At 46.9% G+C, this 112,327-nt stretch overlaps 3 protein-coding genes and 1 non-coding gene across 13 annotated transcripts; 3 read left to right on the plus strand and 1 right to left on the minus strand.

Moving 5' to 3' along the window:
- Positions 1-22,315: 22,315 nt before the first annotated feature.
- Tceanc2 (transcription elongation factor A N-terminal and central domain containing 2) lies at positions 22,316-66,945 on the minus strand. Of its 2 annotated transcripts, none has more exons than NM_001014260.2 (5): positions 60,421-60,525; positions 59,738-59,877; positions 48,939-49,080; positions 31,516-31,709; positions 22,316-23,294 (listed from the first exon to the last, which is right to left on the minus strand). In NM_001014260.2, exons 2-5 carry the CDS (start codon positions 59,834-59,836, stop codon positions 23,106-23,108), a joined length of 624 nt encoding a protein of 207 aa, NP_001014282.1. In that variant the 5' UTR covers positions 59,837-59,877; positions 60,421-60,525; the 3' UTR covers positions 22,316-23,105. The 2 variants fall into 2 exon arrangements, with proteins under 2 accessions (NP_001014282.1, XP_038966389.1); XM_039110461.2 differs by lacking the exon at positions 60,421-60,525 and adding an exon at positions 61,144-66,945 and having other exon boundaries at positions 22,320-23,294.
- Trnaa-agc38 (transfer RNA alanine (anticodon AGC) 38) lies at positions 42,194-42,268 on the plus strand. Its single transcript has one exon. It is a non-coding gene; the product is annotated as a tRNA-Ala (tRNA).
- Tmem59 (transmembrane protein 59) lies at positions 60,860-81,976 on the plus strand. Its single transcript, NM_001139465.2, has 8 exons — positions 60,860-61,098; positions 67,010-67,115; positions 68,966-69,060; positions 72,093-72,245; positions 73,980-74,061; positions 74,869-74,950; positions 78,480-78,588; positions 81,350-81,976. Exons 1-8 carry the CDS (start codon positions 60,910-60,912, stop codon positions 81,503-81,505), a joined length of 972 nt encoding a protein of 323 aa, NP_001132937.1. The 5' UTR covers positions 60,860-60,909; the 3' UTR covers positions 81,506-81,976.
- A 144-nt stretch (positions 81,977-82,120) lies between these two features.
- Ldlrad1 (low density lipoprotein receptor class A domain containing 1) lies at positions 82,121-99,293 on the plus strand. 9 transcript variants are annotated; one of them, XM_039111136.2, is made up of 8 exons: positions 82,432-86,160; positions 90,103-90,184; positions 90,289-90,391; positions 90,726-90,776; positions 93,472-93,597; positions 95,762-95,899; positions 96,775-96,903; positions 98,107-99,293. In XM_039111136.2, the coding sequence occupies exons 1-8, from the start codon at positions 86,120-86,122 to the stop codon at positions 98,253-98,255; spliced, it is 819 nt and encodes a 272-aa protein (XP_038967064.1). In that variant the 5' UTR covers positions 82,432-86,119; the 3' UTR covers positions 98,256-99,293. The 9 variants fall into 9 exon arrangements, with proteins under 9 accessions (XP_063117391.1, XP_038967064.1, XP_063117392.1 ...); XM_039111143.2 differs by lacking the exon at positions 82,432-86,160 and adding an exon at positions 90,962-91,099 and having other exon boundaries at positions 90,030-90,194; positions 90,722-90,776; XM_039111145.2 differs by lacking the exon at positions 82,432-86,160 and adding an exon at positions 90,962-91,103 and having other exon boundaries at positions 90,031-90,194; positions 90,722-90,776.
- The last annotated feature ends 13,034 nt before the right edge of the window (positions 99,294-112,327 follow it).

Here is a 112,327-nt window from a genome sequence, read left to right on the forward strand (position 1 = left end):
TACGGGCTTGAGGACACAGAGCAGTTAGTGATAGATTTAGGGTCAGGGACATGAGGCCTCGGGAGAACAGCCACTGGCCATTGGTTAGATGGCTCCAGCTGACCAGTGTCATGGCCGAAGAGTCACAAGATCCGAGTGGCCTGAAGGCACTAATAGGGTGGTCTTTCAGAGGCAGACAGCAGTCACAGGCAGGCAGGGGTGCTCTCAGAGGCAGGGGTGTGTGTGTAAGCAGAGGCCCAGAGGCAGTGAGGCAGTGGGCAGTAGGGAACAGAGGGCTTCACTGAGGCTATTGCATGAACGGTCACTAGTCAGGGCTTCTTCACCTTTGTTCCATCTCTGAGCAGCCTCTGCTTCACTGTCGGTGTTCAGATCTGCCGTCCCCCATCATAGGAATCTACAGAGAGTGTGGGGGGCCATGTATAGCTCACTGGCTTGCTGTTGAGCCTAGCACAGTACTGGGAGGCTGCAAATTAATGAATGGAGCTGTTGAGATGGCTCAGCTGGCAAAGGGTTTGCCACATAAGCCAAGTTTGACCCCTTAGAACCCACCTTAAAGACCTGACTATGGGGTGCATGCCTGTAATCCCAGTGCAGAGAAGGCAAAGGCAGGAGGGTCCCTGGGCTTTGCTGGTGAACTACTCTAGCCGATCGGTGAGCTCTGGGCTCATCCGGAGGCCCTGTCTGGAAAAATGCAGTGGAGAGTGATTTAAGACACTCAGTGTCAACCTCTACACGCACATACACACTCGAGCACGCACACACACACACACACACACACACACACACAGAGAGAGAGAGAGAGAGAGAGAGAGAGAGAGAGAGAGAGAGAGAGAGAGATTGATTCATGGCTGTGGTAGGGGAGGCATCAGAGTTAGAAACAGAGTTCTGAGTTAAAAGTGTCTTCCCAGAATGCCCCTCATTGCCCAAGTCTCTCCAGTGTCCCTCGTGCCCCAGCTGGTAGATGGGGGGCAATCTGGCCTTAGGCAATCAGTCACAGTGAGGGCTGTCATTGCTCACACAGCCGGGGCAATGGAACTGGAACCAGGAGAGGGGTGTCAGTGGATACAAGCGCACACTCCCAGGCACAACAGAGCTTGGAGTTGCTAGGTACCCGTGTGTCAGTTTGAGGGCCCCTACCTGGAACTGACCCTCCTCCTCAGCTGTGGGACAGTAGGGACACTGAGTAGGAGGTCTACTGGGTGGCAGGTGCTCAGGCCAGCCTTGTGGCGGAAGCAGGCATGTGGCTGTGTGCCTCTCACTGCTGTGTATAAGCATAGCCCGGCAGTGTGGGACAGGGCAAAGGTGTCAGGGCCAAGTGCTTGTTAGGGTGTGTTCGCACATGTTTGGATGTCCCATGTCATTCTCAATGCACTGCCTGTAGGCTTGGCCTGTTTCTGTTTACTCCATTTCCCACATACCTCACTTGAGACCTTCCATGGGAGTGCAGCAGAAGCAGAGAGAAAGAGAGGCTGCACCCAGTGTGCAGGTGCACCCATATGCAGGGTTTTCTGTGCACGTATGTATGTGTCTGCATATGTGTGTTTGTGTGTATATGGCTGCATATATGTGTGCACACCTTCTTTCTAGAAGGTCCTGAGTTCAATCTCCCTCTGGCCCCACTGGCCCCTCTGGCCCTGACTGTCATGCTGTTGGGGTACCCAGGGGTCTGGGAGGAAGGAGAGTGAGTCTGAGAGAGAAAAGCAAGCACATCCTCAACTGTGTTCCTGTGTGCTGAGTCAAACAGAGGGCCAGGCTCGAGGAACTGAGCTGTACTCTCCAGTCCTACCAGGCAGAGGCCTGGGCTAGGGGTGGACACAGCACCACCTTGTGGGCCACCAGGAGAGGTAAACGGCACCACTGGAAGGCAGCCAGCTACCCTCAGAAGGGATGGGAGGATGGCCTAGGGGACCCAGTATAGCTCCCTGTCTTTGCATCTGACTCCTTTTCCTCTCACCCCTGCTGCATCAGCCTTCCTCGTCCTCACTACCTCCAGTCCTTGTTCTGAGTTCATCCAGCCTGGGGGATGTGAAGGGCAGGGAGTCCAGTGACGGGAGAGGTGACCAAAAAGACTTCCCAGAGAGAAAAATCGCTAAGCATATCTTTTTTTTCTTTTATTGGATATTTTCCTTATTTACATTTCAAATATTATCCACTTTCCCGGTTTCCCCTCCAGAAACCCACTACCCCATCCCCCTCCCCCTGCTTCAATGAGTGTACTCCCCCAACCACCCACCCATCCACTCCCATCTTCCCGCCCTGGCATTCCCCTACACTGTGGCATTGAGCCTTGACAGAACCAAGGGCTTCTCCTCCCATTGATCCCTGACAAGGCCATCCTCTGCTACACATGCAGCTGGAGTCTTGGGTCCCTCCATGTGTAGTCACTGGAGGGTGGTTTAGTTTCTGGGAGCTCTGGGGGATCTGGTTGGTTGATATTGTTGTTCTTCTTATGGGGTTGCAAACCCCTTGAGCTCCTTCAGTCCTTTCTCTAACTTCTCCATTGGGGACCCTGTTCTCGGTTTAGTGGTTGGCTGTGAGCATCTGCTTCTGTATTTGTCAGGCTCTGGAAGAGCCTCTCAGGAGAGAGCTATATCAGGCTCCTGTCAGCATGTACTTCTTGGCATCCACAATATTGTCTGGGTTTGGTGGTTGTATGTATATGGGATGGATCCCCAGGTGGGGCAGTCTCTGGATGGCCTTTCCTTCAGTCTCTGCTCCACACTTTGTTTCCGTATTTCCTCCTGTGACTATTTTTGTTCCCCCTTCTAAGAAGGACTGAAGCATCCACACTTTGGTCTTTCTTCCTCTTGAGTTTCACATGGGGTTGGATAAGTGGGAAATGCCTTACACAGAGGGAACAGAATGTGCAAAGGCCCAGAAGCATTAATGATTGCTGGGTATGCTGAGCTGGCGGTCCTCAAGAGCATGGACGGAGAGTGGGAGTGAAACTGAGAAATGATGGGGGTCTGGGCCCCAAAAGCCTGTAGTGCCAACCCAGGGAGCTGGACCGTAATGGAGTCATTGCAGGGAACTGGGCAGGAGCTGACAAGGTCAGTGCAGCTGGCTGAGCTGAAACTCACATAACATGCTTTTACGTGTTATTTATTGACATTTTATCCTATTTATTTCATATTGAGATAAAGTCTTTCTCTATAGCCCAGGATGGCCTCAAACTCTATATCCTCCTGCCTCAGCTTCCTGAGTGCTGGCATTGTTGGTGTGGGTCCCTATAACTATTTTAAAGTGCTCAGTTTAGTAGCACTTAGCGACCCAGCACACTGTGTGGGAAGCAACATCTCTGTCTAGTGACCCAACACCATTATCATACCAAAGCAAACCTTTTACTCATTAAGTAATCCCCCCTTTTTCCCCAGAAACTATCAGTTATTCTCTTTCTATGGGTTTATCAGTTCTAGACATTTCATATAATTAGAATCATACACCATATGGCCTTTTGTGCCTGGCTATTTTGATGAAATGCGTTTGAGGTTCATCTACACGGTAGTATTATTACTTGGGTCCCAATCTGTGTAGCTCAAGGGTAGAGAGCATTTGCCCAGCACGCTCAAGGACCTGAGTCCAGTCACCCACACTGAAGTAAATAAAACAAACCAACCCCTTCACCTCAGTGTGGTAGGATGCACATCTGTAATGCCTGCACTCAGGAAGTAAAACAGATTCCAGTTCAAGGCCAGTCTGGGTGACATTGGGAGACCATGTCCTTAAAAAGAAATCATTCCTGGGGCTGCAGAAATAGCTCAGTGAGTAAAGAGCCTGCTGTGTATGTGTGAGGACTGGAGTTTGGATCCCCAGAACCTGTGTAAAGGCCAGGTGGGCGTGGCCAGGTGGGGTTGGAGGGTGGGCTCTCCTGAGCAAGCCAGCTACCTAGACTAGTGAGTGTATAGGCAGGCTCCGGCTTCTATTGAGAGGCCTACCTCAATGAATAAGGTGGAGAGTAGCCAAGGAAAACTATCTATGTCAACCTCAGGTCTCCACACAAGTATACACACACATGCAAACATACATGCACAGATAATACATGCATGTGAAAAATTAAAAAATTAAAATTTCTTTTTTATGAATGAATAATACAGATGTTCACTCACTTGTGGTAGGTTATAACAGATAAACCTATGAAAGTTGAATACACAGCACATTAAACACACCTAACGTACCAGACAGAGCTGAGGTTCTCCATATGGCTGTCTGGGGGCTGGGGCTTGCCCATGCTGCCCAGCACATTGAGAAAGCATTGGACTGTATGTCACCAGCCTAGCAAAGACCAGACTCAAATGTCAATGGAAAGTTTCTGCTGAATATCACTTTTTTTTTCTTTTCTTTTTATCGGAGCTGGGGACCGAACCCAGGGCCTTGCGCTTGCTAGGCAAGCGCTCTACCCCTGAGCTAAATCCCCAACCCCTGAATATCACTTAAAAAAAAAAAAGGTTTTATTTTATTTTTGATTATGTGTGCCTTTGTGTGTGCCTTTGTGTGTGTGTGTGTGTGTGTGTGTGTGTGCTCACACACACACACACATGAATGTCATTGCCCTCAGAGGACAGAAGAAGGTGTCAGATCTCCTGCAGCTGGTGTTTACAAGCAGTTGTGAGTCACCCAACATAGATGGCTGGGAACCGAACTCAGGCCTAGTGTAAGAACAGTCAGTGCTCAGTCTTAAACTACTGAGCCATCTCTCTGGGTCGCAGTATCACTTCTATATTGTCACAACACTGAAGAGGCAGAAGTCAAACCATTGTTTAGACGATCCCTGTCCTGTTGGTCTGTACACAGCGAATTGCTCATCCATTCATGGTGAACATTTGGGTGTCACAGGCTCACGTTTGATGCCTCTTGTGTCTCTGTCGTGGTACTTTATCTTTCAGAGGTAAGGTTCTCCATCAAAGGGTATGGTGGGTGAGGGAGAGGCTGAGAGCTAGGATAGGAAGGAACCCTGGAGCCATGCTGAGGAACCTGGACCTGGAGAAGCTGATCCGATCACCTGGGAGCCAGTGCAGAAGCTGGGGGCTGAGAACTGGAGGTGCCAGACTGCTGCCTCCGGTGACTCTCAGAGGGTGGCTCAGAGACAGCAGTAAGTCCCACTCCCTCTTCTGCACCCTAGCATAAACCTGGGGCAGACCAGGAATCATGATTCGAAATGTCACTCAGCGCCCAGAATGACACAACAGTGGAGTGACTCCAAGAGCAGTCACAGAAGAATGTGGTGTGAGAGTGCCAGAAAGCTTTTGAGCCTTTTGAGGTCTGGCTCAGTGGCCTCTCCTGAGGTATCCCTCCTCTCAGACATTTACTGAGCAGCCAGCTTCTCGGAGGTTATATCCTCCCTTCACAGGTCCAGCCTATTGACTGCTGTGACCCAGAGCCCGTGGGGCCTGTAGAGGGAAAGCTCCCACCTCAGGAAGTGCTGACAAGAAGCCCCCACCCTCTACCCTCCCACACCCCACACCCCACACCCACCCACTCCACACCCCACACCTATTCCCCACACCACACACCCCACACCCCACACCCCACACCCCCACACTCTACATTCCCACAGCCCCACACCCACCCACTCCACACCCCACACCCCACACCCCATACCCCACACTCTACACTCCCACACCCCACACCCCACACCCCACACCCCACACCCACTCCCCACACCCCACACCCCACACCCCACACCCCACACCCACTCCCCACACCCCACACCCCACACCCCACACCCCCACACTCTACATTCCCACAGCCCCACACCCACCCACTCCACACCCCACACCCCACACCCCACACCCCACACTCTACACTCCCACACCCCACACCCCACACCCACACCCCACACCCCACACCCCACACCCCCACACTCTACATTCCCACAGCCCCACACCCACCCACTCCACACCCCACACCCCACACCCCACACCCCACACTCTACACTCCCACACCCCACACCCCACACCCCACACCCACACCCACACCCCACACTCCACACCCACACCCACACCCCACACTCCACACCCCACACCCACCCACCCCACACCCCACACCCACACCCACACCCACACCCCACACTCCACACCCCACACCCACACCCACACCCCACACTCCACACCCCACACCCACTCCCCACACCTACTCCCCACCCCCAAACCCCCACCCCTACACCTCCCACACCCATTCCCCACAGCCCCACACCCCACACCCCACACTCCACACTCCCACACCCCACACCCCACACCCCACTCCCCACACTCCACACCCACACACACCCCACACCCCACTCCCCACACCCCATACCCCACACCCCACACCCCCACACCCTACTCCCCACACCCCCACATCCCCACACTCCACACCCCCACACCCCACACCCCCACACCCCACACCCCCACACCCCACTCCCCACACCCCCACATCCCCACACCCCACACCCCACACCCCCACACCCCACTCCCCACACTCCACACCCACACACACCCCACACCCCACTCCCCACACCCCACACCCCACACCCCACACCCCCACACCCCACTCCCCACACCCCCACATCCCCACACTCCACACCCCCACACCCCACACCCCCACACTCCACACCCCACACCCCACATCTCACCCCACACCCACTCCCCACTCCCCACCCCACACCCCCACATCCCACACCCGTATTAGGTGCCTCTGGGAAGTAGGTAGGTGGAGCAGGGATGGCGAGAAGCTTCCAGCTGCTCTGCCAGAGCCGTTAGGACTCCAGAATAATTTTCTTTCTCTCTCCTAAGCTGAGACTTTTTTCGTAAGCCGCAGATGCAGCAGATGGACGCAGCAGACATGTGAGGGAAGCTGCGAGACTCTGAGAGATGTGAAATCTAGGCTGGCCTTGCAGCTAGGAGAGATGGTTTGGGAGACACGAGAGAAGTTTCCATCCCACCTGGCCTTGGACTCACACCTGAGCAGGCCTGAGACAGAGCTCCCCACGGGGTTTGCAGGGCACGGAGCGCTGGTCTCATCCAGAGTTTCTGATTTAGTGGGCGTCTGGTGAAAACCCAAGATCCTCTTTTCTGCATGGATCAAGTGATGCCTTCGACACGGGCGAGACCCACCCACTGGTCCTGTCACTTCCCTCTGGAGCTTGAATATCCTTGGCTTTCAAGGGAGAAGCTCACAGGCTCTGCCTTCGAGATATGCTTCAAGGCTCAGATGAAGAAGCCAGGACATAAGGAACATCTGATAGCCAGCCGGACTCCCTGCTTGCCAGGAAAGGAAACCCCACCAGAAGTGGCACGGAGCAAGGTCACATGGTCAGTGGGAAGGTGATATTAGCAGATCCCAAGCAATCTCTGCCCTTTTCTCCAGTCCTTCAGCCCTTAGAGATCCTTCTCATCTCCCATCTTCCAAAAGACAGGAAGTTCAGTGTTGGGGTTAAAGACTGGCAGTCCCTGCTCTATCCCTTAGGGTGTGTCATTTCTCAGCATAGTGAGCTGACGTCTTCCATGTGCCAACCCTGCCACACTCTCCCTGAAGACTTTCTATGGCTCTCAAAGCCCTGTGCACACAGGAAAGATACCAGGGAGCTGACATCCATCCTCCTGCAGTAGATCCTAGGCAGTGACTGTCAGATGCATGGCCTGGCTTCCTCACCACCTGGCAGAGACAGCTTTGAGGCATGTTCTGTGCTATGACCCAGAATTCCTCTGTGAGACTGAGCCTGGCTGGTGATGGCAGGAACTTGATGGATGGCAGCCCCTTTGCTGGCCTTTCACATCCATGAAGAGTCTAGTCACCTCTCATATAAGCCACTTGTTTCAAACCCTGTTGTATTAACTGGTGACAGTGGTGGCTTGTGTGCACCAAGACCTGCTATCTGTCAGGTGTTGTGTCCGTGTGACTTTGTTTGATCCCCTCCCCAGTGGGCATCATCACCTCAATGTCACTGTCACACAGGATGTCCAGATTCAGAGACGGGAGGTGACTTGACTGGACCGTCACTGATAAGCATTTGGTCCACTTGGGGAGGCTCCACTCCCTGTTCCACCCTAGGACTTAGGGAGTCAAGGCACCCAACCTAGCTCCCTGTGGCTCCTGAATAGTCCAGTGTGGAGAAGAGGAGGTGGTTTGGAGTCCCAGGACATGTCCATGGTTTTTCTGTGGCAACCAACGGAGGCACCAGCATGGCGCCACCCACCAGTCTTGTTGGTTGAGGACCTGGAGAGGATGACTGGACATCTACAATCGCAAGGCCATTTTGAGGCTCGCCCAGAGACTCGGGAGACCTCTGAGGAGAGAAATCTCTTTAGGAACAACAGCGGGATTCCATTTTGTAATCGGAGATGACTGAGTCTGCGACTCCGTGTTCAGGCTGTGCCAGTATTCATTGCTAGTGTGTTTGGGGACAGATTGCTGTCTTTGTCAGCAGAAGTGCAGTATTTTACTTTCTACCTCAGTCTCAAAGCATGGTCCCAAGCAGACATTCTCACCACATAAAGAAGCCTATGTTGGTGATATCGAAGTCATAACTCAGGAGTAGTACACCAAATACCCTTGATGGCACAAAGTCCCACATTAGACTCCAGGCTGGGCCTGCTTTTGGGGCAGAAGCTCTAAAAGTGCCCCTCCCCCTTCCCTGTTTGACCTCAGTTTCCTCAAGTATGACAAGGGAGTCAGCCGAACACAGAGTGATAACCCTGTGGCCTTGTGCTCTCTGGGGGTCCCAGGTTTGACAGGACCTGTGGCTTTCCCTTAGGCCTACTTGGCAAATCCTGGCAGGTCCCTGCCCCAGAGTACAGATCTGTAATTGAGCCTTCAGGACCATGGTGACAGGCTCAGCTGTAAATCCCAGTTGGGAAGCAGCCGGAGAGATAGATTATTCTGCTCTTCCTGAGATTGGGGACAGCCTGTCTAGGGAACTCATGCGGACAGCAAGGGGAGCTGACAATGGCGTTCCCTGGGGTTGAGACACTCAGTGGAGGGCTCCAATCGACAATGCTTGTCAATAGAGAGATAGCATGAGATCAGCTTGCTGGGTCCAGTGCAGATGCTGGCTGGGAGCAGACGTCACTGAATACGAGCCTACTGCACTCCAGGCTCTGGCTTAGTATCCTCCAGGTCATGACTTCCTTCCTTCCAGAAGGTGTTCTTAGGAGAGAGCTGAGAAATGGTCTCTGCAGACTTGTAAAGAACAAGGATGGTGGAGCTGGCATGATGGTGTACCTGTAACCCCAACACTTGGAATTGGCAGAAAGATGACAACTTTGAGATAGGTCTGGGCGACATAAAGACTTTTAGGTTGGCCTGGGCTCTCCCCCTCCCCCTGTGCAGGCTGCTGTGTGGGTGTGTGGGAGGGACAGAAATGAACAGATGGGAGGTGAGAATGAGGCCAGCTGCTTTCCGAAGGGCTGTGTGATTTACTCTGAGCATTAAAAGCAATGTGACACAGCCAGGCTTTGCTACTAACCACGGGCCTTGCTCACTTCATTCAGTGGGTCCCGAACCTGTTGAGTTGACAGAGTGATTTCCCTCCATGCTCCCAGATACCATGACCCCCAAGAATCCTGGGGAGGGGAGGGGAAGAGCTGCAGAGGGAGGGAGGAAGAGAGGGAGATCATATCTTTTTGTAGTCTTTAAGACATGTAGGGAGGTTTTTTGGTTTGTGTTTATTTTTGTTTTTGTTTTCTTTGAGACAGGGTTTCTCTGTGAAGCCCTAGCTGTTCTGGAACTCACTCTGTAAACCAGGCTGGCCTCGAACTTACAGAAATCTGCCTGCCTCTGCCTCCTGAGTCCTGGGGTTAAAGGCTGACACCCAGCTGTAGGAAGTTCTTTATTCTGATAAATTAGTGAAATTTCAGAAACTAAGATAAGGTGTAATATGTGCTTAGTTCAATTCTGATACTTAGCCAGGATATAAGTTTAGCCTTTTTAAACATACACACACACACACACACACACACACACACACACACACACACACACACACACACACATTGTTACAAACAGATTGTTCAGACCTGTGTCTTTGTTGGAAGGAACTCTTCAGAAAAGCTAACTGCTCCTCCTGAGGGCTGGAGAGAGAGAGCGCAGAGGATAAGGGCCAGCTCCACTATCTCCTAGTGACTCAGTTGAGCAGCCAGCACCTAGCTAGCTGGCTTTGTGGAGATAGTGGCTGTTCCCCCCGCCCCCGCCCCAAGGGTACAAAGGGCCCTACAGCCCGTCCCCCTGCCAGCTTTGAACCCTTCTCTGCAGCCTCCTGCTGTGTCACCTCAGGCACATCACTCTGTTCTGAGCCGTTAGCTTTTCTTGTTCCAAATGATGATAACGCTGCTTGTTTGCTGGGCTTTGGCCTGGTGCCGGACAGATGGGTGCCGGACAGATGGACAGAGGGTTAGCAAGGCCATTTAGGAGGTCACGGTATAGACGAACCCTTCCCAGTCTGCCCTATGCTGTCCCAGCCGCATCTAAGCCAAGAGCTGGACTAACCAGTTATCAGAGGGCTGTGGACTGTGGCAGAGAACAAAATCTGAGTGTAACTAAAGAAGCTTTGCCTTATCCACTTGCCCCCAGGGTGCTTATGCTAATCCCATTCCCACCAAAGCCACTCAGACTAATGAAGCTTCTTCCACTCCTGCTCCACACCATCTGTCAGCAGATCCGCCGGGTCCTCCAGGACAGCCTGTGTCTGAAACCTTGTGAGCCACCTGGAGGCAGGCTGGGCCACCAGTGCTCACCCAAACTTCATTCAGTGCAATGGGCCCTGCTGAGCCACATGGGGCTAAGGCACGGTGATCTGGGGAAGAGAGGTGCTCAAGGTTTCTACACACACTCACGTACACATACACACACACACACACACACACACACACAGACACACACATACACACAGACACACAGACACACACAAACACACAAACACACAGACACACAAACACACACACAGACACATACAGACACACAAACACACACAGACACACAAACACACACATACACACAAACACAGACAAACACACACAGACACACAGACATACACACAAACACACACAGACACACACATAGACACACAGACACAAACACACACACACAGACACACAAACACACACATAGACACACAAACACACACACAGACACACACACAAACACACAGACACACACACAGACACATCCACAAACACACAGACACACAGACACATCCACAAACACACACACAGACACACAAACACACACAGACACACAGACACACAAACACACACACAGACACACAGACACACAAACACACACAGACACACACACATACTCACACACTCACACACACACAGACACACACACACATCTGTAAGGAGGAATAAATAAGTTACTCTGGGGAGTTCAGGCCGCATTATGTCCTAGGAGGGAAAATGAAGCCAGGGCCGAGGAAGGATGTGGCCTGAGTCCAGCCTGGCTCCCTAATCCACACATTCACTCAGGTGTGTGGCGCTCCTGCCTGTACAAGATTCTGCTGTAGTGGAGAAGTCAGTCAGTCAGACAGTTCCTGCCTGGGAGAGCTTCACACTGGGGTGGAAGAGCAGGTAAAGGCTTGAGGTGCTGCAAGTGCCATCATCATCAGCCCTTGATCCATTACTAGGAGTTTCCTAATATCTGTCATCTATCTATCTATCTATCTATCTATCTATCTATCTATCTATCTATCTATCTATCATCTATCTATCATCTATCTATGTATCATCTATCTATGTATCATCTATCTATCAATCATCTACTATCTATCTATCTATGTATCATCTATGTATCATCTATCTATCTATCTATCAATCACCTATCTATCTATCATTTATCTATCTATCATCTACCTATCAACCATCTATTATCTATCATGTTAGTGTGTGAAGGGCTGCATGTGCCATCATATGTGTTTGGAAGTCAGAGAAAAGCTTTGTGGATTTGGTTTTCACTTCTGTCTTTGTGTGGGCTCTGGGCATTGAGCTCAGGTCAGAAGGTTTGTGTGGTAAGTGCCTGCTGAGCCATCTTGCCTTCTCAAATGCTGGATCTTCCTTAATTTGTTTTATACGCATCTCTCTCTCTCTCTCTCTCTCTCTCTCTCTCTCTCTCTCTCACACACACACACACACACACACACACACACACACACACACACACACACACACACTGTTCAGTGACTGCAGAGGTCAGAAGAGGGCATCAGAGGGCATCAGATCCCCTGGAACTGAAGTTACAGATGACTGTGAGCCACCATGTGGAGAAACTAACGGCCCAGCGGTTAAGGCCTTTGTTGGTCCAGGCAGAGCAGGCTTAAGGAAGCCACTCTTCCGCCTGCATCCAGTCTTCCTGGCATCCTCAGTTACCTCACATTGCTGTGGTACAGTGACTTGGGTCATCTCTGAGGGCTGGGACTGTCATGTGGCTTGGTATAGAGGAAAGAGATGTCCCATAAGCACTGTCACTCGTGAGAGGATGCATTTATCTCCAGCAGGATTGACATAGCACACTGCTGGCTGATTTTTTTCTCTTTTATTCTATTGTTGTTGTGTGTGGTGTACATGTATGTATGCATTCATGTATGAGTATGTGTGGGGGTGTGGGCACATGTGTGAGCCTGGGTGGCCAGAGGTCATTGGGTGTCTTCCTCTGTAATTGTCTATTTTTCACCCAAGACTCTCACTGAACCTCAGCTCATTAATTCAGCTCTACCCTTGGTGTCCCCCATCTCTGCTTCCCCAGTGCAGAGATTAAAAGGACAGGGCTTTAAAAACAAAACAAACAAGCAAACAAACAAACAAAAACCCATAAATGCCCTCACGCGTGTGTGGCAAACACTTGACTAGTGACTGAACCATCTCCCCTCACTGTTGGCTTCAATGACAGAATAAATTTCCCTGGAGGCCTTGCTCTGCTTTGCACAGAGCCATGGCCTTGCTGTGGTTTCCACAAGGTCTCTGTGTAGCCCGTGTCCTCAAGCCTTTCTGTAACAGTGGCATCATACTGGAGCACGGCATTTGCCTAAGACCTCAGTCTGCCCTGGTTACCCCTTCCCAGGCCCTTTTCAAATGCAGTCAACTTTGAAGCACAGAAAGGTGAGACTTCAGCATGTGACGTTAGGAGAACACTATCAGTTTACAGACTTTCAGTAAGAGAGGGGGCAGACAGTGAGAGGTTCGAGAAGGACACTGAGTAGGGCAGTAGGCACTTGGTCTAGTCTCTGGAGAAAAGGGTGAAGAAGAGGAGGAGAACGAACTCCTACCGGGAGAGGGTGGAAGAACAGGAAAGGAATGCTTGCTGGGGTTGAGATGGGAAACAAATGTAGATTGTGTTCATAGCATGTTCTCAAGAGCTAGTAGCTCCGAGGTCATTTTCCAGCATAAATATAGACATTAAAGATGTAAGGTCTTGGGCTGGAGAAATGGCTCAGTGGTTAAGAGCACCCGACTGCTCTTCCAGAGGTCCTGAGTTCAATTCCCAGCAACCACATGGTGGCTCACAACCATCTGTAAAGAGATCCGATGCCCTCTTCTGGTGTGTCTGAAGACAGCTACAGTGTACTTATATATAATAAATGAATAAATCTTTAAAAAAAAAAGATGTAAGGTCTCTTTCAGGCAATGAAATGCCCAGAGATTTAGAAATACACAAATGCCAGCCCCTTCTTTACCCTAGAGCAGAGGTTCTCAGCCTTCCTAATGTTGCCATCCTTTAATACAGTTCATGTCGTCGTGAGCCCCAGCCATTAAATTATTTCATTGCTGCTTCATAACTGTAATTTTGCTACTGTTATAAATCGTAATGTAAATATCCGATACGCAGGTTATCAGATACTCGACTTCCCAAAGACGTTGCAACCCACGGGTTCAGAACTGCTGCTCTAGAACATTTCATTAAGTTGACTTTCTAGTTAGGGAATGGAGGCCTGAGAGTCAAAATCGCTTGTGTGAGGTTGCTGGGCATCTGTGAGCATCTCCTCATAGTCACAGGGAGGGAGAAGCCTGCACAGAACTTAGCCTTCGTGGTCACTGAGGAATACAAAGCTCCACTGTGAAAAACAAGTAGCCTGGATTATAGCTCAATGTACAAAACAACCATGACTCCATGTTGATATGACTAGATCCATGGGGGAGGGACAGGTCTTCCTCAGAGGAGACTCAGACCTGAGAAGCACTCCAGGATGTGGGTTACACCCACCTCCATTCTCTGGCTGGGGAAAACAATGTGGTGCTAGGGACTTGCCCCTAAGTCAGAGAGGGAAACAGTCCTGAGGGAACCCTCCTCAGACAGAGAGGCTCCTACCATTGCGGGTGGCCCTGATGGGCTGTGGTGAAAAGGGACCTTTGTGGTGCTATTTTCACCCTCAGTAATCCCAACCTAGCAAGGAGCAAATTCTCATTCAAACCAGACTGAGGGGCCATCTGCGAGTGACCGAGTGACTGGCTAATGCTGCTCAGGGCTGGAAAGGCTGTAGGAACAAGAAAAGTTGGAACCTGCTCCAGGGCAAAGGCGTCTGCAGAGGCGTCGAAGACTGAGTGCAGACAACCCTGGTCCAAATCCTGGATTAGAGAGGGAACATTACCAGCAAAGTGAGGGCTTCAGCTAATAGCAGTATACCAACAGTAGGCTTTTCCTCTCGACAAAACATGTAGGAGGCTGACTGAGATGCCCAGTGGATGAATGTGCTTACGGCCAAGTCCCATGACCTGAGGTGCTCCCTTAGAGTCACATGGTGGAAGGAGAGAAATGACTACTGGAAGTTGTCCTCTGACCTAAACACACACACACACTTCATTTATCTATTTATTTGTGTATTTATTTACCGTGTGCATTGATGTTGACCTGGGTATATCTGAGTGAGAGTGTCAGATCCCCTGGGACTGGAATTACAGTTCTGAGCTGCCATTTGGGTGCTGGGAATTGAACCTGGGTCTTCTGGAAGAGCAGGTTAGCTCTCTTAATCGTTGAGCCATCCTTCCAGCTCATGATTTTTTTTATATTGACTTTTTTTTCTTTGTTTTTGTTTTTGTTTTTGAGACATAGTTTCTCTGTGTAGCCCTGGCTGTCCTGAAACTTGCTTTGTAGACAGATTGGCCTCAAACTCGAAGGGATTCACGTGCCTCTGACTCTTGAGTCCTGGGATTGCTAAATTCTTTGTAGGGAGTTGTTTGTACACGGGGAGAAATATTTCCTAGAGCAAGGCTTGGCAGAGTAAGGCCTATTCCCCAAGTGCAGCCCAGCACTTGTTTCTGTAAATAAGGTTGTTGGACACAGCTGCATACACTTACACATTCTCTATGACTGCCTTGGTACCTCAGCGGCAGAGGAGAGACTGAGTGTAAAGGATTTAGTATCTGTCCCTTAAAATTTCTTCCTGACCCCTTTTCTAGAGTTGCTACTAGGTCCGGTTCTCTGGAGAGTGGACTCATACAGCAGCAGGCAGGAAGTTCTGGAGGTTACTCTCAGGGTTCAAGAGGGGATGCCATCGGACCCCAGTCACCACGCTGTGACTTGTGCGTGACTCAGGCTCCTCCTGAGTCATCCGGAGAGGGGTGGTGGGGACAGGCTGCTGCAGGCCTCAATGACCTGTCTTGGGAAATGGGTGCATCCTTGGGTGAGGTGGCTCCCTTCTGCAGAGGGCATTCCGAGGACAGTCTGGCTGAGGGCCTGCCCATGAGAATGTGCTGGAGAGTGGCAGATGCAGCCATACCCTGAGCTGCTCTCTTCGGTTCTTGGTGTTGTTTGTTGCCCTAGGGTCTGTGCATACTAAGCACATGCTGTACCACACAGCTTCAGCATAGGCCTCCACTCCAGCTCTTGGTTTCATTTCCCTTGGGCCTCTTCCAGGGGGAGGTACAAGCTGGTGGGTCAGACTAAAACCTCCATCCATCACTGTGGCTGCTCCTGAGGTCACAGCAGATGCTCCCCGCTACAGTAGGGAAACCTGCTCTAGCTGGTCTCCTTTGCTCCCTTCTTCAGGCCTCCAGGACTTACATGGAGACGTGAGCTACAGACTATCCGCCCTGAAGTTATCAGAGCCCGCACTCACACATCCTGCTCAGGCCATGGCCTCTTAACCTTTAGGACTTACTTTTATCCCCCCACTCTTCTCTCTCCCCCTCTTCTCCTTCCCTCCCTCTCTCTCTCTGTACATGTCTGTGTGTTTGTGTGTCTGTGTGAATACATGCCATGTGTGTGCTGGTCCCCACTGAGGCCTGAAGAGGATATTGAATCCCCTGGAGCTGGAGTTACAGGTGTTGGGAGGTATCTATGGTGCTGGGAACAGAACTCTGGTCCTCTGGAAGAGCAGTAAACATTTTTTATCAGCTGAGCTCAGATCCTTGTCTACTTACTAACTGGGGAAGGTGTATCAAGAGGCCAACTAGATCAACTGGGTGTCAAAGATGTAGCTTCCTGCTCTCAGAGCTTCCCATCAGGGCTAACCGTGATCAGGAGCTTTGGCATCTAGTAATATGGTAAACCTGATGGTCCATGGTCAGATGATCTGTCTCCACCAGAATTCTTGACCAGTCAGAAGATGTATTTGGCTTTGTTTTGAGAGTTCTACATAACCCTGGCTATCCTAGAACCACTAGGTAGACCATGGTGGGCTCCAACTCACGGAGATCTGTCTGCCTCTGCCTGCCGAGTGCTGGGATTAAAGGCGTGTGCCCTTGGTCATCCTTGGCTGTATTTTTTTTTCCCCCTCTGGATCCCCAGGGGCTACATTGCAGTTTTGCCGTGGAGTCTTGTCATAATACTCTGTAGGTCATTTTTCACCCTGCCAACTACCTCAGATAACACAGGCTCTACCAGCTTACATGGCTCACCCAGCATGGCAGCTTGCAGTAGAGTCTGCACCTGCTTGGGAGCCCTTTTCTGTTCTGGGCTCCTATAACAGCTGGTAGCTTTGTGTCAGCCAAACCTGGAGAGGCTGACTGGCCTGGGGTTGTTTTAATATTAGGAGTGACCATTGGCTGTCAGACCTCTGACTCATCCGAGTTCCCCATTCTCTACAGTGTATGCTTCCGATATACCAGTGTTTTGCTGATCTGACCCAGGTGGCTGATGTCTTCCAACTACTGGGTCAGCATGTTATCTGGGTGGAACAGGTCATTGCAAACCGTATTATGAGAGGGCTGGAGCAAGCAACCCCGGGGGCAGGCTAGTACCTGTATACCGATAAACGTATATGGATAAATGTTGGATGTGAATGTGAACTGTTTCTGATCTTCCTTCCCACAGTCCAATGGCTACACACCTGGGATCTGAGAACACGTTGATGTACACAGCTGGCCCAGATGAGGCAGACAGAACTACCTCCAAGTTTTGCTGTTGTCGCCTGAGATTCCTCTGCTTTGGCAGCGGCTAAAGCTGTGGCTTAGAGCTGTGGTGACCTCCAGGCCTCCAGCCCTTAAGGACCGTATCCATCAGTGATCGCCAGCAAGGCTGAGCATCTTCTAGAAGTGTTGTTGGTTGGGTCACGTGAGATGGTTCAGCAGGTAAAGGTGGTTGCTGCCAAGCCTGACACCTTGGAATCAACCTTTAGAGAGGGGAGGGAGAACCACCTCCCCTAGGTTGTCCCCTGACCTCCACACACACATCATGGCGTTCGTCGCCCAATACATAGATATAACAAATATTTTTGTTGGCTATTATTTTATTGCCTTTTTTTCTGAATTCTCATAAATCACAATCATAAGCCTTTAAAAGAAATGGTCTGCTCAGTACCAGAGAGATGGCTGAGTATGGTAAAGGCAGTTGCCTCTGCGCTCAACGGCCTGTTTAATCTCTGGTACCTACATAGGAGAAGGAGAGAACCTTGCAAGTTGTCCTCTGGCCTCCACACACAAACCGCAGCACGCACTGCCCACACTCCAAACCAGAGTGACTTAAACAACTTTTAAAAGAAGGTCAGTTTATCATTTTCCTTCATCAGGCTGTGAACTTGAGGCTAGAGTCCACTGTCTTTGTCCCATGACCTCTGTACCTGACACACAAGAATTCAGCACCAAATGAATGATTTTGACAAGAAGGGAAAACGGCATCACTTTGGGCATCATGGTCCTGTTGGATCTGGAGACCAGCCTACCCAGTCTACGGATAATCCTGACAGCAACTATATCGTTTTGGGGAAATTTGACAGGAAACACCATGTCATCCAGTCAAGCTAACTCTCCTCTGAAGCCTGTGTCCCCTCGCCAGTGGACGCTTTCCAGCCTTGTTTTCCTGGCTGGGCTGATGGTTTCTGATTGCAGTAATGAGCGGTAACAGACTGAACCCTTGTCCCACGTGGCTGCAATAAATGCATCCGAAACACATTGCCCATCTCAGGGTGAAGCTCGGAGGCCCGAGGCAGCCGGGGAAGAAAACCAAGGTTGACAGCTCCCAGTTTAAGAACCTGATATTCTATAAATGAAAAAAGACCAGCTGCCTGTCCCGTCACCACTGAACCCGGTAAACGAGTTATCTGGGCCTTCTGTTATTTTTCAAACCCGGAACTCCTAATGATATCTGTTTGGGCAACTCTAAACTTCATTTGTCAAAAAAAAAAAGGTCTCCAATTTACTGAATCTGAGTTTTTTTTTGTGTTGTTTTTTTTTTTTTTTTCTTCTCTAGAACTTAAATTGTAGAGGGTTTTTCAAAGCTTGTTTCTCTTCCAGAAGGACCATTTTATCTTGACTGCCTTCCTCAAAACCTTCTTGGGTCACCCACACCCGAGGACCAATTGGCTAAGGTTTCAGGACCCTGAGACCTTTTTTTTCGTAGTTCCTCATGAAGCTGGTGCCGCACACGTCTCTCCTCTCTACCTGCTCTGAAACCAGTCATGCACTGCGTGCGCAGAGCTGGGCTTCCTCGTGCTGCCAAGACCCCTGGTTGAGCTTCCAGCTTTGCTGTGGAGATGAACCCTTCCGGGACTCTTTCCTCCTCTGAGTAGCTAATCATTCCCTTCCCCACCTCCTCAACATGTAAAACAAATGTCTACAGTAAACACCCGATAGGCCACATCCTAATTATTTACTTACTCGTCCTCACTGGACTAAGAGCCCCTCAAGTGGAAATCATATCTCGCTCATTGCTGTATTCCCAGGGCCACTCTAGTCTTTGGCATACAGAAGACACATTTATTTGTTGACTGAATGAATGAAAATAAGGAGACTTAGTCCCTACCCAAAGGACAGGGACTTAAAACTTCAATTTAACCACTGGAAAAGGCCAATAACCTCTGGAGTGGATTCTAATGGTATGGGTCCTTCAGCAACTGAACGCACGCATTAGACACAGAACAGCCAGCCTTACAGGTAACTTCCCCATCCATTTCCGGGAGCAACCCTTTCATTTTTAACCACCTGAGCCTGCAAGCACTTCTCAGCAGGAGAGCGGGCAGCCCGGTCAGAGCGGCCAGAGCTGGCTGCAGCCTCCTCCTCCCCTTCCATGAGCTCACAGCAGCTCCATTAGCACCCGTGGAAATTCTGCTCATGCATCAAGGAGAAAACAGCCACTGAGAACACAGCTGTTTCTCTAACGCCAAGACATCTCCAAAGCCATCTTACCCTCCAGCTATCGCTGCTGAGGTCTTTTGGGTAGGTAGCAAGCAATTTGTTCTCAACTTACTCTGACTCGTAAGTTAGCAGAACTCCTGGGTTTACTTATAAAGGAGGCCTTCTATTTCCACTCCTTCCTCACTTCTCCTGAGAGCCAGATACCACCAACCTGACCATGCCTTAGCCTGCCTGTTGCAGGATATTCGATCACATGGTGAGATGGTGCTTTTTGCTGGGAAAACTGTTTCCAGTTGTGGTGCGGCTCAGTCCTTAGCACACACCTTTAATCCCAAACAATGAAGGTAAAGTTAGTCTGTAGAAGGACGCACGGATGTTTGAAAGCGATGTCTAATTGAGTGACGAAGTGACGAATCAGAGAAAGCTGTGAGACAATAGGATCTGCCCAACTCTAGTGAGGAGAGGAAAGGGAAGCTACTTCAGAGAGCTGCGTAGAGAGAGAAAAAGGAAGGAGGTGGTTTTACTGGGAGACTTTCATAGAGACGGGTTGCAGAGAAAACAAGCTAGACGAAGGTGAAGACAGAATGAGCCATAGAATGAGAAGGAGCCAGAAGATTAGAACAGACTGCCAGAGTTAGTATGAGGCCAAGCAGAGCAATTCAGGAGAGGCCATGAGAGAAGCCAGATTGAACCAGTTAGCAGGGAGAGAAGCTGGACCCAGAACAGCTGAGTTGAACCAGCCTCAGAAAGAACTAGGAAGGGTGAGCTAATTCAGCGGTAAGTCTCAGAGGCTGAAAACATTCTACCCTAGATGAGATTGTAGGAGGGTGGAAGCTTCCAGGACTAGGCTTAGGTTAGCAGACGGAGGCAGTAAGCCTCGGAGAAGACAATTATAACAGGAGAGTAAAAGTTACACTTTACACTTGCCTAGTATGCTGTCTCCGGGACAGCTAGACCTGTCACTTGCCAGTCACCTCTACTTCTGGATCTTTCATTTTATGCTTTCTCTGCTGGGCATGCGCCTCAACCATGCAGGTACCCCTTCCTCCAGGAAGCGCTCCCTGATTTGATTAGGTCCTGCTCCTGTTTCCCCACAGCTAGATAGCTGTTCAGTTATACAGTCAACAGCTATGGCCGCCTCACTGGCACCAGGCTCTGTTCCTGGTACTGGAGACTCAGAAGGGAGAAAAACACAAACATTGCTAAGTGGGGACAAACAGTAAACACACAAATCAACAAATGAAGTTTAATTAAAAAGCCTCCCAGCATTTAGGGGGCTGAGGCAGGGGGAGCTCAAGTTTCAGGCCTGTATGGGCTACACGGCAAGACCATCTCACAACAAACACGCAAAATCACTGCAAAGAGAGATCAGCAAAGAAAAGGGAACAAGTAGAGGCTCTCTGTTCTGTGGCACTGGGGGATCTAACAAACTCAGGGCCTTGAACAAGCTAGGCAAACGCTCTCCCATGAGCTATGGCCTCAGAACTAGACCAGGTTAAAGTGCTACAGAATATTTGAAAGGAAGAGAAATTGTATTCATGGCTATCTGTGGAGCAATGGACCGTGCCAGGAAACTTGGTAAGGCTGAGTGGCTTCGGAAGTTCCGGCACCTCATACCAGAGGGATGGTAGGTGCTTTACCTGTTCCTGACCAGGCCCCTGTCAGGTGACCACAGCACCCCATGGAGAGAATCGGGTCACATAGGTGCAGGTGAGGCGTCCCTAACATCCCAGACCCAGCCAATAGGAAACACTGCTGTCAGACCCCAACCCACCCCTAAAATGTACATAAGACCCTGTGTACATAAGACCCTATGTACATAAGACCCTATGTACATAAGACCCTGTGTACATAAGACCCTGTGTACATAAGACCCTATGTACATAAGACCCTATGCGGAAGGAATAAAGGTGTGAGAATGGCTCCATCGAGGACCATCTGAGAGCTTCTGTCATGTAAGCACTGTGACATTCTCTGAAGAAGAGAGCTCTGCTGAGGATTTCACCTCCAGAAGCTGCCTGGGCCCACTGAGGTCACTTCCCACCCAACTCGGTGGCCCCCCACATGGCCACCCCCACCTCCCCACCTGTTCTGCTCATAGTTTCATTTGGACTCCAGAGTAACTGCAGTCGAGCTTCCCCCTCCCTGTTTGAGCAGCTTCCCCCACTGCACCCCCCTGGGTAGCAGGTGCACATTCCCATCTGAGCAAGAGGCAGGGCAGAAGAACTACAAGCCTCAAATCCCCACACCCCTCATCTCAGACCAAGAACCACTTGCAAGGGGGGCCTTCCATCCTTGCTTTGCAAGTGATCCCTTTCCTTGGAACTCTCTTCTCCCTCTCTGCCTCTCGGAGTGAGCTTCCACATACTTTTGTTTACAGCCTTCCTCGGGTCTTGTCATCTTTTGCAGATTCTGCGTATGTTTGTGTGTGTGTTTTGAGACAGGATCTCACTACACAGCACTGGCTAAGTTGGAATTCACTATGTAGACCAGGCTGGCCTGAACTCGCAGGGATCCACCTAACTCTGCTTCTGAAGGGCTAGGATAAAAGAAAGGTGTGCGCCACCAACCTGGCCTCCCTCCAATTCTCAACCCACCATGAACTTTACCAACTGCACCTTCTAACCCATTTACTCTGTCCACTATGCCCCTCTTCCTGCTCCAAGCTCCCCCAACAGAGTCTTGTTACGCAGCTCCAACTGGCTGGGTGCTCACTCCATAGCCCAAACTGGCCTCAAACCCACAGCAATCCTTTCGCCTCAGACGCCTGAGAGCTGAGGCTACAGGCAGGAGCCGTCATGCTCGGTTCTGTAGGATGCTTCAAGGAGGAAGCTACATTCTTGATTTGGTATATCTCAGTTTATTATTACTTTTTAAAGAGCAAGAGCATTTACATAATCACCCAAGCGGGCACGTATAGATGTATTTCATTGAAAATCTTCACGTATGCATTTTTTTCTTACTGCAGTAAGTCACTGCAAGAGAAATTTCATTATGCATCTTCAACAGAGCCTGTATTCAAATGAACCCTGAGGTGCAGGGAAGCTTCAGGCCAGCTCCTCATTAGAAGCCTCAGCATGGGGGCTCAGGAGCCCATCCCCGAAGGTCTTCCAGGGAGAGCTGAAAGGCTCAGATAAGTGAGCGAAGGCAAGCAGGGCTGGTCTCGGGCTCCAGTGGGCTCACCCCTGGGGTAGAGCAAAGAGAGCAGGCAGGGGAGTTCTGAGAGGCATCGGAGCTGTCTAAACTCAGGGGGATGGAACCAAGTGAGGAGCAGCGGTAATTGAGTTTCAGTTACCTGCAGGGTGGCGAAATAAAGTGGTAACTTCATCTGCCTGACATGGGGGAGTTTAGAGGTGTCCTTGGCAAGCTCACAGTGAAACCTGTCACCCTTCCATTGTGTTGGGTGATGGCAACTGGATGGCGCTTCCTAGTGACAGCCCTGTTCGACCCGTCAGGCAGTGCCAGCGCGAGGCAGCTAATGAAGCCGCTCCCACAGGCTCCCAGGGCTCCCCACGCTCCGTCTGCAGGAATGGCACCGTGGGAATATCTAGCACAGCCAACATCCGCATCACCCAAACTCAAAAGAGTCTTTGAATGGTGAGCGGGGCCCAACGCTGGGCCGTCCTCGGGTCACTTTTTGTGGGTCTGTACAAACGTGCCGACCGGCAGCGTCCCGCTCTTCACCTGCTCCCGGATCTCAGCTCGGTGCTTTAATGTGAAGACCAGAGCGCGCACCGTCCTCCGGTAGGGCCTGTTAATGAGCCGCGAGCAGAGATGAAACGTTTCCCGTTCAATATTTTCAACCAGTAGGTGATCCATCTGAAAAACAGCAAAATTATCAAATTAGGGCCTTGAGTTGCATAAGGATTAAAAGCAAGAGAGGCTGGCGCACTCTGCTCTGGGGCCTCCATTAATCAACTGAAATTCAAGGACATCTACTTCCTGTCACAGGAGAAACAGGAAGAGCAAATTAATTCCACCCTGGCAATTAAGGAACAAGGCCATGTGCTTTGTGACAGGGACCTCATTCACAACCCCTGCCGGGTGGTAATATTTGCCATTATAACAGGAAACCGGCCTGAACTAAGCAAACGCCACCAGGCCCCGTGCTTCACCAACCAGGAAGTGGGGTTCAAGGATAATAAATCAGAGTAACGATGCCTACTTCTTTGTTTTAATCGTGCCTTTTAACTTTGTTTAACATTTTAGAAATGCTGGTCTGGATCCTGAGACGCTTAATATTCGTAACCGATTATCAGATGTTTTACATCTGAGGAGGAGTTTCACAACTCAAGAGGCAGACAGAGCCTGACTAGAGTTCATGCGTCTTCCCGTCAGCAGAGACACTGCTGGGCGGCTGAGTCTGGATGGGGAGGCCAACTGGACAGGATCTGTAGCAGTGCTGGGTGATCTGCCTCAGGTCCGGGCCAGCCGGAGGTCACAGGTCTAATCAAGGCCAGCCTCTGTGGCTGGTCAGGGACTTCCAGCCAAACCCACTTTTTCAGGCCCACCTCCTAGTAGCAAAGGCCACCTTTCCCTAGGAATCACTCTGTGCTGGCTGGCTTATGTCAGTTTAACACAAGGTAGTCATCTGAAAGGAGAGAACTGTCAGAAAATGCCTGTGTAAGATCAGGCTGCAGGCAAGTCTGTATGCCCCCCCTCCCTTTCTCACTCCTTCCTTCTTTATTGTTTTTTCTAGACAGGGTTTCTCTGTGTAGCCCTGGCAGTCCTGGAACTCACTCTGTAGACCAGGCTTGAACTCAGATCTGCCTGCTTCTGTCTCTGCCTCTGCCTCCCAAGTGCTGAGATTAAAGGCATGTGCCACCACGCCTGGCTGTAGGGCATTTTCTTATTTTGTGCCAAGGCCCAGCCTACTGTGGGTAGTACCACCCTGGGCTGGTGGTCTTCTGTTCTATAAGAAAGCAGGGTGAGCAAGCCAGGGGAGGTAAGCGGTAAGCAGCACCCTCCATGGCCTCCGGATCTTCTCCTGCCTCCAGGTTCATGCCCTGCTTGAGTCCCTGCCTTGGCTTCCCTCAGTGGACTGTGATTCAGGATATATAAGCCAAAGAAACCCTTTCCTCCTCCCCAAGTTGCTTTTGGTCACAGTGTTTCATCGTAGCAACAGTGACCCTGAGTAAGACTGTGCTGGTATGTCACTCCATCACACACACACACACACACACACACACACAACCTTAGTGCAAAAGACTGAGAGTTCTTTAGGCTGCAACGCCCTCCTCAGTGTTCCTTGATCACTGTCATAATACACTGCAGTTCCCCTGGTAATAAATTCTTCAAAACAGGAACTCTCTTATTTACTTATTTACTGGTTGACCAGTGCTGGAAACTGAACTGGGGACATTACACATGCTGGGCATATGCTCGAGCACTGAGCGATATTCACAGCCCAGACAATTTTTACTTCTCACTTCCTCTTCAACCCTTCTTAGGGTTTAGTGTGGGCCACTAAACCGGGCTTGGTAAGGGTTTCTATTGCTGTCCAAACACCATGACCAAAGCAACTTGGGGAGGAGAGGGTTATTTGGCCTATCCTTCCACATCACCGATCATCATTGAAGGAAGTCAGGCACCTGGAGGCAGAAGCTGATGTCCAGACCATGAAGGAGTGCTGTTGACTGGCTGGCACGGCCTTCTTTCTTACATCACCTAGGATGACAAGCCCCGGAGGTGGTACCACCTACAGTGGACAGGACCCCCCCCCCCCACGTCAATCGCTAATTAAGAGGATACTCTACAAGCTTGCCTGTAGGGGAACGTGATGGTGGCATTTTAGCCAGCACAGGTATGCACTGTACTATGTAAAACACAAAGATCAAGTAGGGAACGGTTCACATCTCTAATCTCAGCACTCAGGAGGCTGAGGCTGGAGGGCTTCGAGTTAAGGACGCTGCCTTGGGGAGACTGCAAATTTGAAATCATCCCGGGTAAAATAGGAGAATGTGCTTGTCTAAAATCAAAACGAACCAAACAAATAAAAGCATAAATATATAAGGTCAGGCATGGTGGCACAAATCTTTGATTTCAGCACTTGGGAGACAGAGACAGGCAGATCTCTGAGTTTGAGGATAGCCTGGTCTATAGAGCAAATTCTAAGCCAGCCAGGGCGATATAGTGATATCCTGTCTCAAAAACAAAATAAATATATGGAAATGTATTATGGGCCTGGAAGGATGGCTCAGCAGTTAAGAACACTTGCTGTTCTTGCAAAGGGCATGGCTCCAGTTTCCAGCCTCTGAACTCACATGGTGCACATGCATGCACTCAGGCATATACATATAAACAAACAAACAAACAGAACTTGGAAAGAGAGAGAAAGGCAGGGTAAAACCAAAGAAAAGGAAAAAAAGAAACTTCCTTAAGGACTCACAAAAGAGAGTAAGAATAAGAGAGAGGAGGAAGATCCAAGAGTAGTCACTGGTGCAGGCTGGCCCACAGACTGGCTCAGGCTGGCAGACACGACTGTCTTGGGCTTCACGCTTCCCAGCCACAGCTGGAGGGTGCACACTTTGTGCCACAGTTCTTTGGAACCCAACTTCCTCAGGCTCATCAGGGCTCCCTGAGGAGAAGGCACTGGACTTGTCCTGAAGAAACCCTGTGTCCAAACTACTTTAGCAAGGTTGTAATGGCAGCCACTCCCTGGCCCTGGGCCTGCAGCATTTGCCAGACAGGTTCTTACCTTGGGGTAAAGTTCATTAGTTACCAAATGCTAAGATTTACTTAGTTTAATGTGCAAGGAAGCCTTTTTAAAGGGGGGAGGTTATCAAAGAAAGAGGGTATGTTTCTGTTTATACAAGTCACAGCCTTGGAAATGGAAGTAAAAATACCAAAATAAAAAAAAATCAGAGAACTTTGACATTCAGTGAGCTGGACACACACACACACACACACACACACACACACACACACACACACACCATTCAATAGTCACTGCTCTCTCAGGTCTGATCTGGGGCACAGTGCATAAGACCCCACTCTTCACCTCTGGACACTCACAGCATAGAAAGACATGGCATGTTACCAGGCATCATGGTGACACACACCTTTAATCCCAGCACTCAGGAGGCAGATGCAGGCAGATCTCTGAGTTTGAGGCCAGCCTGGTCTACAGAGTGAGTTCCAAGATAGCCAAGGATACATAGAGAAATCCTGTCTAAAAAAACTACCATCACCTCCACCATTAGAGAGAGAGAGAGAGAGAGAGAGAGAGAGAGCGAGCGAGAGCGAGAGCCAGGCATAGTGGTGCAAATCCTAACTCTTAGGAGTCCAAGGCAGGAAAAGCTAGTTAAGACTAGCCTGAGCTCTATGGAAAGATTATGTCAAAATATCAGCAAACAAAACAAACCACAGACCTGGGGCAGCACAGCAGATACTATTCAGGGGTGATGGAAAACAGAAACATCTAATAGTTCTCATGCTCCTTGCTAAATTTAGGCCAGTCAGGGTAAAGAAATAAAGAGAAATATGTGTGCCACATATAAAACCCTCTTGTATAGGTTTACTGCATGAAATGAAAGATACTTTTGACTGATGCAAACCTGTTCAATGTTGACCCTATTCCAGCAGGTCCTAACCTGGCGCTTTAGGTGACAGGTGGGTGAATGATTCAGAGTCTCTCTGGGACCTCAAGACAAAGGGATTTTTCTGTGAGGTGTAACTGCTGAATGGGAATGGGAGCAAGAGACCCCATCCACCCACACCCCCCAAACCTGAGGCAGTTACTGTGTGTAGTCACCAGATCCTGTTTTTGTAACAGAGATCATGGTCTCTTGCTGGTTGGTTCTTTGTCAACTTGACACAAGCTAGAGTCATCCAGGACGAGGGAGCCTCAGCTGAGGGAATGCCTCCATCACTCTCTCCACATTCCACACACTCTCTACCCACTTGAGCTCCCTTGTAACACCCCAAACCCCAATCCCAGTCTAGAAAGGAGATGGCACCTAGCACCGATAAACAAGGGGCCATACAGCCAAGTGTGGTCACCCCCTAATCTTGTCAGGATAGAGAAGCTGATGTGCTGCCATTATCTATCTACTGGTGCCTGTAGGTAGAGCCTGTATTGGTCAGCTGTCCAATGTGGACCAACTGGCTAGAACTGGGGGAACGTATACACAGCAAGCCGTGTATCAGAGGAGTGGGCTTGGCAAGACATGGAGCCACCATCAGTTACCAGTTACCATGTCCGTGAACTCTCCTGACGCTACCCTCACACTGAGGGTGTTTATTCCCCAGCAGACAGCAAGCACCTCTGGGTTGACCTCAAACACAAGACTCACTTCCTAATTTTCTGTGCTTGACAAATACCTGTTGAGTGAATTATCGTTTCTCCCCGTTCACACCTCCCTCTTCTCCTGTACTTCTAATAGTATCAGTCCCATAGCAGATAAAATGTAAATTAGAGCTCCATTTTGTTTTCTAGTTCATAAAATTCTACCCCTCTTATAACAGGGAGCTCACCTGACATCTCTTTCATGAAACCTCAAATTCCCAGATCACACTGCGTGTTTGCAAACCAACTGTTCCCAGGGATCACTCGTTCTGCAAGCCCTGTAGTTCTATTAGTCACTCACAGGCACTGGCCGGGGGACAGGGAGCTTTTAGGGACAGGGAGGCAATTCTTCAGGCTTGTATGACACCCCCACCCCCACCCCCACCCCCACCCCGGCACCTAGCAGATCCCATATTTGCTGAACTATATACTCACTGGGGGCAAGCTTTAGCACGAATGGATTTGTACACACTTCCCCACACTTCTTTTTGACCACTGGATAAATTTGTGAGTGAGCTGGTCAAAGCCAGGGGCACAGTCTGAATCTGTGATTCCATTAAACAAAGAAAAAAAAAAAAAACCTGCCAACAGTCCTGCGTGAGATATACCCCTGAGCTGGACCTCATTAGCACCGTCTGCGACCAACCGGGCCACCAACCAGTGTCCCAACTCTTAATGATATGGCTCACTTTAGAATCAGGCTCATTTTTTTAAATGACATAATAGGAAAATGATCCCAGGCCGTGCGTGAGGTAGGAAGGAGCGTGGATAATGAGGAAAGGGAAGTAAGAGAATGACACTCAGGGGTGCTCATGTGAGGAGAGATTAAAGGATAGGGAAGAACAAAGAACCTGGAAGGGAGAGGGGAAAGGGAATGGGGCCCGGGCTTCGGCAACAGCACCGTATTCATCTGGTCCATTATTCCAGGAACAAGGAAGGAATCCATGAACATGGAAAGCAAATCTGCAGCGTGATAGAGAGAGAACCTATGGGGTGTGCATTTGTCACACATGACTTCCACCGTTGAAGCATGAGCCGAAACAGATACACGAGAGACTTGGGATTTGCAAAAACACATGCTAGGATAAGTGGAAAAAGTTTGTCACTGGGCCGGGAAGTTAGGTTTACTACTGCGTGGAGAGGCACGCTTACAAAGCCCTGATGTCTGAGGTAGATGCGATCAGGATTAGGTGGGTCACGGACTGACGGCAATGAGGAAATGGCGGGTGCGGAGGTTAGCCTATGTAACTACGTAAAGGACTTGTGATAATCTTTTGGACATACCAAACCAACAGAACAACCATCAAAGCTGCTTATGCAAGGCAGACAGGGTGTTTGTTTTTCTTTTTTGAGCGAAGAAGAGGCATCCTTTTTTGAGTAAGTTGCATACTTCAGATTTTTGAAATTTACTCCTTGGGAACAAACCCATTCAGCTGTACTGAACCTGACATTCTTTCCAATTACGGTGGAAAGCACTAACGAATGTATCACTTTTTAAACTTCGCTCTGCAACACTTGAACGCTTACCACTTGATGTGCCATTTAAAGGATAATTAATGGATAAACTAAAAGGATAATTATTATGGAGTTTAATATAGCAGGCAAACTGCTCATTAATCCTTACAAGCATGGCTTCGTTATTATCATTTACGTAAAAAGATACCACAGGGAACTGGTATTTACCACCACATTAACTACGTATTATAGACCGCACTGTATGTTTCGGCAGTAATCCGGGTTTATTTAAAAAATAAGCTTTATTTAAAATATCAAGTCTGTTGGCTAATCGATACTCTAGAAAATGACTTACATTTCACACTTTCTGTCGTCATTATTCACATCAAAGTTTCCACTAGGAAAAGTTATTTTACAGCCTAGTGAGTCTCTGCCCATCGGACAGACAGTAAAGCTCACAGACACGAGAATAAAGATGCATAGAGCAAGACATAGAGGGTGACAGTAATTGAGACTGAGCAAGGTTCATGGGACAACACAAATATAAATAATTATGTCAATTTTCTGGGATGTGATTTAAATAATCAATAAAAATATCTTATGGGACATTTGGCAAATAATTTGCCCTAAATAAATCTTGGCTAACCACAGCTTGTCTGACATTTCATTAAAAAAACTGTAATAATTCACCATAAAAGAAAACACACCAAAATGTTAGCAACATTATCTCTAGGTGGCAGGTTCAATGGTGACTGTTTTTTCCCCTCTCTGTATCTTTTTCATTTGGTATTTTAAGTTTTCATTTAAAAGAAAGCCCACGTCTTTCTTTAAAAGTGTAAACAATACACTGTGTGTCCGTTTGCTTTCTTCCGTGGATAAATACTTGGGACAGAGAAGTGCAGTGGCAGATGTGGCGTGTAAGCTAGGCTCTGAGTGCCTTCCTTTAAAGGTTTTGTTGTCATTTCTTCATGGAGGGGGCGTGCATAACGTGTGTGTGCACTCGTGGTTCACTTGGATGCCAAGGTCAGGGAACAACCTTGGGGGCCAGTTCTCTCCTTCCCCCTCTGGATGTTTCTGGGATCAAGGTGCCAGGCTTGCATGGCCAGTGCTTTCGCCCAGGGAGCCACCTTGCCAGCCCCAAACACCTATGTTTGCAAGTTATTCTTTAAGGATATTTCAATAAGGAGAAATTACAACAGGAAAAATATGGATAAAAAAAATGTTGTGTTTTCATGACACTAGCTTCTTTATTTTTTGAGACAGTCTCCCTATGTAGTCCAAGCTGACCTGGAACTCACTATGTACCCCAGGCTGGCTTTGAACCTACAGATCTGCATGTGCCTTTACTTCCCCAGTGCTGGAATCAAAGGTGTGTCCATCCACATCTGGTTCATGATTAATATTATTAATAATGAACAAAATTTTGTCCAGTACATATATGCCAAACTAATCACCTGGGCTTCTAGTTGCCAGGTTACAGGGAATATGCCTATGGCATTGATTCTATGTCATGGATCTGAAGGTACAGGTCTTGACAAATAATGAGGCAACAGTCTTTTTTATTGCCACTGATATTTTACAACATTTCAAAATTTTTATTTCAATGGGAGGAAAAAGAATTGAAATGGAAAGAAACCAAGATTCATTAAATGACTTTTTGTTTTGAGACAGTGTTTCTCTGTGTAGCCTTGGTTATCCTGGAATTTGCTCTGTAGACCAGGCTGGCCTCAAACTCAAAGAGATCTTCATGCCTCTGCCTCCCAGTGCACAACTGACTATGTTCTTATATAAACTGTTCATTTAAGTTTCTCAGGAACTTAGGTGATGGGATTCTGAGTCTCCTTTCACAGGTAAACATGGGCGTCAGCAATGTTGAGGAATGTCCCTGAGGTACACAACAGAGACCTGAACTGGAGCCTGGTTCTTGGTAGTTCGAAAGCCAACATGCAACACTGTTTCCCCAAATGCTTATAAATCCAGAATCCTTAATAACCTATGAGTTTATGTATGTGCATGTGTGGCTATGGGTATGTATGTGCCTGTGCATTGTGAGTGCCTAGAAGGCCAGAAGAGGGAGTCAGGGCCCTGGAGCTGTGGTGGTTCTGAGATACCCAGTAGGGTGCTGGGAACCAAACTTGGGTCCACTGCAAGAGCATCAAGTGGTACCCTTAACTGCCGAGACATCTCCAGTCCTGAGGATTATCACAGACTGGGCCTGGTGATGGCCAGAGCCCATCCTGGGAACACAGGCTCATTCAGTTAGGAGCCCCCTCAGCCACAGTTCAAGCAGGACCTTACCTTCAATTCCAGGGCTTCTGAAAGTAATTTCTGGGCATTTTTTCTAAATGACTCAGTTTTTGGATCACTGTGGACTTCAATAGAGGGTCTGTCCAGATGGTTTTCAATGAAAGTTTTCCACTCAGTGTAAACTTCTTTGGCAAGGCCCGCCACCTCTGGGTCCGAGTGCCTGCGCACCTTGTTCACAGCATGACCTGGAACAGGAGAGAATCAAAAGAAAATGCAGTTCTGTCTTCTGGAAAATACAGTGTTGCAGGATCCTCGATCACACTCTGACCCCGAGACTGTGTTATTTACTAGAAAACCTGTTTTTAGTTGAGGTGTGGCTCAGCCTTAGCACACACCTTTAATCCAAGAGCTTTCTGCTTTAATATTGTAAACAGGATTAAATAAAGTCAACCATGGGTCAAGAGGCGGAGACCAGTTGACAGGAAGTGAACAGAGGACTGTTAAGAAAAAAATGGAAGAGGGAGTCAGGAGGATGGATAGAGACGCACAGGAGTAGAAGGGAAGGACATCGGTCTGAAGAGATTTTGTGAACCGGGCATGAGAGAGGGATTCCTTCTGGGATGCTGGCTGAGGAGGAAGGTCAGCTGAGTGCTTTCTCTGCCTGCTCAGGCAGGTTTCCACCACTCCATCTGGCTCTTGAGTCTTCATTGATAAAATGGAACAACTGAGGTTTGTACAGGGCTCGACATACTGCTGTGTGGCCCTGAGGAGCACCCATACATTCGAAGATGCAGACGTCTGTGCAAGCAAGGTCCATTTCATGGGAGTGAAATGAGACAACCCCCCGGGACTGAATTGGCCAATGTAGAGGTCAGAAAGTAAACTCAGAAGGAGCAAAGGAGGCAAGCATGGTGGCCCACACTTTTAGTCCCAGCACCCAGGAGGCAGAGACCAAGGCAGCAGATCTTGATGAGTTCAAGGCCAGCCTGGTCTATAATAGGGAGCTTCAGGCCAGTCAAGATTTGTGATTCCCTGTCTCAAACAACAACAAAAGGGGAAGGCTCCAGAATTGCAGTAAGAGAGAATGAATTAAACATTTATCTTTTTTGGAATCTTAATATATTTTAAGTAAAAAAATTAGTCCTATTTATTGAAAGAATATTCTTGGTGGGTGTGGGTGTTGTACGCATGTTTCTGTAGGTAGCTGATTGTGTGAGTGTGCACGAAGGCTAGAGGTTGATGTCAGGATACCTCCTCAATTGTGTCTCCATTTTATTATTATTAATTAATATATTTGTTACATGTTTGAGAGTTTGTTATGTTCATATGTGTCTATGTGTACCATGTGTACACATGAAGGTCAGGAGAAGAAATTAGAGTCTTTGGAACAGGAGTTAGAGGCTGTGAGCTACCCTGTGGGTACTGGGAACCAAACTCAGCTCCCTGCAAGGAGAGGTCCTCTTTGCACTGAACCTTCTCTCCAGTCCCTGTCTCCTTATTTTTGGAGACAGGATCTATTAAGCTGACTGCTTCAGTAAGCCTGTCTATCCAACAAGTCCTGGGAAATCCTCCTGTCTCTGCCCTCACCTGGCTGTGTGAGTTCTGGTGACTGAGGCATAGATCTTCTTCATGCTTGCATAGAAACGCTTCACCAATCAAGCCACCACCCCCATCCCCATCCCAACCAGACCCTAAAAGAACATTTTTTTATTCAACTAGTATGAATGGATTCGCAGAAAACATTTGTAGGCCCTGATAAACGATGCAGTCAGAAAGCAACTACTGGTACAAGGAAATGCTGACGGGGACTTGGTGGGGTGTACTGCCATCGCCTGTATCCTGAGATGGACCCCTATGAGAGGGACTGAGACAAACGACCTGACAGCTCTGCCTATGACTAGTTCTCCTCGCCTCCCTCAGAGAGAAATAGGAGCTGCAATCCACCTGCCATTCAAAGCTAACTCCCTGGCTCTAGGGAACCTGTTCGAGAGGAAGAAGCAAACTCATTCAGAACATGGACATTCTGTAAGACAACCAACAGGGTCGCTTCAAGCCCATGGCACTGTTCACAAAAGGAGAGCTTCAGACTCTGAGTCCTGGTTACCAAGCGGATGTGTGATCTGAATCCTGGACAGAGCCACATAAAGGGTATTTTGAAATAAACAAGAGTATGGATATGCACTAAGTATTCAATTATACCAGGGAGTTGTTAATTTGGTCATGCATGAAAACCATATTTTGACTGACTACAAAACTATGTAGGTATTGCAGAAATGAACCCTGATGCCGTGTACTGGAGCTGTGGTGTCTGCTGAGCTCAGGAGCCCCTAGCCTTGTCCATCACAGCAGCTAGGGCAAACTGGGCTGCTCCTTAGTATTTCTTCTGTGAGACTGACACTACCTTGAGGGACACTACCCACAGAGACACTACCCACGGTGCCAAGTCTCCTCATTTGTCTTCTTAATTCTTTGATGATTATTTATTGTGCTTAGTGTATCTATTTGCTGATGTGTTTGTGTGGGTGTAGGGTCTTCTGTTTGCATACCATGGCGCACATCCGGAGGTCTGAGGACAACCTGTGGGAGTTGGTTCTCTCCCTCCACCATGTGGGTCTCAGAGTAGGCTTGGTGACAAGAGCCTGTATTTTCTGAGCTATCTCTCTACCCTGTATTTTCTCTTTTAAAGAATTTCCCCCCCCCTAAAACATAAGTTTGATTACTTCACTCTTTTATTTAAACCCTTAAGCCCTACAGCCAAACTCTTTTTCAGGGGTCCCTTCACAATCTGCCACCCTTCCCCCCACTCTCTAGCTTCATTTCTAGCTACTGTCTTCCGGTCATCCTACACCAGCTGCTTGTAAGCTCCTAAAATGCTTGAATAAATTTTCTAGTCTGTTTACTTTGGAGCACACATCCGTATAAGCATTTCTGCTGCCTGGAATGCTCTCATCCCTCTTCAGCTGGCTAGCTTTCAGCTTTTAAGACTCATTTAGGACCCCTCCTCCAGGAAGTCTTCCTTAGTTACCATGGCTTTACTGGCACCCCACCCTACACCTTATGATCCTAATGATCACTAGTGTATGCCGTACTTATCTGCCAGTCAACTCTTGCTCATAGAGCCTCTTCTTCAGGTCTCCATGAGTGAGCACAGGAGCAAGAGCAGGCTGGCTGAGACCCACAGGGACAGCTGAAGGTATTTGACTAAAGCATGTAAGAGATGACCTGAGTAAAGTGGAATATATCACATGGAAGGCTGGAAAGAGACACAAACTCCAGCAGAGAAACTGATTTGCAAACTGTGGATGGCAATGGGAGGTTGTGAGGTTAATACTCAGGATTGATGGCAGGACACCAAAAGCTCATATCCTTGGTTACATCTCAAGTTTGAGAACAGCCTGTGCTACATGAGACCTTATTTAAAAAGAAGGGGAGGAGGAGGAGAGAGAGGGAGGAGGAGGAGGAGGAGAGAGAGGAGGAGGGAGGAGAAGAGAGAGGAGGATGAGAAGGAGGAAGAGTATGAGTATGTATATTTAACAGGAGCTCAATTTAAAAAAAAATCACAGCTGGTGGTACACACCTTTAATCTCAGAACTTGGGAGACAGAGGCAGTTGGGTCTGCTTTATGAAATGAGTTCCATGACATTCAGGACTGCACAGATAAACCTTGTCTCAAAAACAAACACTCCCCCCACCCCACCCCCACTCCCACACACAAAAGAAAGAAAAAAAGAAAGAAAAACTACAGTAAGTGGCTTTTATTAGAGCACAGCTATTTCTAGACTAACTTTGGAACTCTGTTGCACGAGAGCCTAAATCCTGCTTTTTACCCAAAGGGTTAATCTACTACAGATGCTTTCCAAAGTATCAGAAAGCATCATAAAGCAACATTACTTAAAGCTGCACAGACCAACAGTAAGACAAATGGATGGATCTAGGAAATAAAAGTAAGGCCCAGAAACACACGTATTTAAGACTCTGGTACGAAGCTGGGTGTGGTGGCACAGGCCTGCAGGAGGCTGAGGCAGGATGGACGATTGATCGCTTAAGCCCACCAAGCTTGAGGTCGGCTTAGGTAACGGGGAGATCCCATCTGAGAGGGAGATTTAACATGTACTAGGAGAGTTACTGAACGAAGGGAAGCAGGGATTTCAAATTGAGCAACAATCAGACCATCTCCCCAGGTAAGCCAAATGCACAGCTCTAAACTGCTTGACTCACTCTTCTCTGCACACTTGCCCAAAGGCCATTTGTACAAAGTTCTAGGCCAGACGCTAGTCATGCAGGGCTCGAAAGGAACTATCGTCACTCTTAAAGGGCTCTGTGCGATGAGGAGATACCGGTGCACAGCGGTGAGCACGACCTCCAGTCTAACTTGTTTATGAAGGTTCTCATCTGTCTTCCACCAGGAGACGAGCGCCGCGCTCACTAGACACATCTGAAGGTGTTTTCCAGCCAACAAACGCTCAGGACAGCGCTTCTGAAGCACACATGACCTAGAAGCAGGTCCGCCCCTACCACACTCTCCTTTCTAGAGCTAGTCTCACGTCCTTGGGACTATTAACTCACAGACCGTTCTTTATGCTGTCACTCAGTGTTGTAAATACTAAAAACACAAAGATGTGGCTAAGTGTGGACTCAGGGCGAGTACACGTGCTGAGAATTTTCCAGGCTATGATGTAGTTTCCAGCACCAAAACAAGAAATAGATAAGAATACAAAGAGAAAGACAACATTGTAATATTCAGGTACCTTAACCGAAGGCACTGTGAAAGCCACAGAGACTCTGCTTTATGGCCAGCCCTGGGGACAGAGGTGAAAAGTGACAGACAAGCCAGAGGTCAGCTTTCACTCACCATGTGCAAAGAAAGCACATGAATAGAAACATTCCCCTAAGTGCTGTCTGAAATGGGTCAAAGCTAGGGACAATCTATGAGCTTCCCATCAAGGGTCCATTCCAATGGTGACAAGCACACAGTCCTACCAGCTGGAATAAGGAAGCTGCACACACCAGCACACACCTGTAACTCAGCATTCAGAGGTGGAGGCTGGCTGGGTACACAGTAAGACCCGATCTCAAAAAAAAAAAAAAAAAAATTCACACTATAGAAAAACTAGAAACAAACAAACACAAAATGCAAATACTCAGATAGCTCTACACGGAGAACCATAGAAAGATAATCACTTCTTAAGTAAAGTTAAAACAGCAGAAGAGTATGTTCAGTGTGAGCCAATATTTATTTTAAAAATTACATATGTAGATACATGTAAACACCATATTTGTTTACACACAGAGAAAAAAAAGTCTTAAAGGATTTACAACAAAATTATTACCAGAGGTGTCTTCCGAGCAGCAGGCCTCTGTCTCGTAGTTCAACTCACACACCGAGAGGCTGAACAAACTGCCTTCACAGCACAGTGTGTAGAGCGGGCCTGTCCCACCACATGGTCCTCACGGTATCTTCTGCTCTCCTAAGGCACACTGGTCTCCAGGTATGAGGGGAAAAAGATGTAGTCTTTTGTGTAAAATCCAGGGGCCTTCTCTGTCCTGCCACTACTTAGCCTCTGTGGCACCAGACTCGTGGCCTTCTTCCTTCTGAAAGACTTCCTTCCAATCCTTGGATACTATCTGTTACATCTAGGGTCTGCTGCCTGCACCGTCTTTGACTCGCCCTTAATTACTTGAGGACCCTAGCCAGGACACTGTCCCCAGCTTCTTTCTCTACCCATCTCTCCTAGGTAATCTTACTCCTGTGGTCCAACCTCTGCCAGAAAGCAGGTATCCTCCAAATATGTATCTTTAGCTGAAGGTTCCCCTGGGTGTGGGGCCACATCTTCAGTATCTTCCAGGACACCTCCTCATTCTGAGGTACCCCAAACTCAACATTGCTGTCACACAGTAGTTCTCCTGTTCTCTCGCTCTAAGACACAGGTCCACACTGTAACACTTCTTACCACCCTTCCCCTTCCTCCATCTACCTCCCCGCTCCTCCTGCCCCGACCTCTCCCTGGGTCTATTCAAACAGTTACATGCTTGCAATTAGGAGGAGAGCAGGTATTTAAATATTCTGGGCAGGGCTGGTGATGTGGCTCAGTGGAGGACCACTTGTTCAGCATGTGTAAGAACCTGGGCCATTTCTGTCCCTGAGCTGGTCCTTTCTGATTTATCTTCTACACTGAAGCCAGACTGCTGTTTTAAGGTAACTGGATGAGGATGGGGTGTGGCTCAGAGGTAAACACTTGCCTAGTGAGAGGGAGAGAAAGACACTGAGAAAAGGGGGAAGGGTAGCATGAACGCTCTGGATATCTGGGGCCACTCTGGACTAGACCCTCCCCTGCCTGTGTCACCCTCTGCTGTCCCAACTCTTCCACAGAAATTAAAATTGTATGTCTGCTTTGGGTCATGCTATCTGGCCTTGTCACATTTCTGAGTCTTAGCACACACAGCTCCTTCTACCTGGAATATTTGTTGTTGTTGCTGTTGTGTTAGAGATCAAACTAGGGTCCTCGCACTTTCTGGGCAAATGTTCTACCACAGACTTACATCCCCAGCCCTGCCTAGAATAATTAAACACAAACTCTCTGTTCTAAGTGGTCAGAAGCTTACTCTGAGTAGTATCATTCCCAGTCCTCAGCACAAGGCTGTCACAAAAGAGATGTGTGCAGAATTGAGTCAAACTATTTTTGTTAGTTGTGTGTTTGTTGTTGTTTGAAACAGGGTTTCTTTGTGTGGCCCTAGCTGTCTTGGAATGTACGATGTAGACCAGGTTGCCCTCAAACTTATGCTCCAACCTGCTTCTGTCTCCTGAGTGCTAGGACTAAGGTGTATGCCACTGCACCTGGCTCAAACAGTCCGCTTTAAACCGTACACTTGGCTTTCAAATGAGTTCTGTGCTAACACTCAGATACAGATGCAGGTGACTGAGGAAAGCACACACCTGCAAAAGCTCTGCTGTAACAGGGAGGTTCAAAGGCGCTGAGGAGGTAACACTGTTGACTCTGCCTCCCCCACCTCAGAGGCTCTCCTACCCACCTCACCAGGCTCTGTTCTGATCAGTCCATTTACTTAACAATAAATTAAACAGCTCTAATGTGTCCTTTTATAAATGGTAAGCTGGAGCTCAGTACAGTTACTTGCCAAGGTTTCCCAGCGAGGGAGGGAGTCCTGAGAGCAGGATTTGTAACACACTGTGACTCTCACAGCCTATGCTGTCCCACGAGTGCCTGGCACAGAGATCACTGAGGTGTCACTGAGATAATGCAGTGCACCCTCTTTTTTTTTTTTTTTTTTTTGGTTCTTTTTTTTCAGAGCTGGGGACCGAACCCAGGGCCTTGCGCTTCCTAGGTAAGCGCTCTACCACTGCAGTGCACCCTCTTAAACTAGGGGTTGGGGATTTAGCTCAGTGGTAGAGCGCTTGCCTAGGAAGCACAAGGCCCTGGGTTCGGTCCCCAGCTCCGAAAAAAAGAACCCCCCCCCCAAAAAAAAATCCCCAACTAGAAAAGGACAGCCCTGAGAAACAGCTAAAGGCCAGAAGGCTTGACAATCATGTCAGGGCAATGGAGTTCCTGCTTTTAGCCTTCGGGGGCTGGCATCTCCCATAGAGCTCCCACGAAGGCGAATGCTCAGGGCAGTACAGACGAGGACCAGCAGGTACCAGTCTAGGGAGGCAACTGAGGAAGAGCAGGGCTAGAAGCCCGGTGAGGGAAGGGTTACGACACTTGTTGACAAGAGGCAAGGATCTCAAGAAGAATCACAAGAGATGGAGAAGGGCAATCTGGTTGGTCTGAGGCAGAGAGAGCTTGAGGGCCTAGTTTCTAGACAAATGTGGGCTGAACACATCTGAACACAGAGGGAGTATTAAGGTAGTAAGAAACTATTTTCAGGTGTTTCTCAGCACTGTACAGGTTTCTTTGGTGCAGCCAAATGTTTCCCATTGTTCATGCACTGAAGGCCGGCTCTCCTGCTGTGGCCTGCTGGGAAACGGTGGAAACTTTAGAGAGAGGGACTAACTGGAAGATCATGGTGATGCACCTTTGAAGGGAATATGTTCCTCCTTGTCTCTGCTTTCTCACCGAGTGAGAGGAGCAGCACGAGGTGAGGAGACAGAACACAGCCTCCATCATGTTCTCTGTTTCACCATGGCTGCGGAGCAATGGAGTCAAGTGAACATGACTGATACCCTGACCCTGGTCAACACCGATCTCTTCTCCTTTGAACTGGTATTCTTAGGTATTGTCATGGCAACAGAGATCTGACCAACACAGAATCTAACTTAACTCCGGCAAGCCCAGGACAACCTGTAGAAGATGCAACAAGTCCCTGTCTTACAGGTTGGGAACCTGAGGTGCTGAGGGCTAAGTAACATAGGAAGCAGAGTAGAAAGCAGGGCTGGTGGGCAAGGGTGTACGTAAGCAGCCCAGCGTCTACTCTATCATCTCTGGTGATCAAACAGTCCTACCTTCTCTGATTTCAATGAAAAGAAGAATGAGGTTTCATGACCTTTCCCCAAGGTTACAAGTTGGTCAGTAGCTACATCAAGGAAGTTAATGATCTGCAAAAAGTCATTATTTGCTCCATGAAGTTTATATTTTAAAGTAAACAGTGTCACTGCTGGTCTTATGACCTGGGTCAGGTCCCCTGGGTTTAAGGTTAAGGGTTTCTACATCCTAACACATTGTTAAGACAAATTCCCCACAGGAAGCAGCGCTTTGCTCATCTAACAAACATTACTAAGTACCAAGTGTATCACAGGCCCAGGCTGGGCACTGGCCAGAATGCTGAGCGAGACAGAGCCCTGAACTACGGGTCTCCAGGTGGGACTAAGACACTGGCTCATACTATTTATGGGCCCTAGAAGATTACTAAAGAGGGTCTCCAAAGACCCCAAAGAACAAATAAGTCAAGTCAACTAACCAGGGAACACCACAAAAGAGGCAGTGTTTCCCCCGAGTCTTGATAATTACAGGAGATAAGACTAGTGTAAGAAAGGAACAAGAATACAGAAGCCTGAAACTGTGAGTGTGAGTGAGGATGACGGTAAGGAAGTGATGCCCAAGAGGCGCCCGCATTGCCTCTGTGACTGCAGCATCACCTCTGTGTCACATGAGCCCCTCGAATTGGGAGAAGCTGTCTGTGTGGAAGATGCAGAAGGATGGTCAGAGAGACCCTGGACGTGAGGAGAGTTCTAAGTCACTCATTTGAAGATGAAGAAAGGGGACTGCAAGCTAAGGAGCACAGGTAGCTTTATAAGGAGCCTTCAGAAGGCATCTGACCCTGCCAACACCTTCCCTTCAGCTTTGCAGACTCTCAGGTGTCGGAAGTAGAGGACACAGTAAAGAACATCTTGGTACAGTTGCTCATCATCTGGCTGTCTGACTTGGAGCAAGTTACTTTAAACCCTCAAGGCTTCAATTTTCCCATTTTCAAAATGGAGAAAATAATTATAATGACTTTACAGGACTGTTACATGGGTCAAAAGGGTCATGGATGTGACAGCACTTTATAAATATGAGTAGCTATTTATTGCAGTTAACCAATCGTGAGTTAAAGGAGCCAGGCATCTGTGAAATCAGGTCACTAGAGCAGACAGAGCCCTTTCCCTGGACTCTCAGGTGCAGAACTGCAGGTGGGCATTGCCTGCTTGCCGGCCTTCATCCTCATCTTCGGTTTGCTCAGTGCCCCTTGCCCACTGGTTCTATGACAAAGGAATCTTCTCGCAGAGGCCCAGTAACTGCAAGGCTCAAAGGCCTTTTTGTAGCTGGCCCTCAGCTGCCCTGACCACTTCAGAGTCACTCATTTCCAATGTCCCTGGCCCACATGGCCTTCTGCCCTGCTTTCCCTGCTCCAACAGTCTCTTAGCCTCTCCATAGCTGCCCTTCTTTCTACTATGAATTTCCTCCAGGTCCAAGACTTTGGCCTTTAGTCCTTCCTTTAACTCAGAGAATTCATTCACTTTTGTGATTCTAAACAGATGTTTCCTAGAAACTTACTTCCAAATACCCATTTGTAGTCTAACAGTCTCTGAGATGGGCATTTCCATTAAGAGATTTCAAAATGCAGGCTGTGTGTGGTGCCCCACGCCTTTAATTTCAGCATTTGGGAGGCAGAGGCAGGCGGATTTGAGGCCAGCCTTGGTCTACAAAGTGCGTTACAGGACTCCAGTGCTGTTACACATAGAAACCCTGTCTCAAAAAGCCAAAATGATAAACTCTTACCATTAAATGACCAAAGAACACAATTTACGAGAGAGAGAGAGAGAGAGAGAGAGAGAGGAAGAAGAAGAAGAAGAAGGAGGAGGAGGAGGGGGGGGAGAAGAGGAAGAGGAGGAGGAGGAGGAGGAGGAGGAGGAGGAAGAGGAAGAACAACAAGAACAAGAACAAGAACAAGAAGAACAAGAAAGGCAAAAGGACATATGGCTGACCAGCCTATTACAAACATGAATTCTACTTCTCTGAATAGATTCTTAATAAGAATCTATTTCTCTGACTATTTTTTCGCCAGTTGGATTACTAAGAGTTTAAGGAAAACGTAGGCATGCTAATGAGGACAACTTCCTAGGATCGAAGATTCCCAAACAGATCGAGCCAGAAGGCGCACAGGGAAGTCTAGGTGAAGGCCTTGGGGAGGCTGGAGCCGTGCACATGGCTAAGTGTGGTGGAGTGGTGGCTAGAGGCTGAGCTGCCCTTCCTGAAGAAGCATCTTTATTGGGGAGAGCAAGAAACAGGGATGGGAGTTTGGGGATTTAGCTCAGTGGTAGAGCGTTTGCCTAGCAAGCACAAGGCCCTGGGTTCGGTCCCCAGCTCCGAAAAAAAGAAAAAGAAAAAAAAAAAAAAAAAAAAGAAACAGGGATGGAAGGCACGCAGAGCCATTGTGAACCCGCCCAGTCCTGCCCTTTCCTGCTCTTGGACAAGCACAGTCTGCACTCCTGTTCTGTAGCAGTGAAGTGGGAGGCAGTACATATAGCAGCACGGTCCTGCTGGCATGGAGTCACCGCTCAGCAAATAGGAAATAAAGAGGCAAATCATTAAATAAGTAATTACAATCTGAGATAAGAGCCGGGAGGAAGACCGGTTAAAAATACAGACGTAGCAGCCAGTTCAGTGTCACTTATGCCAAGAGAAAGGAAATAATCAACGGTTTCAAATCACAGGTCTGGGAAGATGAGAACCGAGACAAGACATTGGATTTGGACAGAACAAAATCACTGTGTCCTGAGAGGAGTGAGTGTGGAGAAGCCGCTGGGACGAGAGGCCAGAGGAGGGCGCTGTGCGCAGCCAACACTTAGAGAGGCCAGAGGAGGGCGCTGTGCGCAGCCAACACTTAGAGAGGCCAGAGGAGGGCGCTGTGCGCAGCCAACACTTAGAGAGGCGAGGAGGGCGCTGTGCGCAGCCAACACTTAGAGAAACAGGTGTCTGGGAACGGGGACAAGGACAGTTAACGGAGAAGAGGAGTAAGGAGAGCCGGTAAGGACACAGCTCTGGTGACAGAGGAGACGCACTGGACCACACCCACTTCCACAGTTGGTCCTTGTCAAGTCCACCTAAGGGCTGCCTGCGGCGCTGTTTCTCCGCTCCATTCTCAGTCCGTGCTTGCATCGTGTCTCGCCGTGACCAGAGCCATACTCTGCGCCCTCCCTCACACCCGTTATGCGTTTGTTCACTGCCAGCCTTTCCCATGAGCTATCACCATCTACCACCACACAGATGACTTCTGTTTCTTCTCTGTGCTTCGCTTCCTTTTGTTACTGTTTTGTTTTGTTTTGTTTTGTTTTGTTTTGTTACTGTTTTGTTTTGTTTTGGATACAAGGTCTCTGTATCCAGGAACTCACTGTGTAGTCCAGGATGGCCTCAAACCCAGGGCAATCCTTGTGCCTTAGGCACCTCTCAGCTCTAGGATTATAGATAGGCTCCACCATGCTCAGCTAGGGCAGAGATCTTTGTCAGTGTTGACCACAGGCGTCCACTTCAGTGCCTGGCACTCGGCAGGTGCTGCAGTTTCATTGGCTGATGTAATAAAAATACTGTGGCAAGAGTAACTTAGGGAAGAAGGGTTCACTGCGTTGCCAATTCCAGGCTATGGTCCATTACTGCTGGGGAGTGAAGGAAGGAGCTTATAGCCTCACAACCACAGTCAAGAGCAGAGAGCATAAAAGCTCAATCCTCACCTGCTTGCACCCAGCAAGCTCTCTTTCCCATCACATGGTCCAGGGCCCTAAACCAGGCAATGGTGCCTCCCACAGTGGATGGGCCTTCCTCTACCAACTATCAGTTAGGACAATCTCCCAAAATTCCTCCAGGCTCTCTTCCCATGTGACTCTTGGTTAAGCTGACAGTTTAAAAGTAGCCAGCATATCGGGCACTGAGTACTCACTGAACAAATGCTAGGTGGTTGCCTATGTGGTCTCCCTTACCCTGGTATCCGTCACCTTTACCTTCTTTTAGCCACCAGAAGCTCCCGGCATGCATCCCATGGCTTAACCGCATTAAATGATTACGAGTGTGTCGTTTAACCTTAGAGGTTGCTAATCAGATATTCTACGAAACACTTTCATGAATAACCCTGAGTTAAAACCAAAGCCCAGAACAAAGACGGACAAGCTTGCTTGTTTGTCTACTCATTTGGCAGTGCTGGGGATTGAACCTAGGGACTTGTGCACTACCATTGAACTACATTCCCAGCCCAGCTTTTCTTCTTATGAGATTCCTCTTACTTACCTTATTATATAAGAAATTATGATGAAAACCTCCAGTAGAGAGGAGACTACCTCCCTGCAGGAGTTCTGGGAATACACAGTAGCAGACACAACACTGAATACAGAGGTCAGACGCAGCTGATATCCAGCTGTCCCCTTTCTTTACAGGCAGACACACCTGGACCTGCTGCTGCCACCCTCCCCAGGCATCTGTGTTCTAGGGTGCTGTCTCAGGACTTTGGGCTTTCTTTTCTCATGCCTCAGCCTGAAATGAACAGGAGTTCATTCTGACCTACGGAAAGTACGTGTCTGTGCAAACCCTTCCTACTCTGTGGAGAGTGCGCGTTGTACCCTCATGGGCTCCAGTGCACGCCCTGACTTCCATATTTTCAAAGGTCAATTATAAGTACACACTCACACGCTTCCTTTCTAAGCAAGAACTGAGGATCTTACAAACACAGACCAAGCATCATTGTCTGGCCTTCAGCATAAGGCATGGTATATTAAGGTCCTTTATGTGTCAAGTGAGTGAATGATTCCAGATTGAAGATAAAATACAGATCAAATGATCCAAGGCTCTTGCTGATCGGCACGCTACTCATTAGTTAACACACAGACCTCGCCCTGTGAGCCTCCTCTATGCAAACTCCTCTCACTCGACTGGATCCTTCTCATTAGCGTTCAACATTACGTTTCTCTCCTACCTAAAACCCCGTTCTCATCCATCTCCTTTCCCTTCCTTATCCTGTCACCCTTTAATAGCAAACTTCTCAAAAGCATTCTCTTTTCTGCACCCTTCCTTTGCTCCTCACGCTCCTGCCCCCATCTTGCTTCTGAGATTGTTCCAAAACTACCTATTCCGTTTTTAGATTAAGCTTATTTGGCACAGAGATAACCTCGGATATGGCTGATGGTGCTTCCCCGCAAACCCCAACTCTTTTCTTTCTTTCCAGTGACAACATTCTCTTCTGTTTCTCTGGCCAACTTTCTCAGAATGGTCCTATAAATCCCTTAAATAGTGGAGTGCATCAGGATTGTGGACTTGGCTCCTTGTTTTCCTTATAGTCTTCCTGCAGAGGCTTATCTAGTTCTGTCCTCAGTTCCTAGCTCTATGTTGATAGTAAGTAACTCCTGCTGAAATGGTTACCATCTTTCTTTAGTTTGGGCTTTATCCATCCAATATCGTTTTTTGTTTTGTTTGTTTGGTCTTGCGAGACAGGGTTTCTCTGTGTAGCCCCACTGCTGCCCTTGACTCAGAGATGTCCTCGCCTCTGCCTCCTGACTGCTGGGATTAAAGGCTGTGTCCAACATCTGTTTGGACACTTCCTCTGGAATGTTCTATGGTTCTAGAGAAAATAGGAAAGATGAAAACAGAAACTGGCTTTGGAATAAAGAGCTCATGAATGAGTTAGAGTCAGCAGAAGAAAGAATTAGTAATTTGGAAGACATGTATCTGAAGAAATTAGCTAGAATTCTGACAGACATAAAGGGATAAAGAATATGGCATAGGGGTTTGGGATTTAGCTCAGTGGTAGAGTGCTTGCCTAGCAAGCGCAAGGCCCTGGGTTCAGTCCAAAAAAGAAGAAAAAAAAATATGGCATAAACATATGAAGAACAGGTCTAACACAGTCTACCTGTAGACTCTCAGGAGGGACTATAGAAAATAAAAGCGCATTTGAAGAGAGAATAGTTAGAAGCCAGGTATGGTGGCTCATGCCTGTAACCCTAGCACTTGAGAGCCTGAGATAAGACAATCACAAGTTTGAGGCTGGCTGAGGTACATAGTGAGTTTCAGGCCAACTGGGGCTACACAATGAAACTCAGTTTCAAAAAAAAAAAAAAAAAAAAAAAACACAACCAAAGAAACAAACAAATTGTGACTTCCGTATCAGTTGCTGTTTCACTTTCTTGTCCGTTTTGGGAACTCTGGCCCTGGGGACTTCAGCTGCTGTGAGGGCCACCATGAGGACAGGCCGAGGAACTAAGGGCCTTCTCTGAGCAAGCCTTTAAAATGTGCATCTAGGGGGCTGGGGATTTAGCTCAGTGGTAGAGCGCTTACCTAGGAAGCGCAAGGCCCTGGGTTCAGTCCCCAGCTCCGAAAAAAAAGAACCAAAAAAAAAAAAAAATGTGCATCTAGGAAGCCCTTGGATGCCTGAAGCTCTAAGCAACAGACCAATAAGAAGCTCTTAAAAGACAGGGAGGGCTGGTGCAGACCTCTGCACAGTACTCAGGAGATGGTGAGAAGAGAATCAGGAGCTCACGGTCATTGTAGCCAGGCTGACTGGAAGAGCACCTACCTAATCAAACCAAACCAAACCAAACCAAACCAAACCAAACCAAACCAAACCCACTCTGAGCCAGAGCCAGTCCCACAAGCTGGCCCCTGGATTGCTGACCGGCAGAGGAACTATGAGAAACAATGCTTTCTTAAGCAGCGGATTTTAGGGAAATTTTATATAGTAATAGACAACTAATCCATTGCCAGAACCAACCAGTTTTGAATTGCTTACAAAAAGCCTTCTCCATCTGGTCCAGACTGTCTCTCGGCTGCCTTTCTTGCCATACTCTCTGGCATATTACGTTTTAAATACACCTAACAACTCGGGGCTTTTGGAACGGGACTGTGTTCTCTCTCCCACCTCCACCCTCACGCAGCTCCCACGATGCATCTCTGCCTGACACATCCCTCAACACTTTCTTTCCTACTTCCATACACTTGGCTAGCCGCGCCCCATCCTCAGAGCACTGTACTAAGCTACAGAACAAAGTCTATAAACTGCCTATATCTCCATCAGACTTAAAGCTCCAAAAAGAAGGGAGCAGTTGCTGTCTCCGTTATCCCCCATAGCTCCCAGCACACAGAGGACACTCTGTGATATCTGGTGCTTACATCCCTCGAGGTAGGGAGGCAGGAAGGCTAAAAGTTGAAGCATAAACATTCTCAGGAAATGATCCAAGTAAGATTTTCATCTGATACAACTGTAGAGGAACCACGAACCCTCTGCATCCCATGGGATTTCAGTTTAAGGAAGGCTCGGGTAAGGTCAGGGTTCAACAGCTGGATGGGTTCCAATTCCTGCTAAGTCAAACCTCATGGTAGTTCCATTCCGGCCCCTGGCTGTAATCTCTGGATACCTGACACACCCATTCTTGAAAATACTCACTACACTCATCTGTCAAACAGAAATGGTTTTTAAAATTATCACCTGCTGCATCTTTAAGACAGTCTTAGCTTATCATGTTGAGATTTAGGATCTGATCACGTATGGTATCTGTGGTATGTGTCTAAACAGGAACACATACGCACATACATGCATCAATAAGCAGGTCCTAAAATATTAAACACTAGTACCCTCTACCGGTGGAAAGCCCTTACAGGCTCATGTGAATGGTCGTACTGCCCTCTAGTGACCACAACCTATAAAGACAGCAAACCCGGCAGCAGATGGGAGCATCTCCTTGGCTATAATGATAGGGTTTTATATTCTTTAAGCATCTAATTTCCTCAGATTCTGGTTTATATTACAGGGGTGCAACTCTAAGACTCTTGGGGGCTCCCTGGGGACTCCGTAAAGCTCTTCCCAGCTGTTAGTGACAGTGTGAGGCTGCTCTCTCCTGCTTCTCAGGAACAGGAGGTCAAGGGGAGGCAGAGGAGGCGATGGCAGCACTAGTGAGGGCAGAGGCAGCAGCTGTGCAGGCCCGCCCTGAGCTCCCCGGGGAGCCGAGAGCAGCTTGAGGAACACATGTTGTTCTTCCCTTGCATATTATCCACAGTTGTGTGCTGTGCTAAAACGGCAATTCAACTCGGTCCCTCACTCACCTCTGAAATATCTCCAAAGCCATAATAAGTGACACGGTGGCAAGTGTTGCTATCGTTTTTGTTTTATAAACCAAGTTCGCCAGTTACTGCCACTGGTGACAGATTAAGCTGAATTTCTTTCAAGATTTAACTGAATCACCACCTCCTCTATGGGGCCTTCCCGAAGTCCCCAGACTGCAGCCACTGCTCCGTCCTTTCTGATCGCATACAGACGCTCCAGATTGAGCGGACAGTGTCAGATGTGCTCATTCATAGCTACGGTAGAGTACTGCTCCTGTCTGTGTACACCATCACCTCTCTACCAAACCCTCAGATCCTCAAGGTCACAACCAAGTCTTAATCAGTTTGCACAGTCAGCATCAGGCACACTCAAAATGTCACCTGTAGGTGCTCTATACGGTAAGCACAGATATTGGACACATGCTTTTAAAACTTTATATAATAACTGTTATTATAAGCTAGCACCTCTGATAACTCTAATGAAAAGGTAGAGGGGGTATAGCAAGGTGGCTCAGTGGGTAAGGGTGCTTGCCAACAAACCAGACAACTTGAGTTTGATCCCAGGACTCACATGTTGGAGGGAAAGAGCAAACATCCGCTAACCCGTCCTCTGACCTCCATATGTACACTGCGTCAAACACACACCCAAGCCCATTCCCAGCACAGTAAAATGAAGGCAAAAAATTTAAAAGATTGAGGACTGTGCTTTGTGTGTTTTCATTTCATTTTTTAAAAATTTTTACTGTATGTTACTATACTTTACTATACATTACTATTTTACTATGTATTGCTATAGTTTACTATATATTATTATTTTTCACAATAAATTCCTAGCCTGAGGCTAGAAGTGTTCTACACAGCAGTCCCTCCAGCGACAGTGTGGAAAGCACCGATGGGTCAGGTAACTCATGGCGTACAGGAAGAAGGGAGACACCAGGAAGTGCTTCCCAGGGCCCAGGACCATACCTATCCTTGTCGACCGCAACACCTCCCTGGAGGGTATCTTCTTCTTTAATTCTTGTAGGGCGGCGACCAGGTTTTCTTTGGTTTGCTCAGGAAGCTCCAACACAGTTTTCCACCTTTTTATGTCTTCTATAACCACAACTCTCTGTGAAAAAGAAAAGTTATTTGGAAAATAGAACCCTTTTATTAGAAAGACAGCTGCCTCCACCTGAGCTAATGGCTCTCCTATTGACATATGAATTATTGATTATGACCTGAACCAAAGCAGTGTATCTGATGGCCCCCAATGACGGGTAATTGCTTAGAAGCAGGCCCTGCCTACTGCAGATCTGGAGAGATGCATCTATTAGGAAAAGTGCAACTTTTCACCTCCCCATGCCCGGCACCATGGCACTTCACCGTGAGAGGTGACGCAGGAGAGGAAATGAAAGCTATGGGTACTCAGGTGGACCAACCTCACAGCTCACTTAAGTGTCCTAATTTGCATGCACAGAGCAGAGAAGCCATAAAGCCATGTTTACTTCAACAATAAAAATCACACAAACAGTTCTCCACTTCCCACAGGAGGAAACTCAATTTTTTTTTTCTGAAAGAAAGAAAACTTCCTTTTTAAAAAACTTCAAACACATAGAAAGGCACGGAGAGCAACCCACTACTTAATGAGATTACTATTTTGCCATTCCCCGTAAAATAAAACATTATAAAACTTAAGTCCCTTGATGCTCTTTGCAAATTCACTTCCCTTTGTCCTTCCCAGAAGCTGCCACCTTAAGGCTGCTTCTCATGCTTCCTGTAAGCACTAGGGGTTAGAGAAATGTGTGAGGGGATGGAAAAGCTTTCGTGATTTTTCTGTAATTTCCACATAGTTTAAACGAAGGACTTTTTAGTGAACAAAATTGGCAGACAAAAAGTAAAAGAGTAAAGTGGCTTTTATAACTAAAAATTAAATATCTTAGAGCTGGGCACAGTGATACACCCCTTTAATCCCAGCACTCGGAAGCAGAGGCAGGCAGATCTCAGCCTGGTCTACAGAGCAAGTTCCAGGACATCCAGGGTTACATAGAGAAACTCTGCCTCAAAAACCCAAAATAAACAAAAAGACAAATAACTATCCTATTGTGGTCATTCCTCACCACATTTGGCATGTGTACAGTTTTCCACATGAAATTCCAGTATAGCCATGTCAATAAGGACAATCCCATAAAAACCTCATCTCCTTTCCTTGGGGGAAAACATGGGGTCTGCTTCTAGCCTAGAAGCCAAGGGTGAAAGGAGGGTCCATCTGCGCCCTGACTCCCAGCTCCCAGCCTGCTTGCACTGGTTTTGCTTTCTAGGTTCAAAGCTGGGAGGACAACAAGGGAAAGATTTGCCGTCAGTCCAGTTTGGGTGTCTCTGAAGTGGCGGGCATTTAAAGATGACTTCCCTGACAGGATGACTTCTGCAGGTCCCTGAAGAGCTCTCTGCCGAGAACTCACCTGAAGCACCTACTGCATTGGTAATGATTCTTCTAGCGGTCCCAAGACAACACACACACACACACACACACACACACACACACACACACACACACACACCACACACACACACACCACATACACACACACACCACACACACACACACACACACACCACACACACACACCCACACCACACACACCACACACACACCACACATACACACACACGCACACACCACATACATACACCACCCACACACACACACACCACATACACACACACGCACACACACACACACACACACACACACACACACACACACACACACACACGACGGGAAGGGGAGCAAGATAGAGTAATGGCATACATGTAACATGAGAACAGAAGGTGGGCTGTTTTCTGGGAGGAAGAGGTCCAGTTAGGGTGGAAGGACAGTGGAAAGGGACTAGGGAAATATAATGAAATGTATAACCATGCCATGAAAAGAGCGGTGGGAAGGCTCAGAGGATACAGGTGCCACCAAGTCTCAACACCTGAGCGTGATCCCTAGAACTTAGAACTGCAAGTTGTGCTCTGACCTCCACACAACTGTAATGAATAAATATAAGAAATATAAAAGAGAAGAAAGTGTCACAGTGAAACCCATTGTTTTGTATGCTTTCTAAATACAAGATCAGAGTCTCCAGTTTGGGGCAACCTAGTCCATAGACTTTCTCTGTAGGGACCCCAGCATCCTTCTAAGGATCCTGTGAATCCAGCCATTTAAAGCCATTTAAAGCCAGGCTGTCCAGCTTTCTCTCCTATGATTGCCTGGAAAACCTTCCCAAGGCTAACAGCTCCCACTTCTCCCTCTGGCATTAGCCAGCAACTGTCTTTGCACTTTCCCAAACACAGGTCTGGTGTAGGCGTTGACCAACCCCAGGAACAGAACTGAGTTCTCCAACTGAAGCCACCACAAAAGCCTCCCACTTTACACAGACGAGCGAATGCACTGTCTTTCTGTTAACTTCCACCGGCTTCACGGCCTACGGCAGGTGGTGGGTTCAGGATTCTGAAAACAGTCTTTGTGTGCTGCATGCACATGTTCCAGATAGATGGTCAAGATTCTCACTTGGAAACGCCATTTTACATCCACTCTGTTCTTGGAGACTCAATCAAAACTGAGAGAAAAAACTCTTCCTATGTGCTATTGTGTAGTATAAACTAGTATTACTATTAAATGGTTTAAAAAAAGAAAGAGGGGGTTGGGGATTTAGCTCAGTGGTAGAGCGCTTGCCTAGCAAGCACAAGGCCCTGGGTTCGGTCCCCAGCTCCGAAAAAAAGAAAAAAAAAAAAAAAAAAAAAAAAAGAAAAAGACAAAACGTAAGCCACATAAGAAGCTATTTTCTACTGGAAGGTATAAATATCAAAATTTTCTCATTCGGTATATTTTACTGGTGTTTCCATAGTAATATTTATTGTTAGAGCTGACCACTACAATGGCAGTATTGAATTGTAATCCTACTATTGTATACACACGCCTTAGACTCTTGAAATCTATTTCCCTAAGAGGTGTTGGGAGTTCCTTCGCTGTGTGTTTACTGTTATAAATAGTGTCTCGGTGGACTCCTGACTTCCCCGTACACCATCTCCCACCTGCTTACTTTTATCTCCTCTGTATCTTCCTGTGCTAAGTAGCGAGTGCTGTGCTGTTTTGCTCTCCCTCCCCTGCTCCAGTGGAATCTAAGGATCTGTTTTCCAATGTCCTTATTTGGTCATCTGTATTATTCGCTAGAGATATTTTTCCTTTACTTTTTATCTCCTTTCTTATCGTCTGCTAAACAAACTACATTTGTTTGTTTTGTTGTTTTTAGAGAGGTTCAGTGCATCTACATTGGCCTGGAGTCCTCCATCTTCCTGTCCTAACTTTTAGATTGTTGGGACTACTGGAGGCACCGCCACCCTTGGCTCTGGGTTTTCTTCATAGTTTTCCCTCACAGTTTAAAAAGTAATCATTCTTCTTTCACTTAAATATTGCCATTTTTAGAACACACATTCAAAGGAATCTGGGCTGATCTTACATCTGCCTTTCAAAACCTATTTTTTTCATATTTCTTTTATTTCTGTGTGATATATTCTAAATGATTTCCTTATTAATTAATTAAGCTTTCACGTCATCATTTTCTCTTTAGGCACTAATCTATCTACTTTTATTTAATCTGTTCAATATGTTTCTGCTTCAACAAACATGTATTTTTCATTGGACAAATCATTTCTCCTTTCATTCTTAGTTCTATTCCTTTCCTTTTTAAATGTTTCCTTGGTGAACATTACAAACATACTTGAGATTTCAGATTGTTTTCTGACCCCCATCTTTGGGGATAGAGAATTATACATCTACCCCTTCACTCCCTGCCTTTGCAGCTCACTTTCTCATAGGGTTCACTTGAACCATGAACTCTTCTCTGAAGAGGACTGCTTTTCTTGGGAGTCTTGTGTGCTCTAGGATGTGAAGTGTCTTAACGGCAAGCTCACATTTGCCTGTGTTTGGAGTTTCCTGGTTTTACATTAGACTTCATACTAACACTGCGGTTTATATGTGTGGTAAAAGGTATGTGGTTCTAATGTATTCCAGTCAACTCTTCTTTTATCTAAGACCCCAAGAAGATGGCAATCTTCGCACTACTTTCTTCAGCTGGCAGGGAATTTTTCTGCTCACTGTTCACAAACATGGTAGACTTCTTTTAGTTCCAAATTCCACTGAGAGCATGAGTGTCAGCTTCATCTCCCCACAGATGAGGCTCTGACATTAAAATGGAAGCATTACAGCCACTTACAACACCCCCCAAACAACTCCATTGTCCACTTAAAGCTCCAGGTTTCAATTTCCTGTCTCTTGTAGCCCTGGCTGTCCTGGAACCCACTATGTAGACCAGACTGGCCTTGAACTCACAGAGATATCTGCCTACTTCTGACTCTCCAGTGCTGGGATTAAAGGTACACCATGCCTGTTTTTAAAATTAAAGACTTTCAATCCAGCCCCTATACATGGTTGCAAACAGGTCAGGAATCCCAAATCAGATCGTTTTGACTTATGGAATAAGTAAGTCCAAACATTTTTTTTCCCCCTTCAAGACAGGGATTCTCTATGTAACAGCTCTGGCTGTCCTGGAACTTGATCTATAGACTAGGCTGGCCTTGAACTCAGAGACCCACCAGCCTCTGCCTCTTGGGTGCTGGATGAGGCTTAAGTCTAAACTCTTATACTGGCTATAAAAGGCCTTCAGGACTTGCCACCCTGTCGGTCTCACTACATGCTCTGGATACTATCAGCAGCGGCCAATGCTTCATTCACACCCACCTGCGATGCTCTTCCGCTGCCTGGCGGCCAGAGACTCTCTGCAGCATCACCCTGTCTTTGGAAGCTTCTGTAGCCTTTGACTGCATCCCTCTCCGTGTTCCATTTGCTGTTCCTGCGCTTCTGAACGCACTCCTGAACAAGACTACCTTTCCCACCAGACTACAACTTGAGAGTCCAAAAAACTTCTTTATCTCCCATCCTCAACACAGAGAAAGTAAAACAAAGCAAAACTGTTATGATAGTTTCAGGTCTGAAAAGTAAGGCCAGAAACCAGAGAGAGGAAAAAAGAATTCTACAGATATCAGAGAAATATTTCCTTGTAACTCTCTTTCACTTTTATGGAGGGCAGAGTACGGTCTCGTGCAGCCAGGCTCCTCGCCTTGAACTTGCTAGGCAGTTTGAGGATGACCTTCAGGTTCCACCATAAGAGTGACGGAGTTACAGGATGATAAGCATGCGTCACCCCCACTGTATCCGCATATCAGATTCTTACCAGCATCACTTAGAGCACAGATACAGAAATGGATGCAGACTATCACTGGGAGAGCTATTCTGAGTATTGAACAGTTATCACTGGAAAAGATATGCTGTCTATCTGGTCTTACGCCTGGGGATGGCTGCAATGCCCAGGTTCGATCGCAGAAAATAGTAAGTCATAAGCGGTCATGTGTACACCATTCCACTGGCTGGGCCAGGAGTCAGCACACTGGCTGGTCAGCCCTACAAGGGAAGGTTCATAAAGCATTAACACTTCGGAGTGTTTAACCTGAACGAACTGGCACATTCTCTATCTTTTAAAAATAGTAAAAAGTGTTCTTGGAACTAATAGAGGAAATCACTTGCTAAAGAGCAAGATGAGATTAACCAAATTAACCTTTACCATTTAAATGTGCGCGACATGAGTTCCACCAAGTATCTCTTTTATTGAATGAGATAAGACCATGGTGAAACTACTTGTAATATGCTGATAACAGAAGTAAAATGATCCTAAGATTTTTATGCCTCCCCAGCCCAGCTTGGTTGGCACTCAGAAACCTCTACTCTCTTTTTAGTTTTAGTGGGCAGACTATATGGACCCAGATTGCCCAGTGCAAATGCCAGCTCTGCCACTTAGTGCTGCCCTGGTCTTAGGCAAACCGCTTCACCTCTCTATGCCCTGGTTTTCTTTCTAATGATGTGTATGGGTTTCGCCTGCATGCATGTCTGTTCACCTTGTATATGCCTGGTGTATATGCCAGAGGCTAGAAGTGGGTGTGGGATATCCTAGAACTGGATTTCTAGATAGTTGTGAGCTGTCCTGAGTGCTGGGGATAGAATCCTGATCCTCTAGAAGGGCAGTCAGTGTTCTTAACCACTGAGCCATGTCTCCAGCCCCTGGAATCTTCATCTGTATATGATGAAACTATACCTTTTGCCGCTGTTACTACGACTGGAGAGCTAATATCTGCAAAGCATTAGCATAACATCTGGCCTATAAAAACAGGCTCAATAAATGCCATCATCATCATCATCACAATCATCATCATCATCACCACATACCCCCATCTTGAGCTTTAAACTCTTTTTTTTACATTTTTATTCATTTATTGTGTGCATGCCTAGGTCATAGGGCACATGTGCTGGTCAGAAAGTGCCTTTACCAGCTGAGCCATCTTGCTGGTGTCTTGTGGGGAAAAACAAACTAAACAACCCCACCCCCACCCCCAAACCAATGGATCTTCACGACACACCAGGCATAAAGCTCAGTCAGCCCCCAGCAAGCATCTGTTTGTTAGTTCTCTGACAGCTCTGTAGACTGGGTGTTATTGGGAGTCATTCCTGACACTGATGGGAAAAACCAGGCTTCAGCTTCAGCAGATTCTCCCATTAAACCAGAATGCTAGTCAGCCATGGGTGGCACGCACCTCTGATCCCAACACAGGGTGGCCAGGCAGCGAGATCACAAGTCAGCTCGGGCTACGTTGGGATGCTCTGTCTCTAGACAAATAAAAACTAGAGCTGGTGTGTGGGAATAAGTAATTGTCAGGGAGCGGATCTAGCAAATTCTCTAAATCACACACAGGTAAACACAACTTGCTTTTAGAACGCTGCCGCCGTACACTTAAAGAGGAGAGCACGGAGACACGCTGAAAGAGAACGGCAGACACCCATGGCTTTGTGTGCAGCCTCCCTTTACCTAGACAAGCCCTCCTTCCACCCTCTCAGGTACTTGTCACAGAGGCTTCTCTAACCACCGAAACAGTCATTTTTTGGAATGGGGTCTCATATAGCTCAGGCTAGCCTTGATTTCACTCAGCAGGAGAGAATGACCTTAAACTCCTCGATCTTCTTGCTTTTATCTTCCAAGTGTGGAGATTACTGGCATTTGTCACAACACCTGACTCGCTTTCTTCTTTATTGCTTATATGATAATTTTATAATAAATCAGTTTTATAGTATTATCTTTAACGCCCTTATTGGAAGTCTGAGGCTTATATTTTTGAACTCAGATTTATGCTGGGCATAAAGTTGTTTATCAAGACTGTTACATGGGTCTGGAGAGACAGCTCAGTGGTTCAGAGAACTGTCTGCTCCTCTGGAGGACCCGGGTTCAGTTTCCAGCACCCACAGGGCAGCTGACAAAGGTCTGTAATTCCAGATCCCTGATGATCTGAGGCTGTCACCTGGCTTCCACAGGTACTGGATGCATACGGCGCACATATATTCACACAGGTAAACAGTCATATATATTAAAAAATGAACAAAAGTTTAGAGAGAGAGAGGGGCTGGGGACTGAAGATAGAAGGGTCACCTCCCTTAAAGGAGGCAGAAAACATGTCAATGCTCAATTTTAACAAATGCTTAATGACTCTTTAATATATATCGGGCACTAAAATATTCCAAGGGCACAGAGGTAAATATTTCAGAGTCCCTGTATGTAACTTATGAGCTAAGTTTCCAAGGAAACTAGTTCTTGATTGAGTAGATAAATGAGAAATTATAAAAAAAAGATTTTTATATGAAAAGGGACCAGCATCAGGTCAAAAGAAAGCCGTGACGGCTTAAAAGAGACAGGAAAAAAGGGGGCGTGGTCAGAATGTCCTCACATAAATGGAGAGCCACAAGCATAAGTCATGTTGGAGCCAAACAGGAAAGACCTCCTGTGTCATGCCAAAACTTGTAGAGTTCTGGGTGACCTGGTTGTTTAGAAAGATATCCTACCTGTCAGGTCCTATGCCAGGCAGTAGGCTTAAAACCAAGAGGGTACACATGTTCAAGAAGCTCAGAGTACGGCTATAGAGTGCCAGAAGCAGAGGACGCACACATGCAAAGGAGCAGTTTTGAAAAGGCGGAAGTAAGTGCAGCGAGAGGAGCATACTTAAGTTACACAAATGACACAAAGACCAGCCTCCTCTGTCAGAGTGGTTCTGTACCCAGGAGACTGACAGTAACACAAGTTATGGGAGTCAGTCCTCTCCTGCTCCCATGTGGTTCCCCAGATTGAACTCAAATCTTCAGGCTTAGCAGCAAGCACTTTTAACCTGCTGAGCCATCTTGCCTGCCTGGCTCCAGCGTATTCTTAATCACTATACTATACTGTTTCCAAGACAGTGGACTAAGGAAGAGCATTCCTAGCAAAAGGATTACAGGGGGCTGGTGATGGAGATACAGTTCACAGTAGAGCCCTTACTCAGCATTCAAGAAGCCTGGAGTTTGATTCCCAGTACTGTCCCCACTGCCAAAACTATCTTGGCAGGCCCTCTTCACTGCTCTCTAATACAGGTCTGGTAGCCTAGGAGGGAACCGAGGAAAAGAACACGTCTAGGATCTAAGCCAAGTACTCAGAATACTGCCTTCCTTACCATTGCTGTTTATAGCCCCAGATGCCCTCTCGGCTTTAGAAATCTAGACTAGAGAAGTAGGTGTGTCAGTTACAGACACGGAGAGCCTTGGGATGGATATGGACACCCTGGTTAAACACAGAAAACAGGGCAGAACTCTGGGGAGCACAAACATTAGGAATCTCATGGATAGAGAAGCCAACAAGGAAAACTAAAAATAAGCCAGAAACGCAGAAGATGTAATCAAAAGGATTCTCTGAAAGTTGTTCTCAGTACATCACAATTCATTCAGCATTCACATGACTGTCGCCTTGTAATTTTTTTCTTTGGTGTGGTGTGGAGACTGACTGGAGGGGCCTTCACACATGGCAAGCAGGCACTCTACCACTGAGCTACACCCTAATGTAGTTCTTTTCCTTTCTTGGACAGTCTTGCTATGCAACCCGTTATATTCTTGAATGTTCCATCAGAACACTCTAAGTGCAAGGCCTACCAGTGTGTGTTAGCACACTTAGCTTGGCTGATTATTTGTAAACAGTCCTAGCCTCTTCCTAACTAGTTGGGATCAAACTTAGTTCCATCGAGCAAACAGCACATTTAAGTCTCTGTGGTCCAGGGTGGCAATGTGGAACCATATGAGTCATGAAACCATGTGCTACAATTCTGGTCAAAGCACGACATATAAGATGCCATATCATCATTTACACTCCACTAGGTTTGTCTAGAGCAGTGGCTCTCAACCTTCCTAATCCTTCAATACAGTTCCTCATGTCGTGCTGACCTCCAACCATAACGTTATTTTCACTGCTACTTCATTACTGTAATTTTGCTACTGGTATGATTCTAACGTAAATATCTGTTTTCCCAATAAGGCAACCTCTGGGAAAGGGTCACCTGACCCACGGGTATAGAGAACCTTACTAGAAATCTTAATATTCTTGAGGAAAGTTTTGGGGACAGAGAGATGACGGCTCAGAGGTGGTTGAGAGCGGGCACTGCTGTCGGCATTCTGGGTCTTATGGGTCGATTGGAGAAAGAGAGACACTACAGGACATATCAAGGCCTTGCTGGCAAGAGGGAGATCCAGCCTCTGTGAACTGAATCTCGAAAAGCCATGCAAAAGCAAAACAACAGTTGTCCTTTAGGTGACACAAGCTCCTCACACCAAAGTCCCTGAGGTAGTCTATGTGTTTTGTGAAGGGAAACATCACACCCCAGCAACTTTATTGTGTTTGCAGTACCCAATAATGCAGAACGTTCCAAGTGTGCCAGGATTGTCTTGTGACCAAAGTCATGCAAAGGCTGTACAGCTCCTTCAGAAAAACAACTCCATAGATAACAGAAAACAATCACTGTTTTCTACAATGATTTCCCCAAGGTCCAAGTACTTCTAGAACACAGCGATTCATTCCGATGTTTATCCTACATAGAGTGAACAACAGCTATTTCATCCTAACGTTTATCCTAGATATAATGATTCTGCTAGAATGCCTGCCCTACACTGCTCTCGCAGAGGACCCTAGTTCAGTCTCCAGCATCTGAACTTTCCACTTTAGGTAGTGCACAATCACTATAACAACAGCTCCCGAGAGATCCAAAGCCTCCAGTGAACATATTCACACACAGGCACAGACACATACAATAAGAATAAATCTTAGCCAGGAGTGGTAGCACAAGCCTTTAATCCCAGCACTAGAGGTTCAGGCAGGAGGATCTCTGAGTTCTAGGTCAATTTGGTCTACAGAGTGAGTTCCACAGCCACGGCTACACAGTGAAACCCTGTCTCGAAAACATATATATATATGATTTATATTTGATATATATTTGATATATATATCAAAACTTTTTTTTTTTTCGGAGCTGGGGATCGAACCCAGGGCCTTGCGCTTCCTAAGCAAGCGCTCTACCACTGAGCTAAATCCCCAACCATATCAAAACTTTTTAATCAAGGTGGGTGGTGAGCCTATCAGCGAGCAACCATACTCGAAAGCCAGAATAATTGGATTAATTCAGGATAGCAGAGGTACAGGAATTGATAAGTCTGTACGGGGTGTGTGAGAAAGAAAAAATGGTCCCTGAGGGGGGGCTTAACAAGAACCCATGATTCCCTACAATGAAACCCATTCCCTGTCTCTTTATGGCAGTCCTTGGGACATTTTCTCTCATCCCACATTCCTTCTCACCTTCAAAGACTCAATCGTGGCTTGCTTGTAAACCTTTTCTTTGAGTTTTTTCTTCGGGCTATTCTGGATCCTAGGCGTTCGAATGACAAATTTATCCATTGCTGGGGGCTCTGATTATCTTCAGGGGCTTGAGGTGTATTCTATTCAAGAAACAGGGTGAAACTTCATTAGATTGACAGGTGTACTCCCAGAAGTGACACGACTAGATTTTCTAAACACTCCTGAACTATGGAGGCTTTTGGATGGTATTTACAGGAAATACGATTCCTTCTCAAAAGAGGAAATTTCTTCTGAAAAACTGAAACTGTAGTTAAGTCTACTTCCTGGGTTAGATTCCTAGCTTCCAGAAGGGCATGCTCTAGAAGGAATAGGATTCTAATACCCAGGATAATGGGGTGACTTCTGAAGTCCTTTTCCAGTTTAGGTTGAGTTGTGTTAGGGTTCCACTGGGCTCAGTGAATCCCTCTTTACAAGCACTCCGCGGTAGCCCCAATCCTAAGAATTACTCTAAGACCCACAACAACCATCTCCAGACACCAGCACAATACAGAAGCAGCTCCAGAAACCACTGCTCTGTGGTCAAAGAACCCCAACCACGTCCGTAAGGATCCCATCCTTCCCTTGCCCCCAGCACTCGGAGGCCTGGAAAGGGGTTATCCAATCACAGTTCGACTGAGACCCACCGGGAAATCAGCCTGCCTACAGCTTGGTCTCTTGACCCCTCCAGACCTCCAGCCGGACCACGCGTTGTAACTATTTTATACACTTCTTCCGGGGCCCAGTTCCTCGCTGGTGACTCGCAGGAACTACACTTCCCAGAACGCACGGGGAAGAGCCCGGAAGTTGTGGTTGAGGGAGGCAACACCCCTCTGCTCGCTCCCGGCCGCCGAGAACTACAGGCCCCAGTCAGCCTGGCACGGAGAAAGAGGCAGGCGCCGCTCTGAGCCCAGAGCTGAGATGGTTGGCCCGGTTCTCAAGCCCGCCCACGAGAGGTTTTCCGTCTCAGAGACCGGCCGGGAGGTAGCTGCTTGGACGGGTCAGGGCGGAGCCAAAGAGCTCTTGGAGGCGGAAGCTCAGGCCGGAGGGGCGGGGAAAGGGGCTGGCCCGGAAGAAGGAGAAACACTGAAAAGAAAACAGCAACAATTCGGGCTGCTGTGACAGAGGGGAACAAGATGGCGGCGCCAAAGGGGAAGCTTTGGGTCCAGGCCCAGGTGGGGCTCCCGCCGCTGCTGCTGCTGACCATGGCGCTGGCCGGAGGCTCCGGAACTGCAGCGGCCGAAGCGTTTGACTCGGTCCTGGGAGACACGGCGTCCTGTCACCGAGCCTGTCAGCTGACCTATCCTTTGCACACCTACCCGAAGGTAGGTAGGGCCCATCGATACCAAGTTCCCCTTATCCCTCGGTACCCCAGCTCGCGTCTTCCCATGTCGGTGTCAGCGCCGAGACCCTAGTGGTGAATCTGCGCTTCAGCTGCTCCCCCCTTGGTGTAGCTGCAGTTTTCCTTGCTCCTGCTGTAATTGCCGGAAGTTTGTGCTGCAGGTCTCGATGATAGGCTGGGGGAGAATACAAAGATGCGAAATAGGCGAACCCTTGGGAGCCTGCGGGACCACAAGGGAGTATATCACTTGCTAGGGTAGATTGGAAATGAGCGGGGGTCCTGACCTACTAGCAGCGCGGGGGGTGGGGAGGAAGGCGCGGATGCATGCGTGCACAAAATATTGCCTTCCAGCCCGGATTTATTGCGCGCCTCTCTGGGACGAAGGGACGAAACGCGTTCTGTTCCGCGAGTCGGAGAAGCCGACAATTCCTTTGAGGTCTGAAGTGTGAAGTCAGCCTCAGTAGTTATGAGACACACTAGAAAGGAGGACTTCCTGTCTGTGTTGAGTGAGTGTGTGCGAGACGCTGCCGCAGGAGACTGGATGCCTTTGTGAGGCAGCAGTTAGGGCTCTGTCTTCAAAAAAATAAAGTAAAATGAACGTCACTCGGTGCAGAAGATAAGGAATCAGTGGAGTGGATCAAGAAATTCGACTGTCCCACTGAAGACCTATGCTGTGTAGCTAGAAGAGGGACCAATTCCTACCCCTGGAACCTCCCCGCAGCCGCTGCCTAGCCTTTAATTCTACCTCCTTAAGTTGTTTTTCAGTTTCTTATGAATTCTGTTTACTCAACATTCTAAATTGCTTGGTGATTCTCCCCACCCGTTTTCCATGTATAATTAGGGTTTATACCCCTCCCCACCTGGCCTTGTAAGGGCTTTCGCTGATGCTTGTGGTTTTTTATCCTTGTTTTCTTTCGTCTTCTGTATGCTATTTGCTTAACCATTGTGGCTATCCGTCTTTGCCTTCTAAAGCTACAAAGTGGCTAGAATAGCAGTCCCAGTGACTTTAAAATGTTCCATATTGACAAATGCTTTCGTGCCTTTGAGATGAAAAATTGTAAATTTTGTACCTTTCAGCATTTTGTTCCCCTTACCTATCTGAGAGTCATCAGTTACAAGCAAAACAGAAAAGGCGCCACAAAATTGTAGTGGGACTAGCCTTAAATTTTCTAAGTTAATTTCTAGAAATTAATAAATAATCGGGAGAAATGAAGAGCTGGAATGATGGACACCTGTGATTACAGCCTGCTGGAGGCTGAGGTCAGAGGGTCATGAGTTTAAGGCTTGCCATGGAACAACCTTTGGAAATAAGAAGGTTTCTTTAGACTAAAGTCTATAAAGGCTCTCGTCATCAAAAGGTTCTACAGGGAAGTTCATCAGTATTGATTGGCCTAGAATTAGACTAAGGTTTATGTTATTTTAATGTTTGGTCCCCTCTTTTAAAATTTTTCCTAGTAAATTTGTAATGTAAGCCAGAATACTGAGAACATAAATAATTTGAAAGCCATGGATACCATGAATCTTTGGCTATTTCTGAGGTGTTTGTTTTTGAGACAGGATTTGCCTACATACAGTTCAGGTTGGTTGTTCAGTCTCAGTCTCCTGCCTCAGGTTCTTCAGTGCTCTGGGGTTACAGACGTGCACCATCACAAGCAATGCCTTAGGTATTATAATATTCACTAGTTGCTAAGAGTTGATGTGATACTGATAAGTCATTTTCACTAATTTATTAATGCTCTTCTTAACCAGAACTCCAAATCATTGGCTCCCTGTCTATCCTGGACTTCAATTTGTTTTGTTTTTGAGACAGGATCTCGGGTTGGCCTAGAACTCAAGGCAGTCCCCCTGCCTCACCCTCTGAATTCTAGAATTATATGCATTTTTAAGAGTGTTTGCTTGAGACAGTGTCTTGACATACAGTGCAAGATGGTCATCCCAAGGGCTGAGATTATAGGTTTGCCCAACTGGATCCAGCTCAAAATTTACTTTCTTACTAGGCATGGTGGCACTCACCTTTAATCCCAGCACTCAGGAGGCAGAGGCAGGCAGATCTCTGAGTTTGAGGCTAGCCTAGTCTACAGAGTGAGTTCCAGGACTGTCAGGGATATACAGAGAAATTCTGTCTCAAAAACAAAAACAACAAAAAAGGAAAAATTAAAAAAAAAAAAAGAGGTCTTGGCCAAGATCCTATAACTAAGAAGTAGTGAGGTAGAAACGAGTCTTCAAGCTGGCTGCCCCATGCTATTGCCATCAAAGAATGAAGTTGTATTACAAATACTTCACTGGTTTCTAGAGGCCCTCATTGAGTTACTGTGCATTGCATTGCAGGCAAAAAGTGGTGCGTTAAATAGAAAGTAAATGAGCTATAAATCTCATCTTGTCTCTTCATCTAATAAGTGGCAGATAAAAATCTCATCTTAATTATTTATCGTAAGGATATAAAATATTGGAAAGACATAGAGTAGATATTCTAAAATTAATATATTTTGCCCTTTGTTCTCAAAGATTTAGTTGTATGATGTCTGGGTTTAAATGTAAGGAGCATAAGGCATGTTGTCAATAACTAGTCTGTTACAGGACATGGGCTTCAGAATCGTGCAAGCCTGTGGTCCATTCAGGCTCCACTCTTAACTGTATTGCTGATCAATTATTTTCTTAGAATTTAATTTTGTAAACTGTAGGAAAATCACATATTTGCAGAGCTAGCATTAGATTGAAGATAATTTGATGCTTTCAGGGCACTGCCTAGCACAGCCAGAGGTAGCTATTTCTCCTCATACCATGCAGTCTGACTAGGTTTGTGCATGTTTGCATTTGTGGTACTGAGAAAGAGAATACTTAAAACCAGGCATGTGGCTCATGCATGTAGCCCAGTACTTGGGAGGCTGAGGTAGGGGGATTGCTGTGAATATGAGGTCAGTCTGGACTACAGACCAAGACCAGTTACAAACAGCATTAGCCAAAACAAGGGAGAATAGGTAGATTGACTTAGCTAACTGAGGGTAAGAAATGTATATGAAAGCTATCTAGGGAGCATTGTTGTTAAAGGACCTTTGAATTACTTAGCTGATATTATGATGAGAAGTACCCTTTTCTTGCTCCTGTCAGGAGACTATATTTTCTAAAAGCTTGTCAGTCACTTGAGATGCATAGAACTGAAGTGTTTACCATATTTGAATTTATGTTCTGTAAAATACAAAATGCTTGAACTAAGAATATGATTTTTTTTTGCTTTTAAAAAAATAGTATTTTCAATTTATGTGTATGTGTTTAGCCTGCATATCTGTCTCTACACCATACAAGTGCAGTGCTGGCAAACACCAGAAAGAGATACGTATTTCTTGGAATTAGAGTTACAGACTGTTGTGAGCTGCCATGTGGGTGCTAGGACCTGAGATTTTTGTCCTCTGGAAGATCAGCCAGTGCTGCTAACTACTGAGCCACCTCTCCAGCTTTCTCTTTATAGGTGTTGTATAAGGGATTAAATGTTAACATATAGCCTGGCACACTGTGGGTGTTTATTGACTATGTTATTAATGTAATATACCAGCACAACATAATATGAATGTTTAACGTTCCTAGTGTGTAAGATTAATGTGAGAGTATCCTTCCTTACAACTTAGATGACTCTGAGAATCAGAGAGATTAGTAACTTTCCCAAGGCTGTACAGAGTAGTGGCAAGGCTGAGCTTTGGCGGTTGATTCCTGACCCACCAGACTTTCAGCATGCCATATGGTTTCCCAATGTTGGTTCTGGGTGTCTTTTGGGTTTGGTTTAACAAAAGAAAGCCTTCTGAGCTAGGTGTATTGGCACATATGAGCAACCCCAATATTCAGGAGCTGAAAAAGATGGGGATTAAGGGTTCCAGGCCAGTTTGGGATATAGAGAGAGTAAAATGTCATCTGATGTAGTTCGTGGTAATGAGCTCTTTATTGTATAAGGAAATATGTGGCGCTTGAAAAACAGGACAATTCTTTTGCTGTTTTACAAAGCCTGTAAACTGTAAATGCTGAAAATGAAATGTAGTTTTTTGGTTTTTTTTTTTAACCTTAGCAATTAATGCAGTTAGAACCAAGGTCTCAAAATGTACCACCTCCAAACTTGTGTAATAAAACTTCATGTAGGACTTACAGCCGTGTCTTCATACGGGTCATTGCTGCTACATTAGCTTTGCTAATTCTGCTGCTGAAAAGAAATGCACACTACTGTATTAATAACTGGAATATGCGCTGCTTCTTCATTAGGTGCCCGACAGTGTGCACAGTGGATCACACATAAAGTTACAAGGACGTTATTATTTTTTTAAACACTGTATTCATCAAAGGAAAGAAAAGCTTGTTGATCTCATTGTTCATAGTCTCAGTATGCACTTAACCATTTTCTAAGCATGAAAAACTCTCCTAAGAAAAAAGGGGAAAAAATTTTATTTTGATTTTCACATATAGTTCTCAATGCTTGTAATTAACATTTTCTACTTTTAACACATATTACTATAAAAGAGAAAAATACTATTGTGATTGTTATTAGTACTAATATTTGTTAGGCACCTCGTGTGTCTCAGACATTTTGGTAAGATTAGCAGTCTCCCAGAATAGTGTTGTCTTACTTCATGATGAGGAAATTTGAGATTTCAGCAGGTAAAGTAACTTGCACGGGCTTTGTTTTTGTTTTTTTAACCAGAAAAATGTGATTCTGACCTAGCCCATTGCAGTACCTGTTTCCGTATCTCACCCTGTTGCTCTTGTTCCTAGTCCTAAGCCAATTAAAAATTAAAATAAAAACCCTTGGGGGTGGAGGATGGCTCGTTGGTGAAGAGCACTTGCTGCTCTGGTAGAAACCCCAGGTTCTGTTCCCTGAGACCGTGTGGTTGCTCACAACCTCCTGTAAACTCCAGTACTGGGGCTCTGATGTCCTCTTCTGGCTTCCCCAGGCTCCTGTATGCACATGGGCTCCACATGCTACATACAAATTTTAAAAAAGTGTTTAACATATAAAAATCCTTCCACATGAATATTCGTGTAGATCCCTCGTCTTTGTTCTGGCCTTTGTTTTGCCATTTGCTCTATGAAGCTGGTCCTGATACCTTTTGCTAATGAGCTGATGGCTATGCACTTGGTCACAGCAGAAACATGCCAGCGATCCCTGGTGCTTGCTAACTCCTTTCTGCCTCATGCAGGATTCTTATTGTCACTCTTAGTTCTATTTCCAGTTTTTCTACCTGTTTGTTGTGTCTACAGAATATGCTAAAAGGGTGATATATATTTAGCCACTTGGCTTTTTTCTTAGCATCTCTTTTAAAATAAGGAAATAGGGATGGGGCATGGTTTAGTTATTAGGTTCTCAATGTTCAGTATCACACAAGCCAGGCATGGTGGAATGAGAAATCCCAGCATTAGGAAGGTAGAGACAGGAGCTTGGAAAATACAAACTCAGGAACTGGAGAGATGGCTCAGGAATTAAGAGCACTAGCTGCTTTTCCAGAGAACCCACATTCCATTCCCAGCGCCCACGTGGCAGTTCACGACTGTCTGTAATTCTGGTTGGGGGGAGGGGGCAGGACTGATGCCCTCTTTTGGCCTCCATGGGCACTGGATGTAGGTAATGCACAGATACACTTATAGGCAAAATACATTAGATAAAAATATGTAATTCTTTAAAAACAAAAGTACAAGGTCATCATTTATTGCACGGGAAGTTAGAAATCAATCTAGTGTGGGAGAGCCCATGTCTCTAACTGAGTAATTTAAATTAGGAACTAAAACTTTTCCCTTTTAGTGCAAAACTTATTGTATGGTTTAAGACAAACACTAACTCTGCTTTCTTCTTGACCTTTTTTCCCGGCTGAAAGAGCATCTTATTTTTTGGTAATCGTCTTTGTTCTTGAATTTCCCAGGAAGAGGAGTTATACGCATGTCAGAGAGGCTGCAGGCTGTTTTCAATTTGCCAGTTCGTGGATGATGGAATTGATTTAAATCGAACCAAACTGGAATGTGAATCTGGTAAGAGACTGTGCTAATGACATCAGCCGTGCATAACTTTGGGGCTTTCTTGGAGTTGAGTTATGCTTTTTATGTATTTTCCTAGAAAAGAGAGACATCCTGTTTAAACTAGTCACCCACCATATTGTAATTATAAAATTAGAGTTCTCATAGATGCTGCTAAAAATGTCATGGGCTTTCATCCATCTGTAACGAGACAGTGTTTATTTTGTGCTATGGATAGGATTCCTTTGTTTAGCTAGGCATTTGGTGAGACAAATGCAGAGGTGACTAGCCAACTCATTCACCACACCTTCCCATGGATAATATAATTTCCCTAAGCCTTTCCCTCAGGCGGCCAGTTGACAGAGCTCCAAGGTTTTTACTGAATTGGCCTTTGACTCTGAAGTGTTTTTAGAGTGTTCTTTATCAGTCATGCCAGTGACAATAACCGGAGGCTGTCACCACTCTTAACCACTCTTCTTACCTTTTAGTGAAAGAGATGTGCTTGGGGTTGGGGATTTAGCTCAGTGGTAGAGTGCTTGCCTAGCAAGTGCAAGGCCCTGGGTCCTCAACTCTGGGGGGAAAAAAAGAAAAAGAAAAGAAAGAAAGAAAAAAAAAGAAACTCGCTTAATGAAAGAAACCTACAATCAGGACACAAGGAACATTTGACTTTGTAAAGAACTGTAATGGAATCTTGTCTTTTTTGCAGCATCCTCAGTGTGGCAGGACTCAACTGTCCCCTGAGGTGGCCCTCACACACTCTTCTGTGATATTGTGAATTATTTTTATGGTTCAGGCTCCTTTTCACTGGCCACCGTTGTATATTCATAGTGCCTCGTTGGTTTATCTAAAGCTTCTGAGAGGTACATTACTTATCTGAGTGGAGAAGAAGATAAAGTTGCTGTGGTGGTGAACTGTTAAAGAAATGAGCGTAAACTAAAGGATGTGAGTGTATCCGATAGAATCCGTTTCAGCTGTTTCTTGTCTTAGGAGTGCTGAGGATTGAACCCAGGACCTAGTGAATGCCAGGCCAGTGTTGTGCCCCTGAACTACAGCCCCAGCCCTACTCCAGCCTTTAAAATTCCCCATTTCAGAACATTTCCTAGTTCCATTTTCTTAGAATTTAGCATAATAGACTGATCGGCTTACCCCCCACCCCCTTGCCATATTGATACTTTGTTTCTCAACTGAACAATCCCAAATACTTATATGAATAACTATCACACATCGTTTCGTTCTTATAGTCTATCCATTTCAGACTTCCAGAAATCAAACTAGGCCCAGCGGCACAAGTCTGTATTCCCAGTCATTTGGGAGGCTGAGGCAGGAAGGTTCAAGGCTTGTCTGGACTGCAGAGTGAGTTCATAGACAATCTGGGCAACTTGGGGAGACCTTGTCTCAAAATAAAAATAAGAGCTAGAGATATAGTTCAATGGTTGAATACTTGTCTAGTTCTTACAAGGCCTAGGAAAAAAAATGAAGACTTAGAAAAATCAGTCAGAGGTTTAGTCCCTCAGTCCAGGTTGAAGACTACTTTCAGTGGCATCATAAGGACATCAAACTATTTCTTCCCTCTCCACAAACTTTTAAGCTGTGAGAATACTTTATGTGAATGTCATCATATAGCCAGAGCCAGGTATGAAATTAATAGAGTCGTTTACGAGACATTGAACTTGTAGGAGAGAGATGAAAGAATTCTGTTAGAGTATTTTCTGCTTTTGCCAAGTTTGGCCGCTCATGGAGAAGAAATACTGAAGTGTGTCTTTGTGTCTCTGCAACCTTAGGAGTATGCCAGATCTTTCTCTTTTGCAGCCTTTGTCTTCTCCACCCTCCTCCTCTTTCTAAGAATTTGCCGTTTCCTCTTTCAGCGTGCACAGAAGCGTATTCCCAGCCTGACGAGCAGTATGCGTGCCATCTCGGCTGCCAGGACCAGTTGCCATTTGCTGAACTGAGACAAGAACAAGTAAGAGACAATCCCGCCCTTCCAGGCTGCCTGCTTCTGTGCTCCGTCCGACTTGCTTACTCCATGCTCATTGCCAGTGTGGTCTTATTTTACTGTTTGATTCGATACTTACTTTCCAGCCATCAAAATTATGTTTTCAGATAGAAAAGTTACTAGAATACTTTCTAAAAATATTTTTCTGTAAAACATTCTATCCATAATGTCATCTTGTTTTCTCTCACAGTCCAGTAAGAAGACGCCTCCATTTTTTCCTTATTTTAATTGGATATTTTATCTACAAGGATACTTCCATCTTACATGTGCAAAAAAAGCAAACACAAACCCAAAAGCCCTAAATTGGCTAAGAGAAGATGACATTGGAGTCCCTCTCTCCATCCCCTTTGCCACTAGAATCTCATCAGATCATCTGTCGTCCCCATTGCTCAGTTAACTCTTAGACTGTTTTTCTGCGCTAGCCCTTCCAAATCCTTTCCTTCTCCTGGGTCTGGATATCTTTCTTTCTAAATGGAAATCTTGTCATCTCCCTGCCTTACATAATTCAGTAGCTCACAATGACACACAGGGTTGAGTTCCAACTGCCTCTCAGAGCTTAGCTCCCAAGAGCCTCTACCACCTCGTCTCTGAAACTGCCTTACTCCGTGGGATCTCTGTCCTGGGGAAAGGATCTTATTTCTATTCATACATTCATTCCAGTTTTTCGAGACAGGATTTTTCTGTATAATAACTCTGGCTGTCCAAGAATTTGCTTTGTAAATCAGGCTGGCCTTGAACTCACAGAGATTCCCCTGTCTCTGTCTCCCAAGTGCTGCGATTAAAGGCATGTACTACCACGCCCTGCTGGATCTTAAGTGTTAGGAAAAAATGTTTTTTTTTTTTTTGGTTCTTTTTTTCGGAGCTGGGGACTGAACCCAGGCCCTTGCGCTTCCTAGGTAAGCGCTCTACCACTGAGCTAAATCCCCAGCCCCGGAAAAAATGTTTTTAATTAATTATTTTTTAGACAATAATTTTTCAACTTTGTGCATAAGCAATATAGTCTGTATGAAACTCCAGATACAGTGTTTACAACTCGGAGGGTGTGCCTCTGTGCTTCGTACTCGACACCTGTGCTCATGGTCCCCTGGGAGCATCGCCTTCCTCCACTGTGCAGCCAGGGTACTCATACTGAGGTATGTTATATGTGTACAAGGATGTGCAAGTGACTTTTGTTAATATAAGCATGTAAAGCTCATCTTCTTTCCCTATATGATATTCCATATGGATGCATCATGGTGTCAGTAGCCCCTTGTTTGGGGGTTGGTTTTTGGTTTGTTTTTAAGCAAGATCTCACATAGTCCAGGTTGGCCTTGAACTAGGTATGTAGATGAGGGGGCCTTGAACTCCTGATTCTCTCTCCCCCTTGATTTTAGAGTTACAGGGCTGAGCTATCACACCCAACTAGAGCATCGTCTTGCTAGTGAACATGACGTTTCTTCTGATGTTTCTCTTTTATAAGTGTTACATATTTCATACATTTGTGAGTATATCTATATAATAACATAATGAGTATATCTATAAAATAAGAATATATGAGAGTATATCATAAATTAAGAACATAGGATTAGAATTGCTAAAGTTTGTGCAGTTCTAATTTTGAGAAATAGAGCAAAATTGTCCTCCATTGCAATTTGTAGAAAATTTTTAATTTGACAAATAATGCACATATTAAAAGAAATCCACGGGCTGGAGAGATGGCTCAGGGGTTAAGAGCACTGGTTGCTTTTCCAGAGGTCCTGAGTTCAATTCCCAGTGACTACATGGTGGCTCACAACCATCTGTAATGGGATTGGATGCCCCTCTTCTGGTGTGTCTGAAGACAACTACAATGTATCCTATACCTGAAATAAATAAATAATTCTTTAAAAAAAAAAAAAGAAATCCACGCTTCTAACTTCAGTGACTTTTAGAATAAATTGCAGTTGCACAACCATCATCACTATCTAATTCCAGAGATTTCCATCACCCCAGAATAAATCTCACACCCATTAGCAATTGCTTTCCCCTGGTTTGCAGTAGGTTTCCCTCCTTTCATATGCACGCTGCCCTGTGCTAATCCCTTTCCTAATTAAAGTATTCTGACTAAACACAGGTGCACATTGACGATTGAAATAGATATGTAAGTAGACATGCTTGCAACCTCAGCTTTCAGGATGCTAACTAAGCCTGGAGGATTGCAAGGGGGAGGCTAGCCTGGGCCACATAGCAATACCTTATCTCAAAAAAATGAAAACAGAAACACCTGGTCTCTGATCTCTTCAAATTTGTAGCCTCACTAAATACTTTTGAGTGGACTTGTGATAGGTCTCATAGCTACTACATGGGGAAACTGGACCCTGAGTACAGATTGTCCTACTCTAAAGCTGTCCTTTGCTTTGCAGTGGCTCTTGTGGTGTGTCTCCTGATGTCACATGAGCCAACACTATCCCTAGAGCTCAGTAGTCTGCACCCCAAGTCTGTGCCCCAGGGTCAGAGCCACTTAGTAAGTTAAGAAGTCAGAATTGGGTTGAGCGAGGTTGCGTCAGCTGGTGTTAAAATCTTGTCAGCAGCACCCATCACTTAAATTAATACCACAGAATACCAGTCAGCTTTCAGTGCAACCAAGCCTCATGTTTTCTGTGTACATTTTTGCCTTTGATGGTCATTAAGACATGATTTTCCCTCCTGGGAATGTTAAGGGTAAGAATGATTTGATTTCTCCTTTCCCATTCAAATTTCTTTTAATGAGATCTTAAGAGTTTCCATGTTGGGGGCTTGGCTCAAAGCCTGTTAGCCTGATAGAAGTCGTGGGTTGTGTATGAGTGTTTGAGTTTGGGTAGCCTGCCATGTTAGCTTTACCAGAGTTGATCTGCATCAGCAGCAGGGTGGAGTCTGATGCTGGTGGTTGTGACTGTTCGTGAAATTATCTATACCCTCTCCCGGCAAGGTTTGTTCTCTTGAGTACACACATCATAAATAAAATAATTCTTTTTCCTTAAACGCTTTCCTTGTTTGTTTAGCTCATGTCCCTGATGCCAAGGATGCACCTCCTCTTCCCTCTGACTCTGGTGAGGTCCTTCTGGAGCGACATGATGGACTCTGCACAGAGCTTCATAACCTCTTCATGGACTTTTTATCTTCAAGCTGATGATGGAAAAATAGTCATATTCCAGGTGACACCTGTGTCGCACACATTGACCGAAGTACAACAATGGGCGCTGTCCGTGTCTTACATAAGGGCCTTGGCATAGAACCATGTAGTCAGTCACCTAATGCTTTTGTCAAATGCTGCTGCTTAACTGGCCTTGTGGAGACCCTGAGCAGCAGGACACAGTGTAGTCACCTTTCCTTCTTGCCTTGAGGCCTTACCTCAAGCTTAGTGGTTATTTGGTCTTCTTGGTTTGACTAACTTGGAAAATGAGAAATTTAGATAGGAAGGTAATACCATATACCTTGAACATAAATAGTGGCATATAACACAGACACTAGAAAAGTGTTAATGATACAATAGGAAGTTTATGTGTTTTCCTCTAGCTGCCTGTAAGAACGTGGTACAGATGCATTTGCCCTCCAGGGAGGTAATTTTCCTCTTGTCTAGAAATTGACTGTGTGATAAGATGTTAACAAGTTCTATATAGTCTTAGAGTGCCTATGAGAAGTTATCCAGGATCCTGAGGATGCTACTATTTGGGGATGCTAAATCTCATAATATGAAGTGACATTGCATTTACATATAACCTACAAACTCCCCCCTGTGTAGGTAGTTATGGGTCATTTAATAATATAGTATTCTTGAACTGAGATGCTACAGTATTACTAGGTGGGGATGTCATTATAGTGTTGCTGTCACAGTGCGTGACTGCGCTTTAAATCACCCCTGAGTTGCTTGTGAAATCTGCACAAATAATTGTTATGATGTAGTTTAATGATAATGGAGATGCCTGTGCACACTCAGTACAGATCCCCCCAGGAGTGGTTCAGTTACAGACATGAAGTGCAGTGACATAGAACGCATGGGTGTAGAGAACTGACTGGTTTCTGAAGCTCTAAACAGTGTTGTGAGGTTGTATCACCCCTGCTTCTTGGTGAGGAAGCTAAGCACCCAGCTTTCCTAGAGTCGTGCTGTTGGTTACTAGTAATGTGATATTCAGCTCAAACTCAGGGCATTTTTAGGCTCCACACCCATAGTGCATCCTGACATCCTATTTTCTTCAATTCAGTAAGTTCCTCATCTATATCAGTCAGCAGGTTGCGTTGTGACACTATCTAGCTCTCACGTAGTAAGCCACGGCTTTAAGCATTATTATAGTGGTTTACCATATGACTACTTTGTGATTCCTAGCATTATCCTACGTTTGGGTCCTCTGCACTTAATTTGATGGCAATAAAACACAGTGTCTTCTTATATTTATGGATAAGTTCTGTGTCCTAAAGCTACATACACAAAAGCATCCTCAGTGGATGAGGGATTCTCTTTCTCTCAAGTCTATGTCAGCTTGAGTGTAACTTGGATGAAGAAAGTCCCTTTCCAGAGGCTCAGAGATATGAGGTGTAGAATGCATGCCTGTAGTGTGTCAGAAGCTTAGCGTTAGGAAGGAACAGAATGTTCCAGATGAGAAAAGAGTTCGTATGTACAATATGTATTTGGTTAAAATATACTATATCCAGGATAATATATAATATATATTTGGTTAAAAATTTAAGCAGGCTGCTGAGTTATTTCTGATCAACTAAAATCGGAATTCATTTTTACCAGCTAAATAATATTGAAGTTTTGTGGTTGATGTGTTTTATCTGTTACTGTTTTTCAATTTGAAGTTTGATAGTATGGATAGTGTGTTCTAGAACTTGTTACTAAGAACAGCGTCTGAGGTATGAATGACATAATGCTTTCCTCACCATTTTAGTCTAAGCCGGAAATTCAGTATGCACCGCAGTTGGAGCAGGAGCCTGCAGACTTAAGACAGTCATCGTTAAGCAAAATGTCCTGTAAGTTTTATTTGAAGTAGATGGTTAAACCTTAGCTGTCAGATCTGTTGTAATTGCCCACTCTGACTTCCAGTTCTGGTTCCATCTACCTGGGGGTTTGCACTTCTAATGAGTTCCACATCCTGGTAATGCTGCTAGCATGGGGACCATGCACTGTTCTAAACTCCATTTCAAAGCTTCCAATGTGAACTAACAAAGTAGTGGGTTTTTTCCCAATAAGCCTAATCGTGATACTACCTTAAAAGTGTGAGTTTCCTATTCTCTTTTTTATTTCCATGCTAGATACGAATTTTAAATCATAGGAACATCAAAGATCAGGCTAAAGCAGTTTATCTTTGATGATGTTCTACCTGCCATCTTTTACTTGTTGATATAGTTAATTTACAGGTTTTACTGTTGAGTGGGAATGAATAGATAATGCTAACATGGACTGTTTTAATTAGGATAGACTAAAACAAATTCTGTTACTCAGGTTCACATGTAACTCAACAAGAACATCAGTACCAAAAACATGTGATCCAGGCATGATAACACACACCTTTAATTCCAGCATTTAGGAGGCAGGGGCAAGCAGATGGCTGTGAGTTCAAGGCCACTCAGGACTACAAAACAAACAACATTTAAAAGTAAGGCAGGAGATTCATAATATGGTACAATACTTATTTGGTTTTGATGTGTCAGAAGAATTTTAACACATAGAATGTGTCAGAGCCCACTCACAGAAACTCCCTTCGGGATGTACATATCTAGGAGAAAGTGAGACTGGCACTCAAGACATTGATTCAACACCGTGCTTTCTCATTTCAGATCTACAGATGAGAAACTCCCAAGCACACAGGAACTACCTGGAAGATGAAGAAAGCGATGGCTTTTTAAGATGTCTGTCTCTGTATGTGTTTCTTCTTAGCGTATTCACCAAAGATAAAGTCTGGCTCATGCCAGTCATTCTGTTTGCCATTTTTAGTTTTGTTTTTTTTTTTATATTTATTTATTTATTTATTTATTTTTAAGATTTATTTATTATTGCCTACATGCATACCTGCAGGCCTGAAGAGGACACCAGATCTCATTACAGATGGTTGTGAGCCACCATGTGGTTGCTGGGAATTGAACTCAGGACCTCTAGAAGAGCAGTCGGCGCTCTTAGCCTCTGAGCCATCTCTCCAGCTCCCTGTTTGCCATTTTTAAATTAGAAGTTTAATAGTTAAAAAGTGAATATTTTTTTCAACTTCCTTTCCAAATTTGTACTTTTGAATAATTAGTCTGATGAAGGTAATATTACTGTTTTCTAAATAGACATATACTTATACAGTGGGATATGGTATGCTATTTTAATACGTGTATGCCTCATGTAATAATCACACAGGATAATTAGCATATGTAGTACCTTAGACATCTACATTTCTTTGAAATCACAATGAAAATCCTCTCTTATAGCCATTTTCTTTTTTTTTTTAAGATTTATTTATTTATTTTGTATATAAGTACACTGTAGCTGTCTTCAGACACACCAGAAGAGGGCATCAGTTCCCATTACAGATGGTTGTGAGCCACCATGTGGTTGCTGGGATTTGAACTCAGGACCTCTGGAAGAGCAGTCAAATGCTTTTAAGTGCTGAGCCACCCCTCCAGCCCTCTTGAAGCCATTTTCAAACAGTACGTTACTATTAGCTGTGGTCATACTGTCACACAGCAGGACAAATCCCTCTTGTCTCACTGTTGATCAGCCTCTTACCGCCTCTTTCTGCTACTTAGTAAAACCAAACAGAACACATATTTTTTCCTACAGTACAAGGGCATTCTTGTTAGAATTACTTGATTTGTCTTACTCACACATTTAAATTAAACTCCACCGGGGCCTTAGTAAGGCTGTAATGACTTAGTGGGTGACACCAAGCTGATAAGCTAAGTGCAGTCTTGGGAACCGCATGATGGAAGGAAAGAATCAGCACTGCACACACTAAATTAAAAATAAATTAATTAAGCTCAACTTTAAAGTATGTCTGACTAGTTTTAAGGATTGGTTTTATGTGCACGCACAAATACGCAGTTAGAAGAGATAGGTATGGACTAGGAAGATTCTTAGGAAGAACAGGAGAACTGGGAGGCACCAGTGACGGCTGCCTTATGCCCCCTCCAAGGAAGGATGGCCAGCCATTCTGATGGAGTGGAGAGGGTTTGATCAAAGTGTACATCTCACCATAGGAGTGCCTCCATGAGCCCTCCCGATAAAGCTGCAAGCCATTATGCTTTACAGTACATTGTTCTGGGGGAGCCAATCTGGTTGAGTGTGATACTGCAGTGAAATATTTAAGTTGTATTGAGAGAGAGAGACTGTGTGTGTGTGTGTGTGTGTGTGTGTGTGAGTTGGGTCTTGCCTTCACTGTGGGAGTTGTGAGGATTGGACTCAGGTCATCAGGCTTGGCAGCAAGCATCCTTGCCAGCTAAGTAATCTCACTGGATCTGACCTAACAATTTAAAAGTAATCTTTGAATGTTTTACTTGGAAAATAGCTAACTTTTAACTAGAAGTTTATTCTCTAGAAGTTTCTGTGTACAGATATGGGTTATTATAATGTACTCTATATTTGAAAGAGAAGTATATATAAAGAGTGTCAGGAGCAATCCTGCATATAATGAGTATAGGCCGGAGAGCTGTGAGCAGGAAATTATGGGCCAGATCAGGACAATGGCCAGGGAAGTCAGGAGGTCATGGAGATGATTGGCATCTACAGGATCTACTGTGCTTTGCTATGGGGGTCTAGGAAAAAGATACACTTGGAGATGCACCCCAGTTTTCTGTCTGTACTAGTTGCTGTAGTCCAGATATCAGATCTGTCCTCACCCATGGAAGTGAGTTCCTTAGGTCCAGAGAGGATGAACCATGAAAGGGGAGTGAATGCTTTTATTAACAACATTTCTTACTCTGCTACTTTTTAAAAATTGGAATATTTGGGTTGGGGATTTAGCTCAGTGGTAGAGCGCTTGCCTAGCAAGCACAAGGCCCTGGGTTCGGTCCCCAGCTCCGAAAAAAAAAATTGGAATATTTGAAATTTAGCATCAAAGTACAATTGCACGCTTTCTAGAGTCTACTTCTTTTAAAGTAAACATAAAAATATTTTATTTGATTATGGGTGTGTATGTCACAGAACCACACAGCGACCAGAAGGCAATTCTTCCTTTTTCAATTCTTTCCTGGAATCAAGCTCAGCTTATTCTCCAAGACCCACGTCCCTCTTTTGTTAGGAGACAAACAGTGAGTGGCACGCCATTTCCTTAGGCTGCGACAAAAAGTGAATGGATCACTGGCGATCTACAGTATAGGTCCTTTGACCATGAATGAACACATGGGAATTAGGGATTGTCACAGACTTTGAGAGTCCGAAATGCCCTCCTATGTAGCCAGACTTTGCTACTTTTTGGGTTTTTCATTTTCCTACCCTTTATCCCCAAGCCCTATTCCATCCCCTATCACTGGATAGGAGAGAAAGGAGGAGAGAGGAGAAAGAAATAGAATTCTCTGAATGAATTTCTTTCCTTTTGTTTCTTCTTTGAGCTACTAACAAACTACAACCCCTCCTACCAACCACCAACCCCTCCCCTCGGGACCCTAGCACTTATGTACCCTCTGAAAAGTTTGCAGATTCCAAACATCACGTGACCACAGAGACTATCTGCAGTTGGCAAAATCATGCCTTGGCTAGAGCATGAGGAAAAACAAATAATCATTTCATAACTTACCTTAACTTTTAGGGGTATTTTATTAAATGAGTATTATTGCAATAGCCTACAAATTTAAAAAAAAAAAAAAAAACCATGTTCAGTTTTTAGGATACTTGCTTGCTTTTTCTAATTTAGTAAGTAGAATGTATTCTCCAGGTTCGGTGGTCCAAACTTGTAATCCTAGCGAGGTAGGAAGGCAGGAACTTCAGGCCAGCCTTATCACACACCAAGTTTGAGGCCTGCCTCAAAAATAAATAATTAAAATGCCCTGGACAGTAACTTGATGGGAGTCGTTTTTGGTTTTGTGGGTTTGTTGTTGTTTTAGAATAGGCTCTTACTGTATAGGCCTGACTGTCCTAGAACTTATTATGTAGACCAGGTTGTCCTGGAACTCAGAGATCCATCTGCCTCTGCCTCTGGAGTGCTGGGATCAAAGGTGCGTTTCACTAAGCCCAGCAATTTGAGGAAATTTTGTAAGTGTAGTAGGAAGTCTATATGTCTGATTTCATCATTATTAATTATTATTGTAATAGTTATTTAGCCATGCTACAGACATCCTAGACATAGAGGAAAGAACATCAGCTCATCCTAACAAAGTAGATATAATAAATAGGTTCGTTAACTAGTTCTGAAGACAGTGCAGAGTTCAGTATTCTGTGTGAAGGCAGTGTGACTGACTGCCATGATGTTTTGCAGTAACTCTGGGTGGATTTTAACTACGACTCTGGTGCTCTCGGTGATGGTGTTGCTCTGGATCTGCTGTGCAGCTGTGGCTACAGCCGTGGAGCAATACGTGCCCCCTGAGGTGAGTGGGCTTTAACCCTTGGGCTACCTAAAGCCAGAGCCCCTTGAATAACCAATTTAAGTGCCCGCTTAACTAGAAAAATAAGGCCCTGCTGGTAGAATGAGAGAGTTTTGTGATGGTTTTACTCAGGTGAGATTGGCCTGTATGAAAACCACAAGTTTGTAAGCCCAGCCACAGTGGCTTCCATGGGCCCTGACATGTATCTGCTTGTGGGCTTGAGCACAGCACCATCACTGCTGCTCTGAGACTGAAGAGAACTGCTGGCCCTGCTCTCTAAGCTGGGGTGGGAGAGAGGGCTTGTGCAGCCACTTAAAGTTATGAATTGCCATAAATATTGTTTTAGAGACTAAGAAACCAGTCCTTGATTCTGAGTTTCTCTGTTCTGGTAGCTAACCTCAAAGAGATTATGACCTTGTTCCTTAGTAATTAAAATTTAACTGGCTCAAGAGACAGTTGTTAAGGTAAAGAATGTTTGTTTGGGGAAAAGCTGTAATTTGCTGATTTGCCTTAGTTTCCAAGAAAAGAAAGTTACTTATATAATTAAATGTGGGATAATGTCTGTTGACATCAAATCCAACCGAAACAAGCGAGAGTTCTGTGTGTCTACAATACCACAGGAGAAGAGCAAAGAGGGAAATGCAGTAGGATGTATAGTGAGTCACTGCATGGTACCACAACCAAAGGGCCTGGAAACTGGGTCAGGATGCTAGCTAGCACTGACGTCGTTCTTTAAGACTTGCAGAGCATTTTCTCGAATGTCAACCCAGTATTCACCAACATCCTACTGTGTGATTTTCCTCCTCCTTGTTTGCTTTTTGAAACAAGTTCCAAGATGGCATTACAGGCCAGCACTACCATCTGTGACTCCTTTTTACTTTAATTTTATGTTTATGGGTGTTTTGCCTCTATGTATATATGCACACCGTGTGTGTACAGTGCTCACAGAGACCAGAAGACTAGAGTCCCTGGAACTGAAGTTACAGATGGTTGTTAGCCACTAAGTGGATGCTGGCAGTCAAACCCAGGTCTTCTGGAAGAGACACCCTTAACCACTCATCCTCTCTCCAGCCCACGTGCCTGACTCACAGCTGGTCCTAACCTACTTTATATATGCATAAGAAAATCTAGGCAATGTTTCAGGGATTGCTTACCTGTGGAAGCAGTAAAACTGGAACGAAGTTCATGGTAGATGTTTGTTTTGATGCGGGCTTTCAGTCTAACTCAAAGCCTTTGATCTTTGTATCTTGCCTGGAGTCATGAGCCAGTCCTTGGGACTAGACTCAGCACCCACTCTGACTCTGGGAAAATGGCCACCTCTTGACGGGTTTCTCACTTTGCCCTCCCTTCTCCTCACTTGATTGGGAAGTACTTGTTGGGATGGTCTCACATAAAATTCCTCCCCCTTAGATAACTCTTTTTTTTTTTTTTTAAGATTTATTTATTTGTTTCATGTATTTGAGTACACTGTAGCTGTCTTCAGACACACCAGAAGAGAGCATCTGATTTCATTACAAATGGTTGTGAGCCACCATATGGTTGCTGGGAATTGAACTCAGGACCTCTGGAAGAACATTCGGTGCTCTTAACCACTGAGCCATCTCTCCAGCCCTAGATAACTCTTTTAAAGTTGTATTTTCTGTGCGTATGTGTACCTTGAATTTATATGCTCTGTGTATATAGGAGCCCATGGAGGCTGGAAGAGGGCCTTGGATCCCCTAGAACTGGAGTTCAGGTGGTTGTGAATGGTCATGTGGCTGCTGGGAACTGAACCCAGGGCCTGTGCAGTAGAGCTCTCTCTCAACTGCAAAGCCTTCTCTCTAGCATGACTTGATTTCTCTCTTTTGTTTTGATTGTATAATTCTGTGAGACAATTTCTCCATTTTTTTTAAGTTCTTTGGGATCACCTCATATTTTAAATTTTTAAAAATTTAACTTAATTTTACATGTATGTGTGTGCCTGCTCATCCATGTGTGGACCATGTGCACACAGGACCTACAGTGACCAGAAGACAGTATCAGGTCTCCTACATAGGTAAAGGCAGCTCCAAGTTGCCCAGCGTAGCTGCTGAGAGCTGAACCCAGGTTCTGCAAAGCTGCAAGTGCTCTTAGCCACCGACCTGTCTGCAGACCCCGCCGCCTCAGTGTCTTACTGAACACAGCAGCATGAGGAAGTGTATATATTCAGGAGGATCTTTCTACTAGTGTTAGAATGTTTCCGTTTAGAGCAGTGCGTGTCACTTTCCTGGTATGACAAGTTAGACACCTGCAGCAAATCATTTCCTAACTGAATGGGAGACTTAAGGTCATAAACTTGGTCACTTGAGACATCTACCAAAACTCCAGAACAAAAGCTCATAATGTGGCCATGTTAACTTCAGTTAAACCAAAGCACGTTTACCTGCTACTCGTTTGTTTGCCTCTAAGGATTAACGTAGGACGTGTGGGAACACTCCCTCCGGCTATGTCCAGGAGACTGAGCCTCATCCATAAACATTCTCCAGTCTCAGAGATACAGATGGAATTTCCCAAACCAAATATCCATAGATCGGTCGTGTGTTTGTTTTGTGTTTTCTGTTTTCAGACTGTATTCTACTGCATGGCCGTGGCCGGCCTGCAGCTTGCATGGGGCCTCCTTCCTCTGCCTCCCGAGCACCAGAATTCACCAGCCGTTCAGCTCAGAGATTGAACTGTTGCCTGGAAACTTAGGTGGAGAGATTCCTGAGTGTCCAAGTTAATGGTGTGTGCTGATTTTTCTTTACAGAAGCTGAGTATCTATGGTGACTTGGAGTTTATGAATGAACAAAAGCTGAGCAGATATCCAGCTCCTTCCCTCGTGGTTGTCAGGTCTCAGACTGAAGAGCACGAGGAGGCGGGGCCCCTGCCCACCAAGGTGAATCTTGCTCACTCAGAAATCTAAGCTTTTTTAAAAAGTGTTGTCAACACATAAACTTCCATTCCTCATAGAGCTTTTTAAAATTGTTTCATTGGACATAGGCCTTAAGAAATCACTATGAGATGCAAATAAAATGACCCGACCCTGGGAAGACTTTATTTGCTGTGACTTTACCTGTATTTTTCTAGTCGTTTGAGATGGACATTGGGTTGTATTTCATTTTACTAATACCTGTAGCTACTTTGTTAGTTGCCTTGGTTTTGGTTTTTTCCTCTCTTAGCCAAATTCTATGAGCTGATCATTGTTGCCCCGCCCCTGCCATGACCCCGTCAGTCACCTCACTTAAGCTGAAAACTTAGGATGTGATGCTTCTGCCCGGAAATGGCCTCCAAACTGTACTCTGAATTATAGCAGAAAATGTTATTTAATGACACTACATTTTCAGTTGTATTGAATTGAAATCATTAAAATTTATTTGAATAATTATGTACTGAATCTTGAGTGTTGAGCTTTCTTGTCCTTCCCTCTCCCCCTTTCCCAGTGCAGGGAGTCGTGAGTTGCTGTGCGTCTGCTGTTCAATGCTAGGTGAAAGCAAACAAGGGCCTTCTCGGGAGAGGCATTGGTGTGATTTTCTAAAGTGTGTGTGTGTGTGTGTGTGTGTGTGTGTGTGTGTGTGTGTGGGGTGTGTATGGTGTGTATGGTGTGGTGTGGTGTGTGTGTATGGTGTGTGTGTGGTGTGTGTGGTGTATGTGGTGTGTGTGTGGTGTGTGTGTGTGTGTGTGGTGTGTATGGTGTGTGTGTGGTGTGGTGTGTGTGTGTGGTGTGTATGGTGTGTATGGTGTGGTGTGGTGTGTGTGTATGGTGTGTGTGTGTGTGTGTGTGTGGTGTTATGTGGTGTGTGTATGGTGTGTGAGTATGGTATGTGTGTATGGTGTGTGTGTATGTGTGTGTGGTGTGTATGTGTATGGTGTGTGTGTATGTGTGTTTGTGTGGTGTGTATGTGTATGGTGTGTGTGTATGTGTGTGGTGTATGTGTGTATGGTGTGTGTGGTGGTGTGTGTGTGGTGTGTATGTGTATGGTGTGTGTGTATGTGTGTGGTGTGTGTGTGGTGTGTGTGTGTGTGTGTGTGTGTGTGGTGTGTGTGGTGTGTGTGTGTGTGTGTGTGTGTGTGTGTGTGTGTGTGTGTGTGTGCTGGATGTGAGGAACATTTGCATGCCACAGCATGTGTAGAGAGATCAGTTCTTTCCCTTACCAGTTGAGATGGGTCCTCTCCTCATATTTTTGCTGCTGCACTGTGTACTCCAGGGTGGCTGACCTGAGAGCTTCTGGCATATTCCAGGAACTCAAATGACAAATTTGGGTTGTTGGGCTTTTGAAGCTAATGCTTTGGCCCCTCAGCCATCTCTCCTGAAGTCCCATTTGATGCAGTTTTTGCACAGCTTAGATTTGCAAGAATTTTTCCAAAGGAACTGTTTGACCTCTTTAAAATCACATCAAGGTATTTTTAGAGAAAATGGCATTTTAACATTAGACATTCATTCTCCTGTGCTGTAGACTTAGGTACAGATTTGACTTGGTAGAAACTGACATTTGTTGCCCTTCCTTTACCATCAGTGATAGAGAATTATTATTGATTTTTAGCTGTTTATTTCCGGTATGCCAGTGTTTTGCCTGTATGTGCACACGTGTGTGCCTGCTGCACACAGCAGTCAGAAGAGGATCTCATCCCTCAGAACTGGGTTTATAGGGACTTGTGAGCTGCCATGTGGGAGCTGGGAATGAACTTCAGTCTGGTCGACCGGCCAGTGCTCTTAGTGCTGAGGCAGCTCCCACCCTAGTACTAGAGATTGAGAACAACGGCAGCACCAGAGGCCGTCTTCTACTGCGTCTTGATGTGGTTCTGCATCACCACACAGGGAATGTTAAACCTTTGCTAACCACCATCGTTGATCTCAGAGCTGGGTGGCGCTGCAGTGGGAGTCTCACTGGAAGGCCTCACACACTGTGGTGCAGTTGTCAAGCTTCTCTAAGTCAAGAAGATACAGCTGACAGCTAAGAAGCAGGGACACTGGTCACAAAATATAGGCTTTGTTTATAAGATAGTGTGTCTAGATTTGGAAGACAGCAGGCCGAGGGCCAATTCTCAACACATGAGCCTTTCGTGGGTGTTTTCCCTCTGAGCCTGAGTAAGCCTGGAGGACTTCGAGAGCACTTGGGAGCACCACTAATTTCAGGAGGAAGCAGTGACCGGCTTCAGCCTGGAGGGAAGTTGGGGGGGGAAGCTAGGGAAGTTGCAGGGAACAGTGTTCTCGCAGTGGGGACAGCAGACCTAAGCTGAGGGACCCAGAGCTGGGACTGCAGATTGTTCAGCAGCCTAAGCTAGGACGTAGATGTGAATATTAAAAGGCCTCGCTAAGCCTCCATCCTGCACAGAATGGAGAGTCATTGCAAAGAAGTGAAGCCCCAGGGTCTCGTTGGAGAATGGGTCCCAGAATGATTCTGAGACAGCAATGTGGAACAGCCTGGGAATGGGAGCAAATGCAGAGACGGCCATAGCTTGGCCCCACTGTTGGGTTTATACTGTAGGCCAAACCCAGGGCCTCACTCATACTAGGTAAGTGCTCTACAGTAGAGCTCTATCCAGCCTTGGATTTCTGAGGCAGCCTCTGTGTAGCTCAGTCAAGCCTGCCTCAGCTCCCGAGTGCTGGGATTACTTACGGGTGTGTACTTTGCTCCATACTAGTTTTTATTAAGTGGACTGCGGTCCTGTTCTCTTTACTCACATTGTTTAGACCTTATTCCCCACAGTGTTGTAAGTCTAGGACCCTGCATTGTGGTCACAACCCAGATCAGCAGTTCTCAACCTGTGGGTCACAGCCTTCTGGTGGTGGCACATCAGATGACCTGCGTATCCGAGATTTATATCACGATTCATAACAGTAACAAAACGACAGTTAGGAAATAGCAACCAAATGATTTTATGATTAGGGATCCACAACATGAGAAACCATAGGGAAGGGTCGCAGCATCAGGCTGAGAACCACTGCTCTAAGTGAGGCCAAACAAAAGACTGAGCCAAGATCCAACCATGAACTGCTTCCTGTTGGACTGAGTCTTCAAGCTACATTGTCACACAACCAGTCGGCTTAACCACTGTCTAAGGTTGCACATTCTCAGAGCAGGCTCCCTCAGCTGCCCTGGAGCCCTCCCCCAGGCTTCAAGTTGCTAAGCTTCCCGTTTGAGTACCCTCAGCTCCTTTCCCTTTAATCTTTCCTTAACTATTTGTTCTACATTAGTCTGGGTTTAAGGTGTGGCCTGCAATAAAGGCTGAGGCACTGGAGACTGCATTGTGTTCTGTGGAGAGCTGACTTCTGAGGCACAGCCCCTACCGTACTTGAAATTCCTAATTATGAAAACCATTTTCATATTTCACTGCTAAGTGCCCTTCCTATGCTGTGAGTAACTGTCCTGTTTAGAACAGGGATGTTCTTTTTGGGAGAGCATGTGTGTGTATGCATGTACCCCCAGTGTATCCATGTGTGGAGGTCAGAGGTCAGCATCAGTCTCCTCCTATGTTGCTGTCCACCTTATTTTTAAGACTGAATCTCTCACTGAACATGGAGTACAAGAATTTGGCTAAACTGGCTGGCCAAGCCCCTGAAGTCCTTTTTGCCTCCCCACTGCTGGAATTACAGGCCTGCAGCCCTACTTCCCCTACTTTTTATTTAGATGCTGGGGATCCAAACCTAGATCCTCATGCAGATTACCTACTGAGCTATCTCCCCAGACCCCTAGGACCGGGATTCTTACCTTCTGCACCACAGAGCTTTTGGAGATCTTATGGAGTCCTTGGACCCCTCTCAGAATTATGATTTCATATGTAGAACACTAAATATGAAGGATTATAAGGAAACTAACATAGTGCTAATCAAAGTGTTTTCAGAACTTTGATGTAGTTATATATGTGTATATATATATATATATATATATATATATATATATATATATATATACATTCACCCAGAACATCAAAGGGTAGTTGTAACACTTCTTTGATCTCAGTATTTTTTTATTACTATTAATTAACATCTACTGCAGTGTGGACTCTGCTGGTGATGATGTCACAGGCCTGCTATACTCCAGTTCAAATCTAGTGAACACTTGAATTAGCTTTTTCCCCAACCAAGTTCACCTAATCCCCGCCCGAGGGTGGTCTGAGTTTGACGTATTAGGAGGAAGTTGTTTTAGTTTGCTTGCTGGGTTCAGGTTATCGACCGACCCGACTCACTGCATCTGCGTGAGCTTTCTACACCTGAACTGTTTGCAGTGTTAGCCGCAATTGAGGGCTTGGGTAGAAAGGAGTCAGGAACTGATTGGAAAAGAAGGATTTCATCAGAAGCTCGTGGTAGTGATGCTTTCCCTGGGGCAACATGCCTCTTAAGTTCATAATGTTCAACTGCATGGACTCTAATAAAATTTGCAACATCTGAATGAAGCAAGTACCTAATTAGATAATTCACAATAGGCTTTGCTTTTAGAAGACTTGTATCTCACAGGATCTTGTCTTCAGTCTTCTTTCTCAGCTTAGCTATTTTGGTGGCTGAAGAATCCTTCTAACACCCCTGCAAGGAGAGCAGATGGACCAGACCCTCTCCATCTTGACAGTACAGTCTGGGAGGTAGGTTGTGTGTGTGTGTGTGTGTGTGTGTGTGTGTGTGTGTGTGTGTGTGTGTGTGTGTGAAGTGCTGTAATTCTAGGGCTGTGGAAAGTACCTGGGGGGGGCAATAAATGCTGAGATGGGGGTCAGGCCATTCTTCTAGACAGTTCGATGCTCTGGGGCCCCTGTAATTGGGGTACCCATTTAGTTAGATGCTTCTAACGCTGTGCCTAGCTCTCAAGAACATCTCTCTGCCTGGAGACAGACTTATTCCATTCTGCCCCCATTGTTTTGATGAGACAACTGAGGCTAAGATTGGTGCTGCCTTCTTAGATAGTAACTTGATAGTGAAAAGGAAAACTGGGGCTGTCTGACTCAAGGCAGGTGTCCTATGTCCAGTGGGTCTCTCCTGGCTTCAGCAAATTAAGATGTGGCCAGAAGCTAAAGAAGGAAAGGCAAGGGAGGTATGATACCCAAGGCTCCCTGGAAGGAGGCAGACTCAGAAAGGTAGAGGAAACCTACAGAACTCCTCAAGCAGATAACCAAGCACAAGCCAGCCAGCCCATATGGCAGGCTGCTGAGATGAGCGTTGGTGGTTCGTACCTGTTACTCTGTCATTAGGGAGCTGCGGCAGGTAGGTCACCATTCAAGGGGAGTCCTACACCTCCCAGAAGAGGGATCCTTCTCTGGCCTTTACAGGCACTAGGCACACACATGGTGCACAGACAAACATCCATGCAGACAAAACACACACACAATAAACAAACAAATCATAAATAATGTTTTTTAAAGGAACAAAGGGACTGGAGAGATGGTTCATTGGTTAAGAGCACTTGCTGCTCTTGCAGAAGATGTTCAGTTCCCAATACTCATGCATCCTATAACTCCAGGGGATTTCACACTCTTTTCTGGCCTCTAAGGCACTGCAAACATCTGGCACACACACACACACACACACACACACACACACACACACACACACACACACAAATAGTCATTAAAAAGAGGGAGAGGAGAGGTAGAGGGAATCCACAGCCAAAGCAGTAGCTGTCCAGCACCAGTATCACGTTACAGAACTTCAGGATTATCCATCTACTAATGAACACCATACTGGGTCCTACCCTACTACGTCTGCAGCAGCATGGACATCCATAGCAACCTCTTGACCTCCTCAGGCTAATAGCAACAGCGTGGAGGTCTTCAGCAAGTATTTCTACAACGCCTTCGAACATTGTAGAATAGGGTTCAGCTTTCATAGTTTTCTGAGCACCGATGAGCTGTTGCTTAGGGCCAGGTAACTGAGATACCCTGCTTGCCCTGGGGTAAAGCGGGCTTTCCATTCTGCTGGCCCTTTTGGACTCAACCTGCTTGAGTCCCATTGCCTGGCTGGCAGCCAGCCCATCCCAATGGCCTACACCTCAACTACAGGAAGAAAGGACCCAGAAAGGAAGAAAGATTTTTATTTCCCTGCCTCTGGGCCCCTGCTGTGGACATAGCCTGCCTTTTAAATCCTGAGTGATTGTGCCATCATCAAGTGATGCTGAGACTGTATGGGGTGGAGCCCCAGAAAAATATATCTTCCTATAGAACAGAAAGACTCATGAGTCAATAAGGGAAAAAAAAAGCACTTGTTGAAAATTGAGCAGCCTATGAGCAGTGAACAAGCAGTCCACTAGAGGCGAAAATCCTCCAGATGGTGCATTCTTAAAAGCCAACAGTGGAGGGAGGGGCCTTCAGGCTCTGGTCTGTAGTCTGAAATGAGGCCTGCCTGTGGGAAGGAGTATCAGGATGGTTCAGCCAGCTGAGCTGCAACCCTAGCTCTGTCCTTCAGATGACAGCCTTGAGCAAAATGCCTTTAGACCTGTTCCCTCATTTGAAAAATGGCGATGGGATGGCCTGTATCCTATTGGGGAAGACAAGGTGGGTTAACTTACAGAAAGCAAACCACACAGCAGACAGGGACAGTAGTAAGCGCTCAGAAAAATGGTACCCTTGGAGCAGTGGGAGAATAACCAGACGTAAGTCAAACAATCACCTTGTCACAGGAGCCAGCCCGGCAGATGTTGGAAGACCTCTGGGTTTCGAGGGCTGAGGAAAGGGTCTCTTACCGTTTACACAGTGCTGACTAGCCTTGAAGAGCAGCTTTACAGCACCTGAGACATCGCAGCTGCCTACAGTAGGACTGGAGGGGCAAGAGGCCAAGCACATATACTAAGATGATCCGTAGGACCCCTGCTGCCCTTCCTTCAAGGGTTCCTGGCAGAGCCCTGGAGAAATGGGATTCTTCCAGTCAGACATGGCTATACCTGCATTGAAGGAGTCCAAAGGAGGAGGCATCGAACAGGATGAGGAGTATCCTGATAAAGGAACACAAAGCTGATGTATCAGAATGTAGTTCATATCTGTCGTCGCAGTACTTGGGAGACAGAGGCAGGAGGATTGCCATGACTTGGAAACAATCTTGAACAATAAAAACAAGAGTAACAGCAATATGTACATACAAACCTATGTACGTACATACATACATGCAATCATGCATGCATGCATACATACATACATATAAAGGGACACTAAAGAATCAACAGTCCATGGAAGTCGAAGACCAAAGGGCATGTGTTGGTCCAGGAATGCATTCTACTCTCCACTCTGACATCCATGGTAGGCATTACTAATCAATCATAGACCCTGACCTCAACATCCTTTTGAAATCATGTTCCTCATGGTCTCTACTGTAGTTGGCACAAAAGAAGAAATCTAGGTAGCACCTTTAGTTTATTTTCGTCCCCTTCGGCCTTTTCCTTTTCATGGCTTACCAGCCTGACTTGCAACTGCCATTGGCCTCCCTTTGCCTCCCACAGGCCAGTGAAGCTAGGGATAAGGGGATCGCCAGCAGACTCATCCAATGGCTGGCAGCATGGGCTAAGTGCTCCAGTTCCCTCAGGTGCATCTTCCCCAGTGTCCCCAAATGCCTCACAGAATCTAGGTGCTGCCCCATATCAGTGAGCAGTGTCTTCTTCACCCCAGCTCCCTCACTCCATACCAGCATGTCCGGGATCCTTCCCTTTGAGACCCACTGACTTCTATTCTTGTCAGAGGGCCAAGCTCTGAGAAACCTGCACTCAAGCACCCCTGCATCTTCATGCCTGTGAAGGGAAGGGTCTTTCCTGAGCCATTGGCAAGGCCCTTGTAAGAACCAATGCTTAGCTTGCCCAGCCCACTGACTACCTATGGTCTTCAACCTCCATGGTTTGGCATTTATTTCCCACCGCAAGAGAAATGGCCCAGCAGGGGAATCTCTGATGGGAACGCCTGGACACATGGAGGTAGGTACTACCCTTGGGGTGGGCCTCGGAGCATCCATACCTGCTTCCAGGACCTCTGTCTCCTCCACAGACTGCATTGCTAAGGACTCTGCTCCATGCTGGGATAGAAGGTATTCTGGAAAGCAGCTAGCGCCCACCCAGATACCATCTCGAAAACGTTAAAAAATGTACCTCTCTATGCTTTTAACAATGCTAATGTCTATGCCTCTCTTTTATTTATTAATGTATGTATGTAGGGGGAGGGGTGCGCGCATGCGTGTATGGAGTCAGGACAACTTTGTGGAGTAGGCGTTCTCCTTGCACCTGTACCTGGGACTGGAAAGAAGGTGCTCAGGCACCTTTACCCACTGAACCATCCTGCTGGCCCTCAGAAGTACATATCCTTCTGGCTTAGATCACCTACTTAATGAACGTCCATCAGTGAGAAAAGGAACTTGGCCTTCTAGCCACTGAACCAAGACTCATGGCACTTCTGCCTGTGGCTTCCTTCTGCCGGGGGAGGGTGTATGTGTGGGTGGGGGTGGGGGATGGGGTGGGTTGGGATGGGGTGGGGGTGGAGGTGGGGGTGGGGGTACCTGAGTCTGTTGGTGCAGAGGAGGAAAAGCGTGCTAAAGCCCTGGTTCATCTCTCCCACGTATAGCGTGACTCGAAGCACAAACAGCAGCTTGTCATCTGTGGAATGGGAAGTGTCCCTGTCCAACTGCAACCTAGGGAGACACTTGGTAGGAGCAGGTACACCTGTCCTTTCCTCCGTGCATGCGCATGTGGGAGGTAGCCTGGGAGGAGAGTCCCTGGCAAAGCCTGTTGCTGTCCTTCCCTCCCCCAGGCTGCCCCTGGTGACAAGGCAGAGGACTCTACACTGAGCTCTCCTTGTTCCACAACAGTTCCTGGAGATGAGTGTTGGAGCCATGAACAAAATCTGCCCACAGGTAAATGCTGCCTGAGCCTGAACTGACTCTTGACCCAGGGGGCCATCCTGGAGATGGAAAGGGCTCTGGGGAGGGGGACCCTAGGACCTATGGCCACATTCACCTGCCCTGGAGACTCATTCCAAGTGAGAGTCAGGAGCGCTGAGTGGCAGCACCGAACACCTAGAGGTGTTAGGACACTGCCCCAGGAGGACCTGCCTGAGTCAATTTGGAGGATGAAGGAGTAGTGGGTACTGGGCAGAAGCCGCCCTACTGTACCGGGTGGGAAAGTGTGGAAACACGAAGCAGGCAGGATAAGTTTGCCCAGCCCTCTTCTGGTCTCTTGGGCAGGCAGATGCCGAGAGCAACATGACCACTGGAAGGAAAACCCGCCCTGGAGGTGAAGGTAAGGACAGAGGTGGGGGTCAAGCTCTGAGCTGTGATCCCTTCCTGGGAAACTACCCTGATGCTGGGCATAGAGTCCGAGGCTACCTTTCTTCTACCCCAGTGTGGGTGGTGATGTCTGCTCCCAGCTTCCTGGTCTGCCATACCAACAGTCATTCGCTGGATAGAACTGTTCATTCTCTCCAGCTACTAGCATTTTCTGAGTGCCTACTATGTGCCTTTTGCCTGCTGGCCTACCACGCTGAACCTGTAACACCAAGGACCTCCGAATCAACCTCTGGACCCCATGCCTGATCCGGACGCTTCTGCTGATCATGAGACAGAGTGGGTCAGGACCCCAGCTGTACTTTCTATGTCTCCCCAGCTCCTGTGCAGCCAGGACCTTTGTGTCTCCCAGGGCCCACAGTTGATCGAGGAGGAAACAGATAGGCGCAAAGCATGGCTGTAACGGGTCTGCCTCCGCTCCCCGGAGCTGCAGATCTTGGTTTCAGGACAACCCTGGGTGGGTGGGGTACAAGAAGCAGCTGAAGCTAGGAGAGGTCGGGCAATCAGGCCAAGGTAATATGGCACCGGGGAGAAGGCCCCTGGTTGCCAAGCTTTAGGGTCATGCTCCATGCTGGTGGCTATTCCTGAGTTCAGTGTGGCTATAGGTGTGCTTTTTCTTCCTTTGCCCTGGGTGGGCAGTTTCCGAAGTTTCTGGCTTTAAAGTGGGCATCTCCACCAGGGCAAGACCTCTCTGGAGGTCTGCCCCTCCAGTCTTGCCTACAACCCCACCTTGCATACCATATATTCTGCACAAATATTTGAGGATCAACCATTCAGCTGGCTCTGCTGCCAATGTCAACACCATCTCCCTGGTGACCCAAGTTTACTCTGTGTTGCTGACCACAAAGAAACAACCCACCAGGCTTCTGGGAGTATAGGTTTTGATGTATACTGCACTTCCTGTAGGCTCCTTGCTGTCTTCTCTACCAACCCACACCCACACACCTTCATCCACACCAGCCACCCACCACGCCTCTCCCCCGCAAGCCCTCTCCCTGGAAGGCCTGCTCTTTGAGGCCTCTGCCCCACCCCACCTTATAAACCAGCCGGTTTTCCTGAGGTCCCTAAGTCACCAGGAGCTCCTCAGAGTCCTGTTCACACCTTTCCAGCCACCTTTCGGGCACAGTTCTTGCTGACAGGGGACTGGAAACTTGAGTGTCGTGAATTAAATGACCCAAATCAGGATCCTCCCCTTGTCTTCTGTATCTCTAGTTTGCATACTTGCACATGCATGTGTACCCCCCCCCCACACACACACACATGCAGCACCAGTGAGAGCCTCAGAACATAAGAGCGCAAGGGATGAATCAAAGCTACCTCTGCCCTTCTGTGGCTGGACACAGGGGACTTAATCCCTACCCTCCTTCCTATTCAACCACGTCTCCAAGTGAGGCTGAGAACTCTCTGAGAGGATTGGAAGCTACTGTGTCACCTTCTACAGAGCAAGGTGCCCATGAGGCCCAAGGATAAAACTGCTTTGCTTCATTTTGCTACACACCCTTTTTTTTTTTTTTTTTTTTTTTTTTGGTTCTTTTTTTTCGGAGCTGGGGACCGAACCCAGGGCCTTGCGCTTCCTAGGCAAGCGCTCTACCACTGAGCTAAATCCCCAGCCCCAGTGCTACACACCCTTAATCCTAGCACTTGGGACGTGAAAGCAGGCGGATCTCCGTGAGTTCAAGGCCAGGCTGAACACAGTGAGTTAGGATAGCCAGAGCTAGATAGGCAGAGACTCTATCTTGAAAAACATAAGAAACAAAGGGAATTAGGGGAGCACAAGTCTAGAGTATGGGACATCTGCCAGCTTCTCCTTAACTGCTGTCTCTGCCATGCCTAGAGTTTGTGGCATTTGGTAGTCGCACAACAAATTCTTAGCTCACACTTAGCACCTACTGTTTCAGAATAATCATTCAGCTAACCAGCCCCCAGCAAACCACAGTAACTCTCCCCGTCCCGGCTTAGCCCTCGAGGAGGCTGAGACCCAGCAAAGCAAATGCCCACGGTTCTGGGGGGTACTAGAACAGATGATAGGCCGGAGGTGAGCAAAGGCTCTGGCTTTTGGCATCAAACAGAACAGGGGTGACCCGGATGTTTGTTTCTTGGAACCTCGGTTTGTCATCTACAAAGGTCAAGTCACAGCCAGTCCATGGTGGCAGGGAGCTCAAGGAGCTGGAAGGGGCTGGTCATATCAGACCCGCAATGGAAAGAGGAGAGGGGTGAATGCAGAGACTGTCTGCTGCTCGGACTCTCCACTTCCGCAGTCCAGCATCCATTTAGGGAATAGTATTGCCCACTTCAATGAGTACAATCAGGATAATCCTTCCCCCCTCCCCTCTGCTTCCCAACCCAACCCCCCCATCCCATTCCCACGAAAGCATGCTCTGAGACTGCTCTGGGTACACAGATGTCCACTGTCCTATGCCCCTGATCATGAGGATAGGCTAGGAAGGACATGAAGGAGAGATACCCTGTATGAAGCAGAGGCTAGCCCCTAATGGCATTTGGTGATGGTGGAGGACAGGCAGGACCAGAGAGTGTCATGGAAGGCTTAGGAATGCTTCCTCTCGCCCTAGTACTCCCTCACTAGGGAGGGCTGCCTGCACCTGGGATCTTGGGGGGATCCCTGCACCTCTTCATTGTCTTCCCCTCCACAGGCTGTGGCCCCCTCTGCTACTCACGCCGCGGGGCCTGCCTTTCTGTCTTCCTGCTGCTTCTGCTGGCCATGCTTGCCGCCTTGCTCTTGATCGTCACCATCCTGGGACATCCACAGCGCACACCAGGTCAGGGGGCAAGAAGGAGGCTTGGAGGCTCAGGGAGACGGGAGCCCCAGCCCTGCCTGGCTTCTTCCTGAGTGACTTGAGTGGTTCCTTAAGGTGCATGCAGAGGTACCTGTCAGTGTGTGGTTACAAGGCTGAGAGGCTATTTGTGTACATATCCTTGTCATGCGCTATTTTAATTTTTTTATTTCATCTTTATAAAGTTTATGTTTATGTGTATGGGTGTTTTTCCTGCACATATATGTCTATGCCACATGTGTGCTTGGTGCCCAGGGGTGACAGAAGATGATGTCAAACCCCTTGGAACTGTACTTACAGATGGTTAGGAGTATCCATATGGGTGTTGGAAATTGAACCCAGGTCCTCTGGAAGAGCAACAAATGCTCTTGACCACTGACTGAACCGCCTCTCCAGTCCCAGCATGATCTATTGAGAGGTCCTGGTTTTGATGTTTCTTCCTCTAAGAAATTCTCTCTGACCCCTGAGCTGGGCTAGGAGCTTCCTTTCAGTTCCCACAGCCACTGCATTTCTTATTCTCCAGGCCTGGCCAGCCTGGTTAGTACTTTCAACTACCCATCAGGCTGGGCCCAGAAGTTCCCTGCAGTCTGACCTCAGTGCTGAGCTGCCCAGTGCAGTCCCCACCCTCAGGGAGCAGTTCAGAGAACTCTATGAGTTTGATCCAATAAACACTCGGGCCTAATGGGAGACCAGGAGTCTGGAGCCAGGGCTCTCCTCCCATCAGTGTGGTGGGAGTTAGGGTGAGGAGCACCATGGGAGGTGGAATAGACTTGAAGTGAGAAGGGAAAGCAGGGATTGGTTAGCAAAGAGTGTAAGGGATAGCATCCAGCATAGGGACCAGTGTGTGTGGAGTTCCTATGGTGGAAGGAAGCATACGGAGAAGGAGAGATGGCAAGAAGACAGTGGGAGAGTAACAGAGGAAGGGAGTGAGGGAGTGGGCTCAGTGCCTAGGGCCTCAGGAGCTGCCCTTGGGAGGGAGGTCATATGCCAGGAGCTTAGAGAGAGGTCCCATCCTTCGAAGAACTAGCTTTCTGAGAGAGGGCTCCATGGCCAGGCAGGGCTGCTGTAAGGGACGAGGAAGAGGAAAGGTGAAATCATAGCAGAAGGGGGAGTTGCAGCCATAGACCTGTGTATGCACATGTGTGTGAGTGCCCGTGTGCATGCAATGCACATGCCTGCTTGCTTGTGTTCACTTGTGTGTGTGTGTGTGTGTGTGTGTGTGTGTGTGTGTGTGTGTGTGAATGCCTGTATGTGTGCAGGTGCCTGCCTGCCTGCGCGTACATTAATGCACATGTCGGTGTGTCTGTGAACGTGTGTCAGTGCATGTTCGAGTGTCTGTGTGTGCATCTGTTGCTGTATGCATGTGCACGAAGGTACAGGTGTGTGCATGTGAGTACACATGAATGTGTTCATTTTCCTGTGTGCATCTGTGACAATGTGTATATCTAAGGGTGCCTCTTATGACTAGCTGCGGTAGCTCTGGGAATGGAGACATGACTCCTACTGGCTCAAATACACTTGCACATGTGTCCATAGGCACAGCCTATGACCTCCATCTCCTTAAGTCAGTTTCTCCTTTAAATCTTGTGGCCACCTTTAAGGGTGAGCTTAAGGGTAACATTTCTTATGAGTACTTGGAGGAACAATAAAAAAAATTATGGAAGTTTGCTGACTGTTAAGGTATACCCAGCCAGAAGGGATTATGACATGCAGTCCCCAGACAGCCAAATATACAGCTTCCAACAAGCTAACCTGTTCCAGGAGATCCATCATTAAATCTGTATGATGCTGTCCTTAGTGCTTCCTGTGTGACCAAACCACCCTGCACAGCCTGTGAGCCAGTGTCTAAAACAACCATGTTTCCCAACATGCCACCTACCTCTGGGGCTAGGCTATGACCTCTATTTTGAGGACAAAGGACCTTAGGCTATAGAAGGCCAGGTCACCTGTGCCTGTCATGCTGTGGCATAGGCAGAGTGGCAGCTTCAAGTCCACATATGCCTTGGAGTTCAGAGCCTCTCCACTGCCCGAGGCCCTCTAGGAGCTCAAAGGGGCTCCCTGAGGGACCTAGTGCAGTGCCCACCTTGCCCACCCCAGGGCTGCCTGTATGAGTTCTACCTTCACTCTAGGGTCTCTCTTGCCCCTACAGAGCCTCACTCTTGTGTGACACTGGCCAACAGGACGGGGTTCTTGTGCCATGACCGAAGGTACTGCATCCCGGCCCATGCCGTGTGTGATGGCATCCGCACCTGTCCTCATGGTGAGGACGAGGCTGAGAACTTGTGTCGTGAGTACCCCTCAATCCCATACCCCTCTTCATCCCCATAACCACATTAACTCCCCTTGCAGCTCTGTGGACTATCCCTAGGTACCACCTCCATGTCCTCATGCCCATGGTACCTCAGCCCAGACCTTCTGCTACAAGGGTAGGGAACACTGCACCTCAAATCCGTGAGAGCTGGACTCTAAAGAACCCTTTAACCCAAATCCAAGAGTTGCTGTGTGCATGGCAATCCCAGCACTTGGAAGGTGGGTGCAGATGATCAGGGGTTCGAGGTCATTCATTTCAAGTTTCAGGCCAGCCTCCTTAAATGAGACCCTGCCTCAACAACAAAAAGTGTCACCAGGTCCATACTCTAGCTCCTATCCTATGAGCTACTCCAGAAAGCCAAGAGAGACTGCCCAGCCTCTGCTTAAGTGTTTCTAGGATGGCGAGCTCACTACCTGAGGCTGGCCTGGGTTTGTGTGAATCTGGGTCACCCTGTCCACTCCCTGACGTAGATGCTACTTTGGAATTCTGGGGCCCTTGTGTAAGAAATCTGGTTTTACCTGCTATGTTCTGATGAGCAGAGGCTTCTTGTGGGGGACTTGACCCTAGATTGAAGGTAGCAGGCTAGCAGAGGGGGGACTTACGCATGAGTATGCACACAATGCTGAGTGTGGGGACATACAAGGGGTGCTCTCAGGGACCCTTGTAATCCCACAAATGTATAGAGTAAGAACACTCCACTCTTTGGAACCAACCTCCTTCCTGGAAGACCTCCTATGCCCTTTCCAGAATGAATGGGGAGACCCTGTAGTATGACAGGTGATTCAGCTGCAGGTGGCCAAGATACTGAGGTCAGAGGTGAATTTTGTCCTGCCCCATTTGTCTCTCTATAGGAGATTTGCCCAAGAGCCTCCCCAGCTTCCTCCTGACCACCTGTGGAAACCCAGACTCCTGGATCTACTCAGACCAGAAATGTGATGGCACCAACAACTGTGGGGACTGCTCAGATGAGCTGAGCCCAGGTGGGGGCTGGGCACAGGTGGGCAGTGGCCAAGGGCATGGGCTGAGCGGGAATCCCCATGGTCCCCTACATGTCCCTGAATCCTGGGAAGAACATTTCCACTGTGGAGTAAACGACGTCCTTAGACATCCTCACACTCTTCCCCAGCACTGGGGAGATGCTCGGTGAGGCACTGCTGCACAGCATGAGAGGCCAAACCCCTCCCCGTGGTAAAGAGAGAGAACCGACCACGGGTTCCTAACTTCCACATGCTGTGCGTGCACCACGTCAGGGAGGTAGGGTCTAAAGATGCAGCTCAGCTGGTAGTGTGTCTGCCTAGTGTGCACAAGGCCTGGGTTGGTTCTCAGCACTGCAGAAATGAGGTATGGTGGTACATTTCTATAACCCCAGCACTCTGAGAGTAGAGGCAGAGGAGTCAAAACTTCAAGGTCATCTTTGGCTCCATAGTTGAAGGCCAGCCTGGGACTGTCTCAAAAGACGAAAGGTAAAGGACCATCAAGGAAGACACTGTAGACCTTATGCCTCCACACAAGTGCCCATATACGTGTCCATACCTTCACATGTGTACATGTCTGTATGGCATGCATGCACGCACATTCTATGCCTGGTGTTAAATTAACAAACATGTTCTGGGCACTGCTGAGGTGACCTGTACCAGATTCTGGAAGGGAGAGTCAGGAGTCAGACCCATCCCCAGGACTACACCATGCTGGTGCCAAGAGGAAACACCCGGACATTGTAGAATCTACCAGACACCTTAGAAAAGACATCACAGAACAGGACATAGAGAACAGAGGCCAACAGTCGGGGCTGGTGTGTAAAGAGGAATGGGGGATCCACGGATACAGGACAGAGGGTAGAAAAGGGAGGCACCCCCAGAGCATCCAAGGGATCGCTGTATCAGGAGTGAGAGCTGAGCAGAAAGGTAAACTGGGTGGTGCAGCGTCTCCGCATCCATTGATCCCCGAGCGCTGTCTTGTTTCCTTTACCCAACAGTTGAGCAGATGGGTGCTGAGGCTTAGCCGGGCGAGCAGGTCACACAGCCTGTGTATGAGTTGTGCAGCTGCAATTCTCTCTGCTGCTGCTGCAGGGGAGCCCACACAGTCACCCCACACTAGGGGTACAGGAGCTATGCGTGTTGCAGATCTTGCCTGGAGAGCCCAGGATCGACGGCTGTTTATCCCGCTGGCTCTTGTCTCCACAGTGACTGCGTGCCCACCCTGTGGCCCTGGGTGGTGGTATTGCACTCCAACTGTGTTCAGGTACTGCAGCTGTGTCCCGAGGGTCCTGTGCCGGGACGGAGTGCAGCACTGCTCTGACTGGTCCGATGAGTACTCCTGTCCTGGACCCTGAGTGAGCCTCATGGTCTGGGTCAGCATGGAAGCTGGCACCCGGAACCTTAGACCGGAGCACCGAAGCCTACACCACAAGGGCAGGAAGAAACCTTTGTCATCCACCAGTGGCACCTAGCCCCCATGGTCTCTGAACAGGAATTCAAGTGTCTCAGCCTCCACCTGAGCACTTCCAATGACACGGAGCTCACCACCATGTTAGGCAGATTCTAACAAAGATGAGGCGGCCTCCTCCATCACTTTAGGCCTGTCAATGAGACCACAGGAGAAATGCTCCTTGACTCCAGGGCAGACTTGAAGTCCCAATCTTGTCATTCCTGGAAGAGACAAATGTGTGGCTTAAATACCAAGTGAGTTTAGCCCTGTGGGTAGAAAACAAAGCACACACATTTACCACCATTCGGTGCCTAAGGCAGGAACTCAAGGCCCCTGGAGCTTCTTGCCCAACTCACCAGCAGCCCCGACTGATCACATGAGGTTGCACATGGCACTTGGGACCTGGAATCTTTCTAGTTTCCCAGTATCCTAGAGGCTTGTGGCTGTGGAGTAGAAGACCCAGAGACAGTGCAGCTTAGAAGAACCCCTCTATGCCTTTAGTCTTAGCCTCTGCCTTGCTTCACCCCACAATTGCCTGCAGGTTTATATTTTGGTCCTGCAGCCAGGACCTATATACCTTGCATATCTTCTAGCTTTACAACACCCACCCAGGCAAGGATGGGTGTGCTCATTAGACAGATGAGGAAACAGAGGCCTAGGGGATGACTTGCCCAGGGTATACTCTGGAACTGGGACTCAAAGTCAGTCTGCAGAACTCTGACCTCAGGGTCTTCCCCACTATTAATGGGGAAGAGAGATGGGCTAGAGAGATGGCTCAGCAGTTAAGAGCCATGGCTGCTCTTCCAGAGGTCCTGAGTTCAATACCCAGCAACCACATGGTGGCTCACAACCATCTGTAATAGGATCTGATGCCCTCTTTGGGTATGTCTGAAGACAGCTACAGTGTGCTTATATAAATAAAAAAATAAATATTTAAAAAAAAGAATAGAGTCATACCTTGGTGGGGGTTGGGGTGTGTGGGGAGGGTGATGAATATTAAAGAGGTAGCTTAAGGGACCAAAAGTATCTTGTCCTTATCCTTAAAGACAGACTTGGGATCTGGCTATGGAGGCCCCTGTTAGAAAAGACAGAGACCGGGGTTGGGGATTTAGCTCAGTGGTAGAGCGCTTGCCTAGCAAGCGCAAGACCCTGGGTTCGGTCCCCAGCTCCGAAAAAAAGAAAAAAGAAAAAAAAAAAAAAAAAGAAAAGACAGAGACAGCCCCTAGAAATGAACAGAGCTGGTTTTCTACGTTAGAATCTTGGAGGTTTGAAAATGGCATGCAAGGAGCAGCTGGGCCCTGGCCATTCATTTGTTCTTTCACCACGTGTGTATTTCTTCAGCCATTTCTTTCTTTCTTTCTTTTTTTTTTTTAAGATCTATTTTTTTCTTTTTCTTTTTTTTTTTCCTTCGGAGCTGGGGAGAGCTAGGCAAGCGCTCTACCACTAAACTAAATCCCCAACCCTCTTCAGCCATTTCTAAGCTGAGCTGAGTTGGGAGCTGGGGGCTGAAGGCTGGGGCCTGGGCCCCCAGAGAAGAGGCCTGTGTCCTAACACATGAGCAGTAGGGGGTCTTATAGAGAACCCACCTCATGCCATGCAGGGATGAGTGAGACAGCATGTGGGGTCCCCATGATGCTGCCTGAAGGATGGTCAGCCTCAGCAATGCCCCTTCAGTTGGTTTCTCTGCAGAAGGTGAGGACTGTCTTCAGGAGGAGGGGCATTCCATGTTTGACCCACAGGAGCCATGTGACAGTTCTGAGTCAACCATGACTTACTCAACAGGCTAGAGGGGCCAAAACCTGGACATATGCAGGAAACAAAGAGCCCCACTTGCTGGAAACACAATAGCAAAGGCAGATCAGTTTATTTCATGACCCTGCAAGGCAGCAGCTTAGAATGGCGGACTCGCCTAGTGAGTATAGGGGGTTTATAAACCCTAGCATACGATGACCCTCCCCTGTTGTGAATGATCAGGAGGGTGCAACCTTTCCCGAGTTACCTCCGAGTAACTTTCTATTCTCAACGTTTAGTATGGGTGGGAGGTAGCTTAGCAGAGTGTGGGGAGAGGTGTGCAGAGCGGCAGGCATTAGCAGAGTGTGGAGAGGGATGTGTAGAGCGGCAGGTAGTAGCAGAGGGCCAGTGTTTTCTGTTCAGTTTTCACTGGGACTAAGTTAGCTCAAGGCACCTTCAGAAATAATCAAATTTTTCTTACAAGGTGTGTGTGTGTGTGTGTGTGTGTGTGTGTGTGTGTGTGTTGGGGGCACAGTAGTGGGGAGAGAGTAAATCAATGCAGGTAGTGTCTCAGTGTCTCAGTTCATTCTCTGGCAGTGGCCAGTGAGGGTGCCATCTGGGAAATTAAGTCTGGAAAGTGGACTGTTTTAACAGAATCTAAAACCTGTCTCTTGCTGGGCAGTGGTGGTGTTCGCCTTTAATCCCAGGACTCTGGAGGCAGGTGAACTTATGAGTTCAAGGCCAGCTTAGTACAGGATAGCCAGGGCTACACAGAGAAACTCTGTCTCAAACAACAACAACTACAAAACAAAAACAAAACAAAATCCCATCAATCGATCAATCAATCAATCAATGAAAAATAAAGAAAAGAAAAGAAAAGGAACGCCCACGTCTTAGCGTTGGGGAGACAGTGAGCGAAGCCCTTTCTGTGTAAGCGTGAGGACCAGAGCCTGAGTTCTCAGCTCTTACAGGCAGGGCAGGCACGGGGGTGGACAGTGCTGGGGGTACAGAGGTACAGTGTGCAGACAGGATTCTGGGGGCCGAACAGCCATCAGCCAACCTGTTGAACTCTGGTTCAGTGAGAGACACTCTCTCAAAAGACAAGGTAGGGTTCGAGAGAGCTGGCTCAGCAGGAGAAGGCACCTGCTAACAAGCCTGGGACCCACAAGGTGAGAACAATCCCCTGGGGCTTGTCCTCTGCTGACACGTGTTGTATGGTGGGACACGCATGCCCACAAAAACCAATGGAAACATAAATAAAATAAAGAAGGTGGAGAATGATTAATGAAGACACCCGGGTTGGGGATTTAGCTCAGTGGTAGAGCGCTTGCCTAGGAAGCGCAAGGCCCTGGGTTCGGTCCCCAGCTCCGAAAAAAAAAAGAACCAAAAAAAAAAAAAAAAAGACACCCAATGTCTCAAACACACACGCGCATGCGCGTGCGCCCACACAGGCAAACACACACACACACAAGTGCACACACACACCATACACAGTAAGTAACGTGATTAATTAAAACCTATTGGGGGAGGCAAGGCAGCTGTTGAACACGGTGACACTGAGGGCAAAGCGTGGTGTGCAGATTGTGTAGCTTGACATTTATGGAGCACCTCACTGTTCCTGAGCATGGTAGTCTCAGTGCCTGGAGTACGCAGAACGCAGAACGCCTTAGGGGCTGGCTTCTGAGAGGGGTCTTGGCTGCAGGCCACAGTTTGTTTCCAGCATGAGGAATACATTGGATTTCTTCACATGAAGAGGGACTTAGAGGGAGGCTATGGAATAAGGGTCTAGTCCAGGCTGTTCTGCAGGCTCACTGAGGGGAGGTCCATTTGTAAAGGTTTCTGCAGAAGACGGGTGCCCAGAGGACCTGTGGCTCTCATTAGCAATGGGTGCCTGCGAGTGAGTGTTCCCCTGCACCACTGCATACTACTGTAAGCCCTTATCAGTCTGTCTCAGGGATCCCATTTTATCGCCATCCTACCGCCACGCAATCTCGTATAGTTGGACACAACTCCCCAGAAGCACGGAGAGATATCGCGCAGCTTTTTAAGAGCCAGGGCTTCAAGGAAGACAGGCCCACATCCAAAGGCTTCTCTGAGTCTCCTGAAGCCTTGCTCTTTCAGCCAGGCCTCCGCAGACCGGAAGCTGGAACCTGCCAGGTGCCACAGAAGGTGTGCAGCCCAGCTGGCATGTGTTCCTCTCTCATTTATTGGTCCTTCATAAAGGAGCAGGTGCCATAGCCACCACCCAAACAATTCTCTATAAGGGATTCCAGGAAGATACAGGCCTGGGGCCTGGGCCAAGCCGACCCACCCCTGGCGCCAGGCCGCAGAGCGGCCAGAGACACAGCTCAGCAGCCAATGCCAGTATTTGCCCCGGCCCCGCCTCCCCGGCCCCGCCTCCCAGGCCCCGCCTCCCTGGCTGCTTCCCTGGCCCCAGCCCCAAGATCAAGGCTTTAGATACAACAGGTTCTTTGCTGTGCAAACACGAAGGGCTAGATGAATGGTGGAATTTAAAGTGGCTCCAGCTGGGCCCCAGGGTTTGGGTTGAAAATCTGCTCTGGGTTACGTGCCTGCCATTTCTGTTTGCTGGGGCTCTCTTTTCATCCTTAAGCTCACAGAACCGAATTTGCTGCAGCCCCTAGGAGGCTCAGGCAGGCTTTTGACAAGAGGACACTACTTCCCAGAGAGGACAGGGGTTGGCTCAAAGCTGCAGTGGCTAACACAGGGTTCTGGGGGCCACACTAACTCCAGAGCCAGCCACACCAGTAATGTCTGTGTCCCAGAGTCCTTTGTTTCTCTATTTCTTCTCAAATACAGTTTCATGTAGCCCAGGGTGGCTTCAAACTCATTATGTATTCAAGTGTGGCATGAGTCTTTACAACACACACACACACACACACACACACACACACACACACGCACACAGAAAGAGAGAGAGAGAGAGAGAGAGAGAGAGAGAGAGAGAGAGAGAGAGGAAAAGACATTAAAAGAATTATCAGCAGGCCTGCCTGACTCCTTCAGCTTTGAGTGGGCTGGAGGAAAGATACACTAGCGTTCGCCCTGGCCCTGCGGCCAGTGCCACTGTGATGAGCAGATATGTGCAGGAGAGGTGGGAGAGCCGGAGTATTTCCTGGACAGATGGGAGAGCGAAGCTGGATGGTTCATACACTGGGGAGAGAGGTGGAACTGGAGAAGCAACAGGGGTGAGGAACAGGCAAATATGAAGGGCTGGCACAATCCCCATGGCGATGTTTGCACCCAAGCTACTGCCGGTCCATAGCCCTACCTCAGTTGGGGGTCAATGCTAATATCTCTGGCCTGTGTTGCCACCTAAGGCCATCTGGATGTTAGTGGTCTGGCTGGTGCCTGAGACCATGTTGATGTTCTGCAGGCATGGTGATGCTGGGGGAGGTAAATGGTCTGAGTGGTCTGTGGTGCCACCTGGACGACCATGGCCCATGCTTCCATCAAGGATCATGCTTGGGTCCTTAGTCTTAGAACAGCTGGGGGCTGTGTTGATGTGCCAGGCTCATGTTACCACCAAAGCCCATGTGCATATCCCTGGTCTGGACTGTTCCTGAGGCCATGTTGATGTCAGAGCACTGTGCTGAGCTGGCCCTGCCTCTCATCCATCACCACACCCTGGAGAGCTGGCCCCACCCCTGCTGGCCACAGCACCTGGGAGAGCTAGCCCATTCCCTGTCTGCCTAGAGATGGCAACATGTCTCTCCCCCTGTACCCCACCTTCTGCTTACGAGCAGCAATTCCGACCCCCAGCCGAGGCCTAGATTTCCTGCATACCAGCCATAGGGAAAGAGCCACTGTGTCTCATGCTTCTAAAGATGAGGGACTGGCTCCTTCCTGACTCTGTGGCACCGGGAAGCTGACTCTACGAGATTCTCAGGTTTTTTTCAAGTCTAGCTCCAGAAAATGTATCTGGTCCCTTGGTTCCAGGAAAGCCTTCCTCTGCAACCTGGGGACCAGCTCCCCTGAGGCAGCTCAGGCTGCAGAGTCCCTTGTGGGGTCAGTGTTTTAGCCACGTAGACAAGCCGGAAGCAGAGTTGGACATGGTGACCTTCATTCAACTTGGCTTCCTCTTGTTCCTTAGGAGCTACTGTTGAGCTGGCGTGGCCACTACTGTCCTGGAAGGGAAGGACAGATGGGACTGGAGCCCTGATGACCAGGCTGCTTTCTTCTTGGGCTCGTTCCTCATAGCATACCAACATGGGTCATGTCTCAGCCTTTTTTGACAAACAGCCCCCCAGACATCAGTTTTCCTTTGACTCTACTTCCAGTCAAGTTGCCTGTGTCTCTCCCCTGTGCCCTTTCTGCCCAGAAGCCTTAGCCGAGCACTGCCACCATGTTGGTCATTTTCCCCTCAGTTTCCATAGGGCACACCATCCTGTTTTCCTGTTTGGCCATCTCTTCTCACTAAACCCATCCCCCTGCTTTCTTTTAAATACTGCCATCTTCTAGGGCCCCATCAGTAACCATCATTTGGGGAATTCTCTTCTTCCCTTTGGAATATGATGATAACTGCAGATCCTCGCCACAGACTGGAGAGAAAAACCCCCTTGTAAACCCATAACACTGGATGCTTAGCTCCAGGTTCTTAGCCTGAGGCTGTTTTTCTCCCTGGCTTCATTCTCACCTCTGGCTCCTGTCTTCCCGACTCATCACTGATGGACACTGATTCCTCTCAGTTCCATCACTTCGTCCCCGTGCCCCCCGCTGTGGTGTCCCTCTATTCTGACTCTTCCCCACCGAGCAGAGCGCCTGCCTGCTAGCAGGTGCTTGGGCAGTCGGCCATGAGAGAAAGAGCACGCTCTGTTCTGCATCCCTCTGCTTCCCCTCACATCTCACATCGCTCTCCTATGGTCTGCCCTCCGAGTTGGCTTTGGAGGCCCCTTTCTGAAACATGGATCCCTCACAGGCTGAGTTCTTCCCTACTCTATGATGCTCCGCAATTGGTCCTTGTGACAGCTCGAGCTTTATCATACCACTCTTCACCCCCACAGCTCTGCTCACCCACGGCTCCCCTGAACTCCACATGTGGAAAGGCTGTTACTAGTTTCCACACTCACAGAACCCCGAAGGCCTGGCCCTGCCCTTTGAGACATGCTAGCTCACATTCATCCTTCAAATCTACTCGGGCATCAGTATCCCTTGGGAAACATTCTCACCTCAAAGCTTTTGATTACATTTGAACTTCTAGCTGTGGACTCACACTTCCCAAAGCATGCAGAAATCATAGCATTGGCTACACTCAGCGGGATGTAGAAAGTCACTTGTCTGTTTTTGTTAATTAAGAGAATGATGAGTCTAGGAGAAGCCAGAGGTGAGAATAAAATCAGGCAGAAAACAGTTACTTGAGGGCAGAAATTGTCTCATTTGCTTGGCCTACCTGGGCCATTCTAGGTGCCCAATAATTGTAAAAGGATGACTGTTCTGGTCAGGTTTACCCAGAGAAGGAGAACAGGTGTTTCTCTGTGTGTATTTCTGTCCATTTACCCATCTGTCCATCCGCCTGTCCGTCTGCCCATATATACATATACATACATACATACATTCATACTTACATATTCTCTATCTCTACATATCTGAGAGACTTCTTTTAATGAACTGGCCTGTGCAGATACAGGGGCTGGCAAGTCTGAAGTGTTTGGGGCAGGCCAACAGGCTGCAAGTCTCCCTTCGTCGTAGGGTCTTTTATTTCAAAGCTGGTTGCATAATATGCATATTTTGATGGGCAATCTGTTTTACTTAACATTTACTAATTCCAATATTAAGCTCATATTTTAAAAAGGAGCTGATATTTTGGAATGTATATAATATATATATGAATGATATATTAAAATATATAAGAAACAATTTTTAAAAAGAGGCCATAAATTTGAAAGAGAACAAAGAGACAGTCATGGGAGAGTTTGGAGGGAGAAAGGAGAAGTGGGAAGTGATGTAATTACAATCTAAAAAAAATCGGAGCTGGATACGTTGCACAGGGTGAGTGTCTGACTAATATGGGAGGTCGTGAATTTAATCCTTAGTAAACAACAATGCATTCTCACAGTAACTTGTAGGCTGGTGTTTGACCATATCTGGGTGCCATATCTGAGTCACCTTGACACAAGGCTGACAACCACAGTGAACCTTGTCTTCCCCACTTATAAAATAAATAGTTGTTATTATGTTCTAGGATTCTATAGAGAAATCAATCATAATTGTACTATCTGGGGTTGGCTTGTGCTTCCACTCACAATCTGGAGTCCATTGCTAACTACAAGGCAGCTAGGGAAAGAGATTTACTGAGTAGCAGAAAGAAGGGCTGGACTGGGCTTTCTCATATTCAACCTAGAACTGCTCCATTTGAGCCTGAAAAATCATTTTTGAAATTTGGGAGAAAGGAAATTGTCAGAAGCAGGAGCTGACCTCAGAGATCACTAAGCCTGGTGTCATCACCCTGATGTCAGCATAGGCCTGGGACTATTTGCTTATTTGCTTGTGTAGAAGTTTCACCTCCCAGCAATAAGTCTCAGACTCAAAATATATTTTTGAATACCTCAACCTTGGTTATATAGTTAGGCTTTTCTCTTATTAGATCCTAACTTAAATTACCCCACTTATTCTACTCTGCATTCTCATATCTCCCCGGGGCAGATCTATGCCTGGCTCTATCCCAGAATTCTTCCTACCTTCCGGATGTGCCACCTTCTATGCTAGCCTTTCCTATAGGCCACATGTTTACTAATTGTCAGGTGACTCTTCTCTCTCCAGCTTGTTTGGTTACTATTTGATGTTTCTAAGTGTGTGAGTGCAGGCATGTTTACACCATGGTGAACATGTGGAGGTCAGAAAAACAGCTCACAGAAATCAGTTCTATCCTGTCACTTTGTGGGATCCAGGGCTCAAAGTCAGGTTTTCAGTCTAGCACACAGGCACTCCTGCCCAGTGAGCCATATTGCCAGCCCATCTCAGGAACTCTTGAATATAATCTCAATATCTCTCTCTCTCTCTCTCTCTCTCTCTCTCTCTCTCTCTCTCTCTCTCTCTCTCTCTCTCACAGATTTATTTATTTATTTATTTATTTATTTATTTATTTATTTATTGTATCTGAGTGCACTGTAGCTGTCTTCAGACACACCAGAAGAGGGCATTGGATCCCATTACAGATGGTTGTGAGCCACCATGTGGTTGCTGGGAATTGAACTCAGGACCTCTGGAAGAATAGTCAAGTGCTTTTAACTGATGAGCCATCCCTCCAGCCCCATAATTTCTCTTTTCTAGTAAAGTGAGTACAAGCACAGACAAGACATCACAACTGGTGGATTGAAAACAACTGACTTGGGGTCTAGAATAATTTTCAAAAGTCAAGGTGGAAGACATGTAGATTAAAGCTGGAAAATCTGAGTCACTGCTCTCTCCTTATAGGACGGAATGTTATCAGAATGTTCTCATACAAATCTATCCAGCTTGGCCTTCATGTTTCTGCCGGACTGTGGCTGCCAAAGCCTTCAGGGGAAAGACTAGACACAGCACAGCTTCTGGTGAGGTCTACATACCTAACTTGGTATGATTGTTTCTTTTCAACACCTCAGAGAACTTCATGTGTGTGATGATTAGTCTAAACGTATGTAAGTAGTATTAGTTAAGTTTAACCCTAAAAGGACAGAGGAGGGGACTGGAGAGATATCTCAGTGGTTTAGAGCACTGGCTGCTCTTCCAGAGGTCCTGAGTTCAATTCCCAGCAACCACATGGTGGCTCCCAACCATCTGTAATGGGATCTGATGCCCTCTTCTGGTGTGTCTGAAGACAGCGACAGTGTACTCACATACATAAAATAAATAGATCTTTAAAGGACAGAGGAGGAAGCTTTAGATCAGAAAGCAAAGTGCAAGCCACCTATGCCAGGCTTGTTCAAGAAGCCACACGCCCCCTATTGGAAAAGGAGGTGGCTGAGTGCTTAAAGTCAAGGCCTGCTAGTCCTTAAATGTTCTGGCTTTCCTATCAGGGTTTGATGAGGGGATGACCCACCTCCTTGCCAGTTTTCAGCCTACCCATTCCCTCACTTCCATCACTGTATGTTCTATTACTGATTCTGACCTTCTGCCTCCTCTTGAGAAAGACCCTTGAGAGCCTTCTGGCTAATCTGGGAGAATCTCATCCAGGGCTTTGATGTGGCTTAGCATGCACAGGCCCTGGGTTCTACCCTCGACACATTAACAATCCTCCTTGAGTTCCCTTAGGCACAGCACCGCAGCCCCTTTCTTAGGCAGTGTCTCCCAGGTTGCGTGGGAAGCTATTGCTTGGCTTGGCACTGAGGGCACATATACATGCCACTTCGTGTGCCACGGGTCACGGAAGGAGGTCTTGGTGACGGCTGAGTGGTTAAGATCATCTGTTCTTCCAGAGGACTCAAGTTCTGTTGACAACACACACATTGGGTGGCTCACAGCGCCTGTAACTCTGTCACCCATCCCTGGCCTCTTCAGACACCAGGCATGCGTGTAGGGCGCGTACATACATTTAGGCAAATAATCATACACGTGAAGTAATGAATCAATGGAAGGAGGGGATAGGGTTTCAAAAGACAAATTCCAAATGGAGTCTTCTTACATTCACAGATGTGCACTCACACATCACATACACACATAATACACAATAGTGCAAAAAATCAAGCAAAGACATAAAACGACGAGCTGTAAACAACCACAAACGATTTTAAGGTAAAGCGTTGTTTCTCCTAAGGATATAGCTTAATGATAGAACATTTGCCTGGCACACACAAGGCCGTAGATTTGATCCACAGCTCTAGGAAGTTAAAAAAAAAAAAGGCCCGAACCTCCTATGTTTGTCAAATATGAAATAATTGCCCTAGTTATATTATACCAGAGTAGAGTGTTGATTGCACACCCGACAAGAGCACTGGGCAGGCAGGAACAAGAACACCACCTGCAGGCTGGCCATGAAGTCGTGACCTGTTCCTCGACCACTGAAGTAAAGTCTAGATTTTCACTCGAAAGACAAAATGAACTGTTGAGGCCACAACAAGAAATAGTTGTTTAAAGGACTCATCAGTACAGGAAATCGAGACCCTTAGAACAAAGGATTTTTAAAGAGGAACTCTTAAACCAGGTGTGGTAGCACACGCCTTTAATCCCAGCAGTCAGTAGGTGGAGGCAGGAGGAAACGATGGTGTGGCAGTGATGGTGTGTATTTTGGGTGGAGTAATCAAATTAGGCTCAGGTTTGATTGACAAATATACACTATGTTAGATGAGCAAAGTTATTGGTACTTGGAATTTGGTAAGGTACGCTACTGTCTGCTTAAAACAACTTGTAAATATTTATGTTAAAATAGATGTGTGTGTGAGTGTGTGTGTGTGTGTGTGCGCGTGTCTGTGTGCGCGCGCGCACCAAGGACAGAGGCATCAGATTCCTTTGGAACTCAGGTTACAGGCAGGCGTGAGTGACGCATGTGGGTACTAGGAACCAAACTCCAGCCGGCTGCGAGAGCAGTACAGTTTTAGCCACTGGGCAATCTCTCCAGGCCCACGAACAACATTTTAAAGCTAAATTTTATGTGCACAAAAACCAGTGTGCACTGTGCTGGTCAGCTCTGTGTTTCTATGACACACTGAGATACCCGACCTAAGATGCACGTGGCTTACTGACTCAGTGCCTTGGCTCAAATGTTCTCAGTCGGTGGCAAGGCAGAAAAACATCATGGCAGGGAGTGTGTGTGGAGCAAAGCTTCACATCAATCTCACAGCAACCAGCGAGGGAGACCTCAGCTTTCTAATGAAGTGTATCTCTCTTTTTGTTTTGAGGAATTGGGAGTTGAACTTGCTATGTAGTTGAGGCTGACCTTACGTTTCTGGTGCTCCTGCCTCTACCCGGAGTACTTAATTCCAGGCACTCCACTCTTCATTCCCTGTCTCTGTGGTTCTGCAGCTTGAACCCAGGCCTTCACATATGCTAGTCACACATTCTACCAACTGAGGAACATTTCCAGCTCTAAATTCTACTTCCCAGTACCAGTTTTCTGCATTTGCTCTTCACTGCTTTAACAAAATACCCAAACGGTATACCAACTTCAAAGAAGAAAGGCTAAGACTAGGCATGCTAAGTGACATGGTGGTGGCACATGCTTGCAATCTCTCGTTTAGAAGTTTGAGGCAAGAGGGCTGTGTATTGAGTCTGAATTCAGTCCTAACTACATGCATATTGAGTTCAGGGTAAGTATGGATTACATAGAAAGACTCTATCTTAAAAAGAAAACCAAAAAAAAAAAAAAAAAAAAAAGAGCCAAATGGTTCATTGGCTGAAACACTTTCAGTGTATGCCTGTAGGCCTGAGTTTGATTCCCAGAATCCATGAAAGAGAACTGACTTCGTAAAGTTGTCCCCTTATCTCCATGTGTGCCTAAACACACACACACACACACACTCTCTCTCTCTCTCTCTCTCTCTCTCTCTCTCTCTAACACACACACACTTTTCCTCCACACAGAGGACTTATAACTCACAGTAGACAAGTCTTAGTCCACAGTTGCTTGACAGAGCTCTTTTTAAGCCTGTGGTGAGACAGGATACCAGGAGAGTATGTCACATTAGAGTATGTTACACATACAAGAGAATGTAGAACGTGTCCCCAGGCCTTAAAGGGCCTCCAGAACTTAGTACAACTGACTCTGTGATGGAGGCACCATGCAGGCTGGAAAACTCAGCACATAGACAGCATCCCTGCCAAAACTAAAGCCAAGATCTCATCTATCAAAGTCCATAGTTCTGGGGAAAGTCTCAACGCATTGAGCTAGCTTTCAGGCTTCAGTAGTATTGCTTCTGCTAACTGCCCTTGTTAACTGAAGTCTGTCAGCCCAGAACCTGGTTTTGTGCATAAAAGCTTACTCTGAGAAAGGCTCAGTGCAATACCGGGATCGCAAACACCCAGTGTAATCTCGGGCTGGCTAATGAAGACTTTCTGTTGGCGTAGGCCCTAGTCAGAGCAGCGTTCCCTGGCGGCTGTGGATGAAAAGCTGCTTGGCCCAGCTGCTGTCAAGTGAGCGGAGGGCTGGCCTTTCTAACAGATTCTAAGCCAGAACCATTTAAGGCACAAACCCGCAAATGGTTTAATTCAAAGGAAGATTGGTGCCCTCATGATCCAGTCACCTCCCAAAGCCTGCCTGTGAGCTTCAGGGAATAAGCCTTCAATATCTGAACCTTAGGTCCATTTAAGATCCGAAGCTTAGTGTGGTGGTGCCCACCTGTGCCTCCAGGCTAGACCACATAGTGAGACATAATGTTTCAAAACCTCAAGACAAGAACCTCCCAGCCATAACACGCTCTGTATTCACCTTGTCACCAATTTCACAAGTCCAAGCTTTTGCTATGACCCCGGGTGGCCTTCTGTATGGTCGAGGCACCACACATAGCTCAGAATAGCAAATGAAACCCAAGACCTACCTTTAATAAAAACTTCGCTAATCTCTAGTGTTTCCAAATGTCAAATCAATATTTTCAATTTTTTTGAGATATTTTCTCCCTTCTGTAGTTGCCTATTAAGTCTTGCTGTTAGCAGCCTTTTAAACATGGCTATGTCGAGAACAGTCCTCAATCTGTGGGTTGTGACCATTTGGAAGTCACATATCAGATATTTACATTATGATTCATAGCCAGCAAAATTATAAAGTAGCAACAAAATAACTGTATGGTTGAGGATTACCACATGAGGAATTGTAGTTGTAGCATTAGGTGAAAAATTCTGGTGTGGAGACAGAAAAAAGGTAATTCACAAACCCAAGTCATATACATCATCTAAATTTTCCTAGTAGCCACAATTAGAAAAGTAAAACCAGGCATTTATTTTTTTTATGCTCTTTGAGACACAGTCTCATATAGCCCAGGCAGGCCTGAAACTTACTACTTGAGAAGGACCTTGAACTCTTCTCCATTTTCCAATTCAGTCTTCCAAGTGTGGAGATTGCAGGCATGTGCCGTCACCCCTACTCAGATATTTTTCACAGACATTTTAATAGGTCGTTAACACCTGAACATGGAAACATTCTTTGCTGTCGTGTCCAGTGTTTACACGGCTAGGAGTTAGAGCCTCAATACTCACTGGTATCTTCTGGGTGTTTGCTGGAAATGTTGAATCTTTTAATACAGCCCAGGCTAGCCTCGAGTTCCTGATTGTTTGGCTTCTACCTCCAAATTATGATAGGCATATGCTGTGCCCATCTAGAAATTC

The sequence above is a fragment of the Rattus norvegicus genome, chromosome 5 (assembly GCF_036323735.1).
Source record: "Rattus norvegicus strain BN/NHsdMcwi chromosome 5, GRCr8, whole genome shotgun sequence".
NCBI classification, from domain to species: domain Eukaryota; kingdom Metazoa; phylum Chordata; class Mammalia; order Rodentia; family Muridae; genus Rattus; species Rattus norvegicus.

Coding starts and splice junctions, on each gene's coding strand:
- Ldlrad1 (XM_039111136.2), top strand. CDS start 86,120: ATGGACCAGACCCTCTCCATCTTGACAGTACAGTCTGGGAG. Junction 90,185..90,288: donor GCAACCTAGGGAGACACTTG/GTAGGAGCAGGT, acceptor TCCCTCCCCCAG/GCTGCCCCTGGTGACAAGGC. Junction 93,598..95,761: donor ACATCCACAGCGCACACCAG/GTCAGGGGGCAA, acceptor TTGCCCCTACAG/AGCCTCACTCTTGTGTGACA.
- Tceanc2 (NM_001014260.2), bottom strand. CDS start 59,836: ATGGATAAATTTGTCATTCGAACGCCTAGGATCCAGAATAGCCCGAAG. Junction 49,081..59,737: donor CCACGATTGAGTCTTTGAAG/GTGAGAAGGAAT, acceptor TCTTTTTCACAG/AGAGTTGTGGTTATAGAAGA. Junction 23,295..31,515: donor CAGAAGCCCTGGAATTGAAG/GTAAGGTCCTGC, acceptor GCTGTTTTTCAG/ATGGATCACCTACTGGTTGA.
- Tmem59 (NM_001139465.2), top strand. CDS start 60,910: ATGGCGGCGCCAAAGGGGAAGCTTTGGGTCCAGGCCCAGGTGGGGCTC. Junction 61,099..67,009: donor CTTTGCACACCTACCCGAAG/GTAGGTAGGGCC, acceptor TGAATTTCCCAG/GAAGAGGAGTTATACGCATG. Junction 78,589..81,349: donor AGCAATACGTGCCCCCTGAG/GTGAGTGGGCTT, acceptor TTTTCTTTACAG/AAGCTGAGTATCTATGGTGA.